General features: G+C 33.6%; 2 protein-coding genes across 5 annotated transcripts; both read right to left on the minus strand.

The window, feature by feature from the left end:
• Window positions 1-53007: 53007 nt before the first annotated feature.
• Window positions 53008-87673, minus strand: LOC127559437 (pancreatic alpha-amylase). 3 transcript variants are annotated; one of them, XM_051993212.1, is made up of 11 exons: window positions 87577-87673; window positions 64389-64602; window positions 63245-63391; window positions 60341-60538; window positions 57961-58191; window positions 57441-57574; window positions 56574-56696; window positions 56365-56464; window positions 56111-56229; window positions 55749-55874; window positions 53008-53447 (listed from the first exon to the last, which is right to left on the minus strand). In XM_051993212.1, the coding sequence occupies exons 2-11, from the start codon at window positions 64554-64556 to the stop codon at window positions 53240-53242; spliced, it is 1554 nt and encodes a 517-aa protein (XP_051849172.1). In that variant the 5' UTR covers window positions 64557-64602; window positions 87577-87673; the 3' UTR covers window positions 53008-53239. The 3 variants fall into 3 exon arrangements, with proteins under 3 accessions (XP_051849172.1, XP_051849174.1, XP_051849175.1); XM_051993214.1 differs by lacking the exon at window positions 87577-87673 and adding an exon at window positions 74436-75388; XM_051993215.1 differs by lacking the exon at window positions 87577-87673 and adding an exon at window positions 67776-67893.
• On the minus strand, window positions 87450-115704 carry RNPC3 (RNA binding region (RNP1, RRM) containing 3). 2 transcript variants are annotated; one of them, XM_051993217.1, is made up of 15 exons: window positions 115149-115704; window positions 113321-113368; window positions 111916-112034; window positions 109179-109262; window positions 107229-107340; window positions 105674-105742; window positions 99720-99862; window positions 96092-96217; window positions 95107-95243; window positions 94347-94505; window positions 93328-93422; window positions 93176-93234; window positions 91472-91604; window positions 90026-90103; window positions 87450-87654 (listed from the first exon to the last, which is right to left on the minus strand). In XM_051993217.1, exons 1-14 carry the CDS (start codon window positions 115335-115337, stop codon window positions 90044-90046), a joined length of 1533 nt encoding a protein of 510 aa, XP_051849177.1. In that variant the 5' UTR covers window positions 115338-115704; the 3' UTR covers window positions 87450-87654; window positions 90026-90043. The 2 variants fall into 2 exon arrangements, with proteins under 2 accessions (XP_051849177.1, XP_051849176.1); XM_051993216.1 differs by having other exon boundaries at window positions 87450-89060.
• Window positions 115705-144179: the final 28475 nt, after the last annotated feature.

Raw genomic sequence — 144179 nt, forward strand, 5'->3', positions numbered from 1 at the left:
AAGACATGTCACAACCTAATAATTTCACCTTTTTCCCCTTTCACATGTTTTTCTCCTTTTGTTCTCATTTTCTTTCCCAATATGAATCATGGAAATATGTTAAAATGTATTGTACATGTATAACCTATATCAGATTGCTTGCCATCTTGGGGAGAAAAGAGATAAGGGAGGGAAGGAGAAAAAATAGAATTCAAAACCTTGCAGATTTCAAAAACCTTTCAAAATGAGCATGAAAACCTTTATATGCAATTGGGAAAATATTATACTATTAAAATAAAGCAAAGTAAGAAAAATATTTTGTAATTGTGTTCATATAGTTCCTCAGTTTATCTTGGCAAGTAGACTCACAAATATTTCATATTGTCAATAAATATTTTAAATGGAATTTCTTTTTCTATCTCTTGCTGCTAGAATTTCTTGGGAACATATGTAAATGCCAATGATTTATGTAGGTTTATTTTATATTCTGCAATTTTCCAAAGTTATTAATTCAATATTCATTTCATCTAGATTATCAAATTTATTAGTATACAACTGGACAAAATAATTCCTAATTATGGTTTCTCCAAAGGGTTATCCTTTTCAATTTTGATACTAGTAATTTGTTTTTTTTCTTCTTTTTAAATCATATTAACCAAAGATCAATCTATTTTATTGCATATATATATTTATAACCAGCTTTCAGTCTTATTAGTTCAATGTTTTCTTGCTTTCTATTTTATTAATCTCTTCTTTCTATTTCAGGATATTGAATTTGGTATTTAATTGTGGTTTTTAATTTGTTCTTTTTATGACTTTTAAAACTGCATGCCCAATATGCTTTTTCCCTTTTTTATTCATGTAAACACTCAAAGTTACAAAATTTCCCCTAAATGCTGCTTTGGCTGCATCTCTTAAATTTTTATAAGTTGTGTCATTATTGTCATTCTTTTTGAGGAAATTATTGTTTTTTTCTATAATTTGTAGTTTGATCCACTCATTCTTTAAGATTAGATTATTTAATTTCCAATTAATTTTTGTTCTATTTTTATATGATCCTTTATTAAATGTAATTTATTTCATCATAATCTAAGAAGTATGTATTCAATAGTTCTGTCTTTCTGCATTTGAATATAAGATTGTTTTTGTGTAAATGTCACATATCACTGAGACAAAGCTTTGAAGATATAGTTTCTTTCCTTGTCTCTTTTATTTAGATCTATTTTCACTTTTGTTCTGTCTGAAATCAAAATTTCTATGCTTCCTTTTTTTTTTATTTCAGCTGAAGCAGAATATATTTTTCTCCAGTCTTTTACTTTTATTCTGTGTGTATCTCTCTATTTCAAACATGCTTCTTGTAAATAATGTAATGGATTTTTTCCCCCTCTTCTATCTGCTTTCATTTTATCAGAAAGCTCATCCCATTTACATGCACAGTTATGATTAGTGTATATTTCCTTCCATCCTATTTTATCCTATTTATGCTTTTCTCTTTCCTCTTTTTCCTACTTATGTTTTGCTTGTATCTACTGCTTTCCTCAGTGTGCCCTCCTTTCTGTCAGCCCTACTCTTTTTCCCCTTTCCCCTCCTTCTTCCTTAGAGAATAAGATGAACTTCTTTGCCTAGTTGAATGTGCATGTTGTTCCCATTTTGAGCTAAATACTGAGTGTTAGGTTCAAACAATATTCACCCCCTCTCTTCTTTCCTTATATTGTAATAGTTCTTCCATGCCTTTTCATTTACCCCATTCTGCCTCTCTTTTTTCTCTACATTTCTTTTTTCCATCCCTTAATTATTTTTTTGACATCACATCAAACTCAACTTATACCCATACCCTCTGTCAAAGCATGTTCCCTCTAACTGCCCTAATTGAGATACAGTTCTTACAATATTTTCTTCTTGACCTGATAGTTCTAGAATTTGCTTACATTTTTCCTTGGAGTTTTCATTTTGGGATTACTTTCAGGAAGTGATCAGTTAAGTGACTTGGCCAGAATACACATCTAGGAAGTATTAAATGTCTGAGGTCAGCTTTGAACTCGGGGCCTCCTGACTTCAGAGCAGGTGATCTAACCACTGCACCACCTACCTGCCCCCAGTTATTCTTTCAATAATTATTTTACTTTCTTGTGCAAGAATATGAGAAAAGTTTTCCTTCATAATTTCTGGAAAGATGCTGCTCAGTCCTTTTTTAAATTGATCATAGGCTTTTAGGTAGTTTAATAATTGTTAAATTATTTCTCTTGGATCTATTTTTCAGGTCAGATGTTTTTAACAATGAGGTATTTTGCATTTTCTTCTATTTTTCATTCTTTTGATTTTTGTTTAACTGATTTTTTGATGTTTCATAGAGTCATTCACTTTTTCTTTACCAATCATAATTTTTAAGGAATTATTTTCTTTGGTTAGCTTTCCTTTTCCATTTGATCAGTTCTATTTTTAAGGACTTATTTCATTCAGTCAATTTTTGTGCTTCCTTTTCCAAGCTGTTGATTCTTTTTTTTTTTTAATAATTCTTCTGCATAACATTTCTTTTCTCAATCTTTCTTCTCTCTCTCTTACTTGATTTTTAAAATTCTTTTTGAACTTCTCCAAGAAGACTTTTTGGGCTTAAAACCAAATCATATCCCACTTTGAGGCTTTGCATGTAGACATTTTGATATTGTTCTCTTCTTAGTTATAGTTGTTTTCTATGCTATTTTTTATTTGTTGCTCAATTGTTGCTTTTTTAAGTTGCAGTTCTGCTTCTAGGATATAGGGGGCTCTATCCCATTCTTGAGGACCAACAGTCTGGCTTTTTGCCCCAAGCCTTGTGAGGCTGGCAGTTTGTCCACTTTGCTAAGGTTACCAGGTCTAGTGGTGTCTGTTGTGCCCTTGGTTCTGAAGCTGGCAGTTTACTTGGTGGGCTTGGGCTGGAGGCTGTTGGCCTTCGGTTGTTAAAGGCTGGACTAGCTTTCTGGAGGATCTCTTCATCTTTAGATGGAGAAGCAATGAAGGCAGGAGAGCCACAAGGATGGTCAAAGTTGGAGTCCTGAGCCTTTTCTGTGAATGTGGCTGAGAGATTCATTCCTAATCTCTTAATACTTCAGTTCCATTACATCACTACAGCAACTGACTGTGCAACAATTACATCACCATGTCACATTAAGTATATGTTTAAAGAATCATTATCTCACACTAAGTGTTTAACTATAAGCACCCTGCTGTCCTTAATTCAAGTACATCTTTTCAGATCTGAACCTATAACATAGAGATTTTTCTGATCTCTTCAGTGACTAAGAGCCTTCTACTGGGCCTGGATTCAATCTGTGGTGAGCTGTGCTCCCCTTTTACCAAAGTGAGACAGACATTTCTTGAAGTCTTAAGATCTCTTGGGCTAGAAAATTGTTTCACTCCATGTTTTTGTGGATTTTGTTGCTCCAAAATTCTTTTAAGGATTTGCTTAATGCTGTTTTAAAGGAAAACTGGGGAGAATGCAGGAAACTTCCTAATTTCTCTCTGCCACCTTCACCTCTGTTAATCTTTCAAGGACTACATGTAATAACATAATTTTAATATCTATGTGGAAGAGAATATTGAAGAAGAGAACCTTTACGGTGGCATTTTGCTCCAACAAAATTATTTTCAAATAAATAAATTTAAATAAATTAAATAATTATTTTTAAATAAAAAGTATTTTTGTTAACTTAGCAATCAATAATCCATGGTATTATATTCACTCAGTCTTGCAATGTTGAAAAGTAATAGAACTATATGAGTATGGGAATTAAGCTATGTAGTTATTTTCTTTTAGCTAAAAAAAAGCAGTTCCAGATGAGGAGTAGAGGACTGCAAACAAGAGGGAGACACTTGATGATCTAAGAATTATGATGAGTATAATCATTTAGTTTAGCCTAAAATTGAGCATTTTAGGGAAAATGAGGAATACTTTATATTCAGACTAAATCCCCAATAGAGGAATAATCTAAATATTTTTAAAACTCATAAAATTCTCTAAGAATTTCCTTTGTGGGTTTTTTTACTTCCATCTAAGAACATACCATTATTTATTTTTCTAATGTAAAAAGCTGAAATCTAAACTGAATGTGAACAATCCATTTGAAGTAAAGAAATACATTTTTTTCAGAAATTAAACATAAAAATGATACCATAACATTCATTTTCAGAGATCTGTCATGAAAACATGAAAACTATGACTTAAAAATCCAGAAATTTAAAAAAAAATTAAACTTATTGGAAGGAAGTTTGTATAATTTTTTAAATGTTTATGCTTTTTATTTGGACTGAGGATCAGAATAATTTTGTAACACCTATGCTAATATTCAATTCAAATATATTCAAGTCATGATGCTAGGTGTTAATGATAAAAAGAAGTCAAATGTAGTGACATCCCTATCCAACTATTTATTACACAGGGCAGAATGTGAAAAGTACAAAAGAAAAGTTCAAGTAAAGTGCTATAAGAAACGTTAAAAGGGTTCACTCATAACTGGAAGAAGCCAAGAAAGTCATGAGGTAGGATATGTCATTAGAGTAGTTTTCAAGTAAAAGAAGGATTTCAACAAGCAAAGATGGGATAGGGAAGCAATAAAGGGTAATTTATACCGAAAAGTTATACAACTGTCTTATACCTTACCCATTCATTTATCTATTCCAGTTTGGAATAATCTTTTGGGTTCTATGCTCCACAGGCATAGTTTTAGAAAATAAACATCACTCTTACAGAACAATGATGCATCGTAGTACACCTTTGATGATTAAACATATGTAAATACATCCTGTTATCAATTAATTTTGATAAATGAATAGAAATGAAATTGGCAGAAATAATTATGGCTTTGTTTACAAAAAGACAAATAGCTTTTACATTAAAATTTGCATAAGCATAGTTATAATATTCATTATCATAGTTTTATTTGCAATTCTAAATTGTTCCATATTATTTTAAGTTGTATACCTTTCCACTGACAAGTTTTATTGTGAAATATGATATTGTTGTGTCTTTGCCCAAGAAACCAGCTTGCAGAGCTAAAGGATGAGAAGTGGGTTCATTTATGCATGTAGGTTACAAACATTTGCCAGAATCTATCTGATTATTTCAATTCCCTGCTTACAGCAAGATGACCATCTGCTCTGTCATCAGAAGTGATCTTATTCTAAAAACAGAATCAAAAGATCACCTGTCTTGGCTTGATTATAAACAGTACTTTAATGGCATCCATCTGGAGCTGTGATCAGTCATCTAAAACAGGTAAACGGTCACTAAGTGCCAAACGAGGATCTGGAGACACAGTTAACAATTGTAATTTTTCTCCCCAGTTTGTATTCAAGGAGTAACATAATATCTCTCAGAATTTAAAGAAAAAAATGATTTGTAATTTTTTAAAATCTCTCTTGCCTTACAGTAAAAACATGTGATTTACCATAAAAATAGATATGATAAAATAATAAATGTTTCTAAAACATCCTAGAATTCATGTGATCTATTAACAAAATCTCCATTTCCCCCCTCCAAAAGAAAGAAAAGTCACATTGAATTTGGTTAACTAAATTGACTTTTCTTATTGGTTCTATTTCTTTATCCATGTTGTGCAATAGTTGTTGCAAAATTAAACAGAATGGGATTATAAACAATCCAAATATTTTAATAAGACACTCAGAAACACTGCTATTCATCATTTTATGTGAATATTTTCTTTTATATATTGTCTATTTTTTGCTTGAAATATTTAAATTTAATATATTAGATCTAAATCTTGCAAATTATGCAAAAAGACAAGTTGATCTATTTCATTTCTTACTAAATTTGGTTTAAGTTATCTACTTCAGATCATCTACTAACCAGTTCAAAATATTCTTACCATCTTCCCTTCATATCCTTCATAATCTTTTCCTTTTCCAGTGCTTTCTGTTTTTTGTCTTTGGAGTGTTTTTGCTTTCTTTTTGTTTTCCCCTCTTTCCCTACTTTTCTTTATAAGAAAAAGTTCTGAAAAATACTGGTTGTGTGAATAAGTAAATTAATCATTCATTTAGTGTTAGCAACTATCAGGCTATACATTGTAGAGAATATACTAATCAACAACAGTGGAGGAAGTGTCTTAGTTTGGGAATTCATTACACAAATTATATCATAGATCCAGACCCTAACTGTCCTAAAAATGAAAGCTCAAAGTAGTGGAGAACAGGTATGGTTGATATTGCTGTGAGTAAATGGAGCAGAGGGGAAAATGGATTATCAAAGTTGGTATAATGATGAGACTTTGGAAAATACTCATTTCTTTTTTTCCCTCACATCAGTGTTTGATTGAGCTAAAGATTACATATAAAAGCATACACACATAAATAGACACACACATATATCAAGATGAGAGAGAGAGAAAGAAAAAGAACAGAGAAAGAAAGAATTCACTCAATCAATAAAGAAAAATTCATTAAATGCTTACTATGTGTCAGGAACTGAGCTACAGCCTGAGTATACAAAAAAAAGCAAAAGACTATTCCCCCTGTCATTGTTAAGACGATTACAATCTAATGGAGACCACATGCAAACAAATATATGCAAAACAAGCCAAAAATAAAAGATGGAAAGCACTGAAATCAAAAAGTGTTAGAAAAAAAAGTTGGAAAAAACCAGAAGTTAGTAGTTAAAAGTAGAGGAGGAAGAGAATTCTACTTATTATGTGTCAGGCATTGTGCTAAGCATTGGGATTATAAATTAAAGCATGACTCCTCTGCAATTCAAGAAGCTTGCATTTTAGTGAAAAACTAAAGAATAAATAGAAGTTTGATGGTGTGGTTTGAGAAAAGACATAAAACCTCAGTTCTGTGAAATGTAAGGCAACAGATCATCTTTTAAGATCCTAGAGATTCTAGGCAAAATCTGATAGAACACTAAGCCAATCCAATAAACATTTAGTAAGTGTCTCTGATGTGTTAAATGCTAGGGGTATAATTAATTATAAAGAAAAACAATCTTTGTTTTGTGGAAAGAAGGTAAGAAAGGAAAAAGAGGCAGGAAAGTGAAAGAAAGACACCAAGGAGATATTATGTTCCATGGAGTTGAAACCAGACCGGGCAGCAGATGCATAATAGAATAAGCTGAAAAGTCCAGTTTCTGCTCTCTTTGAAGAAAATAGGGAAAACCATCAGACCATATGGGTATGACCTAAATAATACCCCTTATGAATGTTAATTGGAGGTGATGAAAGATTTAAGGGGTTAGATCGAGGAGAGAGAGAAAACCTAAAGAACTATGGGCAGAGGTTTAAAATATTGTATAGGAGGAAGCAAGCAAAAAAAATTCCAAAGGGGAAAAAAAGACCAAGAAAGCAAATGGTTGTATGATGAGATTTTACAAACAGCTGGGAAAGCAAAAGAGAAAGGAGAATTGGAAAGATATAACCACGAAATGCAGAATTCCAAAGAATAACAAGGAGATAAAAGGTTTTCTTAAGTGAGAATGCAAAAAATAGAGGAAAACCATACAATGAGAAAGATGAAATCTTTTCAAGAAAATTAAAAACATGAAGGGAATATTTTATGCAAAAATGGGCATAAAAAGACAAAAAATAATAAGTACTTGGAAGCAGAGAGATTAAGAAAAGATGACAAAATTAAATGATAAAACTATACAGTGAAGATCTTGGATGGTATGGTTACTAATCTAGAATCAGACATCCTGAAAAATGGAGTCAAGTGGGCCTTAGAAAGCATAACCACAATAAAGCTAGTAAAGGTAATGGATTTCTAGTTGAGCTATTTAAAATTTAAAAAAAAAATGTTAAAATGTTGCACTCAATATGCCAGCAAATTTGGTAAACTCAAAAGTGGCCGCTGAACTGGAAAAGATGTTTGTGTTCCAATCCTAAAGAAGGGCAATGCCGAAGAACGTTCAAATTACTGAACAATTGTCATTCCACATGGCAAAAAGATTATGCTTACGATTCTGTAAAATACACTTCACCAAATATATAAACTGAGACTTACCAGAAAAGCAGGTTGACTTTTGAAGAGACACAGGTTCTAGAGACCAAATTGCCAATAATCAGTGCATTGTGGAGAAAACAAGAGAGCTTCAGGAAAAAAAAATTTGCTTCATTCATTACATGAAAGCCTTCAACATTGTAGATCATAACAAAAAATGTTAAGTTCTTGAAGAGATAGGAATATCAGATCATCTTAATTGTCTTCTGAGGAAATTGAGGACCACAAGTCAATACTTAAAAAAATTAATTCAGGCTATTTATTAAAAGTCAAATGCTGAAGCTGAAGCTTAAATATTTGGCCACATAATGAAAAGATGGGACTCATTTAAAGACCTTGATGTTTGGAAAGATTTGAAGCAAAAGGAGAAGAGAATGACAGAAGATGAAATGGAGAGATTGAGAGATAATATTGTGGAAGCCACAAACATAATCTTGGACAGATTTCAGGAAATAGTGGAGGACAGAAGGGCCTGGCATGCTGTGGTCCATGGGGTCACAAAGAGTTGGACAGAACTGAAAGACTAAACAACAAAAAAGAACAAAAAGACTAAACAACTTGCACTGGGAACAAGTTGGTTTTCCACTCGCTAGTCTTCTAGTCAGAAGGAAAAGGAGATTCAAGGAGGTAGTATCCACTCAAAGTTTGAGTTGCCCCATGGTGATGAGATTAAAGGAGAGGAGTTTAACCTGAGAGGGGCATCTTATTGAAACCAAGTAGACTAGCAGATGCAGAGTGGGAGATGAAGAAAATAATAATTATGGCAAGAATCCAAGTAGTAAGATTTGGGAATATTGACCCAGATGTTTGACAGTAATAAGGGATTAAACCAGAAAACTTCGGCAAAATAAAAGACTGAACTTAGTCACTAAGTAAAGCAGAGCCTATCCAGATTACACAGTAATATATAGAAACAGTATTAACCTTAAGCAAAATTTCCCAATCCACAAACTAAGCTTTTCTTCCTCCATTAGACTAGAAGCTTCTTGAAGGCAGAGATACTCTTTTCTCCTTTTTTTGTATCCCCAAGGCTTAGCTACTTGGGACATAGTAAGCACTAAATAAATGTTAATTATTAGATCTACAAATAAGTAGAAAAAAAGATAAACAAAATGAATAAATACTTTGGGCAAAGAAAAGCCTGAAGTGTAATCCCAGAAGAAAAAAGTAAATTCACAAATTCAAACAGCATCTCAAAGAAAATTGCCCTCAAAACTAGAAAGGTATGTGTTTCTACAGAGCCTATATCACAAAGAGATCATAAAAAAGGCAAAAGGACCCATTTATGCAAAAATGTTTGTAGCAGCTCTTTTTGTAGTGTCAAGGAACTGGAAATTGAGTGGATGCCCATCAGTTGGAAAATGGCCAAATAAGTTATGATATATGAATGTTATAGAATATTATTGTTCCATAAGAAATGAGCAGCAGGATGATTTCAGAAAGGCCTGGAGAGACTTATATGAACTGATGCTAAGTGAAATGAGTACAACCAAGAAAACACTATACATGGAAGCAAGAAGATTGTGTGATGATTAATTCGGATGGACGAGGCTCCTTTCAACAGAGAGGTGATTCAAGCCAGTTGCAATGGTCTTGTGATGGAGAGAGAGCCATCTGCACCTAGAGAGAAGATAGTGGGTACTGAGTGTGGATCACAACATAGTATTTTCACTTTTTGTTGTTGTTTGCTTGTATTACTTTTTCTTTCTCATTTTTTTCCCTTTTTGATCTGTTTTTTCTTGTGCAGCATGATAATTGTGGAAATATATATAGAAGAATTGCACATATTTAATATGTACTGGATTACTTGTCATCTAGGGGAGGGAGTGGGGAGAAGGAAGGGAAAAAATTGGAACACAAGGTTTTGCAAGGTGAATGTTGAAAACTATTCATATGTTTTGAAAATAAAAAGCTTTAAAATGAAAAAAAAAACTGGAAAAGTATCTGAAAGAATTGATGCAAAGTGGAATGGCTAGGGAAGGAGAAATGGCAAGGACAATGAAAACCTTAGAACAGACAGGATATATCTTATCCCTCACCCAAGATTCGAATTCCTTGCAAATTATAATAGGCCAAGAGAGAATTAACTAAAAAAGAAAAGAAATATTAAGTAAAAAATCAAGGGATTTATTTTTAAAAAACAAACAAGAAAATGTAATGTCGAGTCAACAAGAATTTATTAAAAACCTGTTATGTACCAGGCACCCAAAACAACTGATTTGGAAAACAAGTAAAGGAAAAATAATCTGAGAATAATAAGAATCCTGAAATCAATACCAAAAAAAAAAAAAATTGTTTAAAACTTGAGTATTAAATTAGAAAAAAAAAATCACAAATGAAATCTGGCCATATCACCCAGAATTCAAAGTAAACATAAAAAATAGAAAGAATGCACTGGTTAATTCCTGAATATATATATATATATATATATATATATATATATATATATATATATATAATTCACAGGTAATTCCAAAATTTCTAGGTCAAAATAAGTAAGTAAATAATTTTTTTTTTCCAAGCAGAAAAGAGTTCATGTTGCAATAATGATCAGTGAAACAGAACAATTACACAACATTCAAAAGCAAATAAATGTAGTAACCAAGTATTTAATTCAAAGATCCAAACTACTTTACTGAAGGAAGGATTCACTATTTACCAAAACTACTAGGAAAACTTAAAAGTAATCTGACAGAAATTATGTATACATCAAAATTTTACTTCATCTACCAAGAAGATAAATGTAAAATGATTTAGAGAGAAAATATGATACTAGTAACAAATTAGAAAAGTGGTCATCACACAAACATGTATGTACACATACACACACACACAATGAACAATTTTGATTATATACAATTTAAAATAATTTGTATAAACAAGACCAATACTATGAAGATTATAATACAAAGAGATAATTAAGGGAGAAATTTCTTGAAGCATTTTTTGGCCAGAAGTCTCATATGCATGATGAAGAAGGAACTGACAAATTCAATTTTATTGAACAAGAGCCATTTCTCAATTATAAGAGTACATGAAAGGCGTTTTTAAAGGGCGAAATCCAAACTTTGAACAATCATGAAAAATGGTGCTTCAGTTAACTGCTAATTAGAGAAATTCAAATTAAAGCAATTATGAAACTACAATTCTAATCTGATAAAGATTAGAAAAAAAAAAAATAAGAGAAAAGGAAAATGACTTCCAGGAAACAGAAGCAAAAATGTATTGACAGAACTGTGAGTTGGTAAAGCTCTTCTGGAAACCAACTTGTAGTTTTGCTCCAAAAGTTATTAAACTACAAACTTTTGGACCTAATGATACAGCCACTAGTCTGTGTAACACAGTGCTTGGTACAAAGTATGCACTTAATAAAAACTATTTGACTGACTTCTTAAACCCAGAGATTCAAGAAAGAGGGGGAAAAATACATATGTATAAAACTTTTGAGTTTATTTTCATTTAGTTAGTCAATAAATATTTATGAAACCCACACTGTGATAAGTATTAGGTATGCAAAGAAGGTTAAAAAAAAATCTCTACTCTCAAGAATTTCACAGTCTAATGGGGAAAAACATGAAATAAGATATATAGTGGATAGGTTTATTCTCTATTTTAAAAGTTGTGAAGGAAATAATTGATTCACATTTAACTAAGAAGAAGACACCCAGGCTCAGGCTTTAACCCTGCTATTTGTTATCCTGTTTTTCCTCTCCTTAAGCCACCTGCTTAAGGAAGTCATCTATACTCAGTGCCTCCTAAAATTCTAGCAGTAAACTGAAACTTTCTCCAAAGTAGCCAAAGATCTCTTAATTGTCAAAGCTAATAGCCTTTTCTCAATCCTCTTCCTTATAGTCTCTACAATCTTTACTTATCTGTACATTTTTGTTTACTATATTGTAAACTCCTTGAGGGCAAGGTCTGTTTTGTTTTGTTTTTTTCCTCCTTTTGATCCCTAAGGCTTAGCCCAAAGCTTGAATCCTACTATAAATGCTTATTGACTGATTAGATCATAATCTTCTCCTGAATAAAGTCTTATCTTTAGGTTTTTGTGAACTTATTTTCTTCTTGTTCTTTTCCTGCCTCACTATTCCTTAGCTTCCCCAATTTCAGATAATGAATAATTGTGAAAAAAGTGAAAGCATCACTAAGAATTACTAATAAAGTAGCTGATATCTATGTGGGTTACTTTAAAGTTTGCAAAGCACTATATTTATTTTCTATCATTTGATACTTGTATTAACCCTCTGTGGTAGGTACTCCTTTATCCCCATTGTACAAAAAGAAGCAGTCAGAGAAATTGAATGATTTTCCCAAGTCACACAGCTAGAAAGCATTTAAAGTAGAATTCAGACCAAGGCTTTACTAGTCTAACTTCAGTACTCCATATTTAACAACATTCAAGTAATAGAAGTTCTCACCAACTTTACTTATATGGTTTGTGCCTACCCTTAAGTATTACAAAAGGTTTTTTGTTTGTTTGTTTGTTTTTTATATCCCCACTTTCTTGATTCTTGTATCCACCTTTTTCTCATTTACCACTTAGGAGGGGAAATAGAGATTTCTTTGGTACCTGGCAAAAATGATGAAGCAAAAGACCTACCTAGGCAGCCATTTAGTTAATAAACCTTTGGGGATTGCATTCTGTTTGCCGTAAAGAATGGTACATTTAGTATGTCTAATTTTGTAATGTTATGCCACAGTTCTCTTTAACTGTCCTGATTCAGTTTCCCTGTACTAGTTTCCCTTGTCTCAGTTTCCTTATCTGTTCTGTCTCAATCCCCTAAGCTGTAAAATTCCCGCTCTGGCCCATTAAGACTGAGGACCATTTGCTCTGAGGTTATAAATTGTTAAAGCAAGCAAAATAAACAAGAGAGTAGACTTCCAGACTCTTGTCTGGAATTTACAATATCCCTCTAAAATATTCCAAGATACCTCACTGATATCTTTATTTCTGTGTATTCAGATGTCCTGTCTCTGGTTTTTAGGATTTATGGCCTCCTCTATTCTGATAGAAGTTTTTGCACCCTTTTCCTTCTTCTTTGTTTCTAAAAGGTATTTAAGGGTTTGAGAGTCTCCCATTCATTGCTGGATGCTGGATGCTGGATTCTTTGAGATGACAGTCTCCTCCAGCTCTGGGACCAACATGGATCCCTTGGTCCCAGTATATCTTTATCGCTGTCTGACTGGATAATTTGACAAGAGAGTCCTGTTCCAGTCAATTATGCTCTCCAATTAATAAAATATTAAAAACTCTCTAATCTCTCTCCTGCCTCAGTTTCTTTGGCATTACAGTAATTTGATTCCATCAGGAATTAAGTAGCAAATTTCATTATCAGTCTTCTAGAATTACTGTTGATCACTTCATTGGTCAAAGTTCTTAAGTCTTTCAAAGTTTGTTTTTCCTTTCATAATGCTGATATTATAAAAATTGTTTTCTTGGTTCTGAAAGAAAAAAAAAAAAGGAGCGGTATATTTAGCTTCTCTCATGCTTTTCCCTCCATGTTATAAAACACCTTTTCAATGTAAATCAATGATAAAATAATAATAAATCTTGGAAGTTTTGGAAATGATTTTAAAGTACTCTGGAAAACTGGGAAGGTTGTTGTTCATTATGGTTACTAATGATTAACTTGGCAATATTGGTTGAAGTGAGGAAAGTAGGCTAAACTTTAGAAACATAATGGTGGACATGTGACTAAACTAGCTACTGACTTATAGCAAAAGAAATGGAGGAAGTAAACATCTACATTCACAAAACTGACAGAGCCAAAATCAAAACTAGAACAAATCTATTATGTTACAATTAAGGATTTCTTTCTCTTTTTGCTCTGATATGCTTTTTTTGCTCTGTACACTTGACATCCTTTTGCTAGTATCCTTCTCTTTCAAATATTTTCATCTTAAAGAAAAGCATATTAAAGATATTTAACTATTAAAAACATATCAATATGAATTCTCCTACTAGGACAAGGTGAGACAGAAAGAAACATAGAGAAACGCCAATCTCACCCAAAGAATCAAGCTGGGAAAAAAAAATCCCTATTGACTTCTTCCAATAGTCATTTTCTCATTCCTTTCTATGAAGAAATTTTAAAGAAAATATGCCCTGTGCCAAAGACAAACCAAAAGAACAAGAAACTCTTCTCTCCCAAACTCTTACCAGCTTTACCTCTAACATAAGTTTGGAGAATCAAGTAATTTTTTCCTCCACTAATAAGAATAGACTCATAAAAGTAACCCAGGCTTAAACCCTGAGCTACAATAGATTTTTTTTTTAAAATAATAGCTTTTACTTTTCAAAATACATGCAAAGATAGTTTTCAAAATTCACCCTTACAAAACCTTGTGTTCCAAATTTTTCTTCCTCCCTTATTCCTTACCCCCTACTCTAGATAGATAGTAATATGCTAAACATGTGCAACTCTTCTATATATAGATGTATTTCCACAATTATAATGCTACATAAGAAAAGATCAAAAAGGGAAAAAAAATAAACAAAAATCAAGCAATCATCAACAAAAAAAGTGAAAATACTATATTGGTATCCACATTCAGCCCCCACAATGCTCTTTTTGGATGCAGATGGCTCTCTCCATCACAATTCTATTGGAATTTCCTGAATCACTTCATTGTTGAAAAGAGCCAAGTCCATCAGAATTGATCATTGTGTAATCTTGTTGCTGTGTAAAATGTTCTCTCAGTTCTACTCACTTCACTTAACATCAGTTTGTGCAAGTCTCTCCAGGTCTTTCTGAAATCATCCTACTGGTCATTTCTTACAGAACAATAATATACAATAGATTTTCTCTACCTCTGATCTCCTGCAATAGTTGTTGGCACATAAGTTCCAATTATTTATATGTTGCTTTCTTTCTGGATGTCCATTATGGATACTACAATATGAGATATCCCAAAATGTGGAGTTTCTTACTACTTTGACCAATCAAAATCAAATCAGCAAACATTTATTAAGTTCTTACTTTATACCAAAGACTGTGGTAAGTGCTAGGGATGCAAATAAAGACAAAAGCATCATCTGTCATCAAGGAGCTCACAATCAAATGGGAGAAACACTATACTAACAATTATGTGCAAACAATCTTAGAGGGAATGCACAAATATTTTGGAAGATCAGGAGAAACTTCTTGTAAAAGATGAGATTGTAGTTGAGATCTGAAAAAAAAATTAAGAAAACCAGAAGGCAGAGGTGATGAGGGAAAGAATTTCAGGCATGAGATGAGAAAGAGGGAAGGGACAACAACCAGTGAAGATGCAAATAATTAGGAATGGGGTAGCTTGTACAAGAAACAATAAAGAGTCATTCTATTATAGAGCATTCTAGAGGAATTAAGGAAGACTTAGGAGGGAAATAATTAATAGAGGGCCAGGTTATGAAGGGCTTTAAAGATTAAATAGAAGATTTTAAATTTGATTCTGGAAGCAAGAGAGAGCCACTGTAATTTTTTGAAGAAGGAAATTATGTAGTCAGACCTATATTTTAGGAAAATAAATTAACTTGGCAATATTGGTTGAAGTGAGGAAACTAGCTACATTTTAGAAGCATAATGACAGTCATATGACTAACTACTGATCTGGGTCAAAAGAAATGGAGTAAGTAAATAGCGAAATTCACAAAATTTAGTCAAAAATAACACTAGGTCAAATATTACTCTATTAGCTAAGTGGAAGATTGAATAGTGTGGAGAAGAACTTAAATAATGGAAGACCAACCAGAAGGTTAAAGATAAAACAAGTTCTACAAATTTACTTCATTGCTTCCATGAGGAGACTTTGAAAAGTATCCTTCCATTTAACTTCAAGGATACAAAAGTAATAAAAATATGGTGAATGGAAGAGTATGAAGCATCATGAAATCAAATGAAGGAAAAATCATTTCCAACTGAAGGACCAGGAAATTATTAGGAAAGAGGGTAGTATCTGAACTTAATCCTAAATAATCTTTAATGTGTTTATAGACAAATGTTTTATGAAGTAAGGAAGACATCCCAGGTATATAAGGGGTGCTTTTATGTGGAACACAATCAATTAGTCAGTTTATTTAATAGTGAAAGGAGTATATCTATGGTTATAAGAAACGAGTATTTTTGTGTGGAACACAGGTATTAAGTATGAAAACTTCCAATTATAGAAAGTACCTTATAAGTTTAGGAGAAAGAAATAGACTATATCCATAACATTCTTCAGTTCCCTCTTTTTGCTTTCTAATTCTAGAACTGAGTTATCTTGCACAAAGCAAGTAAGAGACAACATTTCACTCAACTTTACCAGCTTTTGATATTTATACGACCCTGAAATTTTATGGCTTGTTTTCTTATCTTATTTAACTTGCTTACATTTTTTAAAAGCATGTGTGATCAGACCTAACTCCAAATCCCCTAATTTATGGCAACAGAGCAGCACATTTGATACTCAAAAATCTTGGTTTCACTTTAATGCTCTTTCTGTGATATACCCTTCATAATTCCTGATATGGAGAAATTTGAGAAACTGAGGAAAATTTCCAGTGCATTTTGACCAAATGATTCCTGAGGTCTCATAACTCCAAAGTCCTATGATATCCTAACATTTAGTAAACTTTCTAAACTTTTTGCTGACAAATGGAAATAGTACTGGCTTTGGAGTCAGAAAACTGTGGTTTAGGTCCTAGATCTGCTCTCTAATTACCTATGCAAACTTGGTCATTCATTCACTTTTCTGGATGTTAGCTTCCTTATACATAAAATGAGAAAGATGGAGCATATAATCTCTAAAATCCTTTCCAGTTCTAAATCAGTGAGTCAATGATCTTAGATATATTGGTTCATTTCAGTCAGGCTCTGAGTTCAAATAAACTTTAAAAAATATATTTTAAAGCAGAAAAAGTATTTTATCTTCAATAAATATTCGTTACATTTAAATGGTATATATCAAAAGATGTGTTTGAATAGATCAGGTGTTTGAATCTCTATTAACAGAATATTTCTAAGCAATCCTTTTTTTCATTTCTACCAAATTTGTCCAAGCGATTGCAAAAAAAAGCAATTTTGAAGGTTATATTTAGTATAATTGAATGTATTCATAGCACAACTGCAGATCTCTTCAAGTTGTTATAAACCATGCAAAACTACTTCCTCTGTGACAGTTTGTTGAGTATTTAAATGGAAATCAGAGAGCCTAAGCTATCTATTTCAATTCAGCCAGTTATTCCAAAAAACTTCAAAATTTAAAGTGCAGAGTTCAGTGGAAACTCAAACTTTCAAAATGTACACAAGAAAATTAAAATCTAACTATAAAATAGATTAGTTTCTACTATCTTTAGTGTGACAGGAATATAAATATAGTATATAAAGGTTGATATATATGCATGTGCATGTATATATGTATATAAACATATACATGTTTTATATATATTATTAAATGATTGTTCAGTTGCACATATTATTAAATGATTGTTCAGTTATATCCAACTCTTTGTGACCCCATTTGAGTTTGTTGTTGCTATTGTTATTTTTGCAGAGATACTGAAGTGGTTTTCCATTTCCTTCTCCAGTTCATTTTACAGATGAGGGAACTAAGGCAAACAGGATTAAGGAACTTTCCCAGGATCACAAAGCTAGTAGGTGGGTCAAATTTGAACTCAGAACCTCCTGACTTCAGGCCCAGCACTCTATCCAATGTACACTAGCTGCCTATAAACATATCTGCATATATGTGTGTGTGTATATATATGTGTGTGTATATACACATATATAATGTATGCATATATGTATGCATGTTAGTATATGTATATATGTATGTGTGTATGTTTATATGTATAAAATATGTTTTTACATTAAATAAATAAGTAAAATCTTTAATGTTCAACGTACAAGCGTTTTTTCTTTATTTTTTTAATCTTTATTTATTTATTTTACAATAGCTTTTTATTTTTCAAAATACATACAAAGAAGTTTTTAAAATTCACCCATGCAAAACCTTATGTTCCATATTTTTCTCTCTCCTTCCCCTTATCCCCTCTATTCTGCAGTAATATAATATAGGTTGTTTATGTTCAATTCTTCTAAACACATTTCTATATTTATCAGGCTGCACAAGAAAAAATCAGATTAAAGAGAAAAAATGAGAGAAAACAACAAGTAAGCAAACAACAACAAAGGTGAAAATACTATGTTGTGATCCACATTCAATCTCAAAGGTCCTCACTTTGGATGCAACATGGCTCCCTCCCTTACAAGTCTATTGGAATTGATTGAAAATCCATCACAGTTGATCATCAAGATAGGAATATTGTTATTTCTATTATCAATGAGAGTAATAGGTGTAATGCCTCTTCAAAAGCAAATTTAGGGTTGTTTTTAAACCAGATTATCCAAAGAGTATTCATTGATTCAATCCATTCACTTGCTTAACACTTAATAAATTCCTACTAAATGCTGGGTGCCACAAGAAGTCTTCATTTGAATTTTCACACCTGCTACTTGTCAAACAAGTGGTATGTATGCTTATCTTAGATAGGTTCTTGATTTACTTTGGATATTCCCTCCTTGGACTAATAGCAATTCTTTTTCAGCAATTCTTTTTCTACAACTCTTTTGTGATTAGTTTCCACATTTTCCTACATATCTTCTTTTGAAGGCACAATTAATGCATCAGGGGTCTTCCTCTGGTTATTTTAATAATTAAAAACAAGAGTAGGAACAGAATCTGTGGTTTTATTGTATACTGTATACTGTATACAGAATTCCTGGTGAGGAAATTTCCCTCTACGATTAATAATGGCACCTCTCAGGATTGTTTTAAGTCAAATGAGAAAATATTTATAAAAATCTTAATATGATCACTACCATCATCATGAATACTGATTGTCTCCTAATCTGCAAATTATAATCATAAAGAGTTGCCTAGAGCACGCAGGAATTAAGTAATTTTCCATGAATCAATTAGCCATTTATGTTAGAAGTGAGACTTGAACCCAGGTTTTCCTTGCTTCAAGACCAAATAATCTCCGTCTCCTATATCATGCTGCCATTTGTAATATGTAACAGTGACATTTATATCATGCTTTCCACTTAGCAAACTAATGAAAATAACATGTGGTATTATTATTATCATTTGCCTTATTTTAGAAATAAAAAATATTGAAACTCAAAAAAGTTGAGCTGTTCCCAATATCACACAGTTACTAAGTATCTCAGTCAGTTCTTCATGACTCTGTCCATTATAACCAAATTAGTTCCAAATTTAGCCCTCAAACTGTCTACTTATTATGTCACATTTTTCTCTGCAGAACAACCCCCGCTTTTTCTCTGGTGATATATGTTATTGACAAGGTCTTTTGTGAATGAATGAATGAAAAGTCAATTGTAAAAAGATTACTTTTTTGAGCAAATAAGCAAGATAAATTCTTGCCTTCAAGGAGATTACATTTAAAGTTAGGGACTGACAAAAGCAATTCATAGTTGAAAGTATATGAGTAGAAAGCAACAGTTTGGGTAGACAATACAGCAAGTTTTGGGAAAGATAGGGAAATGCTATCTTAGCCTGACTAAAAAAGATAATGAAAGCAGAAAGATAATGGGCAGTAATTAAGAGGAGAGATCATCTATCAGGACCCAGAGTCCTGGAGCTTTACTGAATACTTTACTTTTTTTCTAGTATGGTTTGATCCTGTTAATATCCCATTCTGTTACTTTTTATCTTTAATAGTTGTCTTGGGAAATGAGAGGATAAATAACTTGCTCAGGGTTACATAAGGAGTATGTATCAGAATTGGGATTTGAACCCAAGTTTCCATGACTTCAATGCCAATCCTCCCATCCACTGTCCTAGTACCATACTGTTAAGTCAGATTCAGTGGTTTTTATTCTGAGAATTTTTCAGTTTTCAGAGAGAACAATATGTTAAAGTAAATAAAATTGTAGTTGCTATCATTCCATACAGAATTTCAGTGTCATAAATTCTTTTAATTGTATGTATGTATATATATGTGTGTGTATGTATGTGTGCATATATATACATATTCATATACATATATACACACACACACACACACACACACACACACATATATGTACATACACACACACATATCATGGTCTTTGTCCCAATAAATTGAGACTGCCATTGTTTTTCTTGCATAGGTATTTTGTTAGTATCCAGTCATTTCCTGTCCACTGGAATATTGTCAATTTTATTTGTAAATTATGTTTTTCTGAGATTGCCTTATCCTGTGACTTGTGATAGAGAGCTCTAAGGTTTCTGGGTACTTTACCAGCCTTTTTCCTCTTTCATTTCTGGATCTTGATAAGCTCCAAAATGGTCTTTGCCATCTTCATTCTATCATCTTTCCATTGAATGAGTCAAATGAAAGAAAAGTTTGTTTGTTTTTGCAAGGTAATTGGGGTGAAGTGATTTGTCCAGAGTCAGAGAACCAGTAAGTATTCATTATCTGAAGCCAGATTTGAATTCAGATCCTCCTGATGTCAGGGCCAGTACTCTATCCACTGTGCCATCTAGCTGCCCCCAAGAATATATTGACAGAGTTATCAAATTATTTACATTTCTCTAATTCATTCTGTGTAGCAGATGTTGATAAACAGGTTCGGGTTTCATTGTGATCCTTTTTGTTACATTTATTATGATCTCTGAAAATTATGATGACCAGGCAATTTTGAATAAATGGTTAAACCAATTATAACCAAAGATCCTTAATTTGCTTCTCCAAAAAGAAACATCATATTTTCCATTAAATTTCAGTTTTTTTCTGTCTTTTGTTACTGTTGTTATTAATAGTTGGGGATCATAGTGGCTCCATCTATTTGTTCACATTTACATCAAAATCTATGTAAAATGTATGTAAAAATTTTAGCAGGTAACAAAGATATCTTAATGTTTATTTTTGTCCAATTCATCAGGGATATATTATATTTTTAATGAAATGAATACATAAAAATTATTCATTGCCACATTATCATGAGGTGTAGGTGAGTCTCATTTTCAGAAAACTATATCAGCAAAGTACAAACACTGGAAGATATAATTAGGTTAGAGTGGCTTCAGGTATAAGATCAGTATTGGATTGACGTAACCCACTATAGAATATCATCCAAAAGTGCTATTCCTTTTCTATACCTTCATGAAGAATAATTTCAACACACACAGAAATTATAACAACAATTTTATAGAGATAGCAAAGTAAGCACTGGGATCAGAATTTTTTTTTTAATTTTCCTTTGTTCTGTAATAGTAAGGTATGATTTATTCCAGTTGATTGATGTTTTCTCCTTTTTCTGAAATTTTGAGAATCCATTTCATAATGTCCTAAAAATTATGTTCCTTCAAATACATATCTCTTCTACATACATGATCTATTTCAACTACTCTTCTCATTTTTAAAAACTTGGTTAGTAACATTTCTACTTTCTCATGCAGTATATCATGAACTGCTGTTGTAAGAATCCAGATATAGTCACCGTTTTTGAAAAGTAGGATGACCTAGATTCAAGTCCCACTTTTGATATCTATTGCTGTTATCTTGGAATAATCATTTAACTTTTTAATGTTCTAATCAATTTTTTAAGACTAGCACTTAAAGAAAAGTTGTAAATATGCATGGCTAGAGGGAATTTCCTCATCTTAAAGTTCCTGGTACCAAGGAAATCAATTAATAAGCCAACTGATTCAGTAAAGGAATATTTAAGTACCTACTATGCCCAGACATCATGGGTTCAGTCCCTGTCCAATTCCTATAATACTCATGACATTATAACATCTTCCTTCAAAAGATTGTGTTGTGCAAGCACCATCTTTGGTCTAATCTCCCAGGAGACTGAAAAAAACTCAATTCTTCATTCTTCTTCACTACCCATATGCAATCAATTGTCAAATTTTGTCAATTCTATTTCTCTGACATCTCTTGTATCTATCTCTTTCTTTATATTGTAATGCCAGAGAAACTGAGCAAGACAGAGATAAGAGGACAATTTAATAGTTTATTAAATGGAGAGATTTTTCTGGCACCAAATGGATCCATGGTTGGTCCCAGGGCTGAACAAGACTATTGTCTCGAAGAATCCAGCCCTGAGTATTGGGACAACAAGATTTTTATAGACATAATGGGGGAGGTACCTGGATGGGGACAACCTAATAGGGAGAGGCACCTAGGATGACACAATGGAGGGAGGTACTGAAGAGGTTATTGATATTCTAATGATGTCTAAAATGGATAGACCTTTATCCTGTCAAACATTAAGAAGGAATGATTATAGCCTAAAGATATAAAACCTTTATCTCATCAAACATTAAGAGGGAAAAGTTATAATCTGAGGCAGAGTAACTAAATAGGACAATTGGAGAAACTGGGTCAGGACATTAAAAGGGAACTGTGGCATAACAATATTAACACATTTACTTCCAAGCACAAGTTTTCATTATTTCTCCACGGAAATATAATGGTTGCTTTCTTTTAGTTTCTCCCTTTGGTTCTCTCTTTCAGTCTCTTCTCTTTCCATTTGGTCCTTCACTATTCCAAAGTCTTCCTAATTCCCTTTCTTCTTTACTCTAAATTTAAATCCCACCTTCTACAGGAGGTTTCCCCCAATTTCCCTTAATTCCAGTGTTTTCCCTCCTTTAATTATTTCTGATTTATTCTGTATATAGCTTGTTTTTTACAAATTTCTTTGCATATGATCTCCCTATTAGATTGTAAACTCCCTTAAAACAGGGTTATTTTTTGCCTTATTTTGTATACTCAACACTTCACCTATGTCTGGAAATTAGTGGTCACTTAATACATGGTTTATTAGTTGATTGAGTAATTGAACTATCAAAATGAAATTCCTAAAGCATAAGTCTTTCTATATGATATCCTCCATTTCAAATGGTTTTAGTAAGTGCCTATTGCCTCTTGGGCAAAATACCAAGATCAGTGTTACACATTTGTAGCCCTTCACAATCTGGCTCCATACTATCTTTTCACACTCAGAAGTATTCTCTGTTATGCTATCTAATTTCTTGCCAATTGACTCATGTCTTGTGACTTTTAATCTCCTATCTTCATGTATTTGTACATGCTTTCCTCTTACCTAGAATTCTCTTCTTTATTCCCTTGGCCTCTTGGAAACCTTGGTGCCTTTACTTCAAGTGTTACCTCTTACTTGAAGTGGCTAATGCTCTACTCTCCATAGGTGCTTTGTATTTATTTTTGCATATGCTTTATATTTATCTATTTATATGTTATATTTTCTTTTGCAGGAAATATTTTGGATTTATTTCCTAGGTGTTTTTTTTTTCTCTTTTATTGTTTTTTTTTTTTGGTAATTTTAGTACATAGAATAAAACCTTGTATATAATATATGCTTAACAAATGCTCGACAGATTTAAATGAATTGAAAGTATCCATAATATGCAATTATAACTTTCAATCAACCTTTAACTTTTTAATCAACCTTTAGACTCTTTTATGTCTTATTCATAAACCATATCTTTCAATCCATTTTTCATTGTTTTCCTCTATGTCTACTTTTAAATTGAAGTCACTGAATGCTGCTTAATTTGGAAGATCTCATCAAAATTTTCAATGAAATTCTATAATTCCTCTTCCCTCATAACATATGCTGGCATATAAACTGCATCTTTCTAGTTGTCTTTTTTGCAAATGCGCATAATATGTAATAGAAGATGAAATGATCAAGTATTACATAAAATGATGTTCTTATTGCCTTTGGATAAACAATAAAAGCAATTCTACCAATTCCTTTGCCTCTTTAAGAAGAACTTATAACCTATTGTATTTAATGACAACTTTCTTTCATCTTAAGACTTCATTGAGAAGAGAAGTTTATAAACTTCTTTCTATTAAAGACTCTTTTGACAGTAGGATGGTAAAGCTTATAAACCCCTTCTCAGAATAATGTTTTTTAATTCATGAAAAAATATAAACAGTATTACAAAGAAAATGAATTACATTGAAATATAGTTATCAAAATAGTTTTTAATCTATTTTGCAGACTCCAGGTTAAGAATCCTTGAGTTAGAGTAAAAAGAAAAAGTTAAAATTGGTATGAATCAATTCATCCAGAAATATTGCCACTCCTTGATCAGAAAAGAATGATTTCATACTTAAAATTTTAATATAGAAGTTAAGTTTTTGTAGACCTATTAAAATCTTCACCACTCAATGCTCTGCTTTTTTCTTTATCAGCCTTTCTATGGATTAGGAAGGAATCTGCCTTTAAATATTTCACATTTTTTATTTGTTTCCTGGATCTGTGAATCTAAAGAATTACAAAATGGCTAGTTGTCCAAAGATAATACTGAAAATCTTTACCATATAGTAGGCTTTTGCTGTCGCTTCTCTCTGGCATGACCATGAAGAACCCAAAATCACTTCCAAGCCATTCTGAAAGAATCAGAAAAAGAAATTATAGAAGTATTTATATGTATCAGTTCAATAGTCTCTGTTTCTGTCTCTCTCTCTCTCGGTCTTTTTTGTTTCCTTTCCTTTCTTTCTCCCTCTTTTCATTTCCTTTCCCTTTTTCCCCCTCTTCTTCCCTCCTTCACCTCTTTTCTCTTTACCTCTCTCTGTCTGTCTCTCTCTCTCTCTCTCCTTTTGTTTCCTCCTCTCTCCCTTTCCCTATACTAAACAAGGCTAGAATCAGCTATCCATCCCATCCTTGTTTTCTTGCAATATAATTCACATACCACTGAAATTTCTTTGTGCTGAAGAAAGCAATTCAATTGACATAGTACAGTCTTCCTGAAAGTTTATTTCATTTGGATTTTAGCTGCCAACTGTGAAAGAATGAAAATCATGGCAATCATATAATGAATTAATAGGAGTGGTTAACTTTGGTTTGATTTTGTTTTTCTCTCCTGAAATCATTGGTGTTTATTTCGGTTTGAGCTCATAAACAGAGTGCTCCATTTTGTTGATTACACCAGTAAATGGAAATGGTGCACAGTTAAGCCAGCCTTTATACTAAAATGTTTTATATTCACATTTGCTTTTTAAAGACACAAATAATGGCTCTAATTCAAAGATGTAAGTCCTTCTTATACAGTGATCAAAAGACAATTTAAGTACAGTAAACTTTTATGTTGTTGCTTGGGAGGATTATTCTGAAGACAATAACGCATATAGATATGACTATCTAAAAATGAATGTGCTGTGGAATGTTAAATTCATTCTTATTCTTAATGTTATCCCTTAGTCCCTGTGTGGTTCCTCTGTCCTTCCCACTTGTGTAGGCCAATTCCAAATAAAGAGTACCAAAAACCAAAAAAAGTTCGACTTAATATCATTATTTTTAGGCATAACAAAAGAAGATCAAGAATACATTTCTCCACATGCTGAACATTAATATTTCCTCGATTTTGATGACATTACCCTTTTTAGTAAAATATTCTGTGAAGTGACCCACGCTGTCCATTTTTTTTTTTTTAATTCAAACATCACTAAAAATATGATCGCCTTGTCTTTCTAACTGGTTCAGCTCTTCCTCTGAACCTACTTTGGAAATAGCTCTGAGCTGTTTGGAAAACTGTTATAACCCAATATGATCTTTTTGGCACTTGTTTCTGTCATTCAGCATTTGAGTTATCCCTCTTAGCTTCATGTCATCTAGAAATTTAACAGCACTTCTGCAAATTCTTTCTGGAGAACATTTTTTAAAATCACATAAAGCATTCTTCCTGGTCTCTTAGAGTGTCTGAGAATATGAAGGAGGTTAGTTCATTCCTGTAAAACATGATGCTAAGGTCAACACTGCTGGTCTGATTTCTAAAGTATCAGTAAACTTCATTTTATTCCAAGACCACAGATTGATTGCTCTACCCAAACCAGTCATCTCACAAACACTCATTGTTTGGTTTCCCAGGACACTAGGTGAGAAAGTGTGTATGGATCAATGCACAGTGATTATGAGGGAACAAAGAACTCAAAGAATATGGACTATAATTGTATAATAGAGTTACATAATTCTTATAATCTGCCTTAAATCAAAAGGCAATTTAAGTACAATAAATTTTTATGTTGTTGTTTAGGAGGATTATTCTGAAGACAATAAGGCATATAGACATGACCATCTCAAAATGAATGTGCTGTGGAATCTTAAATTCATTCTTACTCTTAATATTCTTTCTTAGGTCTTGCGTGGTTCCTTCCCACTTATGTAGGTCAATTCCAAATAAAGAGTCTCAAAGACCAACAGAAGTTTAACTTAATATCATTATTTTTAGGCATAACAAAAGAGACTAAGAATACATTTCTCAACATGCTGAGCATTAACATTTCCTCCGTATTGATGACACTACCCTTTTTAGTAAAAAATTCTGTGAAGTGACCCATACTGTCCTTTTTTTTTTTTTTAAATGTAGGCATCACTAAAAATATGAGTGCCTTGTTTGTCTAACTGGTTCATCCTTCCTATGAACCTGCTTTGGAAATAGTCCCTATGTGTTTGGAAAATTGTTCTAACCCATGATCTTTTTGTAACTTGTCATTCAGCACTTGAGTTGTCCCTCTTAGGTTCATGTCATCTGGAAATTTAACAGCATCTCTGTAAATTCTTTCTGGAGAACATTTTTAAGATCACATGAAGCATTCTTCCTGATCTCTAGTGTGTTTATGAGGATATAAAAGAGGTTAGTTCATTTGTGTAAAACATGATGCTAAGGTTAATACCGCGGGTCTGATTTCCATCAGTTAACTTCATTCTATTCCAGGGCCACAGATTGAATAGTTTATCTAAACCAGCCATCTCACAAACATGCATTGTTTGGTTTCCTAGGTCACTAGGTGAGAGAATGTGTATGGAACAGTGCACAATGATTACAATGGAATAAACAACTCAAGGAACATAGGCTATACATCAAAATTATCTTTCTATTTTAAGAACCTATTGAATACCTTCTGCCTATTCTTCAAGGTCCAATTCAAGTCCTACTGCTTCAATAAAACCTTATTGTCCACTAGAATTCACAATGATTTTTTCTACCCCTAAACTCCTACAAAATGTATTTAGTGTACCAACAATTCATTGCTTATTATCTATAGTTATATTTCTTATATATGAATAATTTATTCATATATTATAAACTGGCTAAACAGTTTCTTACTATGGTGTTTCACACATTGTAGATGAATAAGTGATTGTCAAACTACGAGACGAATGCTTATGTTATTTTTATACAGATTGACTATGTCACTTCTCAGGAAATTTCAACAGTTTCCCACTGTTTCTAGGGTAAATAACAAACTCCTAATCTTAGCATTTAAAGCCTTGCACAATCTAGCTCCAATTTATGTATCACAAGTTACTTCCCCTTTCATGCACTCTATTCCTGGGTCTTGGTATTCCATCTCCTTTCTCTGTGCCCTGAAATATTCCATCTTCTTAACTCTGCTTCATAGAATCCCTATTTTTCTTCAGCTTAATTATCTTGCACCAAATGAAGCCCATTAGGCTTCCAGCTCCTTGAGGACAGTCTCCTGAATTTATTTGCAATCCCAACAACTGGCACAATTCTGGCACAGTGTTGTTGTTGATGGGGCAACAATTCATTACCCCATAGACTATATCATATCAGGCTCTTCTCTCCTATACTATCTCCCAAAGTCTGTCCAAGCTCATGTTCATTATTTCCATGATCCTATCCATCCATCTCATCCTCTGCCATTCCTTTCTCCTTTTGCCTCCTATCTTTCCAACATCAGGATGTTTTTTAGTGAATCTTGCTTCTCATGGTGCTGCCCCAAAGGTCCTTCCAATGAGAAATCAGAATTAATTTTTAAAAATATTGACTGATTTGATCTCCTTGCTGTAAAGTTTTTCAAATCTTCTCTAGGATCACAATTCTAAAGTGTTCATACTGCAGCACTCAACTTTCCTCATATTCCAGCTCTCATAGCCATGGATTGCTATTGGAAAAATCATAGCTTTGATTATTATATGGATTTATGTAAAGAAAGCACTTAGTGAATGCTGTTATTCATTTGACTCATAGCTTATTAGTGTTCTTCCTCCTATCAAATGATCATGTATACATTTATATACCTACATGTTGCACTTCCCAATATATAAGATCTTTAGGAACAGGAACTACTTTTCCATAATGTTTTTATTTCCTTAGCAAGCATTGCACATAGCATCTGTTTTGTTGTTACTATTGTTATTTAGTCATTTTGGTCATGTCCAACTCTTCATGATCCCACTGGATCAGATACTAAGGTGATCTGCCATTTTCTTTTCCAGCTTATTTTACAGATGAGAAAACCGAGGGAAAAAGGGTTAAGTGACTTTCCCAATCACATAGTATGTGTCTGAGAACAGATTAAACTCAGGAAGATGAGTCTTCTTGACTTCAGGCCTGACATTCTTACCTACTGCACCACTTACCTGCCATAGCAGATACTTAAACCTCTTTTGGGCTAAATAGAAATGTCCAAATTTATTGGAACGATTTGAAATAATATATGTTTGGAAAATCATTTACATGTTGACCACACTAATGTATATGAAAACAACCCTGAAAGACCTCAGAGGTCTAATTAGTGCAGTCACAAATTAGACCCTGAAAAAATAAAGATCCAATATACTTTTTTCTTTCTGTAAGATACAAAACAGACTAGAGGTGCAAACAGAGACATCCATTTCACAGTTATAATCATTGTGATGACTTATTTGCTTGATTATGATGCTTATATTTGCTTAAAAATAAAAATATTTTTATTTTGCAAAGCTGGACTTTGGGGAAGGAATGGTGAGAATTAGACAAAGGGAAAGAGTTGAGAGGTAATAAAGTTAGTACAAAAATAGTATCAATTTTTTTTAAATATACAAGACAGAAGAAAGACTTTCAAATGGGAACAGAGACAGGAAAGGAAAAATTCTTTTATATGAATTCTGTTAAAATTCATATGAACTTAACTACATTATAAAAAGATTTTATGTGCATTATCTTTTCTATTCTTTATCAAAATCAATTTATTGTTGTTTATGAAATTCATAATAAAAAATGAAAATAATATAAGCATATTCCTGGGACACATATGTCATTTTCCCTTTTTAAAAAGAAAGCTCAATAACTAAAATATAATTATGGAATGAAATTTTGCGAATATATATTTAAATCATTTAAAATAATTCCATTTACAAAAATTCAATTTATATATTCCACTGATAAATATATATGTTGTACAACTCAACGGATATCTGCACTGTAATGACATATCAAGCAACATTTTTTACTGTTTTCACTCCCATTGATGCAAGTCATTGCCTGTATCTGTTGACATTTATTAGTCACATCACTCATTACAAGTGAGATCTTCTCCATATACATGGCCCATCAAAAACCAGCCCGATGTTTACCAGAGAGTTTATGATGCATGTCACTGAGATGGTAGGGGAGTGAGGGAGTCTCCATTACAAAACCCAGCACTATTTTCAGACCAAAATACTTAAGCTCAGAATCATTCCATGAAATTTCAAGAAATTTCTCCAGGATGGTAAAATATCTGTGTAATTCTAGTAGCATAGAAGTTAAGCCAAGAATATAAATACCTATTCATTTTTCATGTACAGCTTCCACTTAGATGTTCAATAGCTTAAACTGGACCTGTATTTTTTTTTTTCGCAAAACTTGTGTTGTATCACCTGATAATACACAACTTGTAAATAAGTGCCTGATTAAAGAAATATTAATTTTCTCATTGTCTTTACATGTTTTACATTAGATTTCTGTAAAGCATTGATTGGAAAGGTCACTTTTATGTAAATATGTGCTGAGTGCATCACTCACTTTTTATTTTCTAAAAATAAAATGCAGAACTATTATATTCCCAAGTGAACATTACTTCATATGTGAATCTGACATTTCATCTGTGAATGTTTCCCCATAGTTCCTAGTAGAAAGAGGTAGCCATTAGGTTCTCTGCACAGACTTACTATCCCAATACATCTCCTTTGCTTTCTTTGTTATTTACAATTCATTGAAAAGGTCTTTAAAAGGATATCTATATTGATCAAAATTCATCTTTAGGTTGAAAAATAAGTCACAATACATCCAACCATTCTGGAGAGCAATTTGGAACTATGCTCAAAAAGTTATCAAACTGTGCATTCCCTTTGATCCAGCAATGTTTCTACTGGGCTTATATCCCAAAGAGATCATAAAGAAGGGAAAGGGATTCGTATGTGCATGAATGTAGTGGCCAGAAACTGGACACTGAGTGGATGCCCATTAATTGGAGAATGGATGAATAAATTGTAGTATATGAATATTATGGAATATTATTGTTAGGTAAGAAATGACCAGCAGCATGATTTCAGAAAGGCCTGGAGAGACTTACATGAACTGATGCTGAGTAAAACGAGCAGGGCCAGGAGAGCATTATATACTTCAACAACAATACTATATGATGATCAATTCTGATGGATGTGGCCATCTCCAGCAATGAGATGAACCAAATCAGTTCCAATGGAGCAGTAATGAACTGAACCAGCTACACCCAGCGAAAGAACTCTGGGAGATGACTATGAACCATTACATTGAATTCCCAATCCCTATATTTTTGCCTGCCTGCATTTTGGATTTCCTTCACAGGCTAATTGTACAATATTTCAGAGTCCGATTCTTTTTGTACAGAAAAATAATGGTTTGGTCATGTATACTTATTGTGTATCTAATTTATACTTTAATATATTTAACATCTACTGGTCATCCTGCCATCTGGGGAGGGGGTGGGGGGAAGGAAGGGGAAAAATTGGAACAAAAGGTTTGGCAATTGTCAATGCTGTAAAATTAGCCATGCGTATAACTTGTAAATAAAAAACTATTAAAATCTAAAAAAAAAAAAAAGTATTAATTGGTGTCCCTGATTCAAATTTCTCCCTATTCTAATCCATCCTACACATTACTGCCAATGTGATTTTCCTCATGCTAAGAATTAACCATTCTACTCCACTACTCAATCAATTCAGTGATATCCTGACTCTATGATAAGCTTCTCTGTTTAGTTTTTAAAACCCTTCATAACATGGCCTCCTTCTCTCTTTCCAACTCCATTGGAAATGATGCTCTCTTCTGCTTTCTTTGATTCAATCAAACTGGCTTTCTCTCTGTTATTCATACATAATTCTCTATTTCCAGTCACTGGCTTTCTCTGTGACTGGAATGCTCTCCCTCTTGACCTACACTTCATAGAATTCTTTAAAACAAATCTCAAACACAATGATATATTAAAAGCCTTTTGTGGTTGTCCCATTGCTAGTGTCCCCCATCCCAACCTGACTGACATTTAACTATCTTGCATTTCTTTTTCTTATTTCATTTATATTTATTCTACACACACTTCTTGTGTAAATTAACATGTGTTTATAATAAATATTTTACATACTTCATGTAATAAGAACAAAATATATTATATATCAATGTATTTATAACATGTAACATACAAAAATAAATGTAAATATAATGTAAAATCTTCCCCAGTAGAATACAAGTTCTTTTAGAATAAGGAATGCTTCATTCTTTGTCTTTGTATCCCTAGCTCCTGGCACAATACTTAGAAAATACATGGTAATGGATGCTGCCAATTTATACCTGATCTTCCATATCCTGATTATTTATTTATAAAAAATTTTCTGTCTTCCAGGTCCAGATGAAATATGCCCTATATGTGAATCTTTCTCTTATCCTTCTACATGAACTGATCTAGTTTGAAAGGTCCTTGGATCTTTCAAAGAACTGTGTACCTTTGTTTATATTTATATCACTATGCCAATTGTGTCAAGGACTAATCATTTCATTGATATTGAAATTCCCCACCAATGTGGATCACAATTTGTTTACAATTTATAATCTTTAAGAGCTGACTAATCCTTAACAACGTTAATTGGCTTTCCATTGATCAAATAGATTTTAAGTTTCAAAGTTAGGAATAAAACAAACCCAATACTTTTTAAATTCAAGTATTTCTTATGCCACACTCTCCTCCTTATTATATTCTATTTTGTGCCTTGCTTATTTCTATACAATTAATATCTTTCTTATGGAATCATAATTTCCTTCAAGAAAAAGTCTATAAATGATAGGAGGAGGAGTACTGGTTCTGGATTCATAAGACCTATGTTCAAATCTCATCCCTCATATTTATTATATGTACAATCTTGGACAATTTATAATTAACTTACCTAGATCTTAATTTCAATAATTATCCTACATCCACATTTGTATGCTATAATATTGGTGATTTTCATAAAACAAAAAGTGGAAGTGTTTCCTCTGAAATCACACAATTCAGAAATTTATTGAATTTTGACCTATTTAGGCTAAAAATTAAATTTGAAATTAACTATCAGTACAATGTCATATAAAATTGATGACGGTGTTTGTAGCAGCCCTTTTTGTAGTGGCAAGGAACTGGAAACTGAGTAGATGCCTATCAGTCAGAGAATGCAAGTTATGGTATATGAATATAATGGAAGATTAATGTTCTACAAAAAAAAATCAGCAGGATGATTTCAGAAAGACCTGCAAAAATTTACATGAAGTGATGCTAAGTGAAATGAGTAGAACAAAGAGATCATTGTACATGGCAATAATAAGATTATAAGATGATCAATTCTGATGGACATGACTCTTTTTAGGCCAATTCCAATAGACTTGTGATGGAGAGAGACATCTACATCCAGAAAGAGAACTGTGCAGATTGAATGTGGATCACAACATAGGTTTTCATTCTTTTTGTTATTATTTGTTTGCATTTTTTCTCATTTTTTTTCTCTTCTTGATCTGATTTGGAAAAAAGATCACAAAGGAGAAGGTCTCATTGAAGAAGAGACTTAAGTCAATGGGAGACCACCAGTTAGCAGGTCCAGACTGAACACGAAGCTCATTCTTTCACTGATGCCCCTTCAGACAATCTTTCTCTAAAATATCTTTGGTTGTATTCTTTTGCCCTTGAGCACACTCATATTTTAAGAGAGATGCTCATTGTCTGTGAATCAGAGAATACCATAATTTCCCAAGAATAAATATTGTGGAGTGATTCAAAGGACAATGGAAAAGTATCTGATAGTTATTAATAAGAAGTATATTAACAACAATGACTTACTTATATGAAGCAGTATTAAAAAATATCCAATAAGATTATGACACCCCCTCCTCAAAAAATGGACCACTCACATAGCAAGGGTAAAAGATAACAGATGAACAGCTTCAGTACTGTACTCATTCCCACATATTTTGAAAAGCACTAAAAAGAAAGTTTCCATTCATCTTCCAAGTTTCTGATTATTACTAATGGTACCACCATGTTCCCAGTAATCTATATTTGCAATTTTGCTGTTATGTAAAACTCTTTATGATCACTCATCACACATTTCTGGAATAGATGATTAATTGGACTCCTATTTTATTTCAATCCGTCTTAATCAGTTTGATAATTCCATAGGCATGGTGATTATAAATTCTGATATTAGGCCTCAGAGTTGTGAACTGCAGATTGTAAATTCACTTGATTAATCATTGGAAGCTAATGAGAAGACCTCCATCTTTGTTCTTCCTTGTTATGGTGACCAAGTCCAGCATGCTAAGTCCCTTATCATTCCTCTAATGCTCAACATGGGGAGGTTATTATGAACACTTGGCCAATCAGTGATGCTAGTTGCTAGACTGTGACCTGCCCTTCTACCCAAGTAGATGTTTTGACATCCTTTCATCAACCCAACCCCATAAACCCCAAGCTCATAATCTTGGTAGGGCCTTCTGAAAAACCAAGGTCTGCTGATTAGCCTGTTTATCAATCATCAGGATGTTAATTTGACCTCAGACACTTACTAATTGTATGATCTTGGGCAAGTAATTTTTTTTATTTTTATTTTATAATAACTTTTTATTGACAGAACCCATGCCAGGGTAATTTTTTACAACATTATCCCTTGCACTCACTTCTGTTCCGATTTTTCCCCTCCCTCCCTCCACCCCCTCCTCTAGATGGCAAGCAGTCCTATATATGTTAAATATATTGCAGTATACCCTAGATACAATATATGTTTGCAGAACTGAACAGTTCTCTTGTTGCACAGGGAGAATTGGATTCAGAAGATAAAAATAACCTGGGAAGAAAAACAAAAATGCAAATAGTTTACATTCATTTCCCAGTGTTCTTTCTTTGGGTGTAGCGGCTTCTGTCCATCATTTATCAATTGAAACTGAGTTAGGTCTCTTTGTCAAAGAAATCCACTTCCATCAAAATATGTCCTCATACAATATTGTTGTCGAAGTGTATAATGATCTCCTGGTTCTGCTCATTTCACTTAGCATCAGTTCATGTAAGTCTCTCCAAGCCTCTCTGTATTCATCCTGCTGGTCATTTCTTACAGAACAATAATATTCCATAACGTTCATATACCACAATTTACCCAGCCATTCTCCAATTGATGGGCATCCATTCAATTTCCAGTTTCTAGCCACTACAAACAGGGCTATTGGGCAAGTAATTTAACCCCAATTGTGTTCAAAAATAAAGAAAAAAAGAAAAAGAAAAATATAAAACAGGTTATTTCACATAACTCCATCAAAGTTCAGACCCCCATCATCTTTCTTTTACATCTGCAATAACTTTCTACTTTAAATCTCTAATTCATCTTCCACACAGCCTTAAAGTAATTTTCCTAAGACAAATCTGACTTTGGCATCTTCTTATTCAAGAAACTCCACTAACTCCCTATTAAGTCTAGAGTCAAATATTAAGTATACTGTCATTTAAACTCTTCATACCCTATACACTACCTTTCTCGTCCTTTTACACATTAATCTTCTCCACATACTTCATGATCCAGTCTCACTGGAGTACTTGTTATTCTTCAAACATCTATTTATGTTCCTTTATGCTGGCTAACTCACATTATTGGAATTCTTTTCCTCTTGTCCTTTCTCTCAAACACCACATCTATATGAATCCTTGTTCTCATTTACACATCAAACCAAGATGTATTTATTTCATATATGTGACATGTGTGCATTTATATACATATATTTGTGTTCATGTGCATGTATATATTGTGTGTGCATGTGTATATATAAAATCTCTGTATACACACACACACACACACACACACACACACACACATATATATATTCTATCTTATTGATTTAGAATGTAACTCCATGAGGGATAGTTACTGCAGCCTTATTGTTTGGCAAGTTATTTAACATCCCTGGACCTGTTTCTCCCTCTTTAATGAAGGGGTTAGACTAAATATTCTTTAGCTCTCAATCTATAAATCTATTATTTCATAACCAATTCTCTTTATATTGTCTATTGATTATAGAATCTTACTGAAGTAACATGAATGTTTTCTATAAAGAAATTATGTCAATGATTCCCCCCAAAGGATTTCTAAACTATCAAGACATTTGAAAAATTGTGTTCGAAAGAGTTAAATATGAGGAGTACATCATACAACTCGATTACCTCCATCTCTCTTCAGTGCTCCCATAAGCTAGTTGTTCTGGTTGTGACACAAATTAAAATTATATGGTTAAGAATTGATTCAGGACCAGGTTGTAAATAATGTTATTTCTGTTGGTGCTCACAAATATCCTGAGGCTTGAAAGCTTCCAGGAACACATTCTGGGATTTTACATGTCAGTCTATCTGAGGTAAGTGAACATTTCTTTTCACTCTTCTGATCATTCTGAGATCTATCACACCGACAGAACAGTCCTTGAAGGTATGTTTAAATCCCTTTATATGTAATTGCACAGCCCATTACACTGGTAATTTCCTTCAACATTGCTGCACCTGATGATTTCTCGTTTTCATTTTGACAGGTTCCAAGAGCTTCATTTTTATCACATTTAAACTTCTGTCATTCTTTGAAACTTGAACTCCTTCATCCTTTTGGGATCTGGATTACCAATAAGCTTCTCAATTAACACTGAAAGTAAATTATTGACTAACACTTTAAAAATCATCTTATGATGTCATGGACAATACAATTTCTATTTCCATAAAACCTTTCAAATGGAAAGTTTAAAAAAAAAAACTCATTGTCTTAAATTGAGTACAAAAGCTCTCTTGAGTCTTTATTCTAAATTCTACCACATGATACTGATTAAATTTTAGCCTACGAGTTCAAATTCAATTCTTCAAATTAGAATGTAACAATTTTCTTTCTATGGCCTTTCCAATGGTCACAGGATCAAAAACTTTAGAAACATGAAGGTATTGAAGAAGATTCATTATTAATTAACTTTTCTCTATCTCTTTCTGATGAGCATCACATAACCAGGGAGTGTCTGGGACTGGATTTAAACTCAGGTCCTTATCTGGCACTCTAACCATTGTGCCACCTAATTGTTTCAAACAATTCAAAATAATGCTGATGATGATGAGGAGGAGAACAACAACAATGATGACGATGATGATGATATTGAGCAAGCTATGTTCAATCTGATGAACAACTACTACTCCAAAAGGGAATTTTAAAAAGGCTTTCATCATACACAGAGAAGGAACTGATCAAATCTGAATACAGATCAATGCATTCTCTCTTTCTCTTTATTGTTAGCTTAATTTTTCTTGAGGATTTTTATTTTCATTAGAGTGAGAGATCTATATTTTCTTTCACAACTTACTTTTATGGAAATCTCTTGCATAACTTCACATGTGTTTATTAATTGTGGGTGGGAATGAGAGAAAAACTAGAATTCGAGAATCTTAAAAATAAATGTAAAAAAAATTGCTTGAATTTAACTGTGGAAAATACTAAATAAATATTTTTTTTAAAAAAAGATAGAATCCCTCTTAGATTAGGACATCAAATTGGATCTCCTCAAAGACAGTGATAGATAGGTAGTGGTAGTAGTAGGACTATCATCGAAAAATTGCAAATATCAAAAATATTATTTCATATTTCTGGAACTAATACTCAATTCTTATGAAATTTAGAAAAAAATGCTCTTCTTTAGAAAAATCCCAAAGGTCTCTCCTCAATTTCAGTTTCTTATGTATTCTTTAGTAAATACATATAATTTCAGAAAACCACTTTCAACAGCATATTAGGGATGGAGAAAACATTTCTTAGTTTCTCTAATAGATTCTTTAAGTACTAGATCCTAGATAGACGTCATATTTTCATTTTGATATTATCTTGTGTGGTCCATCAGGATAACATGTTAAGAATCTAAACAAAATAAATGCACAACTGACAACTGCAATTAACAGAGCAGACAAATCAAACAAGCTGAAATAGCACGGGGTTCAAATGGAGACACAGGAGGCAGGTCAAAGAACTGTCACCATCTCAATTGCCACCTTCCTTCATATACCTATAAATATATCATAGGACCTAGAGCCTGTAAATCCTAGGAACTTTGTCCACTGCTTTAAGCAGAAGAGAAATCATTTGCGGTTGCAGCCCCACCAGCAGAAATATCAACTACTGACTAGCTGATGAGCAGATATACCTAGAAATGCTTAAAATAGTAATAACTACTCTCAACCCATCACCCAACAAGAGCCTTGCTTCTAGCTTGGATCTCAGAGCTATCAGCCATGAGATTAATCTTTGGGAAAATGAAACTTTCAAATTGACCCTTTACTTGTTACAGCTATCCAAGACTTAAGAAAGAAAATTGTTGTCACCAAAGACATTGACATTTTCAAATAATAATAATATCTAGTATGTATATATTGCTTTCTACATGTCACAGATTGTTATTCTTATTCAATTGTGTCTGACAAGTGCATGGATTTTTCTTAGCAAAAGTACTGATGTAGTTTACCATATTCTTCTCGACTATGTCCCCATTTTATAGATGAAATAAATTGTGGTTCTTATTTGACCAGGGTCACATAGCCAGTAAATGTCTAAGGCTAGATTTGAACTCAGAAATTTGCATTTCAAGGCTCAGTGCTGTATTCACTATATCATCTGGCTGCTAACCTTGCAAAGTAGTTGCTATTATTGTGCCCATTTTATAGTTGTGGAAGCTGAACGCAATGGAGGTTGTGATTTATGCAAAATTACATAGCCAGTGAGTGTCTGGGACTGGATTTAAACTCAGGTCTCTCTGAATCCTTTTCTGGCACTCTAACCATTGTGCCACCTAATTGTTTCAAACAATTCAAAATAATGACGATGTAGAGGAGGAGGAGGACAACAACAATGATAACGATGACAATGATGATGATATTGAACATTTATATAATATTTACTATATTCCAGGCAGGATGCAAAGTGTTTTACAATTTATTATATCATTTTATACTCACAGCAATCCTGGGAAGTAAGTGCTATTTCTGTCTCACTTTTACAGACAAGGAAATTAAGACCAAAAAAGTGCCTTAAACTGGATTTGAACATAGATCTTTCAGAATATTGACCTGGTTCTCTAACCATTAAATAATCTATCTGTCCCAAACTGTTTAAAATATTAATAATAGCTGTCATTTGTAAAAGATCAATTATGTGCCAGGCACTGTGCTAAGCACCTTATAAATATAATTGCACTTGATTTTTATTCCAAGCCTGTGCAGCAGGTGCTATTATTATCCCCATTTTATAGCTCAGGAAACTGAAGCAAGCATGTTAAGTGACTTGGTTAGGGTCATACATCTAATAAGTATCAGGCTAGTGGTCAGGTCTTTCTGACTTCTGGCTGAGTGCTTTAGCTACTGCTCTACTTAGCTGTTTCAAATGGTCCAGTATCAGAAGGATGTATGATTTTAGCAATTGAAATGACATTAAAGAAGATGTATCACCATTTGCTTTTGGTGCTGAAGCTTAAAGGCCACATTTGCCATTTGATTTGCAGCCACAACCTTCCATATATATTGTCTCTCTCTCTCTCCACTCTTATTTGCACAAGAACTCTTTGAGATTAAGTCCAATCTTGGTTATTTATTTATTTATTTTTTATTTATTTATTTAGTCCAGTGCTTGCCCCGTTTTTTGCACATAATAACTGCTTAAATCTTTTTCACTCATCCATTTAAGAAAGTATAAGACCTAGCTCAGAACCATATCTTACCTAAATTACATTCATTAAACTCAACCAGTATTTACTAAATTTATATTATGAGCAAGTCCCTACTAGCAATGTGTTTTCAGCGAGTTTGCCAGCTTATACCTAACATAAAACAAGAGGGAAAAATAGATAGATAGATAGATAGATAGATAGATAGATAGATAGATAGATAGATAGATGATAAATATGTCAACAGGAGAAAATGTCAATACAATTTAAAGGAAAGGAATGACCTTCTAATATGAAACAAAAATCCATTAATATATGGTACCCTGATTCATGATAACTTTTTAAATAGTTTTTAAAATGATTGCCATTTGAGATTCTAAACACATCTTACTGGAAAGATCAAATTAGGGCATTTTATAAAAGCTATGGGGCAGCTAAGTGGCACAGTAGATAAAGTGCTGAATCTTAAATCAGGAAGACTCATCTTCCTGAGCTCAAATCCATCCTCATACATTTATTAACTTACTCTGGTCAAGTCACTTACCCTGATTGCCTCAGTTTCTCATGTGTAAAATAACTTGGGAAAGGAAATGGCAAAACATTCCATTATCTTTGTCAAGAAAACCTCAAATGAGATTTGGATACTACTGAACAACAAATATATAAAAACCATAATTCCTATAAAACTACAATTTTAAACTTAATCTTATTAATATAAGCATTATATTAAATTTCAATTTCCTTTCACTTATTTAGAAACTAAGATAATAAATTTACAATTTAATGAAACAAACTATACTTCCAAAGCTCATTCTATGGAAACAGCTAAGTAATAGAGAGGATACCTACCCAGGAGTTAGGAAGACTTGATTTCAAATCCAGCTTTGGGAAAAAGCATTGGAGAGAATCAAGATAGTAGAGAACAGGCATGAACTGTTCTCTCCCAAATTCCCCTTCAAATAATTTTAAAATAATTTATTTCTATTCTTCAAATCTATTTCTAGAGCATCAGAATCAAGAAAAGGTCACTATAAAACAATTTATCATCCCAAAAGAACTTTGGAGGTTGACAGAAAGGGTCTGTCTTACCGGGAAATCTGTTGTTCAGTAATATTTTTTTAAAAAAAGCAGGGAGAACAATCATGATATCAGACAAAGCAAAAATTAGTCCAAAGACTGGACTAATTAAAAGCATTAAGTAGGGAAAGTACATTTTGGTAAAAAAAAAAAATACATACATAAATACATGTGTGTGTGTGTGTGTGTGTGTGTGTGTGTGTGTGTGTATGAAAGACAATAATGTCATTGCCAAACAAGTATGCACCAAATGGCATAGCATCAAAATACTCAAAGGAAAAATAAATGAGTTACAACAGAAAATAGAATAGCCATACTAGTGGAAGACTTCACAACTATATATGACAAAGATTATACACTATGACAAGGTGGAATTTATACTACAAATGCAGAGCTAGTTGAATATTAGAAAAACAATCAGTATAATTGACCATATTTTTTAATCATATAATTATCTCATTCCTATTAAAAACACTAGAAAGCATAAGAATAAATGAAGCCTTCCTGAAAATGATAAGTAATATCTATCAAAGCTATCACCAAGCAGTATCTTCAATGGGAATATTTTCCTTATACAATGAAAAGTAAAGCCAGAAAGCCTATCATCATTACTATTATTTAATATGCACTAAAAATACTAGTTATAGTAATAAGAAGAAAAATTACTTGAAGGAATTGAAATACAATGAGAAAACAAAACTATAACTTTTGCAGATAATATAATGATATGCTTAGAGAATCAACTAAGAAATTAGTTGAAATAACTAACTTCAGCAAAGTTTGAGGATATGAAATAAATGCACGAAAATTATTAATTACCACCTAAGTACAGCAGGAAGAAAAATTCCATTTAAAATAACTGCAGACAATATAAAATATTTGGGAGTCTAATGCCAAGACAAACCCAAGAACTATATGAAAATATTTACCAAACACTTTTCATACAGTCAAATCTAAACATTTAGAGAAATATGGTTATTTTATCCTATAACATATTAGACTATGATTAAGCTAAACTAATATAATAAAAAATGACAATCCTATTTAAATAAATGTATTCAGCACCATGCCAAAAGACCAAAAATATTTTATATAGCTAGATTAAAAAAATGAAATCCATTTGGAAGAACAAAAGATCAAATATAGCAAGGGAATCAATGGAGGAGCAAGGGAAGGAATATGAGAAAGATAGCCTAGCAGTTCCACATCTCAAACAGTATTATAAAATGGCAATTATCAAAACAATCTGATGATGACTAAGAAACAGAGTGGTGGATCAGTACACAACACTGTAGTAAATTACCATATTAATCTAGTATTTGATAAACCTAAAGATCCAAACTTTGGGAACAATAACTCACTACTGATAGAGAAAAAATTTCTACCAGAAAGTTGGAAGAAACTGAGTATAGACCAGAATTTTACACTCTATACCAGATAAAATCAAAACAGGTACATGATTGAGACATAAAGAGTGGGTACTAAAACAAAATTAGGGAAGTATGCCTTTGTTTTTGTTTTTGTTTTTTCATCTGTTTATTTTTTTTTGGCAATAGGAACAATATGGAAATATGTTTTGCATGATTTAGCATAAATAATCTATATTAAATTACTTGCCTTCTTGAGTAGAGATCAGCGAAGGGGAAAAGGGAAAGAATTTGGAAATCAAAAACTTTAACACGTGAATGTTAAATGTTTAATGTAACTAGGAAAAATAAGAGAGATTTTTAAAAATTAAAAAAAAAAAAACAAATCCAATCTCAGATTCCTACTACTTGTGTAATCAAGGGTAAGTCACTTAACTTCTGTTTGCCTCAGTTTCCTCATCTGAAAAATGGGAATATCTCCCAGAGTTGTTATAAGGATCTAATGAGATAATACTTGCCAAGTGCTTAGGAGAGCAATTGGTATATTTTAAGTGCTATTGTTAGCTATTGTTTTATGAGTAATTAATTTTAATTCACCTAATAGAATCATTTTTAATAATATTATGTAAAAATGGACATATTTTAATATCAGAAAAAGATATTATTGTGGATCAACCATTCAACCTATCAAGCAAGCAGACATTTATTGAAAAAAGGATTTTGCCCAATCCTTCTTTTTATTCTGCTGTGCCTCGCTCTTAAAAAAATATCTGTTCCTTAGGGAGCAATGTTGAAACAAAGTAATGTCTCATGGTAGATATTAATGAGGATCAGAGAGATAAAGTGATTTGCCTTTAGTCAGAGGCGTAGAAAGTGTAAGGTCAGCCTTTATTCTCAGGTCTTTCCTAACTCCAGGTCCTTTCTAATAAATGATGCTTAATCACTTTAGAGGTTGGAAATTTTCTTTTTGTAATGATCCTACTTTCATCATTAAGGGGGCAGGGGAAGGGAGAATTTAAATTTAAAATTTAGTTTATGGTATCTGGTACCTTATCAGATGAATTTTTTTGCTTCAATTGTTTATTTTTTTAAATACTGTTTTAATATTCTTTTAAAATTAAAGCAAAACCTAAAATGTTGTATTTCTCCTACAAAATCCAGTATCATTATTGACAACATGGCTTCCTGGCATATTATGGGACTTTGTTTAATTTTAGAGTGTGCCTGAGATGTCATTTGACAGACGGTTCAATCGAGGGAGAGTTTCCTTATTTCTATGACTGTTGGTATAAAAATAGCAGCCTGGAACCAGGCTGTCAGTCAAAATCTATCACTTCAAGCCATGATAATCCAAATCTAAAAAGAACAGTTGACAAATATAAGTTCATGCAAATCTAAAGAGCTTAAAAGATTGGCAGGTACACTATTGATATGCAAAGAAAAAACATCATATTTATTTTAACCTGGAGCTCTGGAAAGTGTCATTAGCAGAGGAATTAATTAGGAAAGAAAACAATTATTAAAGGATATGATGAACACTAAAAATGAATGAATATGTGTATGTGCCTTGCATTGTGCTCAGTACTAGGGACCAAGCATAAGGAAAAAAGACAGCTCCTGCCTTCGGGACCTTAAATTCTAAAGCAGAGACATAACACATAAAAGAGAAAATTAAAAATAAACAGAGAAGGAAAAGGAAGTAACCATGGCAGGGGCATATTTCTAAGTCTAGAGAATCAATAATGGCTGGTCCAGCTCTTTCCCAAAATGAAAGTTTTAAAAACTCATCAATAGAAGAAAGAATCTTTAAGTGTAATGAGTAGATAACTAAGACATGATTATAAAAGGTTGAAATTGCACTCTAAGTGGATATCTGTCATAGATAAAGAACATCTACGTTAACAAAAATGATAACAACACTTGATAAAATAATAGCCACCACAGATGTTCACCTCCAATTGTCTTCCTAACTCTTTCCAAAGCCCATGTAAGACCCTTTGGAAAGTTATTGTAATAAGGGAGCCCCCTGCCAGTGGCTGCTGAAGGTCTAACTCAGACCTGTAGAATGGATCTCTTCATGTGAGAGGATGATGATGATACAAGAGACTGAGGAGAAGTTGCTGTTCTCTGACCTTTCCACTGAAAGGCAATTGCGTTTTCTGACCTCTCTCCTCTTCCCTCTGCCTCCAATTTATTTCATTCCCAGTCACAAGCAACACTTGTGTCAGTAAAGGTTGCTTTGCAACTCCTTCAGATGTTATGATTCACAGCTGTGGAAGCTCTTGGAGAATTGACTTACCCCTTCATTTAGGCATAGTCTTTAACAGAAAAATCACTAAATTTGTGTGTCTCATTTTCTTTGTAAACTCAGTGGATTGGGCTCTAACCTCAAATGCCCTTTCTACTTCTAAATCTATGATTTCATGAGTTACTCTATGATCTGTTACTATACTACTGCACAAGCCCTATATATAACCCAATTAGTTTATTCACTGATCTCAAAGTATGATTTGAATTTTTCTAACCATCGTATCTTTGCTCAAGCATTTCCCTTTTGGAGGAATTCTGTCATCTTCTTAATCTAATCCTCTCCATCTTTCAAGTTCTAGTTTTTGTCCTTTTCCCTCCTTGAAATTTCACCAAACTAACTCATAATGGTCTTACCTTCCTCTCAATTCAAAATATCCATTATCTGCACTACTGATTTGAAATGATATTCATTATAAACCGAAAAGTTCATGGAATCTGGAGTAAAAATATGTAGGCTCAAGTTTACCAGTTACAAACTTTGCTACCTCAGATATGTCATTTTATACTTCTGAATCTGTTTCCTGATCTATAAAATGTAGATAATAACACTTGCTTTGAGGATCAAATGAAATAATGTATAAAAAGTTTTGTAATAATAACAATAATAAACACAAAAACTATTATATAAAGCACATAAAGGCTTACCAAAAAACACTACATATGTTATATCATTAGATCCTGCCAATAATACTAGGAGATGGTTGTTATTATTATCTGGACTTCAAAGATGAAAAAACTCAGAAGCTAAATAACTTACTTGCCTAGGGCTTGCAGCCTAATGCCCATAGCAAAATTCTAATTCAGATTTCCTTGATTACCTCTCTATTGCTTTATCCTTTAGCTGAGTAGTTGATTGGTTAGTGGATTGTTGTCTTCCATCATGAAAGAGGATCAAAATTAAATCAGTATGTTGGTATCAAGGTACAATGTGTCCGATTTTGGCTGATCAGATCAATAGAGGTCATAAGGTTCTACCACAGGTGGGCACAAATAGTTCATATGAATGTTTGGAGTGGAGATGTCTCTAAATTTGTGCATCTTTCTATTTAAGCTCTTGAGAGAATACAGCATTTTGTTTGATGCAGGCATGTCATGCTGGGTGGTCTTTTGCCAGGATGTCCCATGTCAAGCAATCAATCCCAAAGTTCTCCAGAGAGACCTTGAGAGTGTCCTTGTGTTACTTCTTCTGACCACTATGTGAGTGCTTGCCTTGCATGAATTCTCTACAAAATAATATTTTTATTTTTAATTAATTAATAATAAATAAATAAAATGTAGACAAACGTGTTTGGCGTTCTGACAATGTGACCAGTCTATTTGAGTTGTGCCATGTGCCATGGCATTTGAATGCTTGACAATATAGCTCTGGAAAGGAACTTAATGTCTGGACCCTTATCCTGCCAGGTGAACTTCAGAATCTTCCTAAAACAATTCAAATGGAAGTGATTCAGTTTCCTGCCACGGCGCTGGGGAACTATCCAGGTTTCATAAGAATAAAATGAGGTCAACACTGACTCTATAGACCTTCATTGTGGTCTCCCCCATACTTGTTTTCATAAATTCTCAAATACTGAGATAGCTCTGGCAATGTATAATACATCAACCTCATCACCTTTGTGTACATCCTTAGAAAGTATCTGCCAAGATAACTAAACTTATGCACATCATTTAATTTCTCCATTTGCTGTTAACATGAATCCACATATGGATGAAGAGCGAGTGTTTTCTTTCAGAGGCTGCATTGACTGCACAGTCATCTGCACCAACATTCCCTTCAGTTTAATTTGGCCTGTATCCTTGTCAAGTTAAATAATTTACCATCATTGTAGCAGGTGATCTGGTGCTATGTTCATACTCAGTGAAGGCATCTGGCAACATTGCTGAAAACATCATGCTAAAAAGCATGGGATTAAGCACACAACCGTACTTAACTCCATTGGTGACTGGGAAAGTCCAAGAGTATTGTCCATTTTTCAGAATACGGACAATGCTGTCAATATCAATATACAATACTGATCAACTTCTCCGGGGAGCCAAATTTTAATACTAAGCCCTCACAGCTGGCAGTATCAAAGGCCTTGTCAGATCTATAAACATTGTGCATCGACCTCTACTCTTCCTCATAAAATTTTTCTTTGATCTTATCAGGGTTTGTCATGATGAGAACATATACACTAATGATGGTTATGTGGTGCTTTCCTTCAAAGGGCAATCTCATGTTCATGAGTCTCATTCACTTTTTTTGGTAGTCATACAAAGTTGTCCATTGGATTAAATTTGATTACAAAATCTATACTAGCTTCATGTCATTATCCTTCTCAAGGCTACTCTAGAAAAAACATGTATCAGGTTCTAACCAGCTCTCATTTGCCAGCCTTATTTCATTCAGGACGGCTATTTGGATGCAATACCTACTGAGTTGTCTTGCAACCAGAGATTTTCATCTTTCAGATCTATTGGATTTCGTGTTATCCATAACTATGCACAAATTCAATGTACCAATAGAGAGGAAACTCATGTCTGCAGAAATTGTGCTTTTTTGTGTTTCCACCACTAGGTGGGACCCCACCTATTGCAGTCAGGATTGAGTAAAGCAAACAATTTTAATGGCACCTTTTCTAGCCACCAGCAGGTGGTTTCACACAAGGAAGAGATAACTGCAATCCTTTAAAGCTTTCTCAGACACCCAGGGAGCTGCCAAATCCTACTGCTGCTTGCAGCGAGAAGACAATCCTATCACCTGGACTGCCTATGTGCAGGTTGTGGCTACAGCTCCCAGTGTATCCGTAGCTGTTGCTTTATCATTTGCACGTTGCCACAGAACTTAAACTTAGAGATAGGTAAGAATGGTAAAATGGTGTGGCTGCTGTTTTTTGATGCATGAATAAATTGGATTTAAGTCAGGCAGAGTTGCATGAAGTCTCCAGCTTCACTCTCTCTTCCATAGTCATACAGCTCAGTAACAAGACAAAGTGAAAGTGACTGGTGATGACTCAGGATGCAGTGGATAATCTTGGTGTCTTTCATGTCTAATGAAGATCTAAGCACTCCACTAATTTTATGGCTATTGGGGGAAAATGTCCTCATCTGCCCATCTTTTTATTACCAGGGAAAGTCTATCACTTATGTGATAGTGTGTGACTATGGTCAATCCAATTAATATTTCTTATTTGTGGATAGCTGATTAAGTTTTTTTTTTCTTTATATAAAGTTTAAATATGTCAACTTTGCAACTTACCCTTTGTTCCTCAATTTGGTCTTTCACTGTCTTGAGATTAACAAGTATATTAGTTGGAGGGACTGTTTAGTTATCTCATTTTCCCTCTACTACCTAGTGTGGTGCATAGAACATGGTAGGCACTTAAATGCTTGTTGACTAACCAATTGATGACTGATGACTGATGCACAATTCTTTCTGGTCAGTCATTCATTCCCTAAATGATATATCTCTAACTATGTTTAGTAGGTTATCACATAAAATAACATCTTAAAGATCCAAAATTTTGAAACCAGTAGAATTGATAACTTACTTATATATGCTTGTAAAGTAACCAGTGAGACCCTCCCTTCCCAGTATTCCTATTTGGGAAATTTTTGATCAAATTGTTAAGAACTTCTTGTGACTGCACTCTCCAAATTATTACAAGGCGAAGAAGGAAGGGAAGTCAGAAATAGGATAAAAGAAGCAGATCTCTTTTGATAACCATATTTTTAAATTATCTTAAATAGCTAAAATCCTGAAAGACTCAATTCTCTTTCCTTTTTTTTCCCCTTTTTTGCTTTGCTTATTCTTCACTTCTTTTCCTTCCATTCCATGGTACTTCTCAAAGTACAGATAATTTTTAATCTATATCATATAGATTAAGGATTTAAAGAAGGAAAAATATCAAAAAAACATCAAGGATAAGTCTATAAAAAAGAATTGCAATCTGCACAGAGAGAAAAAAGTGCTCACACCAAAAATGACCACAGTACTAAGTATTTGTCATGTCTCAAAAACTAGATTGTTGCTATTTGAGGTCAGAAACTATTTCCATGCTTCTTTTAAATGTTTGACATTGGTAGTGCTCTGGACATGCTAGATAATCTATAAATATTCATTACCTCATCCATACTTGCTTAATCTTCACACTTGGCACAACAATGATAATAAGGTCAGCCATAAAACACATGACAGCAGCATGTAACTAAGTCTAAAGCTCTCAGAAGAAATAATTCTATAAATTGTATACGTAAGAACAGATTTAGAGAAAAACTCAGAAATGAGAGAAAGGAGTTTACCACCTTATTACTCAATTATTTTTTAATGGAAGGCACTGAAAGAAGGAAGAGCAGTGTATCTAACCTAACTGTAATATGCTGTTACTGATAGTTTGTGATTAATGCTTTTTGATGCTTGGGGTCCTGGTATAGTCATGTCAGAATATAGCACTGATAAGTTTCAATATTGATGAGAGAGGACATATCAATGCAGGGAGTAGAGCAGAGGAACATATGCTAATAGATTAATTGGACATTAGCTCACTAAAAACAGAAAGAAAGTCATAAAATATATTATATACTCTTGAGGGATGTGTTGAAGCCATCTTGAACTGGCTCACAAAAGCTGATTGTTAAAATTTCAATATCAACATTTACAACTAAAATCAGAAAATGCTATAAAATCAGAATTTGATTTATTGTTTTGTAAATTTGTGTAGACTTAAGGAAATGGTGGAAGATGTTGAGAATGCAGATTAAACTTAAATGTATATTACACATACTCTTCCCCCATTGCAAGAACCAGTCATTAACCATTTACTACCATATCTTTGCATGTATTCAGGAAAAATATCACGAAAAAGGTACTGCATTTGAAGTAAGAGGATATGAATTTGAATCACAGGTCTATTGCTTTCAACCAATTCATGCTCAGACAAGATCATGTCATTTTGGGGCACAGTTTTTATTATATAATGGGTTGGGGTATGACTAACTGATTCCTTGAGTTCTATTTCTAGCTCACTACGAAACTTCTTGCTGCTAGGATTTTAATAATTTGTGCACACAGCTTTCTATTGTATGGGATGGGGATATTCATTATAGATATAAGGATGGGGGGAAGGCATCATGCTACAGTAGAAAAAACACTTGAGAGGGAGAAGCTAGATGGTGCAATAGATAGAGTACTAGCCCTGGAGTCAGGAAATCTGAGTTCAAATCTAGCCTCAGACACTTTACATTTACTAGCTGTGTGACCCTGGACAAGTCACTTAACCCCAATTGACTCTCAAAAAAAAGCAAAAAAAAAAAAAAAAGTTCTTGACAGAGCTAGGACACTTGGGTTCCAGTCCAAGTTCTATTATTTGCTATCTATATGATGATAAACAACTCAGTGAATCTCTTTGTTTTTGTTTCCTCATCTGTAAAGTGAAGATTAAAATACTTGTACATTCTACTCAGTAGTTAAGAAAATCTTTTGTAATTCTTAAAATAGAATACAAATAAGAATTATTATAAATATATATATATATACACATACATATATCATCCTATATAGAGAATGAAATCTATAGCTATTATCAATTGCATCATTTTCATGAGATGAAAAAAGGGATATCCCCTATGCCACATGTTGAAGGAAGGTTTTTAAGCATTGATCTTTATTAGTCTCACAAAAATAGCTTTTTTCATTTCCATTCCAATGTTTTTTAATCTAATCCTTTGTATGAATGAGGTGGGAATAGAGGAGAAGAGGAAAAAGAGGAACTTTCTCTAATGGGGCTCTATGGAAATTTAAGCTAATACTCGATCTATTTCAAATTCCCTTCCAAGTGAGTTGATGCCAATCAGTTGGAGAATGACTGTATAAGTTATGTTACAAAACTGTTAAGGAAAACTATTGTGCTATAAGAAATGAACAGAGATCTGGAGAGACTTACATGAACTAAGTGAATTGAGTAGAACCAAGGGATCACTGTATACAGCAACAAGATTATGTGATGATCATCTCTGATGGATGGGATTCCTTTCAAAAATCAGGTGATTCATGCCAAATCCAATAGACTTGTGATGGAAAGAGCCATCCATATCCAGAGAGTAGACTGTGGGAACTTAATATAAATCACAACATAGTATTTTCATCTTTTATTGTTGTTTGTTTTTTTCTTTCTCATTTTCTCCCTTTTTGATTTGATTTTTCTTGTGCATGAGAAATGTAAAAATATGTACAGAAGAATTGAACATGTTTAACCTATATTAGATTATTTGTTATTTAGAGGAAGAGAATGGGAGGAAAAGAGGGAGAAAAACTTGAAACACAAGATTTTGCAAGGGTCAATGTTGGAAACTCTTTGAATGTATTTTGAAAATAAAAAGCTATTATTAAAAAAAATTTCCTGTCTAGTTCTAATATCCAACATCTCTTAGAGATTTTAAAACATGAGCTGGGTGGGCAGTAAGGGAAGAAATAACAGATGGCCTTCTTATGTGTAGCATGATACCATACCAAAAGTCAAGGCCATTAAATTAAAGTAGCAGGAAATGAGAATGTGAAACATAAAATGTCCCTAAACATGTCAAATAACATACAGTACATTGCATATGATAAATTTACAGTTCTTGGAGGAGAAGAGGGGCAATTCCACTTCTCATCCCAATCTGAGTCTAGTGCACTTTGTATCTGAATATCTTTTATAAATCCATTTCTACTTAAAAACAAATTGTGTCAGTGGCCCTGTGCCATACTCAATCTTTTTGTTTTTCTCCTAAAGTTTACATGCAAGAGTAAAGGGCAAATAGAGCAAACAGACTGTGTATTTGCCCATCTGTTCAATTTCTGATGAAAGACCTTTAAATGTCTTATCTTCAAACCTTTTTCTTTCAGTTTTTTTTTTCCTTTCAGTTAAAAATAGAAGTTATTGTTGTATTTCTTTTTAATTGGAGCTCTTAAGTTGTTTTTCTATAAATTTTATCTTTCCACCCCCTTTTTTTATGCCAAAGTGGAAATGTCATTTGTTATACTTAGAAATTCTGTTCCTCCTATAAAATAGAAAAGCAAAAAACAACAAAAACAAAAAATAAACCTGAGGTTCAATCTAAACCAAGAGAGACAAGGTGGTACAGTGGACAGAACATGAAAGTGAGAAGACAGTTTTAGTCCCATCTTCCATTCTCTGAGTGAACTAGGAAGTTCCCTTTAACTCTTTAGTTCTTGGTTTATTCATCTGTGAAATAAGAAAACTGAGTATTCAAAAGAGTTGGTCCCTCCAGTCCTTCTGAAATCCAGATTTTTATTATAGGTTCACTAATTTCTTAAAATCTCCCTCAAATCAAAGAGGTGCGTTTAGTCAAGCCATATAGACAATAGAAAAATTTCTGTAACAAGCCACATAGACAATGACAAAAATTTTCTGTAAATTTTTGTTATTTAAAGCAATTCTATTTTTTGTTGAAGTATTCCCAGTTGTATTTTTCCCCTTTATATCACAAAAGATAATATAATTATCAGTGTGATTCATTAAGTAATTCTGTCCCATAACAAATCTTTTGTCTTTAATAGATCTACAACTCACCTATAACCTACCTGACAGTTATACCAAGAGACTGGTTCCTGTCCTTAAACAAAAATCTGTACTCTCTGTGTGAATGAGGAAAAACAACTTTTGACTTGTTAGCAAAAGGCTAATCATTTAATTAGGGACAAAAATTGTTATGAGGAAATCACAAATTATCAAATATCACATCATTTTAATAACTGCTACTTCTTAGTATATTTTGAAATATGGCATGGGTAGGTCCCCTTCATTCCTATTTCTCTTGCTTATTTCTCAGGATATTCTTGATCTTGGTTTCCTTCAAGAAATAGAGAGGATTGCATAAGATTAAATGAATAATTTTGACCACGTAAGTTTATATATATATATTCACAAACAAACCTAATATTGCAAAAATTAAAAGGGAAACAACTGGGAAAAATCTTTGCAGCAACATACTCTGATAACAGTGTCTTTTCTGAGATATACAAGAAATTGATTCAAATCTATAAGAAAAACAACCATTATTCAACTGAATATATTAAAGACATATTATATCTGAAGATATGAAGACATTTCTCAATAGAAGAGATACTTACTATCTATACTCATATGAAAAAAATTCAAATTGTTCCCAAATTAGAAAATGAAAATTGAGAGAATTCTAAGATTCCACCTCATACCCATCAGAGTAGCAAGGATGACAAAAAAGGAAAATGATAATAAATGTTGGAGGAGCTACATTAATGTAGAACAGATACATTAATGTATTATTGGCAAACATGTGAATGAGCATAATCACTATAAATAAATTTGGAAATAAATACAAAAGCTTCTAAATAGTCTATGCCCTTTGATCCAGTTATACCATTTCTAGACCTGTATCCAAAAAAGAAAGAGGAAAAGATCCTTTAGCTATAAAAAATATTTAAAGTAGTTTTTTTTTTTTTGTGGTGATGGCAAAAAAGTTGGAAACTAAAGGATGTCTATCAATTCATATCTTTCTACATCTTTTTGAAATCATCCATTATTTCTTATAGCTCATTTCTTATACTCCATCATATAACTCCATTCATTCAGCCATCTTTCAATTGAAATGTCACATTTGAGGGATATATTTTGTGATATTTTTTACTATTCTTTACAATGCTCTACTCAATAATATGTATGAGGCATTTGGGTGGGACAATGGGTTGAGTTCTGGGCTTAAAGTCAAGAAGGAATGAATTCCAATTTGACTTTACATAATTACTAATTGAGTGACTGCACAAGTCATTTAATCTCTCTTTGTATCAGTTTCCTCATCTATAAAATGAAAATAATAATACCGTCTAAGTCAAAACGCTCTTGTAAGGATAAAATTTATAGTGTGCTTTGTAAATCTTAAAGCATTAAATAATATGAGCTATTATTATTGAGTTAGATGTAGACATGGAGGGATAGTTATTAAATTTACATAAGTCAAATCTGGAAGTAACATCTAAAATATCACTGAAAGAAATAAGCAGAAGCTGAAAGAACACTTGGGAAAAATTCACATTGAGTAAGGATTTTTTTGGATTAGATAACCTTTACAATTCTGTTTGAAATGCCTATATACTGTTTCATCAAAAGTAGAACATTCTGCCTGTTGATTGTTGTAATAATGTTCCTTTCTAGTGAAAATAGCAATAAATCTGATGTATTTTGCCCCACTAATGTAGTACATGAAATAAAACAAAATAAAATCCTATGTTTTTGAAATGCAAACTAAATAACATAGGATTCATAATAAACACACAAGTATGTTTGTTATTCTTTCCATGTCACTTTTAATTGAATCTAATAGAGGACATAATCATTACATTCTAATTATTACATTAAAACATGTTTTAAATATCAAGATGTTAGGTTTATTTTGATAATATTTTTACATCATATAGTAGAGAATTTTTTTTTTAATTTTTGATATAATTGCATATCTAAGAAGAGAGGATTGACCAATATAGTATTTATTTTTGCTTATTGCTTCTGGAAATGCTATTTATCCAGGTTGATGAGTAATTTAGAATCCACGTGGATGGCAATAAATGGATCTTCAGCAGTGTTCTTAATATTGAAGTAAGCACGACCATCACCAGAAACATAGATTTTAATTCCTGTACATTGGTTATCAATTTTATCTCCAGAAATGACATCACAGTAGGTTCCAGCAGGGAGACCAGTTTGTAGAGTTACTGACAATTCCCTGTAAAACAAAAGGCAAACTACCATTATAAAACAAGAATGGGAAATGTGTTTCTAAAAACAAACAAATGTGGCTACCCTAAATGATTATTATTAATATGTCCTATAAATGAATTTGGACAATCTTCAAATGAACCAAAAAAAACTTAAGGATAGGACAGGATTTCTTAGCCGGTGGTGAATTTTTGAAGACGAAGATTTGAACAAGAATGGAAACTTCACAAAATGTGTATCTGTAAAAGGTTTTCATTACAATCTTTTTGATAAATGGTAACATTTCAAATCTATGCACTAGTACCTTCCATTCAAGAAAGATCTATAATTTAAATTTGATCATTTTTAGCTTTTTCCTTGAGGAAGTAAAAAATGTTTTGGATTGAAGGCTAAAAAAAAGTCATTTGGTGCTTCAATGATTGAACTCTAAAGTTACCCAATGAAACTGTACTATGATGTCACTGGCCATGGAAGATATTAATTTGAAAGACAAAAAGCTACAATTTTTGACAAGGCAATTGTACACTTGGTTGAAGTTTTCCTTCTGTCATTTCAGTAAGCAGACTAAGAGAGTAAGTGTTAGAGGTGGAAAACTCAGTTCTTAGTATGGCAGGTTCATTAATATAAGTCTGTTAAAGGATCTAAAATGCTAAGGCATAACCAGTTAGCCACAATATCACAAAAACTTTATATGCCCTTTGTAAATTGCTGCTGCCAACTTATTCACTCTTAACAAGAGTATGAGAAATTGGAAGATCTTTTGACTCGGGTTATATTTCCCAAAATTTAAAAATTAACTAAAATATAGAACTTTCCAACTCTACCTGGTGTTATCACAACTACTATACTAAGTATAACCATTTCCTTTTTTTGTTTCTCCTCATTCATTTCTTTTGATTTCCTCCCTTTTCCTCTGTTCTAATAAGATAATGTATGTGATATGTCAGTTATCAAAGTTACTATTAGTATGATGATGATGATGATGATGATGATGATGACAACAGCACATCCTTGTTCCCTCAATATTTGTTACCTGTTCAACAAACCTGTTGTCTTCCTAAAAGTGCACAACTGGAATATCACAAGGATCTTGAATTACTAGTTAGCATTAGAAATAGTTTTTCATTGAGAATAATAAATTAGAACTGGAAGGGATTTTTGAAATCATTTAGTCAAACTTACTCAGTTATTTTTTTAAAAATGGATCAAAAAAGGTCAAAGACAAAAAAGAAAGATTTCATATATGTCAAAATACTCATGAAAGCACTTTTGTGGTAGCAAAAAAAACTGAAAACAAAGTAAATTTACATACACTGGGAAAGAGGCCATAAGAAATGGTATGAGGAATTTTGAAAACCAGGAGAAACCTAATAAAGTTATATGAAGTGAGGAAATTATAAATTATATATTTATTGTAATTATTATAAACAATTACTATAATCATATAAATAAAAAATACTCTAAAAGCAAGATACACTATGAACAACTTTAACAAGCAATCTAGGTCTGGGAAATAAAACACATTTCCCATTTCTATGTAGAGAAATGAGGAACCACTGTATGTAATGCTGCATCTACAATCCAATACATTCACTTGTACTGGTCATTGATAGTTTTTTTTTTTCTTAATTATGTATTGTGATTTTTGTGGTGGTTGTTGTTAATAGGAGTGATGGCCCTACAGGATGGGAATATTAAGAAATGACTATAATATAAAAACAAGAGGTATCAATAAAACTTATATTGTAAAAATAGATAATTTCAAAATTTTGAGAACAAATATGAAGCTAAAACCTGTTAAAAATCATGAGAATTCTTTTGATATATTTCAAGAACAAAGAGCAACAAAGCAGAATTTTGAAGATGGATAGTGATATCTTTCTTATTAATACTCCCTTTATTGTTTTCAAATATGGGAAATATATAGAAAGGCTAAAAGAGGGAATTCCTCCAAGTTAGAAAGACAACTAGATGACATAGTGGAGATAGCACCAGCTCCGGACTCAGGAAGAGCTGAGTTTAAATTTGACCTCAGACACAACACTCACTAGCTGTGGGATCCTAGGCAAGTCTCTTAAGCCCAACTGCATTTTAAAAAAATTGCTTAAGCATGTACTTCAAGAAGTCTTGATTTTAGAGAATTTTTTTCTCTCTCCCTTTCTATCATCTTACCTTCTTTTTTCCTCTTTGTCATTACTTGGCAGCACCTATTCTAATCCCTAGATAGTATTTTTCAGAATATCAATAAAAGCATCAGATCAGTCAAAAATATATTTAAAAGAACTTTTAAAAATTCATTTCTACTTACCAGTCATCATTGTTAAATACGATGAATCCTCTATTCCCTCTACCAAAAGCTACCTGGTTATTTCCATTGTCCCACCAATTTGTAAAAGGCTGGCCATCAACTACATTACGGAAAATAACCATGTTCCTGTAAGCAAGATATACAAAATATTAATGAAGGTATTTGATTTTAATATTCTTTCCTCTCCTTTGTGAGGATATATGTATGTATGTCTGTGTATGTATGGAAACAGTCGTATTTCAGACCAAAAGTCTTAGTGCAGTTTTAAAATATTAAAGATTAATACTGCATTAAAAATTTTGGGATACTTATACTAATTGTTAAAAGAATGTCATTGGGCTAGTACAACTTTGCTTTCCTACCTTATTTGACGCCATCGGTGTTCACAAACCCAGTCATTGCCACAAGTAGTATCTGGATTGATAGTTACTCGTTTAATCACTCCATTTTCATTGGGTGGTCCAACCCAATCATTAATATCCTTAATTTGTCAAAACATAGACATGAGTATCAGTGATTTCATTTCTTTTGTAATCAACAAATCTTTCCAATCACTTTTCCAATCACAAGATTCTTTATGTAGTAGTCACTTTCTAAATATTGAAATTAAAAATACCTTTCCATTTGCAAAATATCTTGGCCACCTGAAGCTTGACATCACTCGTGTAAATCCATAAGGATGAGCAAGCATAAATCCAACTCCCATTTTGTACAATCTGGAAGTTATAAAGCATGGTCATCAATGAAAAGAAGAAAAATTTGGAGAAATTTTTGGAGAAACTGGAAAAAAATTGGAGAAAAAAGGTAGAGAACTCTACCAAGTACCTGGGGTCCCAGAAAGTGAGAATAGAAGATCCTCCAGCTCCATGACCTCTCTGATTATCATGATTATCCACAAAGACAAGTGCTCTGTCTGAAGGCATGAAGGCCCAACCTTCTCCCCAGGATCTGCACAAAAAAAAAAGGAGTGTTTTACTTAAGGATCACAGGCAGGCTTCTCCTGGTCTTCTCTTCCTGTAGGGTAGTCCTTAAAATAAACAGGAAACTTAATCCAGAATATCCATAGTGTACTGGAAAGAGAACTAAACTGAGAATCAGAACAAGTGGGATCAAATTCTGAATTAACCATGTACTAACAATTTAATTTCCAATGAGTCACCTTACTACTCTGGCTGTTAATTTCCATATCAATAAAATGAGTTTGATTCCCCAAGCTTTCTTTCAGCTCTAATATTCTAGAGATAAATTGAAACCCTTTGAGTCCTATATATGTTAGATGCTCATGTAGTATTTATATATTCTGTGTGAGACTTTGTAAAAGAAAAGAATATTGAAGAATCTATATTAAAGCAAGGTGTGTCACTCCTGAGGCTCCAACATGTTATTTTTGTACTACAGTGATTTTTAAATGTTCATAATCATGTGGTTTTAGTACATCATCATCATCATAAGCAGCCAAATGATGTTTCTTCCTTTCACAACTGAATTAAAACCTACTGATTCTGTCTTAGGGTTCCAAAAATACATGTTTTTGAATTGACATCTATTTGTAATAAAAATGCCTAATTGATATTGATGTAGAATTATCTCAATTAACAGTGGGAACATGCAAATAAATGCCTAAAACTTGTTACACATTCAGGAAAAATTTCATTGAATAGTACTCCAAAGATATACCCCCCTTTTTTTTACTTTAAATAAGCCATCTTTTCTCCACTCCATTTGCGTAGAACTGTGCCCAGTTTTGCACCATATTTGAATTCTGTAACCCGACCATTTCCAAAGTAGTCACTGCTTTTAATTGCCTCACCACCTAGATCAATTACCTGTTAGAAATAAGAAAAAGAATATGATTTTGCATAGAAACTCCAAAAATAATCATCATATTAGCATTTTATGCCAACAATTCTAGTGCTCTATGCTATTAAAACATTCAAATTAATTTTATTTTAAGAGATGACTTGAATTTTTTCATTCTGTAGGGATGCTATTTAAAAGCATCAAATTATCTAGGCAATTAATATTTTACCCTGTGAAAATGCTGGCCCAATCTAGGACTGTATAATCAAGATTAGCTCATAATTGGGCCAACCTATAGAAATCACACATTTAATAAAAATTATCATGTTTTTCACGATAAATAAAATCATTGCATGAATACACTGTCACTCAACTTCTGTTCCCAGCTTTTACACACATTTTATATTAGTACCTCCTGGTAAATGAATGGTCTGGCTCCTTCAGGGAACCAGCTTGTGTTTAAGTTCTTCAGCTTATCCAGAAATGCCTTCATGTCTCCAGGCCACATATGTTTGGAAGCATCAATTCTGAATCCTGCCACACCAATGTCAATCAGGTGGTTCATATACTCAGCAATCTTGGAGCGCACATAATCTTTCTCCAGGGCAAGATCGAGAAGCCCAACCAAACGACAATCTCTAACCTATACAAACAATGATAGATGTGATACATGGGCAGCAACATCTTTTGCCTCCAGATTTTGAAGTGCTCATTTTAAACACCTGAGGCACAATGTAAGCATTTTTGGCTAAAATAATCTTAAAATTACTAGCTTCTAGAAATTGCTAATTTTTCTTTAGTGTAAAAAGAGTCCTGACTCTGGATCAGAAGAACTAGGTTCAAATTCTGCTTCTGATTTGTATGATTTTGGGCAAGCTATTTCTCCTTCCTGGGCCTTAGTTGTCTCGTTTATAATATGAGAAGGTTGAACTACATGGTCAAAGTAGTTCCTTCCAATTCTAGATCTTATGACCCTATAATTTCATGTGGACCTGGAGGCAGCTTGGTATTGTGGATAGCAATTTGGGCTTTAAATCAGAAAAGAAAAAAAAAAGTTCAAATTCTACCTCTGAGCAAGTCATATAACTTCTGTGTCCTTTAGGGAATTCCTCCAAAACATAGAGGGTTGCAATTCTTCTAGAGAGTTCCCTATACTAATGAAGTCCAATTCCTTCTTTGCTTTCTTTGAGACAATCAGGGTTAAGCGACTGGTCCAGGGTCACATAGCTAGTAAATGTTTGAGGCTGACTCTGATTTCAGATCCTCCTAACTTCAGGGCCAGTGCTCTATCCACTGTGCCACGTAGCTGCCCCCAATAAATATTTTTTAGCTTTTTATTTTCAAGATATATGTATAGATAATTTTCAACATTCATCCTTGCCAAATCTTGTGTTCCAAATTTTTCTCCCTCCTTTCCCTCATCCCCTCCCCTAGACAGCAAGCAATTCAATATAGATTAAACATGGGTAATTCTTGTAAACATATTTTCATATTTATCATGATGCATAAGAAAAATCAAAAAGAAAAAAATGAGAAAGAAAAAATCAAGCAAACAACAACAACAAAAAGATGAAAATGCTATGTTGTGACCCACATTCAGTCCCCATAATCCTCTTTCTGGATGCAGAATACTCTCTCCAACACAAGATCATTGGAACTGCCTGAATCACCTCATTTTTGAACATAGCCACATCTATCAGAGTTAATTATCACATAATCTTCTTGCTGTGTACAATATTGTCTTGGTTTTAGTCACTTCACTCAGCATCAGTTCATGTAAGTCTCTCCAGGTCTTTCTGATATCATCCTGCTCATCATTTCTTATAGAACAATAATATTCCATAACATTTATATATCATAACTTATTCAGTCATTCCCCAACTGATGGGCATTCATTCATTTTTCACTTCCTTGCCATTACAAAAAGAACTGCTGCAAACATTTTTGTACATGTGGGTCCCTTTCCCTCTTCTATGATCTCTTTGGGATACAGACCCAGTAGAAACACTACTGGATCAAAGGATATGCACAGTTTGATAGCCCTTTGGATATAGTTCTATCCAATAAATACTTTTTATGAATTTCTATATGTGAAGTATTATGTTACCAAAACACACTGTCCTCAAGAAATTAATATCTTACTAGGGTAAATAAAACATGGACATATATGAGTACATGCAAATTTATTGGAGCAAGGGAGTGGGTTGGAAATACCAAAATCTGGAGGACCAGATAATAACTTGCATAAGAGATAGTGCCTGAGCTAAATTTGGAAGGCAACTAGAAACCTCAAGATGTGGAATTAAGAAAGAGAGCATCTCAGACAAAGGCAGTGTTTGGAAAGAAAATGTCATGTACAGGGTACAGCAAACAAGTCAGTATGGCTGGAACATAGGGTAAGGTGAAGGTAAGAAATATGCAATAAATTTGTAATGATAGACTGGAGCCAAATGGGAAAGGGCTTTAAATGCCAAAAGAAAGATTTGTATTTGATCAGTAAGTAATAGGTAGCCACAGAAATGACTTAAATGAGTGACATGGTCAGACCTGTGATTTAGAAATATCAATTTGGGAGCTATATAGAATATGGATTAAATAATAGAGAGATGGGAAGCAGGAGGACCAAATAAGAGAGTAACATTATAATCCAGGAGAAAAGGACATTGATATACATAAGCCACATAGGCAGTAAAGGATAGCTGGGAACATAGGATTATGCAAATCAGATAGGGCTGGTAACAAAAATTGGGTTCAGATAAATCATATGTGGTTAATTACCACTAAAAATTTACCTGATAAATATCATTGTAGTTTTCAACATCCCCACTGTAGCTTTTACATTTACCATCATTAAAATCCCAGGCAGAATATGGAACATCAGGAAAGTCTCTTAAGCCAGGATTGAAGTAACTTCCACAGGTGCTACTTGTTCCAGAACTCACACCATTCCCACACATATGATTCACTACAGCATCCACATAAATGCGCACCTACAAAAAGCAAGGTTTGTTTGAAGCTTGACAGACAGAATGTCACTGAAACAACTTGAACTCTCATTTTCTGAGTCAATGTGCTGCACTCCTTCTACTTTGGGATACTAGCTACTTTTCTTCATTATTTAATAAATTATAATGAATGTTAATGCAATTTGACAACATCTATTTCACTTAATTTATAAATCTGTCTTCCTGGTCTCATATAATTAAGCCATGAAACGCTGTTTTTGGTCTCTGCACCTTAAATAAATCAGACTAGTCCTAAAAACCAATGGTCACTAATTGTATATAAATAGGGTGTGAATTATTCAAGGGTAAAGTAAACAGAACTAAGAAGAGAATATATACAATGACTACAAAGGTACAAATAAAGGTACAAACAAAAAGGACACTTCTGAAGCAAAGCTAGACACTGACAAATTGTAATGATGAATCTTAACCTATGAAAGGTGCTTTGGGCATTCCACCAGAGCCACTGTATCAGATGGTTTTGCTTAGCTATTTTTTTATTTTATTATAATAAAGGGGAAGAGAGGGATGCACAATCTCCCTACCTTATGCACTCACAAGAGTAATAACTTGTATTTGTATTAGGCATAATAGTTAGTATCATCTGATCCTTTCAAACCTCCTGTGAAGCAGGCAGGGTAAATGGTAATATCTTTATTTTATAGACAAGGAAACTAAATCCCAGGGAGGATGTGATCTGTCCATCATCATCTAATTAGAAAATAATAGGGTTTAAAATCTGATTATGGGTCTATTATACTATGTTGTCCCTTGTAAAAGACCCACATTGAACCCAGAAGAATCAAGCAAACAGGAGATATATGTAACTAAATAAAACTAATTGAATAATAGTAATTATACCAAGCTCACAATTATATAACACTTATTATGTCCCAACTATTGTGCAAAGCTCTTTACAATTTATTCTCTCATTGGATTCTCACAACAAACCTAAGAGGTAGATGTTATTATTAGTCCCATTTTATAGATGAGAAAATTGAGGCAGACAGGTAAGTGATTAGTCCAGGGTTACAAAACTAGTAATTGTTTGAAGCCACATTTTGATGCAAGTCTCTCTGACTCCAGGTCCAGGTCCAGCCACCAGCTGTCAAGAAGATGACAGGTACTAGTAACGCTTGACAGGACCCATGATTTCTTTTAGCAGCAGAATTTTGAACATTTATTTAGGCAATGAACCTAACTTAATATATTCTTCTTCCTTCCTGTTATAACATAACAAATACTCCTGCAGGGTACACTTCAAGCACTGGAAATGCAAACAAAAAACCAAACAATTCTAATTTCAAGCTAATAATCAGCTTTTCTCAAAGTTATTACCTTTTTCCCAGAACTATTTCTCAAGAGAACAGATTAAATATTTTGTTTGTTTTGGGTGAGAATATCCTTATACCCACACACAACCAATCTATCCATTTTGGTCAATTTAAAAAAGTCAGTTAATTCATTTAATCAGTTTAGCTAAACTGACTAAATTGATTATGAGTGATTAAGTGTATTTGCTGTCCATTGGAGAGACTCACTCTAAGAGACTCTTTAAAATACTATAAATTTGTATATATGTAATATAAATATAAAATATAATAATAGCCTATCAAAATGTCTATCAACAGATTGGTTAGGAGAGTAAAAGGTTTCAAAGTAGAAAAACTTAGAGTATAACCCCTTTGCTATCTCTTCTGTACATGAAATACAAGTTAATCACCAGGATGATTTCTGGTGAATAATGCAGTGAATTAAACTTCAAGGACTGATGAACAACATCTAGTTTTGGTTTGGAACAGGGAAGGTAGTCTTTGAAATTATTCATGTTTCCAAGTTTAACATTTTTTTCCTCAGTAAGGCACAGGCCAAATCTACTATCCAGGTTTCTTTGACTTACATTCTCTCTGGTAAATAAATGAATTCCAAAAAATGATTGCTACTAACTGAATTGGAAAGGGAGAGAAAGAGAGAGAGGAGAGAGAGAAAAGAGGAGGAAGAGGAGGAGGAGGAGGAAAAAAAGGAAAAGGAGAAGGAGCAGGAGAAGGAGGAAGAGAGAGACAGAGGAGGGAGAGGAGAGAGAGAGACAGAGAGAGACAGAGAAAGAAGAGAGAGAGAAGAGAAAGAAACAGGGACAGAGAGAGAGAAGAGAGAGACAGAGATGGAGAGACAAAGGCAGAGAGAGAGGGAGGAGAGGGAAAGGAGACAGAGACAGAGAGACAGAGACAGACAGAGAGAGAGTTAGTTTTTACTGGGTGGAAGAGTTACAAGACAGAGTAAGAGTTGTACAGGGACTGAAAGACATAGATGTTCAAATCTATTCTCCTAGAGGAAATCTCCAATAGCATGAGAACACTGGGACATCAAAATATTCACAGTTTAGATGGAGGGAGCATGAGTGGAAAAGGGAAAGTTAACAATATAATCTCTTGACCCATGGAATAAGGGTTCTTTATTTTTGTTGGTCATTGATGCTTTAAATGGTGAAACCAATGACCCTTTCTCTGAATGACATTTTAAAGAACCAAAGGAAATTCTAAATTTCAGAGTTTGGTGAAAATAAAGATGCAATTTTATGATATCCAAGTTCATGGACCCCCTGAAATTAATCAAGAGACCTCTTGGGTATTTGTGGGCCCCAGAATAAAAACCCTTGACTTAAAGAACGACTTAAAGTGGTTATCCACTTACTCCAACATTGTTGCATCTCTTCACCATGTCTCTGAATTCATCTTCATTTCCAGACCGTGTGCATATCTTGTAGCTAACTGGCTGGTATCTTTCCCACCAAGGTCTTGAAGGGTTATTGATCACTACATTCTCATTTGGAGGTGAAATCTACATTTTAGGAAGAGTAAAGGATTAGTAACACATAGATCATATTTTGTGTTATATTTATAAATGTTTCAAAATCCACTGACATAATGAGTTGTCATATAGTATTAGATTTAAACAAAAGTTTATTTAGATAGAAACCCTTATTTTTATAGCACTATAACTTTCCTTGAAAGGTCCTTTTACATTCATTAATTTGTAGAATCACAGATTTAGAAAAGTCATAGTATACAATCACCCACAGATAAGAAACCTGAAACACAAAACTTCAAACTGACTTGACCAAGCTTACAAAGGCAGTAAGTAGCAGAAGAAAGATTTAAACTTAGATCCTTTAACACTTGGTCCAGTGATTTTAGAATAGCTAGTTGGTATAGTAGATAAAGCATTAGACTTGAAGTCAGGAAAACTCATCTCCCTGAGTTCAAATATGGCCTCAGACACTTATAAGCTATATGACCCTGGTCAAATCACTTAACTCTGCCTCAGTAAAAAGAGCTAAAAAAGGAAATAGTAAACTACTCCAATATCTTTGTTTCCCGACCAAAAAATTGGGGTCATAAAGAGTCAGACATGACAGAACAACAACCACCAGTGAATTTGCCTCTAGACAGCATTGCTTTTTAAAATGGTGATTAATAATGATAGGTAGCATTTATAAATAATGTATAAAGTTTGCAAATCACTTCACAAATATTAACTCATTTATTATTACAATAATCCCAGGAAATAGGTAATAATAAAAGCTGCTATTATTATCCCCATTCTACAGGTGAGGGAACTGAGGCATACAGAGGTTAAAGAATTTGCCCATAATCACACACCTGGTGTCTGAGATGTATTTGAACTCAGGACTTCATGATTTCAGGTCCCAGACTCTATACACTACACTGCCTACTTCTTACAACTACAGGGATACCTCAAGATCTTACAAGCATAAATTAAAGTTATTTGTTGTGCCTAGAATATGAATATCAAATAAATTTTGAAGTGCACATACCTGAACACCCCCGAAGCCATTGGGAGCTAGGTAACGCTCACATTCAAGAGCAATGTCATCCCAGCGCCATTCAAATAAATGGACAATAGATGTTCGACCAGGTACGGTATGGGGGTCGTACTGTGCCCAGCAGACCCCAAGGACTGAAAGCAACAGCAAGAGCCTCATTTTGCTTTGAAGTAGTTAGTCCTCTTTTCAGCAACTATTTATACTCCTATAAGAGACAAACTAGCAAATATTAATTTGAATGGAGAGTTCTTGGAACACAGACTTATTTGTATTCTGAAAAAGATTACAAGTAATGCAAAATTCAACAGGTGAAAATAGTCTGTAAAATTTCCCAGGACCATAACCACAAATAACCTTTTAGGACTAAATGTTTGTCTTATTCAGAGAATATTAGACATACCAAGCATCTGGAACTTCAATTTATGCTGACAATATTGACCCATCTGTTATTTAATTTGGATCAGACTTTATTTTTAAGATCTTTCACTCACAAAAGAAAAATAACAGTTAATGCCAATTGAGAATATTACATACTAATTAATAAATGCTGAAGCATGATCCTTCTTTCGAGAAAATAAACTATTCAATCTTGTATTCTTTTGCAAAAAAAAAAAATCACTCTTATTTAATGTTTTTCATCCAAATCTGATATTTTCCCAGAATTGAATATATATGAATTGAATGAAAAGATCATACTCTTTCTAATTTCAAAATTCTAACAAAGATATCTATATAAGTAGTTTCTTTTAATTTTCTTAGAACAAATCTTTAAAGCCATATGGCCATCTAATTCAATCTCTACCTGTAAAATACTGTTTGTTGTAGGATTTCATGAAAAACTGTCTAAAAGTTTAATCATATAAATGAAGTGGTTGAATAGATATGAATGGATAATTCTAAAAAGACAAATTGCAAACTATTAACATGCACATAAAAGATTTTCCCATATAACTAATAAGACAAATATGAATCAAAATGAATCTAAGGTTTCACGTCACATCCAACCAACTGGCCAAAAAGACAAATTATAGAAATAATCAATGATGAAAGGGCTGCCTAAAGATAGGCACATATACACTGTTTTATGGAACTATGAATTGATCCAACTATTCCAAAAAGACTACTTTTTAAAAAATATAACTAGGACATCCATAATCTTCGTCCCAAAGATTCCCACTGCTAGACAAACATTAGCCATATGAAAGTCAAAGCTCTAGCTTCATTACTAATAAGTATCTGGTCCTTAGTCAAGTTACCATCTCTCTGATTTCAAGTTTTCTCAATTTGAAACCACTGATAATATTCTACACATCTCACATAATTGTTGGGAGGAAAGTATTTAACTTAATGGCATTTTATAACTGGAATAGGATATTACCATCTTACCAGTTAAAGGAAATGATATTGTGATAATGAGGTATCCTTGAGGTATCCTTGGGGACCATTGGGAACAGATTTTTTTATTTAACAGGTGAGGAAACTAAGACCCTGAGTAGTAAAGTAATTTGCCAGAAATCACACTCCTACTAAGGAGCAAAATCAAGATTCAAATCCAAGTTTTCTGACTTCAAATTCAAGGTTTTTTTCCACCTTCCTACATAACTTCCCAAATTATTTGGGTTTGGTATTGAATGGTTCCAGTTGCATTCGGCAAGACTTAAACGAGCAATTGCAGAGAACTACACTTACCTAGGATCATAAGAAATGTCTTAATAAGTCATCAAACTGAGATCTTGTCTCTAAGATCCACAACCTCCAGAGGATTTGAAATGTTAAGGCATTTCAAACCTAACTTTTTAAACTATGCACCTATCAATGAGAATCTGATGATGGGGAAATTGCTTGACTTAGGAGTTTCTGAACTACCATACTAAAGCCAGTCCAATGTTGTTGGATCAACAAGTGAAGAACAAAAATCACATTTTAGTAACATGATCTGGGTACCCTAGAGAGCTCATTGTAATTGTTTTACTTATAAAATTAGTGTTTTATTTTACTCTTTTAACAATCCAGCCATACATTCTCTTCTTGTTCTCTTTCTTTTTTCTAATCCTCATTATTGAGTAAAAAATTTGCTAGGTGCAAAAAATTTACACAGTGCAAAACACTTTACAATTATTATTTCATCTTCATAATAGTCCTGTGAGATAGATGTCATTATCATTGCTATTTATAGATGAGAAAAGAGCAGAGAAAGCTTAAGTGAATTGTTCAGTATTACATAGCTGGTGTTAGAGGCAGACTTTGAACTTAGATCTCAGGGACTCCAAGTCCAATGCTCTATCCATCTTCACTACTCCATTTCCCAACCTCTACACAATTTTTTCTAAAATAGCATATATTAAACCTGTCCTAGTACTTCCTCAAGTCCCATAATTTCATCAAACTTTGCACTTCTAAATATTTCTAAATTTGCGGCAATCTCTAAAATCTACTTGTTTAAGAGGAAGGAGGAAAAAGAAGGAGGCTGGCAGGTAGACCTTGAATCAAAACTTTCCTCTTTAATATTTCCATTCTTCAGTGTTTGATAAACCACAATAAGTTTTTGAAACCATTAAGCTATTGTCTCCTTAGCAAGAATAGAAAAAAAAAGGGATATTAAAGGCCATTTATGTCCAACCCCCTAATTTCTAGATGAAATGAGAGCAGTAAGGGGTAGAACAGCACCACAGTATTTATCATCTTCCCTCTAAATCAAGTACCCCTCTCACTTTTAACTGTCATGGACTTTTTAATAAAGGAGTGTCACTCTCTAATGTGTCCTTACATAAGGAAGATAAAGATAGTCCAGCTAGTGGGTCTGATGTTTTTAGATGAGGATACTGAAATGTCAGAGTTTAAGTGACCTGCCCAAGATAACAGAGTCAAAAAAAGGGAGAGTCAAAATTCACACCAAGTTCTTCTGACTCCAAATGCAGCTACAAATTCAATCACAAAATGCTGTGTTGATGAAAAGTAAAAGGGAACTCTTTTTTTAAAAAATGAAGGAAAAATTGAGTAGGATGGCAATAAAATTCAGTACCCTTAAAGAATTTGAAATTTCATTCTAATAAAATAGCACTGATGATGATGATAGCTAGCATTTATGTCCTTTAAGACTGGCAAAATATATGTTATTTCATTTGATCCTCACAATTGTGTGAGGCAAATACTCATTATCCTCATTTTACAAATTAGAAAAATGAGTTTGTTAGAAGTTAAATGACTTTTCCAGTGTTACAGTGCAAGTGTATAAGTAAGTCATCAAATTCAAGTTCTTGTCTCTAAGATCTGAAAGCTCTGGGGGCAGAGAAATGCTAAGGCATTTCAAACTTATTTATTACTAAACATGTAGAACATAGTTGACATATAGTGTTGACATATACTGGTAACTCCTACCACATGGGAGCCTAGGAATCTGAAGACAGAGGATTGCTTGAGTATGAGTTCTGAGCTGCCCCTCAAACCAAGCCACTGTTTGCTCCAGATCCAGATACCAATGTGATGATCCCCCAAGAGCATAGAGTCTCCGGCTGTCTAAGGAAAAGCACACAAGTATCATGAAAAAACAAATGAAAATCAAAACCCTCCTTACATTTTAACAGATCCAGATACCAATGTGTTAAACCCCAAGAGTATACAGTCTCCATGCTAAGGAGAAGCACACAAGTACCATGAAAAAACAAATTTAGATTGAAACTCTCCTTACATTAAGATGTGGCTGCTACAACTCTGGCCACTCTCACACACATAAATGAATACATACTTATTGCCATGCACACACATATAGAGTATACAGAACACTGTAAGCTCCTACAAGGTCCTAGAATAAAGTTTAAGTAAAAAGAGATCTTTGCTCAGAATGCGTACTGTTTCAAACCATTTGGCTCCTATAATATGTCCCATTCAAAAGCAGTGGTCCTAAACTAAACAAATGTGTCCCATAAGCTTTAGTTTGCTCTTCTGAAATCCCTTCCCACTTTTCTTATAAACTGCAATGTTGGATTCTATTGCACCTGGATAAGGTGCAATTCAACATAGGTTGTCCCAGGACCAACCCAGCTGTTGCAGATCAGAAATAGTTCCCAGAGCAACTGAATCAATACAGCAGTAGCAGTTTCCAGAATTTTCAGTGCACAGATGCTGAAGACAACTTACAAGATTAGGACGGGTCTGTCATACTTGGGTAAGCAAGAGCAGAGAAGATTGCATCAACACAGTCTATTTCTGCTCCATCCCATCTCTATCCTTCCCACTGTCTCATCAAACCAGGGGTATTCATTAGGAGCCACAGAATCAACAGCAACAGAAACTACTTCCAGAGCTTTCAGCCCACAAACAGTAATGGAATTAAACAAATGATCAGAAGGAAATTTCAGGAGTCTCTTTACTAACACTAAGGTTAACACTGAGGTAGGACTCAGTTGCCTTGCCCATAATCACATCCAGGTTGCAGTCCCTAAGTGAGGAGGAACACTAGCATACTAGCATACTAGCAATAGGAAGAAAAGGGGATAAAAGAGGAGGGGGAGAGGCTGATAAAAAAAGAGGAAATTAGTAACTGGGGAGAAAAAAATTAATATAAGTTTCTATGATAAAGGCTTCATTTCTTAAACATAAAGAAAACAATGAAATTATAATAAAAGCCATTCAATTGATAAATGATCAAAAGATATGAAGGAGTTTTCAGCTGAAATAGTCAACATTATTAGAAAATGCTCACTATTGACTGGAGAAATGCAAATTAAAACAGTTCTGAAGTACTACCTCAGAACTATTAGATTGGCTAAAAAGACGGAAAAGGAAAATGACAGAAGTTGAAGGGAATGTGGGGTGGAGGGAAGGAAATAATAATATAGTCTTGGTGGAGTTGTGAACTGATTCAACCATTCAGTAGAGCAATTTGGAACTATTCCCCAGAAGCTATAAAAACATGTATACGATTTTGATCTAGCAATACCACTACTAGGTTTATATGCCAAAAGAGATTTTAAAAATAAAACAAAAAGGAAAAGGACTCATATATACAAAAATTATCTGGGAGCAAAAAAATTGAAAATTAAGTGGATGCTCATCAATTGGGGAATGATTGAACAGACTGAGGTATATGATTATGATGGAATACTGTTGTGCTATAAGAAATGATGAACAGAATGCTCTCAGAAAAAACAGGAAAACTTTCCATGAGCTGATGCAAAGTGAAATGTACTATTTAGAAAGTAACAGCAATATTGTAATATGATCAGCTGTGAATAATCTAGCATTTCTCAGCAATACAATGCATTATTCAAGATAACTCTGAAGAACTTATGATGAAAAATACTGAACATATCCAGAGAATGAATTGATACAGGTTGAAGTATACTTTTAAAAATACACAATATTTTATTTGCTTATGTTTTAGATTTTATTTATCAGGATAACTCTAACCTCACTTAATTATAAGGGTACACAGAGGTACAAAGGAAACATTGCACAGCCATTGTTTAACAAGTTTTCAGCCAGAGGTATTCCTTTATGTAAAGAAATTTATTTTCCAATATGGAAATAGTCTTTTTCATTACTCTTGGACCCAAGTTTAGGGCCTCACGTCAATATATGTTCATTGCTCAAAGTGAAATATAAACATTTTTGAAGCAAATCATTCTTTTACTATAGCTGCCTTTGATTTTTCACTCATCTCCACATACTCTTCCCATTTACATTATCAAAGAAATTTGGAAAAGCAAAAATCATTAGTGTAATACTTTTGCAAAATATCTTAAAGAACTCATTTATTTGCTGATGGAAGTATTGAACAGATAATACCAAGATCAATTATTAAAGTCCCTAAATAGCTCATAAAGTATCTATCATCCCATCACCTTCTCATCATAAATTGAAGATATTTTCCAGTGAAACCACATCTTTAGCTTTCCCTCATACAACAAACAGATATTAAGATTCTTAAATATTTTAAATACTAGAGAACCATTTCTTTTTTATATCAAATAACTTCCTATATTGGTCTAATAAAACATGATCTTCACTCATATTTTCTTATAATCCTTCCAGGTGGTATATGTGGGTATTTTGTGCAGTGTATCGGTCACAATGAACTTATAAATTTCTAAATTTGCCCAATGCTCTCGAGGACTGAGGTTTTTTTTTTTTTTTGTTTGTTTGTTTTGTTTTGGTTTTTTTGTCTTATTTTGTGTTTTGGTGTATGTTTTCTTTCACAACATAACTATTATGAAAATGTTTGAATTTCTTGCCTTTTCAGTGTGGTTAGGGGAATTAGGAGGGAAGAAAGGAAAGAATCTGGAACTCAAAGTTTTAAAAACAAATGTTAAGACAAGGAACTGGAAATTGAGTGGATGCCCGTCAGTTGGAGAATGACTAAATAAGTTATGGTATGTGAATGTTTGGAATATTATTGTTTTATAAGAAACTATCAGCAGGATGATTTCACAAAGGCCTGAAGTGACTTGAACAGATTGATGCTAATTGAAGTGAGTAAAAACAAAATTATATGGCATTCAACTTTGATGGACATGGATCTTTTCAGTAGTAAGGTGATTCAGGTCAATTTCAACAGACTTGTGATAAAGAGAGCCACCTGCACCCAGAGAGAGGACTGTGGGGACTGAATGTGGATCACATAGTATTTTCAACTTTTTGTGGTTATTTTCTTGCTTTTTTCTCATTTTTTTTTCATTTTGATTTGATTTTTGTTGTTGTTCAGCAAGCAAAATGTGGAAATATGTTTAGAAGAATTACACGTTTAATTTATATTGGATTATTTGCTGTCTAGAGGACGGGTTTTGGGGTACTGAGGGAGAAAAATTTGGAAGATAAGGGTGAATGTGGAAAATTATCTGTGCATTTATTTTTAAAATAAAAGGCTATTATTAAAAATGCAATTTTTTTAATTTCTAGAAAAAAAACAAATGTGAAAAATTGTTTTTACATATAACTAGGGAAAAATAAAATACTAAATACATTTAATCAGAAACTTTAAGAAGACAGACTTGATTCTACTCTCCTATAGACAGTTAATCTGTCAATAAACATTTGTTAAGTGGTATGTGCCAACTATATTTCAAGCGATAGGAAGAAAGATTCCTCCACCATGATTACCACTTTGGGTATTTAGCAGAGTGAGTTAAATCAGTAGTTGTCAAATTATTTTGTACATATACCCTAAACAGTAAAAATATACACCCCTGATATCTGTGTATTTATTTCTTAATGATATGTACTTATTATTGTTCCAATGTATTATTTACCTTTCATGCCATATGTAAAACTAGAAATGTAAAAGGATGAGATAAAATGCAATAATATAAGAAATATTTTAATAGTTTTACATAAACCATTGTTTTTATTTTAATGAGAATAATACAATCATTTTAAAATAAATTATAAGAGTTGGAATTTTATTGTATATATAAAACATTTGTTAATATACTAAAGACAGCATTTTATGTTTCATGTGGCTAGGCTTGGAAGAAGGCAGGAGGAAGAAATGGAGAAAAGAAAATATAACATCCTTTTTATAAATACCATTTTATTTTTCCAAATATACATAAAAGATAGTTTTCAACATTCACTTTTGTAAAACTTTGTGTTCTAAATTATTCTTCCTCCCTCCCTTATGCCCTTTCTATTCAAAATAGCAAGCAATCTGATATGGTAAATATGCACAATCCTTTAAAACATATTTCCAGAAAATATAATATTCTAACCTGAAGAATCTAATATTTGTTAATTATAGAACAAAATTGCAGTCACCTAGGACTTTATTAGAGCAATTTGAAAGGTATTAAGTTACGAAAATAGAAAAAAGTATTATATCTAAGTCAAGCTAGACAACACAATGCACAAATCATTCAACTTGGAAACAGATCTAAATTCAAATCCTTCCATAGGTATTTACTATCTATATGCCTATATGCCTAAAATGAGGATGATAATAGCATCTACATCATAAATTGTGAGAATCAAATGAGCTAACATAAGCTACTTATTACTATAAATAAACAACATTAAAAGAAGACTCCAGTGTCAATTAAAGATTAATCTATATGTGTGGTTTTTGTGTGCTTGTGTGTGTTCGTGTGTGTGTGTATGAGAGAAAGAATTTATTCATGCATAAAATACATAAGGTTACAAAGAAAACTAAAGATATTGAAATAGTTATCAAAATATTTTTAAAAGAATTCATGGACCCTAAAAGAAGCAGCTTACTTAACATAATAAATGGTATTAATTCAGCCTTTTCCCTCTTCTTTCTTAGTAAATCAGTTCTAGTTTTCTTCTAAGCTAATAAAAGAAAAAAAGTGATCCTTTCTTAGAAGAACAAAGAAAAAGTCAACAAGGTAACACAATATGCTTCTGAGAAACTTAATATTGTATACCCCTATTCTTACCTGTCTGTCCCAGGAATATACATTTAGAATAGATAGACTAAGTTTCTCAGCATAGAAATGTCAGTTCTTGAACATGGTACTTCTAACTTTCTCCATGCCCCAGCCTGGCTCTGTCTTAAGTGAGAGTCAATCACAAAAAATCTTTTTGTTTTACCAATGAAGTGCTCATCATCGGGCTGGAAAGTGATAGGCGTCCAATTCTACCTTTACTAGGTGAATGCTGGACAAAATTATTTTTTAAAAAATGAAAACCAATAATTAGAGAACCAATAAACTTAATTGCTACTCTCTATAATTAGGTAATGCTTCTTACCATCCCTTCTTCCTTAATTGTTAGATTTTCCTATATTCATTTAAAAAAAAGAACTAGTACATTTCATTAGGATCATAGCTTGAATTGAAAGTCTAATGTAACCCTCTCATTTTATAAATTTACAAATTTGCCCAAAGTCACACAAATAATAGTGTCAGAGGCAGCATATGAATCCTGTTCAGGGTTACAAGGCTAGCACTTCCTCAATTATGTCAAACTATATCGCTCCAATTCAACAAGTATTCATTGAGCTCTTACTATGTGCTAGATACTCTGCTAGATGTTCAGAGTATGAAGACAAAAAAAAAAAACACTATCCTCAAGGAGCTTATTTTCAAATTAGATCATTAAACCACCCATCAACAAATATTTATTACAATCTGCTTTGTTCCAGGTACTCTGCTAGGCAATATGACACAATATAAAATGGAAAATGCCCCCTGTCCCTTAAGGAGCTTTCAAACTAATCACAGGATGCAACATACATATCCTATTCTACCTTATAAAATTTTTTTTGATACTTTATATACAGAGTGCTATTCAAGCTGGCAAAATGCTTCACATATATTATTTCATTTGAGTCCTACACCCATCTTGTGAGGTGAGGCAGGAATTGCAGAGCTTATTAATTCCATTTTACAGATGAGAAAACAAAAGTTCAGACAGTTGAAAAGACCTGCTCATTCAAGCCCAGCACTCCATCCACTCTGGGAACATGGAAGTCCCTCTTATCATCACCACCACCACCACCACCAAAAAAAAAAAAAAAAGTTATATAAATCTTCAATGCCATGGAAAAACTCCTAAACAAAGATAATAGAAAATCCAACTGAAAAGCTGAACATCTACACCGGACTGTCTTCCCGATTCCTGGCTAGAAATTTTATATTAACTATTGCACCACTTAGCTATTCCTATAGAAAAAATTTTGGAATTAGATTTTGTTTCATTAAATTATAAATTTAGCACGTTATTTCCTAAAGAACTGGAAGAAAACATTTCAACATTACGGTGATCCACTGTATGCAGAGTTGTAAGGACTCTTGATTCCTTGCACTTATTTCCCACAGCAAGGTCAGAGGTCCCAAACATGGCCAGGGACTTTACAAACAGGAGTAGGCAGCTCTTTCTGTTTGTGCTCCTGGACTTCAGCACGAATACTTAGCTGTCAACAAGCCTGAAACCAATTTCAAAACACTGAACTGCATCAAATTACATAGGCAGAACAACTTATTTCAACAGAAAAGAATCTATACACACTGAATATTTAAACAACAGGATCAACTTGCCCTATTTCTCCTTTAAAGCAGGGAATCTTCGAGTCCACAGCCTCACCTGCTAATTCAGGAGACAACACTCTTCAATTGCTTGTCAAACAGCCTAACTTCCTCCGCTGTGTAGTAGGGACTGCCCAGTACCTAAAAATGAACAGCTCTTTCAGCCTGCCCAAAAGAATCCCTTCCCTTCCTCCATGCCTTAAAGGACCAGTAATCTAAAGTAATAAACGGAGGTCAGTAGTCAGATGGCTGGAAGGCAAAGCCTTCTGAGAGAACGTACAAGCTAAATACATATGAGGACGTTTGAAGAGACAGAAACAGGAACAGAGAGCAAAGAGAGAGACAGATACTGAAAGAGAGAAACAAAGACACATATACAAACAAAGGCTGAGACAGAGAGAGACAGATTGGGGAGAAAGGTGAGAGACACACAAAGAGATCACAGACTAATCTCAAGCTTTTTTTTTTTTTTTTTTTTTTTTAAAGAATATGAAGGGGAATATGGCCTCTGTTTATTTAAGAGATCTTTGAAAGTCAAAGGTCATTGAAAAGTTTTTCAAAAATATCCACATCTATTTACAACTTCCCGGAGAGCTGGAGGTAAGAGGGGCCAAGAAAGAGCCCCGGAGCCAGCCAGCAGACCATGAAAATCCTGAGACAGCAAGGTGGGGAATAGAATTGTAGGTTATATGGCTAGCTTTATGTCTCCAGGCCCTAAGGGAGGAACCAGGAAAGTATTCCAAGTTAGGGCTGCTGCTTCTAGATATTGGAGACCATAGAGAAAGCTTCATTGGAAAGGTAACAACTTGAACCTTGAAAGTAAAAAAAAAAATTGGAGGGTGAAATAAAGAGGCAATGTTTAATAGGCATAGGGAGATGACTTGTGGCAGGAGAGGGAATTCTCCAACTATGAGAGCAGGTCATCTTCCCCTCTTCTCAACTTCAATTATTAGATTTTCTTGTGTCCCTTCATATCTCTTAGTTCATGAAATTGAAAGGTGATTGAAGGGTTCAAAATGAAATGTACATGTATATGTGTGTATGTGTGTGTGTGTGTATATATATATATATACACATATATATATATATATATATACATACATATATGTGTGCATATATACAAAATTGTACTAGTGTGCATACACACACACACATATATGGATCAATGGATAATGCTGGAATTTGACTTCAGTAAAGGTGATAATAAAGAAAGAATAAAATAGAAATGGTATGGATTTCAAAGGAGATTATGAAGAGAAAAAGGGCTCAAATATCTGGACTTTCATTCTAGAGGATGGGTCATAAGGACAACTAAGGAATTTAAGGGATTGAGATGCCTTAGGGGTGAGGGATGAGACTCTAGCATAAAGTAAATTGCTCTGAGCATGTGGGCATCTTGTTTAAAGTTTAAAAACCAAGACACAAGACACATTTTTAAGCTTAATCTGCATTAACATTTTTATCATCAGTTTCTTAGTCTAAATCAACAAAACAATCAAGAAGCAATTTCTAGCATATGCTGATTCTTTAGGTATAAAGGCTCAAATTGAAAATTGCAACAATAGACTCCACCAATGCTTCTAGGACATCACCGAAGTTTTAAGTCTCTCAGTCAATAAATATTTATTAAACACCTACTAGCAATCGGAAACCAAGATAAATACTGGACATACAAATTCAAATAGAAAGGCAGCTTCAAGGGACTTATCTAATGAAGTAAAAGGGTCAGACAGCTAGTAAATCTGAGGTAATATTTGAACTCAGGAATATGAATCTTACTGACTTCAGGCATTCTGTCCACTCTCTTTGAAGAATATAATGGAAAACGAATTAGGATATCTAATTTAAATATCTATTTATCCACATATGTATATGTATATGTATGTATACATATATACAACCTACAGAAGTCATAAATTTTTAAATGATATAAGAACATTACAAACTAAAACTGATGATATGTTTTACTGTTCTTCATTCTAATTTCAGAACAGATGTTTACTCTTTTATGTATCAGAGATAATGTCAAAAGTAATTACCAACATGTTTCATATTCTAAGGGCATTTTATCTGACTAGAATTTCTTTAAGTTACTAACTACAAAACAAGATCACTCCTTGTGTTGAAAATCAGGCAAAAGTAAACCTTATCAGCTGATATATTAAGGATTGCTAGAATCAACTCTAATTAGCAGTCCCTAAATATTACATTTTGGTATGAGTATTTCCATTTTGGAAATACTCAAATGTAACACATTAGGGCTTGATTGTTTTGTTGATTAAACTTTAAAAAGTGGTGGAAAAATGTTAATAGTGCGGAATAAATTTAAATGTGTCATTTGTAATTTTAGCCCTAAACTGGTTGTTAAACATTCATCAACACACCCCTGTATATGTATGTATATACAAATATATACATATATAATTCCAATATTATCTCATTATACTGTGTAGCTGTATTATTCAATATCATTGAATTTCCTAAGGTAATTTATAAATTACTAGGTCAGTGAAAGCAAAACAAAACATCACCATTACTTTATTCCTTTATTTCCCACTATATAGTAATACAAACTGCTATATAGTAAATCAAACTGCTGATTTAGAATTTTTCCTCTCTTCCCTTAGTACTATCCATCACTAAAGTTTTAATTCAACATCTATTTCTGAATGAAAAGTTTTACCATCTATTTAAGGGTACACTAATCCTTTTTTGTACTTAAATAATTATGGCAATAATCTATAGCTACATCATATACCTATATACATACACATGCAGGTGCACACACACACACACACACACACACACACACACATAGGCATCTATATATTTATCTGTATGTATAGGCAAGATGCCTTTCCTTTCTCTGAACCTTTTGAAATGTTATTTTAATTCAAGGCTATATGTCATACTCAGCAGTTTTCCTTTTCTCTCACAAACTCTAAAATAAAGTTTTCATCATTTCAGCTTAAGAAACGAGGTCCTCCCTGTTGGTGAAAAAAGTAGACCCAGCATAAAATATCCCTTTTTTGTCACTTCTATCTTTTGAAAGAGGAAACTGTTAATAGATGATTAGCAGATCTGCCTTTATTACACAAAGAACTCCAACATATCTAGGTAATTAACATTTCCCATCACTCCTGGTATGGCTATTATTAGGTTTATAATCTATATGCTGAACCTCCCCCTTTGCTTCCATTCTAAATGTTCTTCAATATAGTCTGATGACAATATTGCTTCTGTATCCAATGATCCAAGATATGTCTTTACTTGTCTCCTAGATTTTCTTTTTCATATCTCCATTCTGTAACATTCCTATCTTTCTTCTTTCTTTTGAATAGGTGTATACATATTTCGGTTAAAAGTCTACCCTTACCAAGTTTCAGAAATATCTGAGGCAAAATTTGCCATTTTGTATTAAGATCTTTAACTTGCTTGGTATCCATGCCCACACATTCAGAAATAAAATAACCAAGTTTGTCACTTTTAGAGATCTTTGGAATCAGAACGGAAAAGTTATGAAAACTGCCCACAACTTACACTTGACTTTGACCAAATAATTGTGGCCTACTTATAGTGGTGGTAATCATTAACAAGAATAATTTCATAAGCTCCTTGTCTCCCACTCCTGAACTATTGAAACTAAAGTATGAAACTAGGTTGATTGGGTCTATTAAAAATGAATGCTAGTTAATCTTAACTGAGCTGTCTACATTAGGGAAATCATTAATTCCCATTCTCACTCACTATAGCATGTTTCAAATTGTCTTTTGCTCCTGCCTCCTAGCACCTTTTCCTTCCATCATTATTAGGTGAATGTGTCTCATATGTCACTGAAAATAACTGAAGCAGTTCACCAGCACTCCTTTTTCTGCCCTCTCCTCCTCCTCTTCATCTAACATTATCATCCCCCTACTATTGTCTTCACTGGTCTCAAAGGACGGTTGGTTTTTCTGCTTGTCAAATTCAAATCCTGTAAGTGTCCCCTCTATCCCATCACTACCTGTCTTTCCCAGCAAACTCCCCCTACTTTATTTTATCTCCTATCTACTGGATCCTTTTCTTACATGCCTAGGTTTTTCTTATCCTCAGAAATCTCTCTTATTCCTCTTCCCCTTGAAATACCTCAAAAAAGCCTTCTACATTCAGGGTCTTCATTTCTCTTACTTTCTAAAACCCTCATTTTGTACTTGATCTTTGGTTGAATCTTTTTTTGTTGTTGTTTTTCCTGAAGTCAGCAGAAATCTTTTTACTAATATAATTGTCTCCCCCACCCCCTTTTTTTTTTGACAGCATAATTCTACCACTCTTCTCTTCTATAAAGATCTAGTATGATAGAGAAATCCAGACCAAATATTGATAGAGAAATCCAAGGGGAAAAAAATTAGCTATTTTTCTGGCCCTGGTCAGCATATAGGGACAGAGATCTGAAGACATTAGAAAATAGATCTGGCCAGAGGCATTCAGTATTCAAGAACAGACTAAAAGAGGACTGAAGCTATGCCCCATAGTGAAATCCCAACCAGACTCATAATAGGGTACAATTGGCAGGTCTTGCTACTTATAACTCAGTTCTAGGTTACAAATGGAGAATATTTACTAAGGATCTTTGTTTAGGGGTGTCATTCTAGGATGAGGAGTACCCAAGAACACTCAGTATATGTACTGAAGAACAAATTCCTATACCAATTACTCTGTTGTATTGTATTGCTCTGACCCACCAAAAGAGCAGCATTTCAGCTCCAGCTTTTAATTCAATCTGAAATCTGCAGTAAAATAATCAGGGCAGGAAACCCAGATTAAGGAACCTACAGGTCTATCACTTTGAATTAGCAGAGCTTTCTCAGCTGATTGATTGTGGCTGACTCCAACAGCAATCTACTGGAAGTTCCAACCAGGTACAAGATAAAAGTAGTGGGATGGATAGTTAAATCCAGGTCTACTTATAAAACTCAAATCAGGAAGGCAGTGATGAGATTTTACACTGGATCAGAACACTTTGGGAGCACTGAAACCTTGAAGAGCCTCTATTCAAGCTATCTCTGAGATCTTGGAATACTCACTATCCCAAGAGCAGATGTACCTTAAAATGTACCCTCAGAATTTTCAGCCTCATCCTAATTTAAAGTTCAGCATCAGGAAAGAGGTTGGAAGAATGGAAGAAAAGGTGTTATAAAGAGGTATTATGATAAAAGATGCTCAAACTACAAACTCAAGGGGAAAAAATTACTCAAAAACATTTACAAGGAAATCTAAAAAGAAAAAATAACTAAAATTATTAGAATATGATGGCTCTAGGGGAAAATGAGAAATTAGAACCATGGAAGAAAAATTTGGAAAAAAAAATACCTTGGAACAAAAGGTACAGAAGACCATGCATGACTTCATGACCAAAGGAAAACTCCTAATAATATCTAAGTCAAAGACATTAGCCATGTGACCCTGGCCAAATCTGTTTACTTCAGTTTCCTCATCTTTAAAATGAGCTAAAAGAATATATAAAATGAAAAAATGGCAAACCATTCCATTGTCTTTGACAGGAAGATGCAAAATGGAAGAGCTGGACATGACTGGAAATGACTGAATAAAAATTTATATTCTAATGTGAGATAATACATATATTCCCCTCAAAACTCTACCATCATCTGGGGTCATGGAGGGAATCTAGACAGATGGCCTGGGAATAGTTTTGTTATGTTTTGGTGACCTTAAAAAAAATTGGGTAGGGAAGGAAAAATAAATATATTTAGGCAGGGTGTGGGAGGGAGAAAAAGGAGGGAAAATTGTCTCAATTTGGTGCACAAGTAAAAGTCTATATAAAAAAGGAAGGAATAAAAGTGGTGACATTTGAAACTCATTTTCTTCTGATCTAGTCAGAGGGAAGAATACAAATGCACGTGCACATGCATACACATACACACACACACACACAGTCCAAACTCTAGATAGATATTAAAGTTTTGAGAAACAAAAAATCAAAATTCCCCAAAATCATTTTTTCCTTTTTTTCACAAGTTTATTCACATATTTTAAAATAAGAATGAGTAGCCATAATAAAATGAATCTTTTTTGCATGTGTGATAAGCTTATACTAAAAGTTTTGGATTTTTCTTTAAAATATATATAATAAATGTCTGGTTTATTATAAATATTAATATATTGTGATAACATATATTTCAATAACATAAAAATGATCTTCACTTGATATATACATTTGATAATAGAAAATATTAAAAGGGAAAATCAATAGTTTCCAAAAAAAATCATTTAAAAAGTAAATGATGATAACCAGAGATATTCAATATTTTAAAGCTATTGTTTTGAAAATTCAATATTAAGCAGAGGAGCATATACAAAGAACTGTTGCTTAAAGTGAATATTCAATCACTGGAAAACACTAGCAAACATTTTTGGGAAGTATTCAAATAAGGTAATATTTAGATCTGCTAGCAAAGTTAAAAGTACTACATAGTATCAGATCAAAACTGCTCATTTTAAGATTTTGCTTCTACAACTTAGAATGCCACTTACAGATTTGTAAAGATAATAAAACAAATTATGGATATAAAATTATTATTTATGTGAAAGAATAACTCACTTTTTATGTAAATGAGATCACAAATACATACTTAAAACATGGTAACAAACAATACTAAGGATGACTGATTAGATTGTGTCCACTCCTTCCCTATATGTTCCTGTCTTGGAGTCTGGAAATATTGATCTTTAACCTTTGACTCTATGTGTGTTTTCTGCTTATTTTCAACTCGATGTCAATGGATTACCATGAAAAGCAACATCTCTCTGTTAATTGTCCTAACCTTTTTCAGAACTACAAAACATTTTCCTGAGTTCTTAAGTGGTTTTTATTGAGGCTTGATATTTAGGGGAAAAACATAAGGGGGAGAAGGAGGGCAAGTTAATGTTAATGGAGGGACTTACTTAAACAAAATAAACCAAAAGTGGATAAAGTTAAGAAAAATAAAAGAGAATAAATAGTTAGGTGGAAAACACATACGGAACAGTTATATCTATGAATGTAAAAAGGATAAACTTACAAAATGGAAGACAGTGCAATGAATTAAAAAGAATTCAACAGTATGTCGCTTACTTTAAGCATACCTGAAATAGGAATATATATATATATATATATATATATATATATATATATATATATAGAGAGAGAGAGAGAGAGAGAGAGAGAGAGAGAGAGAGAGAGAGAGAGAGAGAGAGAGAATTAAAATAGTAGAGTAGAGCAAAATCTTCTAATTCTTCCAAAAAGGTAAAAGAAAAAGGGGAATTACAATCATGATCTTAGTCCAAAGCAAAGATAGAAAAAAACTAAGACCTACACACACTGCATTTTGCTGAAAAATGATCAATGAAAATCAAATAGAACCTGCTACAAAGTAATTTATAACAACAGAAGCTATCCCATAGTGTTATAATACTTAAAATTGCATTAATTGCAGATTCACATGAACTGAGGCCTTTCAAACATTCAAAGAATTCTGGAAGGTTTAAGGGGTTATTTATCACATTACTACTTTAGTGTGAATGGGTTCAATTTGGTTGCTTTCTCCTAATGCCCATCTGAAGGCATTTTTTTTTTTTTAAGAATGTTAAGTTTATCTTCTTTAGATGGGATAGGATTTGTGCATACTGGGAGTAAGGACAAGCCTCTATGAGGAATATTAGAAATCTTGAAGTTACAAGGACAATGTCAACCTGGGAAATAAAACTATAGCGAGAGAGGGGTATGGAAAGGGAGATTAGAGGATTCAAAGTAATGATTATTTCATATTTTACTGAGACTGAATACTTATCCTATGGGTTCATAACATTTTCCTTAAATCAACTGAACAAATTATATCTTTATTTCCTATATTTGGCAACAAACAATTTCCCTAATCATTATCATTGTGGTATTTGAATGTCTATGGTAACAGAAGGAAAGAAAAGCAAATAGGATTTACTGAATGATATTCTTTATAGCTGAGAGGGGTCTCATGAAAACTAGGTAGCTATAGTAAGCCTACATTAGCTAAGTAACAGATTTTAGACCAGCTCTTGTGGATAGAGCAAGGTAACAATCTTTCAACTTTCCTTTTTTGTTTTATTAGACAGTTCCCATCCTCTGATCACTTTTCATTTCTTTTGGTTCCAAGAGTTTGAAGGGAGTGATAGGAAGAATATGTTATCTATTATCTCTGCTCTCTGTGTGTGCTTTTGTGATCTCTTGGCATCATAGTTAATGGAGTAAGGAAGAAATGGAAGGTAGGTGAGAGAAAGATGGGAGAGAATTTGATTTGTATGACCAACTTTGGTCCTGTTCATGGAAGTAACTTGTTCTTATGTCTTGACTATTTCCAGTGAAAGACCTCATCCCTTAAACATTTGGCCAGGAGCTTCTAAGGGGGAAAAATTAAGTGCAGCTTTTATTGTTTTTGTTCACCTGAAATTTTGTCTTACTTGACCTGAGTCAGCCTCCAAATTTTAAAATATGCTACATATGCAATAAGTTAACCCTCACTGAAAGAATTTTGCTCAATACTTCATATGTTGGGATATTCTGAATCTAAATAATGGACCCCATATAATAGCTACTGTGTATGTATGTAATGGTATACACATATACATATTTCTCAGATTCTGATGAGAATAGCCAATGACTCTGGAGCTAATAGCAATGCTTCCAATCCAGTATCTGTAGTCATCATTATAGGAAACAGCTCTTACAAATATGCCAAGTTTTCTTCAAGTGCTGTAGCCACAACTTCTCAAAAATCAATAAAAGTTCTTATCGCCAAAGTCATTACCAAATGGTCAAACATCAAAAACTGACATGAATTGATCAGTGGAAATAACTTTGAGACATTACCATGTTTTGCTATAATACTCTTATAAACCATGAGACTTTTACATTTGACTTGAAACTGAAGTCTTCCATGTTGATCTTCCTAGTTAGGATGTGAGCTTCCTTAACAGTGTTACTTCTCCTTTTTATACTTATATATTCAGTGCTTTGCACAATTAATAAATAGCTTAATAAATGCTTCATTCATTATTCTAACTAGACATAGCTCCCAAGACACAGATACATTTTCTAATGAGCAATGGCAATTCATTTACATACATAAAGGATAGCACTACCTAAACTCCTAAAGCACAAACACATTTTATAAACATTTTGTGAAGGGCAATAATGACAAATTAGGTTTTGTTAAATTAATTGTACTAGACACAAGTTTATCCAGCACCTCTATCGGTTACTGCAGGAAAAAGACCATTTATCCCCCCACCCTATACCTTCATAATATTCTGTTCCTGGGATCAAGAACTCCCGCTAACACGCAGTGAAAGAACACTGGGAAATGAGTGTGGACCACAACATAGCATTTACACTCTATTATTGTTTGCAAGGTATTTTTGTTTTACTTCCCAGGTTATTTTTCCTTCTATATAAATCAGATTTTTCTTGTGTAGCAAGATAACTGTATAAATATGTATAAATAGATTGTATTTAACATATTTAACATGTATGGGATTACAGGGAAAATTTGGAAAAGATTTTGCAAGGGTCAATGTTGAAAAATTACCCATGCATATGTTCTGTCAATAAAAAGTTACATTAAAAAAAAAAAAGATACTATTAATTCAGTTACACTATAGGACAACTAAGGTTGGCTACACTGGAAATTAAACAGTTGACATATCTCTTAAAAAATCTATCCCCACACCCAAAATACCTTAGTATAGTTTATTTTGGACCTTTCTGATGCATTTGTCTTACAATTATATAGGTAACTGAATATACTTTATAACCCCTATTGGAATGTAATGTTGAGGAAGGTATGATCCATGTTTAATATACAGGACAGTGGTCTGCACCTACTAGGTTTTTAATATTTGTTGAATAGTTCCACTTCACAAATTTTCTCAATTTTAATTATACCTTTTTTTTTTTTTTACCAGTCATTTCTGGATATGTCCCTATTTTACTCCCACTCTTCAAAATTGAACCTATTATGTTAGACTATTTTACCACTTGACACTTTTCCTGTTTATTGTTACATTGACTTGTTTATGCAAAACCTTTGTGTAGAAATCTATACAACACAGGTTTTTTATCTTGGATCCCTGATTTTTTTAGGGGAGGAAGCATATATTATTTTTATAATTGTAGATCAATGTAGTTGGTTTCCTTTGCAATATTATGGAATTAACTCATTTAAAAATATTTGGAAAGGCTTCCTAAACTGTCCATAACACTCAAAAAAGTTATGAATCCCTTGTACAAAATAATTTTATTTTTATTTGGTAGCTTTCACTTATCATGTATTGATCACCATAAACAAACACACAAATAAATAAAGGCCACAGCAGAGAAGCTATTTGAGGATAAGAATGATTTTCAAAGAAATTCAAATCTATCACAACCATGTAAAAAAAATGAAAATGGTCAATACTGAAGATAGGAAGGGTGTGTGTGTGTGGGACCACTGGGAATGTGGGCACATTGTTTCACTATTGGTAAATCTATGAACTTGTCCACCCATTTTGTATTAATATGGACTTCCACAGGAAAAATTAATTTCTCTTCATAGCCTCTGATATGGCAGTCCTATTACTTGACAAAAGACCTTAAGGATGTTTAAAAAAAAATGAAGGTTGAATATATGCCAAAAATATTTATGGAACTACAAAAAGTGTATGGTAATCAAGTAAGAAAGACATGACAATTTCAGAGAAGCATTCCCTTAGAATACAGCATGCAGCTAGATGTGAATGCATTAAATTCATTTATCTATGTTTACAATATATGGATAAATGTATATAATTTATGGAGACAGTACAAATAAGCAATGAGCTGAGCCTAGAATTTAAAGATAATTTGTGAGACTGTATTTGGCAAACTGCACAACCTTTTGTGCACCTTAAAATGAAATTTCATTTCTGAAGAACCAGTAAGTATTCTTCAGTATGATACCAGAATGTGTTTGTAAAATATATAACATATATTTTTGGGAAAAACCAAAACTGTGCATGATTATAAGAGCAATTGATAGATCATGTGATTTAGCAATAAACATAAACTTTTATGGCTTCCAAGCTCAACATTTAATTGAAATTCCTCTTTTCAAGTTAACAATTATATAATTGACAAATGTACTGACTTTAGCCCTTTCTTATCTTTCTTGATCTTTCTCTGAACCATCTGACACAAGTTTTCATGACATTATTATTAGTTCTACCTTTCTGAACATTCTTTGGTCTTTGAGGAGCTACATCTTTACAACATTCTAACCACTGTGCACTCATGATTGTCTTAGGTGTTCTCTCTCTATCCTCCCTGACTTGGTGATCTTATTAGTCTATGGATTCAAATCTATAAAGCCAAGGTCAATCTCTTAAGTTTCATTCCTGATTTGACTCATTTCTTCCTGGGTGTTCCCTAAATAAAACTCAATTATGTATAAAACAGAATGCCTTACCTTTTCCTTCAAATCTGTCATTATTCTAAACTTCCCAATTTCTGTAAATGGAACCACTATCCTAGTCACTAAGGTTGAAAATGGGACACCTATCACTTAAATGTCATTTCCAGAATTGCTAAATATTGTCATTTCATTCTCTACATTTCTCACATTGATCCCCTTCTCTCTTCTCATAGTAGAAACACTCAAGTTCAGATTTTCATCACTTCTTATCTCGATTAAGGCAATTAAGTAATTAGTCTTCTTGTCTCAAGCCTCTTCTCTGTAATTCATCCTCAAAGCACCTACCAAAGGATGGATAATCCTAAAACTACAAATCTGACTATTTTACTCTCCTCAAAGTCTAGTGACTATTACCTCTAGAATCAAAATCCTGAGTTTGACATATAAAGCTGTTCATGGCCAGGCTCAAATTTACCTTTACAGGGTTATTATATATTACTTGATCTTTAGAAGCTTTATAATCTAAGCAATTTGGCCTCCTTGGTGTCCCTCACATAGTACTCTTCTAAATCAAGGACTGGCAAACACTATCTACAACTCGAATTCAGATGATTTTTTTTTTTTTTTTTTTGGTATATCCTGCAAGCAAAGATTGTTTTGCTTTTTATTGAATATATGCTTGAAAACAATAAAACTTTATCTTAAAATATAATCATTCTTAACTTGTGGATCCCAAAGAGATATATGAAGTAATTTTGTAGGAGAGAAGAAACCCATGGTGGATCAGAAGAAATAAGGATATACGCTAAAATTGAGGCAAAGAGAAAAATTGTTCAAGGAAGAATGTAAGTTTTGACAAACAGTTGTAATTTAGCAGCCTGGAAATAAACATAAAAAACTAGATTGAATCCATTCAATCTGGTGGTGTGCATACCTCCAATGGTATCTTCAACATCTTGAGGGTAGATGAAAAGGTAGATTGGGTAGAGTTGATACATTATTGGAAATCAGTAAAATATCAACAATTATAACATAGAAACCTTTTGCTCTTCCTTTAACCTTTCACCTCCAACTTTCAAAAGATAACTGGTAAATTGACATGTGAAAATTTTATAGTGAAATTTGGTTAAAATTAAGGGAAAGTGTTCAAATTCCCAAGCTGAAATGAGTTTCTGAAAAGCTCTAAGAGTTTATTTTTTTCTTTAAATATGTACCTAAATATTTAGTTATCATACAAAAAATGACAAAATGGCAAAATTTATAATAAAAGAGATCTGACTTGACAATCAGAAAGATCTAGATTCAGGTCTTAATTCTGACACAAAATGGCCATGTGACACTGGACAAACCATTTATTATTCTGCTTCTTAGGACCCCAAGGGAATCGCTATGGTTATATGTTATAAATGAGGTGCTGATAAGCATTGGTAGAGAGTTTATATAATGTAACTTTCCTATAATAATAAATATTAACAGATTCAATTTAAAAAAACTGAAACTTGCATTTGGAATTTCAAAGTGATTTTTAACTGTACATCACAAATTAATCTGAAATCAGGACCATCCATGACTAGTTCACTCTAATAAAATACATTTAATCCCTTTCTCTGAACATAAAAAATCAAGACAGATTAATGGAAAGAAAATAATTTATTGGAGTACTGAAAGTTGACTAAAACACATTTGCTGTATATCTTCCAATAAGATTTAAATGCATTTCATTTAGTTTTTAAATATATTCTAAAAGCTATTACGCACAATTCAAGAGTCCAGATGGTCAAGTTTCTTCTTCTCAAAGCTGGAGAATGCTTGAAAGATATGGAATTCAAAAGGAACCTAAAACACCATAAAAGCCCATCAAAAATGAAAATTATTTTAATAGAAACATATTTTATATAATATAAATGTATTAGAAAGCTACAATTTCAGTATTTAGAAAATTAGTGAATCATGTCAGTTTGACAGTATAATTTGATTTGTATAGGTAATCACAGCTTATGTGAACTAAAATTGTGAATCAAAGAACCAAAATTAAATATATTTAAGGTCCCAAGAAGCAATATAAATAATTATCATGTATTCATACTTTACTTTATTGGTCTTTTTTTCCTATCTATACACAAATGTTAATGACAGCTAATTAATTAAAAACTAGACTGTTTCTAGAATTTATGAAGTTTATCAGTTAAAAATTTGGAGCACTAAGAGTGTTTTCAAAAGATGGAGGATGGGAAAAAGTTGGCTTTTAACTCAGTAAACATTTATTAAGCACTGTGTACAATAATACACTATGTCAATCAAATCAATATGCATTTTAATAAAATGTATACTTTGCGCCAGACTATAGGTGCAAGGAAGATTATACACACCTTCTATATAAGCAACTTTTAAGATGTTCAGATGGTAAGGTGAAGTGCTTTGGAAGCCAATAGGCTGTTAACATACTATACTTTAGCAGACATACTATGCTGCCACCATTAATTGACATAAAGAGATTAACTATATTCTTTTTCGACTATGTATCCATCATAAAAGATGTTTCCAATTGTCTACTGTCCTATTAAGGGATGATTTATTTGCTACTACCTTCAATAAGGAATTAAAAAAATATTAATATCCTAGATGTGAGATGCTGAACAGCAAGACTGTCATTTGGTATTTGCATCATTTAGAAAGCCAAGAAATAGACAATCTTTAGAAATTAACTTCTTGTTGAGTCTTCTATAATATCTTTTAAAGTCTAAAATTTTAATTTTCCCTTTCAAGCAGTACTGATATATTTCCTATACTACACTACATAAAAATACAAAAAGAGCCAAACCAAGCATTTTAAAACCAAGTCTATAAATTGTAAAAATTAAATTTCAGGAAGACAAATATAATAACTAAGATCAAATTCTGAGTTAAAAAGCAACTATTATTCTGTAGTAAATTTGATGACCTGATTCACTAACTTTCCCTGGAATTAATTTTTTTAAATTGAAGCACATTATAGACAAATCTAAATTATAGACAAATTTAAACATGAGTATCTGGAAGGAATATCAAATTTTCTTCAACCTACATCAAACATATTATTTCTAGAATGCAAAGTTAATCTCCAATCTACATTACGGGAAAAAAAAAAAAAAGAAAAAGAAAGAAAAGATTTCTACAAAAAAGTACTGCCCCAAAAAAGGATACAACAAGAAAGGATACACTTTGCATGACAGTATTACTGCAGTATTTACGCAGGAATGCTTCTAAAGAAGAACAGCAGAATGTAGTTTAATTTTCCTTATTTTTCAGCATTAAATTTATAAAGAATTGATATTCTATCATAAATGAATATGTTCTGTCCGTTAAAATATTAAGCCTGTCACTCTAGGATATTTGAAAAATTTCTAATTACAACAAAATTGGGAAAGTAAAGAAATACAAATATCTATGGCATTTTACTGAGTGACTATACACAATACTACAACTTTTCATTTTAGATGAAAGCTTTGGTCATCTTGATCCATCATTTAGTCTCTTCTTCAATCCACAAAGGTAGGGTTAATTTTTTGCTTTGTTTTTAAAAAACAAATAAAAGGACTACATTTCAATTCAGTGTCAATACTTCTAACATTTTTCCCACAGAAAGATGAAGCAGGAAACCACTCAAAAAAGCTTTCTAAATAAAAATGCTTAATGCTATTATGAAAACAGTTAATTTTTATATGGCTTTTATAAACCATTTTTGTTTCTGTTTTACTGAATACAGACTAATACTATGGAGTATAAGCTTGATATATGCAAGATATATAACTCCCTAAATTATACCCAACTTTCATTTTGTGAAATGTTCATAATTATTCTTCATACATATGGCTTACATAACTTTATTTTCACAAAGTTTTTAACTACTAAAATCAGTGAACTTAGCTTTCTCTTCACTTGCTATACAAGATCTTAAATTGTCAGTATGTAGAGAAACAATTTGGAAGAACTTGTCATTGTAAAACTTGTTTTGTAATCCCTTCTCTTGCAAACATAAGTTTTCATCCATGATTCTACAATTATTATTTCAAAATCAATAGCTATGGTTCTTCTCCCCCACCACAAAAAAACAAAAGGTTTTAAAAAAAACTCAAGATATTTTAATTACCACTCTAATAAGTATATTCTCCTTATTTCCCTTTAAAGAATGACAATTTCCTTTTATTACATAAAAGTTCATACTTACCAATTCTTCAGCAATTATCTATCTTTTCCTTTTTCCATCTTTAGGATCTTGTTTTGGTCTAGCAGATCGAGCAAATTGCTAATAACATATTAAGGATTACTTTACAGAAAAATGAAAATTACATTTTCTTAGGAAGGTCAATGATATTGATATAACTTCTAAATTCTTTGGAATTTCATCCAATTCTTGTAAAATCACACAACAACAATGATGTATTAGAGTTGACTGCTTCTTACTACTATTCCTTATAAATCATATCTATTCCACATTCTAGTCCTGATTCTCATTTCACTTTTTTTAAAAAATCCCTAATATCATATGCTATAAGAGGATCAACTGAAGGGACTGGGGATATTTAGGTGGAAGAAGAGTAGGATGGTCTGGGTTCAAATCTTGAATGTTACCTGGCCTCCAGGGACCTATTTTCTCATATTTAAAAAAATATAACAAGATGGGCTAGAATAGGTATTCTTAATCTGAGGTCCATCAAGTTGGTCTAATATGTCAGTAATTTTAACATAATGTGTGTTTAAAAACAATATTCAGAAAGGAGGTCCATGACACTCAAAAAAAGGTTAATCCCTGTACTAAATGACAGACACCTAAGGTCCCTCCCAGCTCTAAATCCCATAATCTTAGGAAGCATTGCCTTAACAAACAATAGTTTGTAAAATTATGATAGTTCCTTATGTTCTATTTATAATCTTTCCTAGTCTAACATGTACATGTTTTAATAGCTCAACTAGCTACTACAAGATAATGTTACACATATAACACTTTCTGCAGAATTCCCCTCAAAAGTTTTAAGGAATATGTATTTCACTTAAGTCTTCTCTCATAAATGTAAGGAGTAAGAAAGGGAAGGAAAATGGAAGATCTATACACAATAGTTCAAGGGCCAATATTTAGGCCTGCTCTAAGAAAGCATATGAACTAAGGCCTGAAATTCTTTCAAGTTTATCCTGTAATCAGGAACAAACAAAATGGAAAGAACTTTGAAGTTTTAAAATATCCTATATCTCTAGTCAACATGTAAACCAGGACAAGGACTGGTACATCTTTCTTTGTATCACCAACACTTTGCAGAATACTAAGTTCTGGCACATACTAAGACCCTAATAAATATTGTTTTAATTCCCAGTGAATCCTGCTGTATGGTGGAAGTCAACACTAGTCCTATAACCAAGCACATTCAGGGAATAAAAGATATTTACTAGTTATATTTACTATATAAATTACACTTAGATTAATAGTCTGGTCACCCATAAATATAACCGTTTTCTAACACATGATTGGTCTGACATTATCCTTACTATATATGTCAGTTACCACTTGAAAAACAAAAACAAAAACCAGCAATACTACTTTTTTCATCTTTATAATAGGGTACTAGAAATGTAACTACATAGCCTAAACAACAAAAGACATAACTTTTAAAAAGGATACGACAACCATGGGTTTTCCAAAAAGCACATATCCATTAGCTTCTTTTAAAGCTTTAGCTGCAGCCTTTTCATCTGGAAAGCCAATAAAAGCTTGGCCTTTCATGCGACCTTCTTTCATCAAGCGTATGTCAAACCTAGAAAAATGTATGAAAAACATAGTTTTATTTCAAATTAACATCAACTGAAATTGTTCAATTCATTGAAATACATGGAAATACATGTACGACCCAGCCTTTCCATTAGTTCATTTTCTAATACCACATATCTACATTCTGTTCTAAAAAAGGTCCTTAAAAGATAGCTAACCTAGTTTTATTGGATTTTTTAAAATTAGGTATGTTTGAAACTTTAGAAGCTATAAAAATAACTAAAATGGTATTCATATGTTGTAAATATTTTGTTTCGTGTTAGCAGTTTCCCATTATTGAAGTACATGGGGTTAGTGTACTCTAATAAAGACAGAAAAACCCCCAAAACCCAAGGCAAGAAGGGATATTAAATTTTCTAAGAGAAAATAATAGCAAGACCTTAGAGAGAACTAGTCTTCTTATGAAAACAACTGAAGAAACAGGTTAATTAGTTAAGCAACATTCCTATCACAAGATGGTTCTTTTAAAGAACCAATGCCCAAATCCTGTTTTTGAAATTGAGTGTTCAAAACGGTATTATTAAATTTTAGTTTAAGATATAAAAAATAGTAACAAATCAAACTAATACAATTCTTAGTACAAAGACATAAAACTTAACACTGCAGGTGTTACTATAAAATTCTACATTTAGAATCTTACTGTTCCTGAAAAGTTAAATTCATGGCAAATGAAAGTAATACACAAGTTTATAGCACTATTAAGTTAGTTGGCTTTCAATATTGTTTCAAGAATAGTAATGAAGGCACAATATACACCTTGATAGCAAAGGAACATTTAAAACTAACTTTATTGGCAGAAAATCTCTTTTGAAACTAATGAGAACGATAAAAGCTAAATTTTAACACCAACTCATACTTTCTATATAACATTTATTTGTGAATTTTTTCCTTTTATTTTTTTCTCTTCTTTATTAGAAAGGGTTATGTTTTTCTCAAATAATACAATCTTTCTTTCTTTCTATTTTTGAAAAAGAGTTAACTACTACGAGAACAAACTTTAGAATAGATCTCACAAACAAGATATACTTTGTATGCGCCATTTGTGTGAGGCAAATGATATAAATAGGTTAAGTTAGAAAAATAGAGCAAATACTCTTCAATCTCAACAATTTCTCCCTAAAAGTGTTTCATTACCTCCTCTTCCTTATTTCTGCCTTTCTACTAATTCAGGTTGGATTAGGGGCCTACTGTTCACCCGAAGGTCAGTTTTCCTAGACCAAAAAGCTTAGGTCAGAAATCTGAAACTTTAAAGGAAATCCCCTCCATGTGCCATGCTCCAAATATGAACAAATCACATTTCCTAACAAAAGTAATTATATTCTAAAACAATGTTCTGCTGAGCCAAAAGGGATTACTAAAGAAGAATGCTAAATCTAGATGTTAATTAGCCATGCCACTAATTTTGAAAGTTGCTGGGATCAAAGTCCTTCAGTTTAATCAAAGATGCTTATGATAGAAAGGGATCATGATCTCACCAACTCACTTTGTTTTAGAGGGTAAAGTATTAAGGAAGAAATGAGGATAAATGAGATGCAAAACTTTACTGAGAGGACTTACATGATTCGTTCTGTTTGTGATGAAAAGTCAACATATCTTCCAAAAATAAACTTAAGATCCTAGAATTTCATCAAAAAGGGGGAAAAAAGAAAAGTCACAAAGAAGCCAAACCCAAAAATTTTTAGAAAGCCAATTTATGGAATTCTACTTACATTTTCTTCAACTTGCTTTGCTAAGTTCTTTACATAAATCCTACAATTTGGATCCCCAGGTTCATAACTTTTGAAAACTGAAAGTGTTTCCATTTCTAGAAACAATGAATAAAAAAGAAAGAAAAAAGTGTAATGTTTCAATCAATTTCCACAAATCTTTAAGCAACCACTTTCAAATAACACAAAGCCTTCAATATTAAATTGGGAATTGCAGCATACACAGAAACTATAAAGTATATGTGGATTGAGTTGCCAGGTCTGAAATCAGGAAAACCCAAGCTCAAATCTAGCCTCAGACACTTATTACCCTCTGGACAAGTCATTTAAACTCTCTGACTCAAATTCCTCATATATACAATGAGGATAATAATAGCACCTACTTTATCATGGCTGTGGTGAAAATCAAATGAGATAACTGTAAAAGCACAGTATCTGGCACATAATAATCACTATGTAAATATTAACTGGTTAAGTGACAGAAAATATTGTGATACACTTGAATTTCTGTTTATTAATTTGTCTAGAATTATGTCAAATTCAACCGACCGGGATTAAAGGATGCTACTAAATGGAATGTTTTATGAAAGTTAAAATAATTAGAAAGTCAACTACTTTTCATAAAGTATTTGAAAGGTTACTCAAGTATTGTAGACATTTCCATTATGACCTCTTTTATTAGTTTAATAACTGTTTATTATGTGCTAAACACTGACTAATCGTGTTAACAATTCTGGTTTCTTTCATAGAAACTTAATGATCAAGAAATGAAAAAGTTTAAATGGCTTTAAGGGAACAATTCAGTACTTCAACTACTAGAGCTCCTTGCTTAATCCTAAATTGTAGAGTCTTCACAATGACTTCTTAATTTTATTTAAAGTGTATTCCTAGTATAATTACACATAGCCCATTCAAAATTAAGAACATCAGGGATTCAGACCAAAGAGTTCAATTGTTCACTTTCATCAGCGTAGCTTTTTTAGCATCAAAATAAAAAAAATTTATGTAAACCAAATGATTACCTTCTTTAGAAATCCTGCCTTTTTCCAACTCTTTTCTAGAGACAAATTCTGCTGGTATCTCATCTGAGTCTTCCTGAATCTCCTCTTTGTCATTCAGAATGAGAGTTGGAAAGATCTTTCCAAATCCTTCATTAGTTGTATCTCCAGGAGCAGACAAATCTAAAGTAATTTAGTATTAACATTATTCATATAAATGCCTAATTTAGAAAAATTCTAAACTTTAAGAGGAAAAGTATATGGTAAAGTGTACCTACAATTATCAAGCTAAATTTTAATTTTAGATCTGTACTAATAAAAGTTATATAAACCTAATAAATTTTATTTCTAGACTTCTATGCTTTCTATAAAAAGAGTGAGAATATATCTAATACCTCTTTTAATTCTACAATATTTTGAATCTGTGACCTATATGCCAAGGACTAAATGTTATCTTTAAGTAGCCTGAGTATATTAGCATTCAAATCAATTTCCATGTATGGCAGAAAGTTACTACACACACACACACACACACACACACACACACACACACACACACACCTCCTTCACACCCATCATTCAGTGATTTTCATAAAAAACACAAATTAGACATATAAAATGCAACTTAAGTACAATAAAACATTAAGAACCATCTATAAACACACACACACATATGCATGCATATATACATACAATACTTCATCTTTTATTAAATAAAAATGTTAAAAAGAAACCTAACCTGATTTTGCATAACTAATTTAAGATAAATGTAAAATCTCCTTACCATTATTTTGTCTTCCCTCTAAATCTTTTACAAATGCAGAAGGCATCCCAGAAGATATGTTGAATTCTATTTTTTTATGCTCTACAGGTTGTGGCTGTTCAAACACATCTGAAGGTAATAGTGCAGGGTGTAAATTACTGTTAAAAAAAAAATAACATTAGATTAGTATCACCTAAGTAGAAAAAAACAACTCTTCCAGTTAGTGAAATAACATTATGTAATCCAAGTTTCTCTACAGATGGATTTCTGGTATTATTTTAATTAAGGACACAATGTACTTATTTTGGGTATTTTGAAATGACAACCACAAAGGTAAAATAATTTCTCGTATATTATGCATACTTGAGAATTTTAAAATGGTGGCAGAATTTCAAAGACAGCAATATAAAATGTAAGAGGATAAATTTAAGTATCAAGTAAAATAAAGCTATATTCTTGAATATCAATATCAAGACTTTTCTTGATCATATATTAAGTATATCACAAATTTTTTTATTACTTCATCATTCGGAGCATAATTTGATTAAAAGAAAATCCAAACATTTAAATATGTTTTTGGGGTGAGTTTACTTAGAGGTAAACCAAATGAGAAGTCTTAGGTGATGATGCAACATCGAGATAGAATAATGGAGGTATGGAGGAAAAAAAGAAAATATTACTTTTTAAATGTCTTAAAAAAAAAAAAACCCTAAAGAAAATTTTTAAAAATTTAAATATAACTTTTGAAACCCCAATATTTCTAAATCAAATTCTATTATCAATGCAACAAAAATGTTTTTTATTTTAACCATTTATTTAACCATATATTTAACAATTTATTTTAACCATCTTTAACAAAATCTCCCTAGACAAGAATGCCATGGCTATTAATTTCTTAGTCTTAGGAGATATTTCATAATGTTATTTTGTAATCTAGAAACTAATGAAATCACAAGTCTGACTTAAAAAACAACCTCAAAAAAGTGAGAAACTCTTTTTAAATTACCTATGAGAAGTAGATGCAGGCATATTCAACATGTCCTTTATCTTTTGCCTTTTCCTTACACGCCGTTGCTTTGCAGCTGTTGGTCTTTTAGGTTGAAAATTAGCTAATTCCATCAGTTTTGTCATCCTAAATTAGAAAACATTACATCTTCTTTATCTAAGATTTATTTATGTCATCATTCATAAAGTACTTAAGATCATTCAAGAAAATTTTTTAAAGAAAATCACAATTAAAAAATATGCACATTTCAACCAAATACTTCTATCAGTCTAAAGCCATTTAAGTCCTTATGTGCTAGGCACAGCATTAAGTGGTAGAGGTTATGAAGAAAGGCAAAAGACATTACCTGATCTCCAGGAACTCGCACACAACTTGAAAACAACTATATACAAATACAAATACACACACACACACAGGAAATAATCAACTGAGGGAAGATATGCATTAACAGAGATCAGGAAAATCTCTTTGTAGAGAAGGTTCTGTTTTTTTTTTTTTTAATTGGAACCTGAAGGAAGCCAGGGAAATTAAGAGATGGAGATGAGGAAGGAGAACATTTCAGATAGAGGGGAAAAGCAATGAAAATGTTCAAAGTCAGAAGATGGAGTATTATGTTCAACAAAAAGCAAAAAGTCATTACCATTGAATTATAGTATATATGCAAGTAAGTAAAATGTTAGAAGATTTGAAGGTTAAGAAGAAACTGGTAATAAAGGGCTCTGCACAGCAAACATAGACTTATATTTGATGCTTGTGGTGATAAGCAGGAAGTGGAATTTTTTGATTAGGGTATCATTGATACTGTATTTTCGGAAGAACAATTTGACAATTATGTGGAAGACAGACTGGAATAAGGAGATCAACCAGCAGACAATTGCAATAATCTAGGAATAAGTAATGAAGACCCACACCAGGGTCTTAATAATGTCAGAGAAAGGTTAGAGAACCTTTTGGATTTGGATTTGACAACAAATTGAATATGAAGAATGAGGCAAGTCTAACACCTAGGTTATAAGTCTAGGTGATAGGGAAGACAACAGGCTCTGGGCTCGCCACAGTGACAAGATGGCTTAAAGGGGAGAGGTCTGTGGGGAAAGAGAAGTTCAATTTTGAACATTCTGATTTTAAGATGTGTATGAAATGTATAGCTTGAGATATAGAATAGATAGCTAGAGATACTAGTCTAAAGTGTTAGAAGAGAGATTAGGGTTGAACAAATGGGTCTAAGTATCATCAGCAAAAAACAAACAAAATAAAAAACATATAGTTTTGGAACCCATGGAAGTTAATGAATGACAAATATAATGAACCAGTAAAACAATATTGATAAAGAGAATGGGGGCCATGGCAGAGTTTTTGGGAACTACCATTGTTGACAGGTCTGACCTGGATAGAGATTCAGTAAAGGACAAGCGGGAAAATCAGGATATAGTCAGAGAAACTTAAGAAAGAAAAGAATGTCAAGAAGAAGGTGACTGAAAGTATCAATGACTGCAAAGAGGTCAAGAATGAAAGCTGAGAAGATCCCACTTGATTTGGGAATAATTTATTAATGATCACTTTGGAAACAGCAGTTTGGATTAAGTAAAGCTGAAAATCAGTTGGTAGAAAGCTAAAAGAATAAGAATAAAGCCAAGTAGAAACATTCATTATATAAGGCCTTCTCAAATTTAAAAACAAAATGGAGGAGAGATTTGAGACAATAAATGAGATGATAGCTCTCAGGCAAAGACTGAATAGTCTCCATTTTTCCAGTGAAATATGAGGCAAAGTTCTCAGCTAAGTTAAGTAAGGGTAGAGGAAGGTTTGAAGGATGAAAAGGTTTGGAAAAGCCTCTGTGGGAAGTGGGATAATGAATCAATTAGGGAGGTATAAAAGTATAAAGGAACAGTTTTTACTGTTGAGATGACATAACATAAATTCGTAGCCAGTTCAGTTAGCATAACTCGATGATTTTCTTTAGCTTTGTTCTGTAGCACTTGAATAGGAATGAAGACAAAGAATGGTGAGAATAATGAATCCATCCAAGGCTGGAGGTTGACAAGTCACAAAGGATGAGGCCTGTACTAGAGAGAAGAGTATAGAGTTGAAATAATTCATTAAAGAATCAAAATAAGAAAGGGAAATCAACACAACCAGTAGGTAAGAGCCCAGGTGAAAATAAATCAAAATTAAGGAATTAAAGATTATGGTGAACACAAAGATCTTGGTTTGGAGAAAAGGGAATTTAGACTTCAAGATGGAAATAGTGCATACACAGATAATGGCAAGACCAAGGACATGACTATCTGTGTATAGCTGAGGTGGGATATATGAAGAGTACACTGAAAAACTAGGTTAGGCTGTTTCAGAAAGTTCAATATATATGCTGGAAATTCCTTTCTATGAGATCAGGTGCTGGGGAGAAGAGAAAGCCCATAAGCCAAATATTAAACTCACTCAGGAAATAAGTCAAGAATTCTTTTGTTGTTGCTTCCTAATAACTAAAGTCTGCAGCTCTCATAATTATTAGTCTCTCCATAAAACTGTATTTTAATTCTTTCTATCCAGTCACTCCAAACCTCGATCCCACACTTCTAGGACCAGATCCCTATTTGTTCTGACCCTACTTCAATACTGTCTAAATACAGTCTACAATGGACAACATTAAGCAAACACTATTCCTATACTACTTACTTTCTAATCCTGAAATCTTTTCCTTGCCTAGAAATGCTCAGTACTCACATATCTTTTCCTATTTCTTGATGTTGCTTTTCTAAGTCTGCCTCATCTTATTACCACCCAACTTTTAATTCTGATACTTTTAAATATCAAAATCTAAATTACCAAGACTTAAGTGTATTTTCATTAACTAGATGAACCTTAGGGTCTTTTATCCTTGAATCTCTCGTTCCATTCTTTTGCATGTCCCAACTCTGGATTACTTCCACATATGTTTTTTCCATTCCTACTCACAAATCTCCAAAAATAATGGAGGAAGTCAGATAACTGGAGATGTGATACCTTTATCTGCTAGAAATGCATGCTAATCTCAACTGGACCCTTACTATTTTACATTCCTCTTACTCTTCTCATATTGGTTCCAAATCATGCTCCCAAGTTTAAGTTCCAAGCATTCTGTTCTTATGCCATTTATAATACTCCCTCTCAACCTTAATATTTTTTTAATAACTTTATTGATAGAACCCATGCCAGGGTAATTTTTTACAGCATTATCCCTTGCATTCACTTCTGTTCCAATTTTTCCCCTCCCTCCCTCCACCCCTTCCCCCAGATGGCAAGCAGTCCTTTACATGTTGAATATTAACCTCACTATGTAACAGGAAAAACGAGGCTTTGCTAGAAGTTTATCCTTTCCAAATTTTTTTTTTTTTTTTTGAAACTGGGTTTCCATTTCTCACTGAGGCTGCAAGTCTAGTAGATACTCAAAGGACTAAACTAAATGAGGGACACATGAGTTTTGATTTGCTCTGTTTCTAAATCTCCATTACCAGGGATATTGATGATAGACTTAGTATGGTCACTTCACTGCAGCTTAAAACTCCTTGATTCACGCAATATACCAGCTTTAACTGCTCCTGGTAGTACTACTTCAAATTTCTCAAACCTAAAATTTTTTATTACAAACCTCTCACGGGCTTCATCATCACCACTTTCATATTCTGATTCTTCTCCATTAGATCCTTCACCTTCTTCTGGTACAGGAGGCTCCTCAGGTGGTAAAGGAGGTACAGGGGGAAGAGGCACGTGCACTGGCATATATTCTTCATACTAATGAAAAGATCCAAAACATGTTACTGTAGTAACATGTGAGTTATAAATTTAAGTAAAAAAAGACAAATTTCTCTAGGATCTACTTTTAAAAAGGATCACTAGATAAGTCCAAAGACACTAATCACCAATCATTTACTCTCTTTTTGATCAGAACAAGCCCTAAACAAAGAAAATTATTTAGGACTATGGAATTCAATATTCAAATTACTTCATTAATAAAGTAACAAAGTAGTGGGAAAGGGAGCAAAATGCATAAAGGAGCATATAGGTGATATATAAAGATCAATTAATTGTTGGATCTCTAACTGCAAACTTTATTCAATAACCAAGCAGTAAATACATTACAAGAGGAACAGCAACTAGGTCCTGAGTTAATTTGAATAATGAATCCCTTGTAGTGGCCCCATTATTTTAACTCATGACATATGGCAGAAACAATTTCCACATTTTGTATAATGATAACTTCAAAGTGCAAATTCAAAAACATGCAACTACCTCAGGGGATTTATTATTTACACTAAACAGGATGTACATCAATACTGACATTCTGACTATAAATGAAACCAGGGACATAGGTAAATTGCAAGCACAAGAAAAGTATATTTGAAAGTATATTCTACAAACCCTTAGTAAATCTGATTAAAAAAAGGAAAGAGGAAAATCAAATTGTTAGTCTTAAAAATGAAAAGGGAGAACTCACCACTAACGAAGAGGAAATTAGAGCAATAATTAGGAGTTACTTTGCCCAACTTTACGCCAATAAATTCGACAACTTAAATGAAATAGAAGAATACCTCCAAAAATATAGCTTACCTAAACTAACAGAGGAAGAAGTAAATATCCTAAACACTCCTATCTCAGAAAAAGAAATAGAACAAACTATCAATCAACTCCCTAAGAAAAAAACCCCAGGACCAGATGGATTTACATCTGAATTCTATCAAACATTTAAAGATCAATTAACTCCAATGCTAAATAAACTATTTGAAGAAGTAGGATTGAAGGAGTCCTACCAAACTCCTTTTATGACACAGATATGGTACTGATACCTAAACCAGGTAGGCTGAAAACAGAGAAAGAAAATTATAGACCAATCTCCCTAATGAATATTGATGCTAAAATCTTAAATAAAATATTAGCAAAAAGATTACAGAAAATCATCCCCAGGATAATACACTATGACCAAGTAGGATTTATACCAGGAATGCAGGGCTGGTTCAATATTAGGAAAACTATTAACATAATTGACTATATCAACAACCAACCAAACAAAAACCATATGATCATTTCAATAGATGCAGAAAAAGCATTTGATAAAATCCAACAGCCATTCCTAATAAAAACACTTGAGAGCATAGGAATAAAAGGACTTTTCCTTAAAATAGTTAGGAGCATATATTTTAAACCTTCAGTAAGCATCATATGCAATGGGGAAAAACTGGAACCTTTCCCGGTAAGATCTGGAGTGAAGCAAGGTTGCCCACTATCACCATTATTATTCAATATTGTATTAGAAACACTGGCCTCTGCAATAAGAGTCGAGAAAGAGATTAAAGAATTAGAGTAGGCAATGAGGAAACCAAACTATCACTCTTTGCAGATGATATGATGGTATACCTAGAAAACCCCAGAGATTCTACTAAAAAGCTATTAGAAATAATTCATAATTTTAGCAAAGTAGCAGGATACAAAATAAATCCCCATAAATCCTCAGCATTCTTATACACCACCAACAAAATCCAAGAGCAAGAGATACAAAGAGAAATTCCATTCAAAATAACTGTTGATAGCATAAAATATTTGGGAATCTACCTACCAAAGGAAAGTCAGGAATTATATGAGCAAAATTACAAAAAAGTTTTCACACAAATAAAGTCAGACTTAAATAATTGGAAAAATATTAAGTGCTCTTGGATAGGCCGAGCAAATATAATAAAGATGACAATACTCCCTAAACTAATCTATTTATTTAGTGCTATACCAATCAGACTTCCAAGAAAATATTTTAATGATTTAGAAAAAATAACAACAAAATTCATATGGAACAATAAAAAGTCGAGAATCTCAAGGGAATTAATGAAAAAAAAATCAAATGAAGGTGGTCTAGCTGTACCTGATCTAAAATTATATTATAAAGCAGCAGTCACCAAAACCATCTGGTATTGGCTTAGAAATAGATTAGTTGATCAGTGGAAAAGGTTAGGTTCACAAGACAGAATAGTCAACTATAGCAATCTAGTGTTTGACAAACCCAAAGATTCTAAATTTTGGGATAAGATTTCATTATTTGATAAAAACTGCTGGGATAACTGGAAATTAGTATGGCAGAAATTAGGCAAGGACCCACACTTAACACCACATACCAAGATAAGATCAAAATGGGTCCATGACCTAGGCATAAAGAACGAGATTATAAATAAATTAGAGGAACATAGGATAGTTTATCTCTCAGACTTGTGGAGGAGAAAGAAATTTGTGACCAAAGATGAACTAGAGACCATTACCAATCACAAAATAGAAAATTTTGATTATATCAAATTAAAAAGCCTTTGTACAAACAGAACGAATGCAAACAAGATTAGTAGGGAAGTAACTAACTGGGAAAACATCTTTACAATTAAAGGTTCTGATAAAGGCCTCATTTCCAAAATATATAGAGAACTGACTCAAATTTATAAAAAATCAAGCCATTCTCCAATTGATAAATGGTCAAAGGATATGAACAGACAATTTTCAGATGAAGAAATTGAAACTATTACCACTCACATGAAAGAGTGTTCCAAATCACTATTGATCAGAGAAATGCAAATTAAGACAACTCTGAGATATCACTACACTCCTGTCAGATTGGCTAAGATGACAGGAAAAAACAATGATGAATGTTGGAGGGGATGCGGGAAAACGGGGACATTGATGCATTGTTGGTGGAGTTGTGAACGAATCCAGCCATTCTGGAGAGCGATCTGGAATTATGCCCAAAAAGTTATCAAACTGTGCATACCCTTTGATCCAGCAGTGTTTCTATTGGGCTTATACCCCAAAGAGATACTAAAAAAGGGAAGGGGACCTGTATGTGCCAAAATGTTTGTAGCAGCCCTGTTTGTAGTGGCTAGAAACTGGAAAATGAATGGATGCCCATCAATTGGAGAATGGCTGGGTAAATTGTGGTATATGAATGTTATGGAATATTATTGCTCTGTAAGGAATGACCAGCAGGATGAATACAGAGAGGCTTGGAGAGACCTACATGGACTGATGCTAAGTGAGATGAGCAGAACCAGGAGATCATTATACACTTCGACAACGATATTGTATGAGGATGTATTCTGATGGAAGTGGATTTCTCTGACAAAGAGACTTAACTGAGTTTCATTGGAGAAAGGATGGACAGAAACAGCTACACCCAAAGAAGGAATACTGGGAAATGAATGTGAACTATTTGCATTTTTGATTTTCTTCCCGAGTTATTTTTACCTTCTGAATCCAATTCTCCCTGTGCAACAAGAGAACTGTTTGGTTCTGCAAATATGTATTGTATCTAGGATATACTGCAACATGTTTAGCATATATAGGACTGCTTGCCATCCTGGGGGGGGGGGGGGGAGGAGGGAGGGAGGGGAAAAAACGAAACATAAGTGATTGCAAGGGATAATGTCGTGTAGAATTTATCCTGGCATGGATTCTGTCAATGCGAAGTTATTATTAAATAAAATAAAATTTATTATAAAAAAAAAAAAAAAAAAAAAAAAAGAAAGTATATTCTGCTTGGGGAAGCAAACAGATGGGCAAAGTTAGATTTCATTGTGTCAAAAGATGACAAGAAATATCAATTACTGACATTTAGTGAACGAGATCAAAGGTTTCTAGATTACTCATCAATGATGTGTAAAGAATACTAGATTTAGAATAAGAAAAACTGGGTTCCAATTATGGCATACTATTTGTACAATCTTGGGCAAATAAACTTTTTAGACCTCATTTAGGTTCTTTCCTATTCTAAATATATGCTCCTATAATTATGATTTTTCCATCAAAATTAATCTATAAGTCATATTATACTTATGACTAAGCATTGAAATGCAAAAAGTTAAAAGTGCTTATGATAGAAAATTGATTAGTACTAACTTAAGAGTTGTTTCTAAATAAAGTGTGTGTAGTAATCCAACAAAAAAAGCAAAATCAATGCCAAATTAGGATAAAGATAAAAAGATAATACTGTGTATAGTTTACTGTGTAAACTATAAAAAATTTATCATAATCAAATTAGTTAAATTTTGAAAAAATGGGAAATGATTAAATATAAAGATACTGACTCTGATCATTATTATTTCTTAGGAGAAGTAAACTGTTCCAGAATAATCATCAAAAATATAAGGGTAAAGGAGAATGGAAATAATAAGCCAGTAAATCTTTAATCCCTATTCTTAACAGATAGATGGCAGCCAAAAGTCTAACCAATTTAGATTAATATGCAAAACATTACAGGACACGGACTCTTTGAATTGATTGTCTGAAAATACACTCTGTAAAACTGACTACACAAACTTGTTTCTATTAAGCAGTTATATATGTATAGATTATTCTCATATTGTTTTAGAAATAAAGTAAGCATATAGATTGCTAGCTGATAATATCTCTTCAGTAGCTTTAAAAATAATACTTTAAAAAGTGAGTATAGTATCATAAATGCTACCTTTTATTTGATATTTTATCAATGAAGAAACTAAGGTCCAAGGAGATTATGACATAACATGGGGGCTTTCAGAGCTTTAGTTCAAATGAAGTTCCTCTCATTCTAAATCTAACCCATTTTTCCCATCATTGCTGTCTTTTCAATTTTATATCAAACAATCTTTATATAAATCAGATCTCATAACAAGATTTTTACAGGCTCATTTCCCCTGTTACTTTTTTTTTTTTTTAATGAGGCATATCCTCCTAAAGTTTTTCTAAATAAAGTCAGATTGATTCTTTGTCTACTACTGAACCCAATCTTTCTGACTTGTTAGAAAATGGCAGTTTGTGTTCTGTAAGCATAATCTTTAGAACTTAGAAGTATGTTTTGTATTGAATAAAAGTATATATTTTCTTTAGGAATTTTTGCTTTTATTTATAGCTTAATAAAATCTGCCAAGACTTACTTGTCTATAGAAGAATTATTTTAAGGAAAAAAATTTCCAAAATTCTTAAACTAAAAAATGGATTTGAAATCAGAGAAAAGTTTTAGGCCTAAGACTTTTTATCTGAATTAACAAGTCCATTTAACCATTCTAAGCCTCAGTTTTCTTATCTATTAAATTAGACAACCTTTAAAAATCTCTTCCTCCTAGCTTCTAATTTACTTGATACATAGCTTGATATATGATTATTATTTCCTTACCTCTGAATATGGAATTTTAACAGCTGTCCTCATCAACACTTTCTAAAAATAAAACTATCTACAACAAAACAATCTCAAAATGAGAATAATGAACTCATATAATTCACATATAATACAACAGTATTTACTAAATATCAGAGTGGTTGGGGCAATAGAGATGTGACCAATAGCTGAGTTATCATCCATGAAATCTACTAGTATTAATTTTTTTTCTTACTTTTATTTCACACTTATTTGGCAATTATCCTTCATTTACTTTTGTTCTTTTCACATTTTTTTTTCTTTTAAAAAATCTTAGGTCTTTTAGTGGCAATTTATTAACATTGTCTAATTCCAAGAGAAACACTCAGGAGAAAAGACTGATCCTTGCTCTAATTACAATAGCAAACATAAACATATTTAAGACTATAACTGAAATATATTTTTACCATGGGAGGTCGGGCAGTAATCGGTCCAAAAGGTGTGGGTAAATTCATTTTATTCATAAGATGAAGCACCTTAAAAAACAAACAAAACAAAAACAACCCATAAAACACTTTCCTAAATGATCTGGAATTAAAATGATCAACAGATATCTAAAATTACATTTGAACCTCACAATAACATTTAATAGAAAGCAAATCTATCTTGAATCCCAATCCCATCCACAGAATTTATTTACTGAGATACCAAAGAATTTTCCTATAATACTCAGAAAATAGACAATATTAAAAGAAGTTTTCTATATATTTCTAAAATTATACATATTCATTGTTTAGTAATTTGCCTTAACTATGAGAATATATGTATTACTCAACTACAAATGTGATTATGTCTTCTTAGTATTTTCTGAATGAAAAATACTTTTCAGTGTTTTTTAAAGTGCTTTATATATTATTAAAGTAATAGGTATATTAAAATGTTTTTTTTTTTTATTTAAATTATAGTCAAAATAATAAAGTTCATCATTTTATAATCTCCCATTAAATATTACTGCTATTCTAAATGTGGGAAGTGACAGTTTCTAAGAGAATTTCTAGGTAAATTGATTTTATTTAATTGTAACTAGCAGATAATAAAATAAGGTCAGTTATTTCTCTCAGTGACTAAAAAAAACCTTGGAAAACTTTGATTGACTATGTCTTGGAGAAAAAGACTTATCTCTACTTACCCCTTCACCTAGACTAATCTAGACAAAGGGGTCCACCTCCACTCAATAAACTAAGTTTTGACCTAATCTAGAAGAAGAAATACAAAGAGAAAAATTCCTGGATTTCTCCAATACTAATAACTTGTTATTTAATGATTATTTCTATTATAAAGGAATAAGCAATACATTAAAGTTAAATTAATTCTAAATTTATGGCAATTCAAATATAATAATGAACATGAATAAATACAAGATGGAAAAAAATTCTTTCTGAAAGACTACTCAATAACTCTAAGCCAGTATATCGTATTTTTAGATAGTGCCAGTAGATAGTGCCCCTTATTTCAAAACTAAATTGACTTATTTACAATTTCTACCTATTACTTTCAGTTTTACCTCTGAAGCCATTTTTAGCAGTCTATACGCCAACCCTTTACATAACTGGAAATAGCCACTGTGTCTACCATTTTCAAGTCTTTTCTAAGCTGTTTAGTTCTTAGCTTCTTTAACTATGCTACGTTCTTGAAATTTTCCATCTTAAGATTGCCCTCTGATCTTAAGATTATCAATGGACTTCTTAAAATGTGGTGGCTAGAAACAACTCTCCAGATATAGTCCGATGAAGGCAGAGTACAGTAGGAGTAGCACTTCCCTAATCAGGTATACCTGTATTTCAATGCATCATAGATTGAATTAAGCTTTCTGGGGTGCCATATGATACTGCTACCTCACTATTCTTAGAGTCCTTTGATCCCTAGATTCTTAAAGATTTAAGTTACACAATGTCATTAAAGACTGGAGGCAGCAAGCAAAATTAGCATTAATTTTCAAAAGTATAAATTTCTACCACTTACCTGTACATAGAATTTAGGCACACTTGCCAAGGCACTTGCTATGTTGGCTAGTATTGTACTTGAAGGTGGCGGATACAGATATTTGAGGCACGAATTTAGAGGAAAAGTTAACCTACAAGAAAAAAATTAGTTTTTAGCAAGTTTTACTTTAAGTTACTTAAAATTACTAACACATTGTCAAAAGAAACAGAAAACAAACTTCTTCCAGGCTTTCTCTCAGTAAAAGGTAAAACAATAAATTAAATTAAAATTTTTAAATATCTATTTGAAAATGTTCAAAATCACTAATAATCAGACAAAAACCCATTAAAACGACTCTTCTGGTATTGCCTCTATCAAACTGATAAAAATAAAAGAAAAATAAATCAATGTCAGAAGGGCCAAGAAAACAGGCATGCTAACTCAGGGTAAACTGAGATTTGTTCTGATCATTTTAGAATATAATGTGAAAATACGTGGCTAAGAATATTACTATTACTCATCTTACAAGGCTGTTAAAGGCTTTGAAAATTAAAATACTATACTGTTATTATTACAAAAAATTAAAATATCATAAAGTTATATTATATAAAATTATCTTACAGGCTCAGCTTATTTTTAAGCCAATAATGTAGGCTATTCCAAAAAGATATTTCTCAGGGAAGATGCTGAAGATCAGTAAACTTTCAACTCACTAAATTTCCTTCACCAAAAAAAAAAAAAAAAAAAAAAAAATAGAGCACATTACCTCAGAGTAGCAGAAATAAACATGGGGTAAAACAGTTGTCCTCCTAAGACAATCTGAAAAGACCCCAAGACCTGCAGGGGCAGAAGTTTGGCTTGAGTGAAGTGCAAACACCTCCAGGCCACCTCTGCAGAATTAACAAAAAAGTTCTGCCAGCAACTGGGTTAAAAGGCAGCCTGAGTCTTAGAAACTTTCATTTTGCAGTCACGTGCAGATCTGCTTGAATAGGAGAATACTGAAATTTCACTATGGAGGGATGGCAACAGCTGTACTGACCAGAGGTGGCCTAGGCTGTGGCTGCGGGCAGAAGGAACTAACATACACCTGATAAGTATAGTAGTAAGGGGCAGAGACATGTTGGCTTTGGGCACTTGCTGGAGAGCAGAGTTCCTGGTTTCAGTTCTAGGGCAAAGAGGACAGTTGTAGTTTGTAGCCACCAGAGGCATTGCGGTTTTTGCCCTGCGCAATAGTATTTTACCACTTGCACAGACCATAACTTGTTCAGTTAATCCCCAAATGCTGGGCAATCCCTCAGATTCTAATTATTTATCCAGAGAAAGAAAGAAAGAAGAAAAAGAAAAAAAAAGAATCATTTTAAAAAACCTTATATACAAGCCCTTTTCCTCTTTTTTTTAGTCTCTGAGATCTAGATCTAGTAGCAGTATCACTGACACAAAGTGTATGGACAGTTTAATAGCTTTTGGGATGTGATTCCAAATTGTTTCACCTTATAACTGGACCAGGTCAAAGTTCTACCTATAGTTATTAATGTACCTATTTTTCCATATTACATTCTCTCCATCATTTGTCATATTTATTTTATATCAACTCTGCCAATTTGATAGATGTGAGGTTGTATCATAGAATTCTTCTTCTTCTTTTTTTGCTGAGGCAACTGGGGTTACATGACTGCCCAGGGTCACATAGCTAGGAAGTGTTAAATGTCTGAGGCCAGATTTGAACTCAGGTACTCCTGACTTCAGGGCTGGTGCTCTACCCATTGGGCCATCTAGCTGCCCCCCATAGAACTCTTTTAACTTACATTTTTCTAATTATTAGGGAAATCATTGTGTTTTTAATAAGATACCCATTACATGTTTAGAAGCACTGAAAAACAATTTCTAACTTCAAAACTATTTCGCTTTCATGAAATCTCATAAAAAGAATAAAATTGTCGACAACAAAAAAAGAGAGGGGGAAAAAAAGAAGTGAAAAAGAATACTTACCCATGATTTGGTGCAATTCCATTTTCTATTGTTAAACAATTTGTCTCTTTTTTTTCTTTATCTTCTTCCACAGGCTCATCAGACCTAGAAAATAAAAGATTAAAATTAGTCTTACTTTTAACATCTTATCAAGAAAATATCTGCAATATTAAAATAAATCATGACATGTGAAGCTAATAAACAAGTGTACTGTGCTAGATGCTGCAGAAAATACAAAAGAAGTTATAGCAATCCTTAAGACTTTGTTATCTTTCAACATAGTAGTTAGAGAAGATCTGGATTTTTAAGGGAGGCAGCAGGGAGTTAACAATACTGGGCTTGGCTATTTTGTAAAAATAGCAAGTTTTCTAACCTGTCATCTAACTTGTCATGGGCAAGTCATCTAACCTGTCATTCTCCAATGTCATATGTGTATTGGAGATAAGAGCATGTACCTTAGAAATTATTGTAAGGAATAAAGTTTCCAAACCTTAAAGGAATATATAAAAAAGCTAACTATTTTTACTATTAAATTGGGACAACTAGTAGTGAAATGGATAGAATACTAAGGTTGTAAGCAGTAAGACTTTTATCTCCTTCAATTTAAATCTAGTCTCAAATGCTTACTGGGCAAGTCATTTAACCCTGTTTGCCTCAGTCCTTCATCTGTAAAATGAGCTGGAGAAGGAAATGGCAAACCAGTCAAATATCTTAACAAATTAAATAGACATAGCAATAAAACAAACTAAGTGCTTAATACACGGGGATGCTAGATATTAGAAGCTGGGAATGTAAATTAAAAAAAAAACCCTCTTTCCAAAGAGCTTTTGTTTTAAATAAGGGAGACAATATGTAAATAAAGGTGATAAACATTGCAATTAGGAAATTCAGGAAAGGTTTCACGCAGAAGACAGGAATTGAGGTGAATCTTGAAGGGAAGGGTTAAAGAAAATGGAGGCAAGGATGCAGTACATAACAGGATTGGAAGACAGTCAGTCTGAAGTTTCAGACTGAAGAGGGAATTCTGTGAGGAACAGAGATAAGGCCAGTTTGGTTGGCTCTGATAATATGGAAAGGAGAGGAGCATATAACAAAACTAGAAAGATGGGCTCCAATCTGTGAAGGGCTTTAAAAGTGAAACAAAAGAATTTATATTTTACTTCCACCATAGGAAGCCAATGAAGTTTATTAAACAAGGATGTGATATGGTCATGAAAAACATATGGCAGGGAGACCAATTAGAAAGCCATTGCAAAAATCTAAGTCATGTTTAAAAGCAATAGGGAAGTATTTGCTGAGCAGAGTCAGGATGAAGACTGAATAATGGGATTATTGAGAGAACCATTTTCTAGAAATCAGAGAGGATGGGATCAAGACCAAATATAAAGGTGCTTGCCTTAGCTAAAGAGCTATATCATAACCAAAGACTAGAAAAAAGGAGCAAAGGGAGAAGGATAAAGTCAAAAAGTTGTGAGATGAAGAGAAAGGGAGGACAGTGAGTGTTGAATAGTCTCAATTTTCTCAGTAAGGTAAGAGGTGAAGTCTTCATCTTGAGAGATTAAAGTATAGGTAAAGGTGTGGGAACTTGGGAAGCAATGAGAAGATTTGGCATAGCTTATGTTGGAGTAAGACAAGGAGAAAATCAGGGAAGAATGACTTGGTTTATTGCAGTGAGGATCAAATTAAAAGTTGGAAATGATGAATTTATCAACTACTTGGTAAGGCCTGAAGCTCTATTCAAAAGCACTTGCCCAGGAAAATTATCAGGCAGACAATGGAGATAAATCCAGGATTAGTACTTGGTAAGAAATGAGCTGCAACACAACAGAGGCTAGAAGTTTGAGAATTAATTAATTACAGGGTGGAAAGGGATGAAAATAAAATTACTATGATTTTGGCTCTACCACTTATTAGTCATGTAAATTTGATAAAGTAATTTAATCTCTCTTTTGTCTTCAGTTTCCTTATTTCTAGGGAAATAAGTTAGACTTTATCTTGTTTATGGTTCCGTCTACTTATAAACAAAGATTGTTTATATCTTCATTGTTTGAGTTCTGTTGCACTTCCTATAATAAGCAATTTCTATCAGCACTGTTAGATTTCCAAGCCAATATATAAAAATCAATCAGAATTCAATGATAATACAAGACCTAATTATAACTTGTAATGAATATTTCTATAGGAAAAATTTATTCAGAGTTTCAATTTGGGATGTTACAATCATTATGTCTTTTCTTTTTTAGTTCCCTTACCCCACAAACACATCAAGAAAATCGGAATAGAGACTTCTTTCTCTCTTCAGGTAATACAATACTGAAGGAAATCACAATAGCTGGTACTATTCTGTCTACTCCAAATGTGTATTTACTCTGAACTAAACCCTCACTACTACACATGAATCCTTTTATTCTTCCCTCATTGAGTCCCAATAATAGCACCCTCCACAGAAGCTATTCCAAACCCATTCTTCTTTCCTCAAACCACTTATACATATACTTCCCAATCTTCATTAAGAAAAAGTTCCTCTACCCCCAAAAAGAGGTTATCGAGAGTAAATTCTCTTCTTCAGTGCTGTATTGTCAAATAAATGTTTGAACTGAAATAATATTACATAAAAATGAGTGTTTTACTTATTGGTTTTAATATCTATAAGCTTTATTAAGCAATTCCCCTCTCCTCCAAAACTTAATTTTCTGTTCTAAAATAACTCTAAAAATGTGAGGGTAAAAAAAATATAACAAATCTAATAACCACATACCTTTTCTTTTTCTCTGAATATGAAGTCTGACAGAAGGAAGAAGCTTGGTCTTGTTCTTTTGCAAATTCAACAACTAAAGTGTGACCTAAAACTTTTAGCTGATGAAGTCTTGATAAAGCCTTCAAATGACACAAAACAAAAAAGTTAAATTTGATAAATGTAACAAACATTTAAAATCTACTTATTAGCAACACATTTTTAATCAAGGCTTTCAAATCCAAATACTCTGTCATTCAAGTCCACAAGTCGCAATTCTTGAAATAAACCACAATTTTAAGTATGTGGTATTCTTTTTTTAAAAAAAAAATAATAAAGTCTTTAAGATAGTAAGAGGGATGAGGGGAAAAAATTGATTCATATCAGAGATTTTAACTTACAACAACTAAAAAAATATATACTTCTTTCAACATTAGTGAAAATACGTTATTTAAATCCAATTTTATAATAATGGTTTGTTTTACCCACATGTCTTTGACAGAATTAGTAACATATTTAGCTTCTATTTTTAGAGGTAGAACTAGAAAATACCATCAATGATATTGAAGTCAAGAAATATTTAATGGGCAACTTTGTGAGTTGCTTAGTATTTTCACCCTCAAATTGCAGTACCTGAAGCATAATCTTTATATAATAACTACTATTAATCCTATTACCTCCTCTTGGTCTCCCAAAATCTCTAATTCATCCCAAAGCTCAGTTCAAGTACCTTCTACATGAGGTATTTTCCAATGCTGTCAGTTGTTAATATCTTCCTCTCAAACCACCTTATACATTTTACTTATACTTAGCTATGTGCTTAGTGTGTCTCTTCAACTAAACTGCTAGCTTCCTAAAACTAGATATTGCTATTTTTTCTTTTTATAATTCTTAGTGAAATACTTAGGACATAATTTACAGTTAATAGTGACATATATCACAACAGTAAGTATCACATACTTTACAAGTACTAGGCTCAACTTTAGCTCAAATTATGGCTTATATTCAATCTATTCTATTTTTGACAACATGAACTACCACATCCATAACTACCTACTACACTATATCAGAACCACTTAGGCTTCTGGGATAAAGAAAAATCATTGAAGGTTATCCCAACTTGTTTTTTTTTTTTTTTTCTTTTCTTGTTCAGGAATTTCAGTGCCCAGAAGCAATGACTAATAACTTTTTAAATATTTAAATTTAAATATTTGTTGAAACAATTAAGTATCTGTTCTTCAAATGCAGTAACAACTTGAAAATGTTACCATAATGTTAGCCCTCCAAGCACTTCTATGCCCTTAAGAGAGGTTGGAAGAAGGAATGAGATTTGAATGAAAGGTCAAGAATATATGTCAACAGACCTTAGCCCAATAGTTCAAATTTGATAAGTATAAATAAAATGTTTAATACCAAGAATATTACATACCTTTATGGCGGCTTTTTCATTAGGGAAAGTTGCAAAAGCAGTGTGTTTCTGAAAGATAACCATAATATACACAGCTCTGAATAAGCACCAAAGTATACTCAAAAACAAGCGTCATAGTAAGATTAAAAGTCACAAAATAATCAGATGCTGGGAAATCTGAGACCACACATTAAACTATATAAAAGAAATAAAAAGTCATAACATTTTAATGTTCCTCTTAGCTTTTATAATTTCCAATACAAAACACTAACAGTTTGCATTAGTAAGTCTATTCTAAAAATTATAGTTTAAAAGAATAAAATGTAAAAAGCAGCAAATATCAAAAGTTACAGAATTATTAGATGAACGAAGATTTTGGTTTTGGTTATTTCAAAATGAAGTTTTAGATAACATGGATCAGACTAATATTAATTTTAATGAGTTTCCACTGAAGTACTTCAGTTGAATTTTTAAATCTATTTGTATTTTTTTTCTTACTTTTATGAAAAACATAACCCTGGAATCTAAGTCACAGAATCACATAAGGATTATCTTTTAATAGAGAAACCTTTAGATGTAAAATTAGAAAAGATGTAGGATAAAAGTCAGCTCTGCTGTACTATGTATTTAACTGTGGCCAAGTCAATTAACTTTAGTGATCCCTAATTTTTTCTCAACTGAAAAACAGGAATTGAATTAAGAACTAAAACTGCCAGATAACCTTTAGTAACCAGGTAACTAATGACCACCTGACTCATGCCAAACCATTTATAGACAAATTTATTGACAGAACTTTTTTTTTTTAAACCAAGTTGATACACATCTTCCTGAAACTTTGTTTTCTCATTAATCTATTGAAAATGTTAGTAATCTATATTAGGGTAGCAGAAAATTACTTTTAATGAATTTCAAAACAACATCTCCAGACTCTTCCAGTATATTTATCCAATAGATTAGTAATAAAAACTATTCTGATTTTTCAATTCTGCCAAAAGAATATAATAGGTTAAAAATGAACTCAACAGCTAACAATCTTACTTTGGACCTTATCTTGGAAAGGAAACGATGAAGACCATTTCATTATTTTATGAGATCTACAAGAAGTAGAACTCCTTAGAACCATTCATTTGTTTAGTGGAAATAGTGGCTTGCCTAAGGTTCACTTATAGTTAAGTGGCAAAGCCAAGATTCTTATGACTTCCAATACAGGTAGCTGGACATAGGTTAAAGCATAGCTGGTCATGGATGTCAGACCTGGATTACATTTACCTCCCAATGATGTTGTGAAATTCACGAGAAAATGTGTGTGAAATGTACAGCTCTGACCCCCCAAACCGATGCATTTTCCACTTCATTCATGAACGTTTCTGGCCTCAAAAATTTCAGTACAGTAAAGTCAAGGATTAACAAGGTGAGGATGAAGGGGTAGAACAGTAAAAAGTGGTTAAATTTTGGGATGCAGAGCTGAGTTTGGAGTTGGAGCAAAAGACTTTTCTACTTAACTTGCTAATTAATGCATATTTTCTTTAGAGCCTTCACAAAGAACTCGGGCTAGGGACTTCAGCAGGTGTCCTCTCTTTAAAGAGGAGTAAACTGAGACCAGCCAATGGTCATTTTGTTTGTCGCGCTACCCCCACCCCAACCCCCCAGATCAGTCCCGAGGATCGCAAAGCTTCTTGCCAACCCCAGATCCCAGGGCAGTAATCCAGATTAGGACAAGGGCAAGGACAGCGGGCCGCCCAGCTTGGCTCAGCCTGCCCAAACCAAGTCCTTGTTCCCATCGTGGTGCCCTCAGACTCGGATCGGCCCTGCGGGACCCCTGGGCCGGCCCGTGCTAGTCCTTACTTACCAAGCGGCCCTTGTCAGACAGGACCCGCACGACCTGGGCACCGAAATGCTTCAGGAGATGCTCCTTTTCCTCTGCAGTCAGCTCCGCCGGCAAGTGCCGCACCAGGAGGGTCCGGTTGGCCCGCGGCAGAGGCGGCGTCGAGGAACCCTGGCAACCCCGTGACAACGGGATCTGCTCCGGCGCGGCCATTTCTTCCCAAGACGCCGCCAAGGCGGCAATGACAGAAATCAGAGAGGACAGGGACCGAGGGCGGCTCCCGGACGACGGCCGGAAGTGCAGTCTGAAGGAAGACGACGCGAGAACTGGAGCGTATCCTTACGAGATCCTCGCGGACTAGGTCCCTGCGCATGTGCGGTAAGAGCTTCCTTGTTGCCTTTCTGACCGTTTTGGTTATGACCACGAAGTGGCCAGAAAGCAAAAGTTTATGACCCCAGCGGAGTCCCCAGCCTGACCTCTGCTGGATTTGTCTTTTCGAATACGCCCTAATTCCTGACAGTTGGAGGGAAAGAAGAGTGTTCTGCTTTTTTTTTTTTTTTTAAAGTGGAGAGTGAAGGGGCTTGATTAAATTCCTATTTCCCGAGGGCGGGACTGGCTATTTTTACGCATGCGCTGTCATTTGTTATCGCCTGTCCCGGAAATACTTAGAATACTCTGCGGAGAATCTTCTATGAGTCTGCAAGGTTATTTAATTTGGAGTCTGGAGTCTTTGTTTTTCATATCAGGAAAACAAGGCCTACTAGATAACATGCCAGACATGGAATTGAATCTGGAAGAACGAATTTAAATCCTGCCTCATACCGTAGTTGTGTGAACTAACCTCCCTGCGTTAGTTTTTATCCTCTGTAAAATGAGAAACTCGATGGCTGCTCAAGTCCCTTCCAGCTCTTAGTCTTTGAAACTGTGAGGCATTTTTATGTTGCAGGCAAAAAGTCACGTGAGGCAGGAATAGAGCACCATGTTGGAGTAGAAAAGATCTCAGTTCAAATGCTGCCTAGCTTTGTGACTGAGAAAATCACTTAATCTCTCTCTTCTTCACTTATCAGTTAAATGAAGGAGCAAATGAATTAAAAAGAGTAAAGTGCTTTGCAAATCTTAAAGCAATCAACATTTATTTAGAACCTGTTCAGTACCATTAGTTACCTCATCCCCTATATAAAAAATGGATTTACTTTTGGGATTTGGGAGAATTGGACCCCAAAAGTATGTTGAGGTTGCGGTCTGTGTCTCTACATATCTCCAAAAAATTTGTAGGCTTAGACCTTTTCCAGATGTAGACGCAAAGGTTTTATTACTCTGCTAACAGCAAGGCTAACTGCGGATGGGGTTTTTAGGAAAGGGAAGTTTTAGCCATTAACAAGGGAAAATCAGGAGCTAAATTCCCTCTAACTTGTGGGTACAAATAGGTTCTGGACTGTTATGAGTTCAAAAGTGTTGGAGTTCTTGTTCTTCTCAAAACACAGCCGGTTTAGCTTAGAGCCCTCCAGATGCCTCCAAATCCAAAGGTTCTGTCCTTCAGCCTCTGCCTCTGCCTCTGCTTTCTTCAGCCTCCAACCAGGCACAGAGATGGAATGACTCTCTTGTCTCCTTCTGGGGAGCCCAGCCACCAACTACAGTGGTGTGAGATGATGAATCTGGTTGTCCGCTGAACTCTCCACTGGTAGCTTTATCCTCTGAAAATTCTTCGTCTGCCACCACAGTCGCTCCTCTCCAATCCAGCTGAACTCTTCTGCGCAACCAGCCAGCCAAGTGGAAAAAGTGTATTCTCGAATAGCTCTCTCTCCTTATATGTGAATCTTCTGAGAGAATGGGATTATGGGTTTTCTCCCATAGTGCTCTCTGGCCCAAAGAGCTTTAAGGGAGGTGTGAATTCCCTTGAAGTTAGAAAGTTTACTTTGTGAAGCTGGCATACTTGTGAACTCCAATGAGTAAAGATGTGAACACAAGCCTTGTATTAATTAGTTCTACTTAGTACCTTGTTTCAGGTTCTGGCCAAAATCTTCTTGTAAGATTAGATCAACTCTAATTAGTTAGCAGTTAGTAAGGATTCCAACACTGGACTGTTCTTTTCTACATTAAGATGGTCCTGTGAGGAGGGCTCTTTTTCACTCACTGATCCTATGGAAAGTGGGTACCCAGCCCCAAACTTAACCTATAAAGGAAAAAATCAGCTTGAGCATTATAAGATTCTCGTTTGTTTTCTGGAGGTTTCTGGGGCAGCCTTCTTTTCAGTAGAGTAATCACCACTAGAATAGCCAGGTGTTAATGAGTCCAAATGCTTTATCTCCTTCACAATCTAGTTTCCTTGCCTGCCACGAGCCAGCTTTTGGAAGAGCGTTTTAGAGGCCCTTGGTCTCAGTGGGGGAAGTGCAAGAGGACAGGCCGGCCACCCCGAGGCTGATAAAGATGGAATGAATGAATCTCTCTGAGGCCGAGGGCTTGTGCTTCAGCCTCTAGCCACCACAAAGGTGGAGGATGGAATGAATCTGTCTCTTTGTAAAATAGTTACATCATCTTAGGTGTGAATCTTGTAGAACTATATTAAGTACTAAGTATATGTACTGAACTAGAGAACTATTAAGCACCATGCTAAACTAGAAAACTATTGTCTTTATCAATTCCACAGACTTAACACCTTGTAAAAATCCTTGTTTCAGAGTTCTGGCCCATAACAGAGCACCAGGCATGAACACTTAATTCCTGGGAGCCATTGATCTCTACCACTTTTAAGATCAAAGTACTGGTTTATTTGCATCCCTACTACAGAAGATAAAGCTTAGATCATAGCAAATAATTATTGCTTGATTAACTGAGAGAGAGAGAGGAAGGGTATAAATGCTGTCATCAGGTCTCAGAATCAGTGGAAAAAATTAGTAAATTTTCTCATGTAACTAAAACTACAAATTATTTTCCAGAGCAATTGACTCAATTCACAACACCAACAGTACAATACTAAACTTTTCTTACAGTTACTACAACATTGACTACTTCAACCTTCTTTTTGATAGTTTAAGGGCTGTGAAGTAGTACCATAATATTATATTTGAGTTTCTCTAATTTAATGTTCTGAAGCATTATTGTACCTTTAGCATTTTTGTTTTGAAAACTTTATATCTCACCACATATCTATTAGAGGAAACTTTTATCCTTAAAAAATTATCTAAATATCATTGCTTTTGTTGTTCATCTTGACTTACAAGTGAATGGATTCAAGTGAGACAGAGCTGGGCAAAATCATCGGTCTCATTCTCTTCCAGACTCATTCAGTAGTAAGACCTAGATCAGGATGACTGGAAATGGTCCAAAGGTCTTTCCCAGGTCTCAGTTTGTCTGAGGCAACACACATTCAATGATAAAAGGCTATAATTGAGTCAAAAAATGGCCTAGCTTGCCTTCACAAAAAAGTGGTTTTGGCTCAAGTAATTTATTATCCTATAAACCCCATGTTTGATGGGAAGTAGTAATGCTTAGATCAGCACAACCTAGAACCTGGTAACATGGAGGTCAACGACCAACCATTTTCCCCTCTTTCATCTCTTCAAAATCTTCATATAGTCTATTGTCCATATAATCTAATACCACTACACTTTTTTCTCTCTTCTATGCCAGTTTGGGAAATCCATAAGACTAATAAAGCTATAAGCACCAGTGTTTCCATAACTACAAATATACTAGCAAGTTCTTGATAAATGCTTTTTGATCATATAATAAAGGACCCTTCTAAAACCTATCCTTTCATTAAACATTTTAATATTAATATTTTATTTTATAGAGGTCTTTTTTTGCATCTACTGATATAACTATATAACTTTTAATGTATTTAATTGTTTCTTGCATGGTTATATTGATTATTTTCCTTGCTATTGTGATTGAAGCTCTTGAAGGCTAAGCTAGCGAAATGCAAGATCTATTGTTTTCTCTCATTTAAGAAAGATTCCATGAACCTGATAAAAACTGGATTTTTGTTAACAACAGTGTCAGATAATGCAGAGAAATCAAGAAAAAATAATATTGAGAAAAAGCCATTAGATTTTTTTTTTTATTTAAGAGATCACTGATAAGTTTAAAGAAAATAGTTTCATTTGGATGATGATACTGAAAGCCAAATTTCAGAGGGTTTAGAAGAGAGTAATAGCAGAGAAAATGGATGCAGCCAGTATAGACAGCTTTTTCACAGATCATTTATAAATGGGAAGAGAGGACAGTAGTTTGTGGAGATAGTCCCAAAAAGGAAGGAGATTTTAAGGATTAAAAAAAAAAAATGATAATATTTTTTAAGCATCTAGGAAGGAGCCAGTAGATAACAATAGATTACTGAGAAAAGAGTTGTGATAATGGTAGCATGGGAAGGGTTGGGTACATATAGAAAAGTTGCCTGTATCAAGAAGGGACCACATTGACAGAATCATAGATTTTACAAATATTTTAGCCAAAGACTAGATTTTTTAAAAAAGATAATAATAATAATTAATAAAAGATCCAGTCCAGCAAACCAGATAGACAAGGAAGTTTTACCTTAGAAATAATGAGAAGAAACAATTGAAAAAGATTTGATTTCAGAATACCAAGTTGAGGAAGGGATGTTGACAGTTTACCATGTAATTGCTGGTGAGGAGGGAAGGAGTTAGAATCCTATGCTAATGTTGAGGTTCAAAAGTCTCCTCTTTCTTCTCCCCTCCCTCCTTCCCTGATTACAGCAAGAATACATGGAGGAAGGGGTGAGAGGGAGAGAAAGAAAACATATTTAGTTCAGTGAAATTTGTTATTTGAGATATGATAGTAAAAGCAGTTTTAAAAGAGCTCTAATCAAAGCCCACTAATGGGATATGTAAATTGTAATCTATTTGCACTTTTACGAGTGTGGAGACTTTTAAAAAAACAGAAAAGCATTTTGTCACTACTTTAAAGACTTGCAACAAACAGCTTGCTTGTGAGTCATTGAGAGGCAGACTTCTGAGGGTCCTGTCAGTTAAAAAAAAAAAAAAAAATTGTCAATTTAACCCTTTCCCAACTCAGGAAAGAGAAATGTTTTGTGTGAATTGGAAAATAATGAAATGGCAATTCAATTTATCTAAAACATTTAATTAGAATTTAGAGAATCTCATTAACCAAAGATTAGTTAATTTTAAAATCTTCTCTATCTCAATTTTAAGCATTTTCTTGTTTTCTTCCTAAAACAAAAGAAAAACTTATTTAAGGAAATAGAAATTAGAGCTAAGACTATTTGGCTATTACTCAGGAAAATTCTAAAATTGTTAACTAAGTTATTTGGAGTTATTGTCATTATGTTAAACCTAAAATTGGTAATTACTGTATGTAAAACAAGAAGAATGAGATGAAAGTCTTATCAGTTCACCTGCAAGTATGAAATATGCAGCACTTTTTCCCCCCTTTCACAGAGTAGGGGGAGGTATTGAAGAGGAGACCCCCAAACTTCGAAAATCCTGGAAGGAGAAAATCCTCAATTCTGTCTCAATTTTGCCCCCTATCTTTTTCCTTAAATGAATTTAAGTTCCAACTGCTAGAGGGAGGAATGATGGGAGAAAGATTCCTTTCTAGATTCCTACCCTCTCCTAGTTAATAATGTAAATTACCCTTTAACTCACAAATCCTGGTCCCTTTGAATTCCAACAGAAGATCCGACCTATATCTGAGCCAATTTTGGGGCTACACCCCAAAGCCCCTCAAGCTAAATCTCCCATTATAAAAGGGAGACGCTGGGACCCCCTCTTTGCAGAGATTCCAAATATGCTAGCCATGTGAGGACCCTTTGTCCACTGGACCCTCTGTCCAATGCCCTCCTTATCTCTATCTTCACCTATCTCCTTACTTCCAAACCCAATAATAAACCTCTTTTATCAATCTAGCTCTCGGGCCAATAAATGCTTTTACTGGGAACTTGCGCTGCTACTAGACCTCATATGCCCAATCCAGGGGGCTTGCAGGGGAGCTTTGCTTGACTCCCTGTACCCCAAACCTGACACTAGACCTCAACTAAACCCTAATTTCATTTAGGTACCCCAAATCTAGACCTCAACAGTATCAAACAGCACAGCCCAAGAAAACACTAAGAATAGTTGGGGTGGGCAATAGCAAGCTCAGCTCTAATTTGTAAGCTTGCCAGTTTTCTCAAAATCATCATGGTAAGCAAGGTCTTTAGCCCTGATAAATGAGCCTGTTTAGGCTGTGCAATTCCTAAACAAGGAATGTGTTTACTAAAAATCTATAAGCTTGTTTAATGAATGATCCTTTGCACTAAGATAAGTTTAAATATATAAAACATGTTAAATAAAATCTCCTATGTGTGTAAATCCTGGTAAACTGTTAAAAATAACGAATCTATCCCTAAGCTGCAATTAGCAGAATTTGCTATTAGAGATAACATCTCTTGGGACTGTAACTGATATTCTTTTGAGTTTTGAATTTGATTGCCTGATTATTGTTAGTAGTCCACCACTGGAGAGAAATCCTATAAATTACTCAAAGGGTTGCCTTCCTGAACTGTCATAGGTGGGGTCTTATCTGGGCAAAAGCTGGGAGGACAACTTTAGCCTCTGCTTAAGGTCAAATCCTTCTGACTCAGTTTCCCAGTTCTGTTTCTTTGTTTCCCACCTGATTATTCCTGAGTCTGGCTTTGATGTAGAATTGTTACTCAATAGAATTGACAACTGACTGTCAAACAGATCTAAGGATACTTTGTCATGTATTTGCTCTCAGGCTGAAGCCTGAAGGAACTTGTTTTGATGCTATTATAATCATGTTCCTGCTTTTTCCTCTTAGAGCAAATTTCTATAATTGGAGCAAATGGTCAGTAGAAGCCATGAGACTAGTACAAATATCCTGGAGGACACAATGGTTTTCTACCTTAGATCTTAAAAATGCTTTCTTTTGCAAATCATTGCATAAAGACCCACAATTTCTTTTTACCTTTGAAGGGGGCAAATCCAGGGGAACATAACTCCCACCAATTAATATGGACAGTCACGTCCATAATATGGAAGTAGCTCAGGGTTTCTGTGACAGCCCTCACATATTTGAAGAGGCACTGGCTATCCAGTATGTAACCTCAGAGGTTACTCTGGCTTCAGCTATAAAAACTCAACTTCCAGGCCCTCAAGGGCTATGAAGTTTCTTTGTCCAAAGGCCCACATTGCCTATCAATCTGTTAAGTACTTGAGCCATGACTTAACTCCCACCTCCTATTCCCTCATAGCAGAGAGGAAGCAATCTTAACTGCTGTTTGAACCTTTCTCAAAGAAACAGCTGCATATTTTCCTAGGCATGGCTGGATTTTTATAAAATCTGAATACCTAATGTTAGTTATTGCCAAGCCCCTCTGTGATTCTATTCAAGGCCCTGACACAATTCCCTTTGAATAGCCCCTGATCAGCCCAAGGCTTTTAAGACCCTAAAAGCTAAACCAATCTCTTGCCCCAGCCTTAGCCCTACCTAAAGCTTTTATGCTGTGTGTCAACGAATGGTGGGTCCAGGTCCTAGGAGTATTGACTCAGTCCCTGAGACCTTATCCTTGACCCCTTGCTTACTTCTCTTAGAAACTTGTTGTCTTTGGGGGTAACCCTCCTACCTTAGACCAGCTGCCGCAGCGCTTCTAAGAAAGCCTCTAAGCTCACTCTAGGCCAACCTTTGGAGGTTCTAACCTTCGGCACCGGGTTCGGAGCATGTTTTCCTTCACTGAGTTTTAGAATTGGGGAAAGGAACAAAAGAGAACTTCTATACTGACTCCAAATATGCCTTTCATGTTTTGCATGCTCATGGGGCTATTTGGAAAGCAAGGGGATTTTTAAAATAAATAAATAAATAGATTTTCCCATTAAGTAGTCAGGGGAAATACTACAATTATTGCTGTCCATGCATCTAAAGAGGTTTCTGCTATGTTTTATAAAGGACACGGGAAGAGAGATTCACTCCAGGCTGAGGCAAACAGGCTTGCAGATTCGGCAGCCTGTGCTGCTACCTGTTTGCCCTGACCATGTTACCTTTAATTCCCCACCTCCCCACCTCCTACATTCTTTCACAGCTCCCAAGAACAAGCCCTTGCTAAAGAAAGGGGGTACATTCTTTTTGCTTCTGGGTGATTTCAGACACCTTTAGTCTAACTTTTAATCCCAGAGGCCAGTGGAAACTTCTTTTTGACCTACACTAAGTTACTTGCTTGAGGAAAAGATATTCTCCAGTCTCTTGTGAATCCTAAATCCTGAAAGGGCTTTTAAACTCTCTATCTCCCCACCCCTTACGTGGGAGGCCAACACACCCAGGGTAGGACTGGCAGGTAGATTTTACACATATCCCCTCTCAGGAACTTCAAACTGCTTTTGATTTTTGTTGACGCCTTTACTAATTGGGTAAAAACCTTTCTTTGTAAGACTGAAAAGGCTCAGAAGTTTTTGCTAAAGAAGATCAAACCCATTTACAATTAATTATTATCTCCACTCTGTCATCCTCTCTATTCAATGCTTAATGCCTTTTAAACAGAACCACCTGAAAATATTCTTTGGTATTTACTCTAGGAAAAGCTGTCTAGATGGGAAACATTTGTGAAAGCCTCTCCTACTCCCCCAAGACTTCCTCTGGGTGGAGTTCCTGGTTACTCTCCCTAGTAAATCCCATACTAACTCCACTTTTAATTATTATTATTATTTTTTTTTTTTGCTTATGTTTAGGACCTGCATTTTTAACCTACTTGGGAGATTTGTTTCTTCCTGACTTCAAGCCATGAAATTCCAACTATTTGATCAACTGGTTATCATTTGATATTTGATTCTGACATTCAGCACCTCCTGGATGCTTCTATCACCATTTCAAAATATGTGTCTCCCCTCAATCTGGACCCTACTAAGCAGGGATAGCTCTACATCCCTTATCATCATGAAGCACTCCAGAAGATGAGATCTCCATCCCTTTGTCCCAAATGAATTTAGTGTTCAAACTTCTTGAGAGGGGAAAAATGATAGTGCACAACTTCTCTGGAAAATATAGAAATAATTTTAAGGTCCCCTGACCTTAGAGTGCCTCTCTTTTAACAATCTGTCAATGATTTTAAAGTCAGAAGACTTTAGAAAAGAAAGCTATTGTTCTAACAGTCTGTCCCTCATTGATTGTAAAAATCTTCTGGCCTAGGAATATAATAATATTTCTTCCTTTAGACTTTAGAGAAGATTTATTAGGGATCCTGAAGTCCTCTGACCTTAGAGTGCTATTATTCTAACAATCTGTCTGTCAATGATTCTAAAGTCTTCTGGCCTTAAAAAAGTCTTACAAACATTAGTGATGGTGAGATAGATAATCTGTTGGTCAGTGAAAACCAAGTTCCTGAGAAAATAATGAATATACCACCATTCAAATCCATCTGTAAGCTATAAAATTAGCATATCACTGACATGAACTAGATAAATTTGTCTTCTTTCTTTTGGTTCTTTGCTAAATTCTTTTGGAACTTAGTCTGCTTCTATTGGTGTTACACTTTTAGTAAATTTTGCCCCTTGATTTAGAAATGGATTCAACCTGCAAATTCTTTTGAGATACCTTGCAACACTGGTCTATGACCCCAAACTTTTGGAGTCTCTTCCCCTTCTGAACCTCAACACCAACACACCTCTTCAAAGGAACAAGGGGAGATATCTTTTTATTTCTCTTCTTCTTTATCATTTAACTATAGTTTTCAATTGTTTTTGAAATGATTGTTCTTTTGATTTATATTGATTCGGTCCAGTATATGATTTTCTGTCTCTGCTTAATTTATTCTTCATTTATTTGTATTTTCCATGCTTTTATGTGTTTATCATGTGTTTGTCATCACAATACTATTTCATTTACATTCATATACTATGGTTTGTTTAGCCGTACCCCAATTGATGGGATTCTACTTTTTTTTCTTTAATTCCCAATTTTTTTTTTTTTACAACAAAAATGATCACTCTAACTACCTTAATATATATGGGAAGTTTTACTTTGTCCTCTGGAGTATGTGCCTATCAGTGGAATATCTGGGACAAAGAGTGTGGATAGTTTATTCCCTATTGAATAATTCCAAATTGCTTTCCAGAATTATTAAACTAATTCTTAGGTTCATCAGCAAAGCATTACTAGGCCTTTATTTACATTTTCCCTCCAACATTAAATATTCCAATTTTTGTCATAGATGCCAATTTTCTTAATGTGAAATTATTTTGATTTGCATTTTTCTTAATATTAGTAATGGAGCATTTTTTAATATAGTTGTTCATAATTGGCCATTATTCTTTTGAGAATTATTTTTCATATCCTGTGATTTGTTAAGTGAGAGTCAAAGTGATGATCCTCAAATTATTAAATTCAATTTTAATCTCGTTTTGAAAGTGAAAGAAATCACTTATACAGTATAAAAGAGAATAAATCTTAATAATGGCAGACATCTGGATTCCCGAAGGAATGACAAAATATCTGCCAGCAGGGGGTAGCATAAGCTTTCTAAATGCATCCAAAATGACCCTTAAAAAAAAAAATTGGTAAATTCTTGTAGAATTGGTTTAAAAATAAAAGCTTATGCCCATAAGAAAGAGATTCTACTATGCATAAACTCCAGCCTCTTTTTCTGGTATCTATGAAGCTACATATAATATGAAGATTCTATGGAGGTCATCTATTCAGAGTTAGAAAGGCCTAAAAACCCATTTAATGCAACCCCTTTATTATGCAGATGAAAAAAAAAAGAAGCCCAGAGAGACTGTGACTTCTCCAAGATCACACATTTGGTGAGTAGCTGAGATGGGTCTTAGGAATGCCAGAGGAATTTGGCTCTTATCAAAAGAGAGATTTCTTTAGTTCAGAATAGATATAACAATTTTAAATTATTTGGATTTTAAAAATATACATATCCTTTCAGAACTTATATAATAGGACTCATAAAGGTGGTGTTGTCCCTACAATGGCTCCTACCCTAGATACACAGAACTCTACCTCTAGAGAGGCATGACAAATCAAGAGAAAGAGAGAAAACCCTGGTTTTTTTCTCTGTTTTCTAGTATACCCCCAAAGAATTCTGGCTCTGTCTCAGCTCTGAATCTATGACCTCCAGATGAAATTGGGCAGGAAAAAAGGTAAGGCTACCACCAATTTTCTGAGGTTGATTTCTCACACACCTTTCAGTACTAGTGGGTAATGAGCCATTCTTTCTTTGAGGGAAGTAGATACTAACAACTGTGCTATTTTGTAAATCTGAATTGTTCTCCATTGAAAAGTATGTTTCAGCTTAATACTAGAAGCCTATCAGTTCTATTGTATTAGCTGCTGAAGTGGGCTGTGCCTTTGTTTGACCCCAGCTCATTTTATTTCTCTGCAATATTTCCAAGATTATGTGGATCACAAAAGATTCTTTGTCCTGACTTCCCCTTAGCTACCCAAGGAGATCACCATTATTTGATATATTCTATATATTCCTTTCTTTCATTTGTTCATATATTCATTCTCTCAAAAAAGGTTTATTGAGCTTCTACTGATACCTTGCTAAGGATTATTTGGAATAAAAAGTTATAATTTATATGTATTTTTGTAGTACAGTATTTCTCTGTAATAATGACCTTTGGGGCTGGTACTATCATTGCTTAATTATCCCTTCTTCCCTTGAATTCCCAGTACTTAACATATTGTTATTACTTGTTAAATACTTTAAAATTATTGAATGAAAGAATGAGTACATACATAGTATATATCCTTATTTCTGTTTATAAAGAGCTTATTGTTGGAGTCCATAGCTGTTAGAATGATGAACCTAGGTTGGAAATAAAAAACATTGCCTTTTTTATTATGGTCTGGAAAAATTATTAATCAGGGCCTGAAATTTATAAATGAAGAATCATAGTAATATAGTTCCCTGTGGGGAAAGCCTCAGCTTTCATTACTGCCTCCCTGGGGACAGCTACCTCAGGTTCAAGATGTATTATGGATATGAACTCTTAAAAAGTATATAAGCCCCCACTTACATATTTACTATATTAATAATTTATAGCTCACACCTTTGGCTGACACTCCTTATCCTCTAAAGTTTCCTTAAACCTCATCTACCAAATTTTGTTCCCCAAGTCATAGGAGGTCAAGGAAATAATAATCTTAAGTGATTACAATATAAGGAGACCTGCTCTAAATTTTCTTTCCATTACATTCATGGTCCTCAGTAACTAATAGGTTCTTCAGAGAAGGGATTATATCTTAGTTATCTTCATGTTGCTCAAAATGCCTATCTATTATAGATAGTTTTAGATAGATAGATAGATAGATGGATGGATAGCTGGATTGATGGATAGCTATAGATAGATATGTATGTGTGTGTTTATCAGAATGAAGAGGGAACCCCATACTGAAAATCTATGAAGGAGAAAACCTCCTTCCACTCTGCCTTAGGGAGGGGACTCCACCCCAAGCACAGTTTCATCTTTGTTATCTGGGTGGGGTCAGCTCAGTCCTGAAACCCATTGAATTCAATTCAAATTCTAACCCTAGCTGAAACCCAGAGAGTGAAACCCCAACCTGGGACTCCACCCATGAGCCTCCTTAAGCTTGTAGCCAAAGCCTTCTATTATAAAAGAGCCAAACTAAAACCCTCTCTGGGCAGAGGTTTCAAACATACCAACTACGCCATGCTTGGCATTCCAAGGAGCCTCTGTCGACAGGAATATGGTTTCCTGTGCTCCTTCTCTTTACTCTCACCTATTCCCTTAACTATATTAGACTTTAACCTTACTTCCAATCTCCATAATAAACCTCTTTTATCAATCTAGATTTTCAGGTCTGTAAATTCCTTTACAAGAGACTCTTGAGCCACCAGAAGGGAATCCTAGAACTCCCTACCATTGGGCCACTAGAGCTTATTTACACCTTATTTAACTCCCTGACCACCAGTAACCCTAATTTCATTTGGGCACCCCAAATCTAAATCTCATCAAAATGAATGACTGGGGAGATAATAAGGGTCTGCAAAGTTATGTAGTCACCTAGTTGGAATTTAGATATTAAGTTACTTCTTCTACCCAGAAATTAGCAACCAAAGAAAACAAAAACAAATACAAAATGATTTTGGGGCAACTAGACTATAGGCCATGATATCTGTCTCTGATCTAAACTCAGTAGTGAGCACCTTAGGCTTGAAAAATGTGGTGACACTTTTATTGATGATAATAATGTATTCTGTCATCAGTATACTATTGTTTATAGCTTGTTGGAATATTTATATGGAACATTTTAATAATAAAATATGAAGCTAAGAGGATTATAAGGGACAAGTAAGAGAATATTTATGCTAAAAGACAGAATTATAACTACTTGGTATTTGGAAAACTTAAAGAATTTTATGTCAGTTAAGTAAAATGCTAAAAAAGGCAATTAACTCTTTTATGCCAGTAAGATCTCATTAAGTGCATGACAGTTAATAAGTTATATAATCTTCAATTCCTCATTTATCTTTAGAGGAGAAATTTAATGTTTACGTGTAAACCAAAAAGACGTTAAAGTAGTATCCTAAATAAAGTTTTAAGTGATTTTCAAATCATTTTAACTCCTCTCTCCTTTGGAGAAAGTAATAATTTATTTAGCAATGGCTAGAATAAAAAAAAAAAAACATATTTGTGCATCGGAGACAGAGCAATGGACAGTCACCTTTGCAAGACAATCAAATAGCTTTAAATTTATAGATGATTTTCATAAATTTTTAAAGGCATTATCTCACTATTTTGTATAGTACAATAGAATGTAAGCTCCTTGAAGGCAGGGACACATATTCTTAGTACCTAATATAGTTCCTTCCACAATGTGGTCACATAAATGCTTATTGAATCTAATAGAATCTTTACAAACTATAATGCACCAAATATTATTTATTGGTTGTAGAGAAACACAATGCCAGGCAAAACAATGAGAGACAGTGCTTCAGGAACAGTGTTATAAATAGGAAACAATATCTTGAGGAAAGTTTCTGTAGTTATATTTTCAACCCCCATTATATATTTATTTTAAAATTTTGATATGATTTAACACTTCATGTTCTGAGTTCCCTTGAGTGATTCTTCTTCCATATGTTAACACTGTAATGCCGGAGAAACTGAGGCAGGAGAGAGATTAGAGAGTTTTTAATATTTTTATTAATGGGAGAGTAAGATTGACTGGACAGGACTCTCGTCTCAGATTATCCAGTCAGACAGAGATAAGTATACTGGGACCAAGGAATCCATATTGGTCCCAGGGCTGGAGGACCCAAAGAATCCAGCGTCCAGCATACAGCTGCCAGATGCCATTCTCCAGCAATGAATGGAGGAACCCCAACTTCTTAAATACATTTTTGGAGACAAAGAAGAGAAAGGGAGGGAAAGTTTTTTTATCAGGGAGGGGAAGCCATAAAACCTAAAAATTCCAGAGACAAAGAAGTAAAGATATCATGGGTTGGTCTTGGAATATTCTAAAGGAATATTGTAAATCCATAAAAGAATCAGGAGATCTACTCTTTTATCTTGCTAATTCATAACCCGAGAGCGAATAATCCTTAGTTTTACTGGGTCAGAGACAGAACAGTTAAGGTAACTTGAGACAGGAAAACTGAGTCAGGACAGTTAAAGAAAACTGTGGCATAACATTCCACACTCTTTCTCCTAAATATTCAAACCTTTGAATCTTAGCACCTTCCTCTAGATACCCAGGAGGTCTTTGACCCACCTTATGTAAAGCAAATGAGTCAAAAATAAAACTAGAAAAATGTAAGGACTCATATGGCAAGAGCAAGTCTCTCCCTGATAACCCCAGAGTTAACAGCTGTACAAAGGCTCCCTTGTTGCAAGCATGTCAGGTCCTCTACAGTTCTGGAGCACCATCTCAGCCAGAGAATCCAGTTTGAGATGGACAGTTAGGTCTGTGGTCATTTGTGCACTTAACTCAGTCTCTGCTTACAAAGCAGCAGGGTCCAAGGCCCATTCAGAGAGGCAGCCCTCTCCATGGGGGAAGGATGAGGCTTGTAGTAGCTCCACCCGTCCCCACCCAGAGAAACAGGACTGCTATTAGAATACAGATTTCCGAGCAGATTATGCACAGTTAGACCATCAAGGCAGGTAAACTCCAAACTTTTTAGGTGCCTCAAGCCAAACTTCAAGGTCCTTTGAAATGCTGAAATACTTAATGAACTGGCGTTACAGGAATGGAAAAACAGATCAGAGACTGCCAGTGTCACAACAGGTGTCTGATTTCTAAAACTTTTCTTAAAAAATAATCCCAAAAACTGAGTCTGCCAGGGAAATTTTAACAAAATAAGGGATTCTAAAACTAAAGCATCCAAATTCAATCTGAACTAGTGAGATAGAGGGTGGGGCAGAAATGTCTAAGGCAAAGTGAATAGGAAGCTAAGGGTTCCCATTCTTTCAGGTATTTTGAAAAAAAATATATCAGTTTCCCCAATGTTCTATCTCTACCTCCCTTTTTTTTCTCACGGAAAGGAATTATCAAATGACCATTCCCCATATAAATCCCAAGAGCAAATCAAAATCCCTATACATAACAGACTAATACAGTAGCATTTCCTAAAAAGGTCTAAAAACATATCAGCAATAATTACAGTTTTAACAAATCCCATCCCAAATCTTAAAACACAGCAATAGATGATCCAGGTAAGGTTTAACAGTCAGTCATCAACCATTCCCAAAGTCCCTCATATCAGTCCAAAGTACAGTCGATGCAGGGTCAAGTCCATGGTCTCATTTTAAAACTGCTGCTTCAGGCTGTGAAATGATAGGAGGCTCTCATTCCTTGCAGAGTGGGTGCGTCATGCTGGCAATCAAAGCTGATCAAAGTTGATCCCGGTTCCAGAAGCAAACCAATATCTGTAATTTGACCAAAATCTAGAACAAAAACACAAATCTAGCACAAAGATTAGATCAGTCTTAGATAGACTCAGTTCACCAAACTGTTGCAAAACATGAGGAGGCCAAAATAAATTGACGAGCAGTTTCCTATGTGAGGAGACGAGTTTGCTTTACAGGCCAAGCAAATGGCTGCAGTCTTACAGACCCCTGTTAATTGTCCACTTATCATGTAGAAACCTTAAAGGAACAAAACACAAATATCCAGTAACAGACAGATGACCAGGCGAAATAGTTGCCCAAGCATTTAGGATACAATGACTACATATGGCCAGACTGAAAATAGCAAGGCCCGACATAATTGAATTGCAGTAACAGTTCTATTGACCATTGCTCTGATCAGAGAGAGATCAGTTACAGAAGGAAAAATTCAAGAACATAACTATAACATAACATAAGCAGTTGAGTTTTAACTCACAGGGTGGAGCTTTAAAACTCCCAAATAGCATTAACTAATTAACTCTAAGCCCCAAAACTCCAATAACAGATGTCATCAAATTTCGGATAAATCTTAAACAATTATTTATCATATCCTTATAAGTCATACCCAATACATAGAAAAACATCCCAAATTGCATATCGTCCATAACAAACATTTTCAAAAGGACAAAGAAAAAAACTATTATGTTCAGAGGCCCTTTAAATAACCTCAGAATGACCCAATACAATCAATTTAAAATTTATACAAAAGACCAATTCCACATAAAAGAATTCAAGAAGGTTTTTTTAACATAGCAATTAAACTCTTAGAAATATTCGTACCAAAGTATGGATCACATTTACGACCATATCTCTTAACCAAAAAAACTTTATGAAGAAACAAATATTCAATTACCTAAAAGTATGTCCTTAAAAATCACAGTTTGCTGCACTGGCTGTAATCAGTTAAGAAAAGAAAACGGCAGGAACATATTCAGCGGGGTGAGGGGCGGAGAAGATTCCATATGGCCATCCTTTCCCCACTCCTGACCCCCTAGAAAAAACTTCCCTCAGGTTCCCCACTCAATTTCCTACATGGGGATCCTTTTCAAGATTTAACCCATCAGTTTCCCAATATCAGGTTTCTTCCCAAATCCACCCATTTCCAACTTTCTCTTTCCCCCTGACTACATACTTAAACAATCTTCTTAAAGAACTTTCCTTCCCAGATGCTCCTTTGGTAAAGTAGCAGAAGGCCGTGGGGGTTGGTGGCTCCTTCCCCCACCTCTTCACCTACTCCCAAAAGTTCACCTTCCTAACACCATGCAAACCTTTAATTTCCCTTACAAATCAGTCCTTTCCTTTAAATGTTAGCATACTGCTGTATATTAACTTTCCAAACTTTCAAATCCCTTTCAATCTATTTTTTTCATTTCCCTTTTTTTTATTTTATTTCTTCCTTTCTCTCCCTTTTTCTCACAGGCTGCTGTAGTCAGCCAGAGACAGAGAGAGAGAGAGAGAGAAAGATTTTTCAAACTTCTTGATATTTTCTAAGCCTGCAACACAGAGGCTGAATCCTTATCTCTTACAAGCTTATTTTAACTTTTAACACAGACACACACAAACAAACATGGAGCTCCAATTTACTATGCACAGTTACAACGTTGTTTTCCAACCAACAACATAACAGACAAACCACACAGGACATAGAACATATATGACACAGACTACACAGTTACAACATTAAGCAAACATACCATACCCAGAGGGTATTCTCCAGCGTCCCAGAAAATACCGTCTCAGAATTTTTAAACCCGTCGGCATTTATTCTGAGACCACAGATTGCTAGCAACAGAACAGACCAGAACCAGAACCAAAACCAAATGGTACCCCAAAAGGTACCCAGACAGACTTACTCTCCCGAATGCCGAATCAAATGCCGAATCTATTTCGTTGTCCACTGTAGGCCGGACTGAGGCTGAAGAACCGCTTCCTTTTCCTAGGAGTGCTGGTCTTTTCTCAAGGAACAGACCCAGGTCCTGAGCCCCCCTCAGGCCTAGGTGGAGACCGAGAGGTCTCTAATCTCTAATCCAGTTCTCAGTTTCTATTATCTCGGAGGGAACCTCCAAATTGTAATGCCGGAGAAACTGAGGCAGGAGAGAGATTAGAGAGTTTTTAATATTTTTATTAATGGGAGAGTAAGATTGACTGGACAGGACTCTCGTCTCAGATTATCCAGTCAGACAGAGATAAGTATACTGGGACCAAGGAATCCATATTGGTCCCAGGGCTGGAGGACCCAAAGAATCCAGCGTCCAGCATACAGCTGCCAGATGCCATTCTCCAGCAATGAATGGAGGAACCCCAACTTCTTAAATACATTTTTGGAGACAAAGAAGAGAAAGGGAGGGAAAGTTTTTTTATCAGGGAGGGGAAGCCATAAAACCTAAAAATTCCAGAGACAAAGAAGTAAAGATATCATGGGTTGGTCTTGGAATATTCTAAAGGAATATTGTAAATCCATAAAAGAATCAGGAGATCTACTCTTTTATCTTGCTAATTCATAACCCGAGAGCGAATAATCCTTAGTTTTACTGGGTCAGAGACAGAACAGTTAAGGTAACTTGAGACAGGAAAACTGAGTCAGGACAGTTAAAGAAAACTGTGGCATAACAACACAATGCTCTAGTTTTCCTCTTATTACTCTGTAACACTAATCATTCAAGTCATACTACTTCCTCCTGAGCCTTCTATTTCTCCCAAAGGTTTTAATATTCATCCATTCCCTTGAGTTCTTAACCTTTATGTTTTCTTGGATTTCTTACTGTCCCTCATCCCACATATCCATTAAATCTAATTTTTATTTCCATAACATCTCTAATATCCTACCTCTTCCCTATACGCAAATAGGTACAACCTTAGTTCAGGCTCCTAAGTAATTTCTTTAACTTTCTTCCCATTCCACCAATCCATCTTCTACAGACAGAGCTACATTTTCTGACCATGTTATTTTCTAATTCAATAAACTACACAATCTCCCTTTAGTCTCTAAGATCAAATACACACTTCCTTGTTTATTATTATGATTTTAAACTTTTTTTCCAGTCTGGCCACAATACGTGTGTGTGTGTGTGTGTGTGTGTGTGTGTGTATGAATATTCAGATTTATATATTATTCCCATATATATAAATTCAGATTTGTACATTACTTCCCCATATATGTATTCAGACTTGAACATTACTCCCCCTCTGCAATCCAAACTATTCTTTTTCCTCATCTTTGTTTTTCTGGCTGCAGACCTAACTCTCTAGATTTAATCACTATATCTCAGCTACCTTCTCATCCTGGAAGATCATTCTACCTCTGACCTTACTTGCTCCAATTGATAAATTCTTCCTGCATTCACCATTTTAAGGAAGCTTCTGGACCAGCCATCCTTGACTCCTCTGTTCCATTCCTGATTTTTCTAGACTATGTTACCATGGTCCTATGTAGGTATCTTCTCCTTCCACCTACTCTCCCCAATCTATCTTTAGCTTTCTTTTATGTATTGCCTTGCTCCACTCTAATGGAAGCTCCCTGAAGGCAGGGGCTATCTTTTTGTTGTTGTTGTTGTTGCACTAATAGTGCAGATATATAGTATATAGTGAGTATTTAAGAAATTCTTGTTGATTTGACTTGTTGCTCACGTTTTATACTCCATCTTCTATCGCCATGCTTTTTCACTGTCACTTATACAGGAAATATATTTTTTCCCTACTTCTGAATCATAGAATCCTTCTCTTCCTTCAACACTAAATTCAAGCAGTACTTAATACATGAAAATTATCCTGATCTCCCCCAGCTGTAAGTATACTCTATTGATGTCATCATAGTTCCCTCTGCCAAGCAATATGTTTTTGCCAGCTACTATATTATGTAATTTCTGCTGAAATTTGAATCTCCCTACTAATTGCTAGACATAGAACTAGATAACTTTGATATTAACTGACCTCTTTATTGTCATTTGCTAGGGGATTGACATACCTTCTAAGAGAAGAATGAAGCTCTTGTAGCCTGTGTAGGGAGAAGGGAAAGAGAAGGATATAAGCATCTATATAGTGCTTACTACTTTCTAAATACTGTTAAGCACTTTTTAAATATTATCTTATTGGATCCTCACTACAACACTGCCATTATTATTCCTATTTTATGGCTGAGGAAACTGAAGCAGAAAAATGTTAAGTGACTGTCCCATCAAACTATTTTGGGAATAATAATCCAAAGAATCACAAAAAACTATATTGAACTTCTGTGATGGGGCTCCCTTCAGCCCCATCCAAGTAAATTCAGGAACAACTTTATAGACACTTTTTCCCCTCTAAATTCTGCCTTTATTATACATGTGTGCTGCAATAAAAATATTTGTTTTTGCTTAGGGTGCCCACCAAGGATAAATCTGCAAATCTTGTTGAGTCTTCTCAAACATGTAGTATCTTATTTGATCCTTACAATGATCCCATGGTATAAATACTGTAGATATTCTTTTCTACATTTAACATATGAGAAAACTATGATTTAAAGAAGTTGTTACTTATCCATGGTCACAGCTAGTCAGTGTTGATACCTAATTCAAACCCAGGTTTGAATCAGACTCTAGAATTCTATTTCCTATACCAGGCTATCTCTAAGATAACTTACCAGGATATCTCTAAGAGTGGGGTTGTTTGGAGTGAGGACCCCTAAAAGGGGCTAAGCTGGTCTTGGGCAATAAGCAGAATAATGAGCAGTATCCCAGTAGGGTTATAGCTCTTTTGATAATTGTCCATTAATGATGCTATTGCAAAATGAATTTGGCCAAGGAAGCCATTAATCAAGGTTTTCCTGTACAGCAGCTTGTCAGAGACTAATTTTTATTTACAAATGGTGACACTGAGGCATAGGAAGAATTTTGACTTTAAAAGATTACATTGAATTATTTTTTTTTCTTCTTGAGTATATTACAAAGTATAAAATTTGGAAGTTTAAATCATGTATTCTAAACTTTTTTTCACATGGGCAAGATGATTTTTCTTGCTATTCTTATATAGTTTTTTAAAATATAATTTTTAACAGCACATAATTTAAAAGAGGTTAGAACATGTAAGACATGAAATGTACATGGCTATTTAATTCACCCAATTCATTTCAGAAAAACTTCTAATTTAGATAAAGCTAAAAAGGTTAGGAAAAGGATAGAGGAAACTGTCATCACTATTGTCACTCCACTCCTTTTAATTCTTCATGATACTCTTCCTCAAGTATTACTAACCTCTTCCAGAGCTTTCTCTTCTTTCCTCTCTAGCCTTAGGAAGCCAAAGTAGCTATTATCCATTTTTGTTGTCACTATCAATGCAAAAGTTATTTCCTATTCAAATTAAAACAACTCCAAGGTACTATCTCACACTTATCAGACTGGCTAAAATGATAAGAAAAAGATAATGATAAATATTGAAGGTGATGTGGGAAAACTGGGACACTACTGCATTGTTGGTGGAATTGTTATTCAGTCATTTTGGAAAGCAATTTGGAACTATGCCTAATGGTCTATAAAACTGGGCGTTTCCTTTGATCCAGCAGTGCCACTACTGGGGCTCTATCCCAAAGAAATCATAAAAGAGAGAAAAGGACCCACATATGCAAATATTTTTATAGCAGCTCTTTTTGTGGTAGCAAAGAATTAGAAAATGAACAGACTCCCAACAACTGGGGAATTGTTGAATAAGTTATGATATATGAAAGTATTGGAATATTATTGTTCTATAAAAAATGATGAACAGGCTAATTTTAGAAAGATCTGGAAAGATTTTCATGAACTGATGCCGAGTGAAACAAGCAGAACCAGGAAAACATGCAGCAACAGCAGGATTGTGTGATGATCAACTATGACAGATTTAGTTCTTCTCAGCAATTCAGTGATTCAAGGCAATCCCAATAAACTTTGGATGAAAAACACTGTCCACATTGAGAGAGAGAACTATGGATACTCAAATGTAAATCAACACATGCAATATTCACCTTTTTTTTGGTTCTATTTTTTCCTCATGTTTTTTCTCTTTTGTTCTTATTTTTCTCTCTCACCATGATTCATATTGGAATATGTTAAAAAATAAATGTATACGTATGTCCCAATTTTTAAAATTTTATATGTAACTTAAAAGGATCACTTCCTTGTCTCTCTGCAACCATTCCCCTTCCCCCCCCCACACTCCCCCCAAAAAAACATGTTATTTCTCTTTTTTTCCTTATCTCCCACACTTATCAGCTGTGGCATCTAGCAATGGAGCTACTTATCCAGAAGGAGATATTTTATCCAGAAATTCAATCTTAAGTTCCATAGTAAGAAGGGTAGTGATAAGCTCAAGAGTGATCAGAAGAATCAACCAAGATGATGAAGGAATTGGAGTCCATGTTATAAGAGTATTAGTTGTAAGAATTGATGATGTTATAATCATCTAGGGAAGGGAATGGGGGAAAGAAGGAGAAAATTTAGAACAGAAGATTTTGCAAGTGTCAATGTTGAAACATTATCCATGCATTTGTTTTGAAAATAAAAAAAGCTTTAATAAAAAAATTTAAAAGCAAGAATTGATGTTTATCTTGGAAAAAAGAACACTAAAGAGGGATATGGTAGTCATCTGCTGTAAGGACCGAGTTAGCCCCTGGATACCTTAGAATCAGTCGGAGTCAGGATAGCAAAAGTCCTTGGTCTTTATTCTTAGTTTTAGGGGTAGAAGTGAATTGCATCCAGAGATCTCCACCACCTCTCCTCTCTTCCTCCACTGCCGAAGTCCCTCTGGCCTGTCTTACTCCACCCCCTAGTCCCTCCTACAATTCTCTATATGAACCAAAGTACTGAGCCAGCACAGAATAGTGGGAAGGGCCATTTTCCAAGCATATTCTAATAGAGTATTGTCCAATAAGTAATTAGCCTTAAGTGCTTGGTTGTTCAAGTGCACCTACTCAGAGTTTCAGCCCTGGATAGGCATCTGCACTTATTTGTTACCTAGACTCTGCAAATATTTTCCTATTTATCTTTTCCTTTGTAAATATTTGCTAGTATGTTGTCTCCCCCATTTGATCATAACACCTTTTGGGGTTTTTTTTTTTGCCTCTTTTTTATATCCTGAACACTTGGCATAGTGTCTGCTTCATAGTGGATGCTTAATGAATATTTTTAATTGATTGGTTGAAACTGGCAAAAAAAAAATCTTCCAAAAACTTAAAAATTATCCCAAATAAATACTGCCTAAATATAAGAAACAAATTTAAAAAATCTTGTGTATGGGGGAATTTAACGATTGCAAAGAAGGAAAATGTGTCTGTGTATACACAAATATATACATGTATATATACAGAGTTTGCCCAGAAATTTTAGTATAATTTTATGCTGTAATAGCTTAAAATGTTTGACTTTTGTGACACTATATATACATATAAGTCATCAAAAGACCACTAAGTGGAAATGATAGGAAGTTAGATTTCAGATCAATGTTAGGAGAAAGTTCCATGCAATTACAGCCATATAGAAAGGCTCTATCAGGATTTTGTGAGTTCTCCACTATAGCCCTTCAGTCACAGGAAAGATGAAATGAAAAGCACATTCAACTTCATTTTAGGAAAAGCCTGGATTCTAATTCCACCTCTGATGCTTATTAGCTATATGAATGTTAGCCAATCCCTTAGATATTTTCTGCCTCAATTTTCTTATTTATGAAATGTGAGAGTTGCACTAGATGATGTCTAGTTTCATACTTGATGTTTAGTTAACAGTACATAACTCTTCCCTATATTGACAAGCCCACAGAAACTTCAGTTATAGTCTTTGAATCGGCTCTCAGAAGGACACAGAAACATTTGACAGGGGGATGGAAGTCAGAGTGGCACTTCTTGGGAATTATCAGGTATGGAAAAAATAGTTCTTTTCTTGGAGAGGAAGAGAAGCTTGGCTCCAAAAATGTAAGAGAAAGAGGGAGACTCCTTTCTGGGCTAATTCCCTGGACACAGGGGCTTCAAGAATATTCAGTAGCAATTCCCATTAGTCAAGTTATTTACTCAACCATGTTTCAGCAAGGTAGTTGCTTTTGCTCGAATTATTTCCAGATGTTTACATAAGCTTCTGACCCATTTTTTATTTGGCAGGTCATTCGGACAATTTGGCTTAAGAGATGCTTGTTTACACATCCACAACTGGAGGCCATTAATTCAGGGGTGGGCTAACTAGAAAGATAACAGCGAACTGAACCATGATTTATGATGGCATGAAACTTAAGGGATGTATGGACCAAATTCATTTTACTTATTTAATTTCCTAGCTTTACATACTCAATAACTTGTAAATACACACTATCATTATAAGATTTTCTAAGGCATCAATCATTGTGTTCTTTGCTTATATTAAATAGTAAAGGGAGGGAGATAAATTCCCCACATTTATTTCTGCAATTCCACTCATAGCTTTTTACTTATAGCTTGAAGCTAGGAAACTTGTAAGATTCATTGATTCCAAATTGGCATAATAGGAACTCAAAAAAGCAATGTATTATTCCTTCCCTTCATATACATTGCAAAGGAAGACATGTCCTTCTTTCTTCCTAGTACTGTTGATCATATACAAGATGCCAACCATTTTGCAGTCTTACTCTTTAAAAGTTATTTTCAGTTATTCCTTTCCTTTGTTCCTATGTTACAGGATTGTTCCCTGTCATTCCTGCAAAATGATTCTTTGATCCAAATGCTCCTCCTCCTTTCTATTGTTACTGACCTTGTCTGAACTCATTCCTGTATTACTGTAATAATCCCCTTGCCAGTTTTTCTGCCTCTGACACATTTCCAGACTAGTTTATTTTGTACACATCTACCAGGATGACTTTTCCCAAAAGGTCAATTTTTAGGATCCAAGGAGACCTGAAAATTATATGATCCAATACCTTTATTTTTCAGTTAAGGAAACTGAGGACCAGAGAGACTAAATGATTTCCCCAAGATGGTAATTAATTTAGCCAGAGTAAGAACCCAGCTTTTTGGACTATATCTCCTTTTCTCTTTCCACTATGCTAGATTGTTCTCAGTTCCTACTGCTAGTTCTCCTCAAAGTTAGAGGTGATATTTGGGGGAAGAGACAAAAGTGGTAGAACAGGACTGAAAAACAATCTAGAGCTATGTCCAGAGATAACTTTCCAGTTTATTCTAATAATTACAAAAATAAATGTATTTGCTATTTATGTATAGGGGTACAGTGTATGCATAGATCCCATTAGCTCTCTTGACTCATGCAATCTTTCAAAAGGGAGGATGTTAGGGAACTTGTATCTGATTGAATCATAATGACATGTAAAAAAAGTGGGTCTTGGAGATATTGTGAATTATATGTAGGCATTCTGTAACTCATTCCATATGTCTAGTACACAGTGAAGGGAAGGCTCTGACTAGCTTTGGAAATATTTTAAAAAGACCTTTTATCATTAGCCACCTTTTTCTGTAAAGACCATGCTGAAAGGGGAATGGATTTAGGATTTTCTCCTTTCAGAGGCCATATCACACTGAGAAACTGGCCTTAATTATTGGGCAGGAGTGTAGCATAAAGGTTGACAGTAACTTTTGGAATCCTTGGTCAAGGAAATAACTCAGCTGTCATTCATATTACATCTGGGCATGAAGTTGATGGAAGCAAATGCTATGTGTGACCTGAGAGAAGTTTTGAACTTAATCTTTCAGAACCCAAGTGATAAAGAGTAGAAAATGGTAGGCATAAGGGAAAATATTTGTATATTTGTTTTTTCTATATATTCGAAATAAACATTACATTGTAAATACTAACCAGTTTTAAGTGGTTAAATGGAACTGGGGAAGAGGGTAGTCACAGCCTCCTTACAATGTGAGGAATATAGTCAGTGGGATTTTCAACCCATGGGAATAGGGAATACATTCCTTGATGCCCATTGCCTTCTAAACCCTTAGGATTACCCCCCTGCAATCTTGAGAGGCATATGTAACTGCCTGGCTCTGGGACAGATGGCCATTTATTACATTTAGAATGATTAATAAAATAGAGGAAAATATAGTCTGAGTAGGACAAACCAAGAGAAGACAGAACTTCTGGCATTTGGAAGTTTGGAATCTCTAGAGATTGACTGAAGTAAGGTTTTTCAAGCTAAGATAGAGATTTATTATTACATTTATATGTGTGTGTGTGTGTGTGTGTGTGTATGTGTGTGTGTGTATGTATTATCCCAGTCAATCTCCTTTATCTTCAAACAGGAATTTTATTATTTACATTTGTAAATTAAAATTAGATGAAATTTTAGAGTATAGATTATTAGAACTGCATTAGAGTAGAAAAGGGTCTCTCATGTCACTTAGCTACTCAAATACTTGTAATGACTACTTAGATAAAATTTAAGTTCTCTAGGCTTTAGTTTCTTAGTGTTTGAATTTGATGGCATTTAAAAGTGAGCAACCAGAAAGATAATGGGTCTCAAAACTATGCCATTTAAAGATCAGTTAAAGATTTCAAGGGGACATTGTATCTTTGAAGTAATACTGTATTTCAGACTGTTTTCAGAAAGCATCAATTCTTTTTCTGAAGGCAGATAACATTTTTCATCAATAGTAATTTGGGATTGGCTTGAATCGTTGCTTAGTATAGCTAAATAGTTCATAGTGAATCATACAATATTGCTCTTACTATGTACAATGTTCTCCTAGTTTTGCCCATTTCACTTTGTATTATTTAATGCATATCTTTCCAGATGTTTTGAAATGATCCTGCTTGCTATTTCTTATAGCATAATAATTTTACATTACAATCACAAACCACATCTTGTTTAATCATTCCCTAATTGATGTACATCCCCTCAATGTCCAATTCTTATTTATCACAAAAAAGAGCTGCAATAAATATTTTTGTATAAATAGTTTTTTCCCCCCTCACCCTTTTATATCTCTTTGGGATATAGACCTAGCAATGGTATTAATGCATGAAAGAATATGGACAGTTTTACATGCGTTTGGGCATGTTTCCAAATTGCTCTTCAGAATGATTGGATCAGTTCACAACTTCATCAATAATACAGTAATGACCCAGTTTTTCCACATTTCTTTCAACATTTATAATTTTCTTTTTTCCTTTATATAATCTGATAGGTATGAGGTAGAACATTTTAATTTAAACTCTGTAATCAATAGTGATTTAGAGGATTTTTTTTTTTCATATAACAATACATAGGTTTGATTTCTTCCTCTGAAAACTGTCTGCTCATGGTCTCTGATCATTTATCAATTGGGAAATGCTTTATATCCTTATATATATGACAAATCCTATATATTTGAGAAATAAGTCTTTATTAGAAATATTTCTTGCAAAAATTTTTCTCCCAATTTTCAGCTTTCCTTTTAATTATGATTGCATTAGTTTTGCTTGTACAAATCTTTTTTAATTTAATGTAACCAAAATTATTCATTTTACATTTCTTAATGCTTTCTATATCCTGATCAATCCTAAATTATTTCTTTTATATTAAAGTTTTTCTATTTTCAAAACATATGCATGAATACTTTTTCAACATTGACACTTGCAAAACCTTGTGTTCCAAATTTCTTTCCTCTTCTTCCCACCCTCTCCCTAAGATGGCAAGTAATCTAATATATGTTAAACATATTAAAGTATATGTTAAATCCAACATATGTATACACATTTATAAAATTATCTTGCTGCACAAGAAAATTCAGTTCAAAAAGGAAAAAAATGAGGAAAAAAACAAAATGCAAACAAGCAACAACAAAAGTGAAAATTCTATGTTGTGATCTTCATTCAGTTCCCATAGTCCTCTCTCTGGGTATAGATGGCTCTCTTCATCATAAAATCATTGGAACTGGTCTCAGTCATCTCACTTTTGAAAAGATGAATTCCATCAGAATTTATCATCATATAATCTTTTATTGCCATGTGCAACAATCTCCTGGTTCTTTTCATTTCACTTAGCATCATTTCATCTAAAGCTCTCTAGGCCTCTCTGCCCTGCTGATTGTTTCTTACAGAACAATAATATTTTATAACATTCATATACCATAACTTATTCAGCCATTTCCCAACTGATGGGCAGCAACTCAGTTTCCAGTTCCTTGCTACTACAAAAAGAGCTGCTACAGTTTTGCACATGTGGGTCCTTTTCCCTTTTGAATGATATCTTTAAGATAAAGGCTAAGTCAGAGACACTGATAGATCAGAGGGTATGCACAGTTTGATAGCCCTTTGGGTAGAGTTCCAAATTGGTCTCCAGAATGGTTGGATCCATTCATAATTCCACCAACAATATATTAGTGTCCCAGTTTTCTCACATCCCCTTGAACATTCATCATTATCTTTTTCTGTTATCTTAGCCAATATGAAAGATGTGGAGTGGTACTTCAGCATTGTCTTAATTTACATTTCTCTGCTCAATAGTGATTCAGAACACCTTTTCATATACCTAGAAATAATTTCATTTCTTCATCTGAAAATTGTCTGATCATATCCTTTGACCATTTATCAATTGGAGAATGACTTGAGTTCTTATAAATTTGAGTCAATTTTCTATATTTTTTAGAAGTGAGACTTTTATCAGAACCTTTGAATGTAAAATTTCCCCCAAAATTTATTGCTTCCATTCTAATCTTGTCTGCATTGGGTTTGATTATACAAAACTTTTTAACTTAAGATAATCAAAATTATCTATTTTGCATTCAAGAATGAACTACAGTTCTTCTTTGGTCACAAGTTCCTTCTCCACAGATCTGAGAGGTAAGCTATTCTTTGTTCTTCAAATTTGCTTCAAATATCACTCTTTATGTCTAAATCATAGAGCCATTTTGACCTTATAGGATGTCTGAGGTGAGTCAATGCCTAGTTTTGGCCACATTAATTTCCAATTTTCCAAGCAGTTTTTGTCAAAGAGTGAGTTCTTTTTCCCAAAAGTTGGACTTATTTGAGTTTGTCAAATAATGATTATTTTGTCCTGTTAACTTAATTTATTTCACTGATTAATTACTCTATTTCTTAGCCAGTATCAAATGGTTTTGATGACAGTTGCTTTTTTTATGTTTTTATTTCTTTTTTTTATTATAGCTTTTTATTTACAAGATATATACATGGGTAATTTTTCAGCATTGACCCTTGCAAAACCTTTCATTCTACCTTTTCCCCTCCTTTCCCCTACCACCTCCCCT

The sequence above is a fragment of the Antechinus flavipes genome, chromosome 4 (genome assembly GCF_016432865.1).
Source record: "Antechinus flavipes isolate AdamAnt ecotype Samford, QLD, Australia chromosome 4, AdamAnt_v2, whole genome shotgun sequence".
Classification (NCBI taxonomy): Eukaryota; Metazoa; Chordata; class Mammalia; order Dasyuromorphia; family Dasyuridae; genus Antechinus; species Antechinus flavipes.

What these genes read in the sequence shown, in the direction of transcription:
- RNPC3 (XM_051993217.1), bottom strand. Translation starts at nt 115,337, where the DNA reads ATGGCCGCGCCGGAGCAGATCCCGTTGTCACGGGGTTGCCAGGGTTCC. An exon ending in TGTCTGACAAGGGCCGCTTG is followed by an intron (nt 113,369 to 115,148) that starts GTAAGTAAGGAC and finishes GTTATCTTTCAG; the next exon opens with AAACACACTGCTTTTGCAAC. An exon ending in ATGAAAAAGCCGCCATAAAG is followed by an intron (nt 112,035 to 113,320) that starts GTATGTAATATT and finishes TGTCATTTGAAG; the next exon opens with GCTTTATCAAGACTTCATCA.
- LOC127559437 (XM_051993212.1), bottom strand. Translation starts at nt 64,556, where the DNA reads ATGAGGCTCTTGCTGTTGCTTTCAGTCCTTGGGGTCTGCTGGGCACAG. An exon ending in ACTACAATGATATTTATCAG is followed by an intron (nt 58,192 to 60,340) that starts GTAAATTTTTAG and finishes TTGTTTGTATAG; the next exon opens with GTTAGAGATTGTCGTTTGGT. An exon ending in CACCGATGGCGTCAAATAAG is followed by an intron (nt 55,875 to 56,110) that starts GTAGGAAAGCAA and finishes TCTTGCTTACAG; the next exon opens with GAACATGGTTATTTTCCGTA.